At 41.2% G+C, this 143,678-nt stretch overlaps 3 protein-coding genes across 5 annotated transcripts; 2 read left to right on the plus strand and 1 right to left on the minus strand.

Annotated features, from left to right (window-relative positions):
• Positions 1-6,435: 6,435 nt before the first annotated feature.
• Positions 6,436-12,129, plus strand: EPCAM (epithelial cell adhesion molecule). The gene is made up of 9 exons (XM_067292969.1): positions 6,436-6,732; positions 7,197-7,301; positions 7,982-8,222; positions 8,517-8,582; positions 9,305-9,368; positions 9,955-10,056; positions 10,256-10,450; positions 10,870-10,911; positions 11,610-12,129. The coding sequence occupies exons 1-9, from the start codon at positions 6,666-6,668 to the stop codon at positions 11,649-11,651; spliced, it is 924 nt and encodes a 307-aa protein (XP_067149070.1). The 5' UTR covers positions 6,436-6,665; the 3' UTR covers positions 11,652-12,129.
• A 6,939-nt stretch (positions 12,130-19,068) lies between these two features.
• MSH2 (mutS homolog 2) lies at positions 19,069-76,669 on the plus strand. Of its 3 annotated transcripts, none has more exons than XM_067292970.1 (16): positions 19,069-19,319; positions 21,866-22,020; positions 22,368-22,646; positions 22,995-23,141; positions 24,283-24,432; positions 26,888-27,021; positions 47,647-47,846; positions 53,170-53,279; positions 59,292-59,415; positions 60,482-60,632; positions 63,890-63,987; positions 65,396-65,641; positions 67,179-67,383; positions 67,800-68,047; positions 72,079-72,251; positions 75,238-76,669. In XM_067292970.1, exons 1-16 carry the CDS (start codon positions 19,100-19,102, stop codon positions 75,406-75,408), a joined length of 2,811 nt encoding a protein of 936 aa, XP_067149071.1. In that variant the 5' UTR covers positions 19,069-19,099; the 3' UTR covers positions 75,409-76,669. The 3 variants fall into 3 exon arrangements, with proteins under 3 accessions (XP_067149071.1, XP_067149073.1, XP_067149074.1); XM_067292972.1 differs by having other exon boundaries at positions 67,275-67,383; XM_067292973.1 differs by having other exon boundaries at positions 19,069-19,204.
• A 30,927-nt stretch (positions 76,670-107,596) lies between these two features.
• KCNK12 (potassium two pore domain channel subfamily K member 12) lies at positions 107,597-129,719 on the minus strand. The gene is made up of 2 exons (XM_067294685.1): positions 129,368-129,719; positions 107,597-108,566 (listed from the first exon to the last, which is right to left on the minus strand). The coding sequence occupies exons 1-2, from the start codon at positions 129,717-129,719 to the stop codon at positions 107,671-107,673; spliced, it is 1,248 nt and encodes a 415-aa protein (XP_067150786.1). The 3' UTR covers positions 107,597-107,670.
• Positions 129,720-143,678: the final 13,959 nt, after the last annotated feature.

A 143,678-nucleotide genomic window follows, 5' to 3' on the forward strand; every position in this document is an offset into this window, starting at 1 on the left:
CAAGACCTGTAGTGTTTTCAAAATAATGTTCTAAGCTTCTCCTGAAGGTGAGTGCATTATTTCTTACCTTAACAGATGGCTGAGTGGATAAAGCCTTCAAGCTTTAGCTAGATGGCTTATAATTCTGTTGGGCAAAATGGGTAAATTGCATCAAATGTTCTCATCTCATTTTCCAGTTCTGAAGTTTAGATTTACCTCTCAGTTTAATGATTGCATAATTTCAATCCTAAACTCTTTCAAGCACAGGCCATCTATTTTTTTCCCTCTGTTATACTGCTGAGCGCAATAGAATGCTTGTCCATGACCATAACCCCTATAATATGAAATAATAGTAGTAATTATAGACAGTATAATTTCTCTGTTGTTGAGAGCCTTATTTTGATGGCATGGCATTCAGAAGACTTATCCCATGAAAGAATTAATCAACAGTAATATAGCTATAGTTTTTTGAAGTCAGGAAAAAATATTTCTGTATGCAAATATTTTGGCTCCAATCCCCTCATGCTATGAAAAAAAGAACAGCCTGAAGTTCAGAGTTATGCAGGCAGAACTTTTAAGGATAGACCCTTACGGACTAAAAACAGCTGAGTCAAAATGTGAGCTGGAAGGAGTCTGGAATCTTTTTCACTTCCAGGGCCCACACAGTTAAATCAGACTTCCCAGAGCTTGTTAAACATTGAATGCCCCTTCCAAGGAGCAACAGGCTCTGCAGTTACTCCCCAAAAAGTCAGAAAGCTTTCTTGTTTCTCCGAGTTCAATAATCACAAGCTGTAAAAGCTTTCTCACCCAGCAATTGAAGCAATAAAATGACTAGTACAAGGGCTGTAAATTAAAGTGCAAAGAGAAGTAGATGAACTTTGGTAGCAGCCATTACCAACACCTGAAAAGGTAAGGGAAACCTGTGAGCTAGGAAAGTGGTTACAACACGAAATCAATTTATTTCAATGAGAAAAAAGAAGCATTCTCTGGTCTATGGAACATCTAGGCCTTTTAACCTTACTCTCTGCTGTCCCTTTTGTTCTTATCCTAAATTGTGTTTGTGGGATTAGATTGTTTGCTCATCTCATTGCTATATTTATTAACCTTTGCTTTGGGTATGACTATATATACAAGCTGCAGTGACGCAAGCCTGGGTGGGGATTTATAGTATGTTAGCTGCTCCGCAGCAACTGCCTGGGTGCATGCTGTGTCCCTGTTTTCAGGGAAGAATGAATTTCTTCGGCTTACTGCTGGGTACAACTCTGTCCATAGGTTATTTTTGTGGATTAACTGACATACTGTAAATCCACACCAAAGCTTGCCTTATACCTAGCTTTGCCTGTACACAAAGCAAATTTAAAGGCAGATATCTCCCAGCAGTGAGAAAGGCACTGCATGTGCCTTTTCATAACACCACACTGAGAAACAGGACAAACTGTATGCCTGTATATCCATCTGCTTTGGTTCTGCCTACAGCACAGAGATGTTGTAAGGCTATAAAACCTGTTAAAAACTCTTTAGGACTCTCTTGAACAGTTTTTAACAAGTGTTTTGACAAAGGTCCATCTGTATCTTCTTTCACAGAGCGTGGCTAAAAGGGCAGAAAAGTGCTTTAAACTAGATGTCACAACTGAAACATTTTAGTGTAAATGGAGCTCCCCCTACTACAACCAGTGTTCTCCTGTTTTCCTCATAGCCCTTTTCAAAATATACTGAATCAGTCAGTGTTCTGAGGGCTTGGGCACAGTATGAAATTAATGTGCTTGCCTCTCTGCTATGAAGTAGTTTGGATGAAGGCTTATCCTTTTTTTTTCCCCCCACATAATGCTGCATATTTTAAGCAGTTTTAAATGCTGACAGTAGACGTGCTAAAAAAAGCTGTAGGTAAAAGAGCGATGAAGACATTTTCATGTAAGTAAAGACAAAGGTGAGAGCCTGCTCCTGACCCCACCCACTGGAGCTAAGACTAAGCCTGGCGGAGAGGTTAGGATGCCACAAAATATCAGACGGGTTGGTTTCTATAATCCTCAAAGATGCAAATGTAACACACAGTAATTGCATGAGCATTTCTCTCCTGTGGCTACACCCTGTCTAGTTTTACGAACCTTTGAACGAGCAGAGCAGTGGTCTACCTCTTACTTTCAGTCAAAGGACTCCAACCCGCTGGAGAAGGAAACAGCTGTGGGCTTCTGAAGCTGAGGATGAGTTCAGAAGCACTGCTACCGCCTCTGAACTAATTTCCATCTCCAGTGTGTTGCCGGCTGCAGCAAAACAAACAGTTACATCTTTAAACAAACTATGTTATTATTCGAAGAAAAAAAAATATGACCTAGAAACAGACCAACAATAAACAAAAGATGTAAAGTATCTTTTTACAGTGTTCATACATAGTATAGCAAGAAGACATATGATTGCTCATTTATTTTCTTATTAGCTCTATATTTGACCAGCTCTGCAGGGCCAAAACATTTAAGCTCTCTATGCTCCTCATTATTCAAATAAGGATAATAGTACTTACCTGTTTATGTAGTGTTTTTCAAATTGCAGAAAAAAATATGCTGAAGTGGCAGCATTATTACAGTTCTTTGAGTAGCCACATGCCTTGGTTTGCAAAGGTATGAAATGTTCAGAAACACATCAAGGACAAGAATCTATACGTAATTTCTCAGTATTGCCCTCTTGATATGGCTCTTTCAAGGCTTTCTTTGTAGAAGGTATATAGTCAGCAATAAAAGTTGAACACCTAATGAAGTTCCTGAGTTAAGCTATAATACAGACTATATATATATATATATATATATATATATATAAAATATATATCAATGTCTGCTGACATAACCTTTTGACACTTTTGAGCATAAGACTATTTCTGCTTGTTTGTAACTTCTACTGCATTAACCTCTTATAATTCATCATGAATTTTCAAAAATTATTGATTTTGTGGGAAAACAATAGTACTACTGTTTTGAAATTGGGCATAATACATAGCCTTTTTTCGGGATGAGCCTTTGATTATCTTTAACAGAGTGCACCCAGAACTGATCAGGTCTGGAGCCTGTGAAAAATCTCAAATAAAGTTGAATTGCCAATACTCCAGTTGAACTAATCATACTCCCTCTGCTCATCTGTTCAATCTGTGCATGCAACAGCCCCACCTAGCATCATTTCCTGATACTTAAGGGATGACTCACACTCCCCTGCAACTTTACCCGAAAGTCGATTTTGTTCTTTTTCTGTCCCTGTGTAGTATCACAAGCCCATTTACCAAGTTCCACTGAACACTTGGAAAGTACCTCGCAAAGCCCCAGGCCAGATTGCATTAGCACACCAATGCTCAATGACTTCTGAAGGAGCTGGGTAGACCTCCTTAGATCTGATCCGCAGTCCGCTGAAGTCAACAAAAATCTCCCACTGACCTCAGTGGCTCTTGAATTAATACTTTAGTGAACTGAACTTTATTCTCGAAACAGATCTGGAGCGCATGTAAATTAGAGTGCAAAAGTTCAAAAATACAGATGATATGAGCCTTCTGAATTTTCCATATGCTGCCATATGGGCTGGTGATTTAAACTTTTTTTATTATTTTTGCTGTATGATAGAGTAGATAAATAATAATTTAAACATTACGAACACATTATCTGAACTGTAAACCACAACCGGCCTACACTGTACTGCCTAATCAGCATTCATTTATTTGATAAGAGGACATATCTCCAAGAGTTGATACGCTTTTCCCATTATAACCAGTAAGCAAAGCCTTGCTTTTAGAGCTGTACACTGGGGAAAGTTAATTTATACTTAAGTAAGTAAAGTCATGTAATTCCAGAGGAAAGGCATTTGTATCACTGCAGAAGGAACAAAAAAAGCCATTACTCCCCAATCCCCTCGACACTGGGGTATCTGTGTAATGAAGTTACTTCAATACTTGGGCCCTTTTATTCTTTTAACCAGACGTCTGCCCCAGCGCCTTTGATTCTGCATAAAAGCTTCCCTCAAAATAACCTGGAAAGATGGTGAAATTAATGCCATTGAGAATGGCCCCTAATTTCTATTACTGTTCTGGGGAATGACATCATGCAGAGTGTCTCTTTCCATTCCTACAATAGTGAACAATGCTCATATGTATAAACAGATCTTCTTTTGATTTGGAAAGCTGGGGAAATTGTATGTAATGAGCTCTGTATTAGCTCCTGTAAATCGGAGAAAAAATAAATGCTGTATTTCAAAAAGCAACATATTGCACCTATCTTTGCATGGCAGTTATCGTAGGGGCTTTCTACAGCTGGTAACTAGCAGTTCAAGGAACACGTTAGGTGTCATACTAAAAAACCAAAATTATAACAGGCTTCTTCAGTCCGCGCAAATATCCTGTCCATTCAACTCTCAGACCCTAAAGGTTTGGGTTATTTTTTTAAACTAGTAACAAAGACTTGTCTAATATTTGGAGGAAGTGCAAGAAGAAGCACTATTACCTGTAGTAGTCACTATGGTTAGTAAACATTACGCAACTGCAGTGTAAAGTTTGGATTTTTATTATTAGGCACAGAAGTTTACTTATGCAGAACATGGACCAGGAGATCACCAGGAGAATTAGCATGTCATCATCCTGTCCTGTTCTTGTAAATGTACAATATTTAAAGAAACACAAAGGCAAAAGCCTATCACAATTTCTTCGTTTTCAAGGCTTACATAGCTCAGCATAGCAATGCGATAAATGAATGGGTAACTCTTCTCACTTTGCATAAACCAATACATACACCTAGAAGATAAGCTTTACCACAGGTAGCCATTTCTGAGCCTATTGATCCCATTCATCTTTACTAAGAATGCCATCACTTGACAGCAGTAATGTAGGAAGTCCACATCAGAGTCTTCAAGGTCCTTCCAAGTTTACGCTTTGGTAAACTTAGGCTGCTTATTTGACACTCTTTGCAAACTAGACCAGAGGGGAATTAATAAGCTACCCAAAACTGCATGGGGAATCAAGAAGGTAAGTGCTGCACAAGTCTAACCTAGAATGTACCAGGAGAGACCTAAAGAAGTCTGTTAATCCCGACCCATCTGAGACAGCTCTCGCTTGACTTTGGAAGTGCGTTGTAGACAACGGTCAATACAAAAATGAAGATGCAAGGCAGCCGCACAAACAGACAAGCCCACAAAGACGGCTAACCTGCACATGTGAAAGCTTTATATGAAGTTTCATTAACTGACCTCTGCATATACAAGGAGAGACAATGTATTTTTATTGTATAGCTAATGTAAACACTGGTAAGTGGAAGTTAGAGCACTCTTTGGAAACACCATTTACTTCACATAAAAGCAGGAACAGCCTTAGAGGGATGTCATTCTGGTTTTCCCCTTTACTAAAATAACTTGCTTTTCTATGACACTAACATAGCATTAATAATTCAGAAAGACCCTTGTGTTTTCCTTATTTTTCTTCTCCAACTAAACGAATAAACTCAAAAATAGTTTCAGAAAATAATTTCAATGTACCCTGGCCTCTCTTCTGTTTTGTATTTCAGCATCGCTTGTACGCTTTGGGAAGCCATTTTAAAAACAGAAGCAGGCTCTCCCGTGTTTCTTCCTCGGCAGGCCTCTGGCGCTGCCCACGGTTTCATAGGTTTCCCCAAGGCCGCGTTGCCCCGAGGTGAAGCACTGAAGACTGCATTTTCCGGAGGAGGAAGCGCGGATCCTCCAGCGCCAGAAGCGACTCTCTTCAGAGTAGTCCTAACATGGAGGTACCTAGTGTCACATTTTACGGCAGGAGTCTAAAAAAAATAAAGAGGTAGCAGGAATATCTGTAGGGAATAGTATATAGCATAGCTAGGCATTGTGGGTTTTCTTCCCCTCGGTTTACCGAGAGATTATCAGGATTTATTTTAAGGATGAAGTGCTTTCAGGATAGTTCTAACGACGCCGCTGGGCTCGTACAAAACTAATGGTAAAGCACTGGTCGTTATTTATTACAGATTAGCCCTCGGCGGGCTCCAAACGGGCTGCGGGAGCGACCTGCGGAAGTTGTCCGGGCCGGAGAGAGAAACCCCCAACCCGGGCTCTGCCCCACACGGGCCGGGCCGGGCCGGACAGGGAGAGGAGCCGGCCCCACTGCCCGGGCCCGCGTGTCACCGTGCGGGGCCGCTCCCGCCGTGACTAACAGCCTCTCCCCGCCTGCGAGGGCGCCGCCGCCGCCGCCCTCCCCCGGCAGCGCCGCGCCGCGGGTCCCCCCGCGGTTTCGCAGCCCCCTTCACCGGCAGCCCCTCGCCTCCGCCCCTCGAGGGGCCTTTCCCACTCCCCCCTCCTCGGCGCCTCCGGAAAAGCCTATATTTGGCCAGCGGCAGGGAAGGGGCGGGAGACCGTGCCCGCCCCGCCCCGGCCAGGCCAGTTTCGCCCAGGTGCGGCGGGAGGAGGGTTCCCCCCCCCGCCGGCCGTTTAACAGCGCGCGTCGCGGGGCTGCGAGCAGGGAGCCGGGAGGAGGCGGGGCCGCGGCGGCCGTTCCCCCCGCGCGCCGCAGGTGTAACCGGAGCCGCAGGGCGCGGCGCGGCCACCACCTGCGGAACCCGTCGGGCGGCTCACACCGGCGCCGCGCCGCGCACGCACCGCTCGCTCCTTCCCTCCCTCTCGCTCTCTCTGCGGCCCGCACCTCGGCGGATCCCCCTCTCCGCGCCCCGCCGCCGGCCGAAGCCATGCAGCTGCTCCGCGGGGCTGCGCTCCTGCTGCTGCTCTGCGCCACCGCCTGCTGGGCGCAGGAGGGTGAGAGACCGCGCCTTCCCCTCCCCCCTGCGCCCCGCTTTCCGCACCGGGCTGCCCCGCCGGGCCGCCCCCTCCCCCCGTCCTGCCGCCGCCGCGGGCGGGCGGGCGCCCCGCTGCGCGCTGCCCCTGGCGGCGCCACAAAATGGCGCCCCCTGTGTCCGGGGCGCGGGCCCGGCGGGGAGGGGAGGGGCTTCCCCGCGGCGGGAAGATGGCGGGGGGGGGCGCCCGGCCGCCTCGCCCCGTGGCGCCGGCCCCCGGGAGGGGTTGCGGGACGCTGCGAGAGGGCCTCGCCCCCGCTCGGGACCCCCAAACCCCGCGGAGGGGCTGGCGCCGGCCCCCTCTGTGCTCAGGGGGAGCCCGGGGCCTCCTCCCGGTGCGCAGGGTCGTGCGGGGGGGGGGAGGGGGGGCTGTTCCTTCGTGTCCTCCCCGGGGCCCCAGGGTTCACGGTTCTACTTCTCTTCCAGACTGCGTTTGCACAAAAAACAAGCGTGTCACCAACTGTGTGAAGATGGGAGACACTTGCCAGTGTGAGTCCATTGGTTCCGGAGTAACTGTGGAGTGTGACACTTGTAAGTTTGTTTTTTTTTTTTTTTTGGTTTTTGTTTTTTTTTAAAGCTGTATTTTGTTGTTGTGGCCTAGGCAGTGCCTTCCCATATGTTCAGGGTTGCCAAACAGGAGTGTCCGTGAAACTTGAGTGCGTAAAGAAAGCCCAGAGAGCTCCTGACAAAAATGGTAGTATGGGAAGGGAAAGGAAAGCTTCTTCCTGGTGTTCCAGGTCAACTGATAATGGTAGATAAGGGTTTATAGTCCCTACCGAGCAACTTCTGTAAATGTGTGTGTGGTTATACTGAGGCGGCCTCCTCCCATCTTCTTTAATATTTGGTCCCTATCTAATGACAAGGATTTCCCAAAGATGAGTTTTGAGCCTGCTGGTAAGGACCTGCCTCCTACAAATCTAGAGTTAAAAGCCTTGATTCAAGCTCAGCTAAGCTGTAAATGATCCTCTGGGTGGAAGAAATTGAAGGTGGCTGGATGTGGTACTGAACACATGACTTACGTAGAAGCTGGCTTATCCCAACCATGTTGACTTAGTGCACTGCCTACATTTTGGACAGGCACCTGCTCTTCCCTGTGATAGCTTAAAATGTTGCTTTTGACATAACCTTACGCTTTTACGTAAGAAACTAGCAACTGTTTTGAATGTGCACAGTCTGAAGAAGTATAACATGATTTTCTGGTTATTTTTTAGTGACTTCAAAATGCCTGTTGATGAAAGCAGAAATGACAGGTACAAAAGCAGGTCGTCGTGAGAAACCAAAAGAGGCATTTGAAGATACTGATGGCCTTTATGATCCTGACTGTGAAAATAATGGCATGTTCAAGGCAAGGCAATGCAATGGAACCTCCTGCTGGTGTGTGAATACAGCTGGTGTGAGAAGAACTGACAAACATGACACAAACTTGAAGTGCAACGAACTAGTCAGAACAAGGTAAGTCTTTCAACAGGTTAGGGTGTGCTGTGACATAAAAGCATTCCTGTATTAAGTTCTGCATTACAGAGAATGTACCTGTATGAATAACGCACTGGGACTGAAGGAACATGGAGCAATAAATTCTCGTTTACTGGAATTTTTTTTTTCTTCTGGTAACAATGAGACTTTGTTTTTTTTGTTTTCCTCGCTGCTTTGGTTTTGCATATTTTGCACCAGCCGTGGATATTTAGCATGCAATATGTTGTATGCACGCTCTTCAAGAATATTTACTGTACTTGCCTCTTACTTCAGGTTGATCATCATTAAAATGAAACACGGTGAGAGAGAAGCTCCTCTGAGCACTGGGTCTTTAAAGAAGTAAGTGATGATCGTAAGTGAGATGTCATGGAAATGTCTGCACTTACTACTAGATATCTGGTTTACTTCTAAACGACTAAGCATAAAAATGCATGGCTGAAACTCATTTGCTGAACACTTTAGAAATCACCTACAGGTCCTTTGTAGAAGTTTTAATTTTGATTGGAAGTATATTAGTTAATGAGATTAATTTCCATTAAAATTTGATTTATTGCTACTTTGACTTCTGGTGAGTTCCAGTTATTGAAGGAAATGGGAAGGTAATAAGGTGAAACTACCCTACCCAAAAAGTAAACTGATTGGGGTTGGGGGGAGCTGCGCAGGTCTGAATGAAGGAGCAAGAGAAAAAATAACAGTTAAGCTATTTTGGGGGGCTATAAAATAAAATCCTACTTTTTTTGTCAGAGGTCATATAGCAAGAAAAATGTGCTTGTAGCTGTGAGATTCCCCCCTCCCCCCCCCCCGCCCCCGAACAAAAGCTGCTACTGTTTAGCTCCTTCTTGTGAACTCTCAAAACAGTTTAAACTTTTTTTTGCTATCCAAAACTCAGTAATTCTATTCAATAAATGCAACTTCAGTGTTGGGAACTAACAGAGCTCTAGTACCACTTAATAATGAGAGGCTACAGAGAAAATCAGTTATACTGGTCGTTCATAAACCTGAAAATAGGTGTGTAAAATAGTATTCTGCTTTTGACAGTTGTGACTTTAATATTCTTGTAGAGCCTTCGTGGAAACAATTACCAGTCGTTATATGTTGGATGGACGCTATATAGGTGATATTGTGGTAAGAGGCACATAACTTTACTAAAACGGGAGAATTTCATTCTCTGTTGTGAATAACTGCAAATTCCAGTCTGGTCTGCCTAATGCAATACAGCAGGACTAGAGCATGAGTAGAGCGTAATTAGGCATGTGCTCTCAAAAGTGTCGTTTAAAACTTAAGTGCATGGAATACATCCCTTAAAGTGGAGAACATGTAAATAACGTTGGAATGTACGTGAGGAGGTCATCTTATCTTGTGCTTGTCCTCTACTCTTTGGGAGGTGTATTCTCAGAAGAAAACCTTAGAGCTGCCTGCTCACCTTTCTTAGTAACACTTCCAAGTAGTGCTGTATTGAGCAACTAGCAACTAGCTGTATCTGAATCGAAATACTGGGAAAATACATGTCACTTCTAGTCTATAAATGAATTCCCTCTATGCTCCAGTTAAAAAAAAAAAATTGAATCATACTGTAAACACTTTGCTTGAGAACAAGTACCATAAACTTGATTCAAAATGTGAGCTCACAAGTCGGATCATAGTATGTTGTTGTGTATTTGATAGTCAGCTCTAAACTAGCACCTTTCTGATGCTATGCTTCTTTTTGCAGTATGAAAACCCTTACATTACTATTGATCTGAAGCAAAATTCCTCAGACAAATCTCCTGGAGATGTGGATATAGCCAATGTGGCTTACTACTTTGAAAAAGATGTAAGTGCATCATGGGTCAAGTCAGCTAAAGACTAAATATGTATATTGATTACATGCAATGTGTTGTGTGTGTGGTATGGGTTATTTGGGGATTTGGGGGGGTTGTGTGTGTACTGGCTAAAACAAAATGAATTATTGCAGTGTCTGGATAATGTCTGTTACAAGGTGACTATAAAATCTCCTTTGTATTTGTTCTTAGGTAAAAGGTGACTCCCTCTTTCACAATGACAGATTAAACATCAGTATTGATAATGAAATGCTTCGTTTTGAGAAGATAGTGGTTTACTACTTAGATGAAGTAGCACCAGAGTTCTCCATGAAGTCACTGACTCCTGGTGTCATTGCTGTCATTGTAGTAGTAATACTAGCGATAGTTGCTGGAATTGTTGTACTGGTAAGTTCTAACAAAGCTACCAAACGGAATGGGTGATAGTATCATCTGGGAAAAGCTTATGTCCCAGAGTAATTGGTCTTGAACAGGAACAGCCTTCCTCTGTAAACTACTTGCTCTAAAATCTAAAACTAGATTTATGTTGCTTTTTCTGAGACTGGGGTGTGGGAAAGAGGTGATGAGCATACTGTCACTGTTTCAGATTATGGCAGAAGGGTGTTGCATTGCAAACAAGATATTTATTGAGATGGAGAATGTACCTGTCCGGCCTCCTGATCTCAAGAAACAGCCTTCCCTCTACCACCCCTTAGAAGGATGGGGAAGGGACAGCTTCCAGTCTGGAGTTTTAAATGTAACTTATATCTGGTTGCAATTTTAAGTGAAGACTTGACCTTTACAATTACTCTGTTTTTCCCTTACAGGTCTGCACAAGACGAAGAAAAGGGAAGTACGTGAAAGCAGAGGTAAACTCTACTTATGGTGTAGAGGGGTTGGGGAAATTTTTTGGCTAGAAACCTGACATTCCTAACTAGGTTCAGTGTAGGTTAAAAGCTTGCTTTGGATGCTGCAGATGTGTTCAGGTAGTGTCAAAATATTCAAATTCCGTAGCTAGTTTTCATCTCTATATAGTTAACTGTGTTTGCTCTGCAGTAGTTTCAAAGACCACTGACAATATGGGTTTCCCAGTTCTGGGAGGGAGGGCAAAAGCTAAGTGCTACTCTACATATCCATAGCAAGGACTGTACTCGATTTGATACAGACAATGAAGTCCCCGGGAAGTACTATCTGACAGTCTTATTTAATCAGGAAGAGCTTTAATTGAGAGGATATTTCCATTGAGCTTTCAGTTTCTGTTGAAGAGCTGCTTACTAATGAGCTAGTAACAAATGGCAGTAGCGTACTGTACTTTGGCCCTGAGTGCAGAGCCTTTGTAAAGGGATCCAAAGAGTGTTGTAACTAAACAGTGCTGTCTGCTCCCTGCATAGTCCCCAGAGTGCTGTGTAGAAAGCTGAAGTGTTAATGCTGGTCTTGGCATATTTGCTTCTGTTTAGTGCATTTCCTCAAATGGAAATGAAAATCTGGAGTATAAAGCTATATCAACTTTGGGGATCTTATGTTAAGGAGTAGCAGTAATGTTGATCTTCCTCTTACTCCCCCCCAGGTAAAGGAAATGAATGAAATGCATAGAGGATTGAATGCATAACTGCATTAACTGAAGATGGTAAGATTTGAACAAGAAGACAAGAGCAATACTGGAGGCATGGATCTTGATTCTTAAAAGACTCCCCCTATAAGGAAGAGGAATGTGTTCACTTTTTGATTGTTAAAACTCTTAACGAAGCCTAGGCTGGCAACCATGCTACTATTGCTATTTGTTTGAAAGTTGAATTTTAAAAGCCTCATTTTACTCAAGTCAAACTTAACTATCCATGATTTTATGATGATGAAACAAGTTGACAATTGCTGTTACTAGGATTTTGGAGCATACATGGTTAAATTTGTAACCCTGTGGGAGGTTTTTTGAAAACATTCTGATTTTCATAGCCGTGTCATAATAAGACCATTTGCCTGGCTCATGTATAACTGAACATGGCTTTGTTTTTATGGCTGTTTGTACATATTTGAACTTGCTGTAACTTTTTTATGACTTGAATTAATAAAACTTTGAAACAGGCTTTTAATTCTTTTACTGTGTTGATTTGATGATGATCTGATTAAACTATGATACTTACAAGTTCAGCAACCTCACCGCCAGTGAAAAATATCCTAGAAATCCAAGTAATGAGCAGTTTGTATTGGTCATCTTATCTCTCTGTAGCCCAGTTTCTTATGAAGCTGTGAAGTGTGCTTTATCTTGTTTCCCGCTTTTAATGTGTGACAGGAGTGAAATGATAAAATGGATTGTTTATATATTAAAAAACAAACATGCTGTGAATGTGGCAATTTCAGGAATGCTACATATGTATTTATAATTAAACAAGCCTCTAATCTAAAACATCTCTCGTGGGATTGGGGGTTGGAAGACTCAGAATCTGATTATACTGCTGGGGAAGAGCTGTTGCACCATTGCCATGACTTGCATAGCTATCCATTGCAAGGTTGCTGCACGGCTAGAATCTGTTTTGCTTTTACTCCTCTTGACTGTCCTGGAGGCTGACCAAACTTGCACTGTCTATCTGCCTCTCACTAGGAAACAATAGCTCTCTTCTAGAGCTTAGGATAAAATAGCTTGCTTTGGCAACCAGTAATCTACGTAATATTTATTAGCTAGCAAGCAAACATGTCTAGTCCATCCAGCATATCTGATTTACAAGGGAAAGACTGTAACTCCTGTTGCCAACACAATAATAAGATACAAGATAAGGAACTGAATGACAAATCTTATTACTAATGCAGTGTTTTTGTTTTTTTCCCCCTCTCCAAAACAGGAAAAGTAGGATATGCTAACTATGTGGATATGCTACGTACTGCGTTCATGAAACTAAATATGTAGCATACCCTATTAGAGAGCTTGCGTAAGCCTGCTAGACACAGTATGAAAGTTGCTAAAGTTTCGGAACTGTGCTGAATGTACTTCTGCTGTCACAGGTCATGGATATAGCTTCCACCTTGGCCAAGGTGGAAGCTATATTGGGCACTGCTGTGTTAGATGCTGAAATGTGGACTTGATCCTGGCAGGCAGCATTGTTTCTTTAGATCTTTCAGCATCTGGTGCTCTGACGTTAGGCAGATGCACAGAGCTGCTGCAGCCTCCAGGTTTTACCAAATTTCTGGGCATCTGTAATGTGTTTTGGGAAGTGGGAACATTCATATAAGTTTGCTCTGTCAAGTTGCTGTTTCTGCTGATCACAGAAATCCTGAAATGGGGAATTTCCAAGAGTGCATCGCAGCCTTCCAGGAGGCTAGTGACAGTTGTCAGTCAGTGACACCTTCTGCTGGGCAGTTGCCCCCTCTGCCAACAGATGCTGCTCCCTTTCTGCCTGGGTTATGCATGCAGTCTGCTGAGGTATGCTCAACTGCATACAGCTCTCTGTAAGTCTAGTTTTCAGTGAGCTTGTCCTCTGCTGCACCGTTGGTATTTTGTCTCTCTCCTCCAGTTCTTCATTCTTTCCATATACCATATTTTACTTTCTTCCATTTCTTCAGTTTGGTGACCTTACCCTTCCTTTCTTCTTCTATAGATTGTAATACTGGAGTTCCCCTCCCCACCCCCAGTTCCCCATTTCATACCTAAATTTTTGGCCTGCAGGGTGGGAAGAGATGTCATGTGCTAGGGCTGGGCAGGGGCTGCACATGTGCTGACTTGCCTGGCTGGTATGTACCTGCTGAGTGGCCTGGAAGCTGCTGTTGTCCCGTTCTGTTCTGTTTGAAAACTGTTCTCCCTCCTTTTCCCATAATAGGTGAAGACATTTAGATCCTTTAAAAAAAAAAAATCTGCTTTTCATGTTAGACATTTGCAAGAATTTAGTGTTACGTGGTCTTCTTTGTCAAATTTGACTGAAACTAGCCAATGGGGTAGAAAAGTTTATAGAAACTACACTGAAAATAGAGTTTAACAATTGAAGAGATAGTATTATGTCTCTTTCTAAACTCAGTTATTATGCTGCAAACATCATGCTGCTCAGCTCTGCAAATGGCTGTCTTTGTTCACAACTGATTCAATAATAGTTTTTTCCCTAGATTCCCTTTTTAAGTAGTTTTGTTGACCTTAACGTTGTTTTTTTTTGTTGTTCTGTTTACTAAACACAGCTCTTGTGCAACAGTCCAGCTGCATAAATGTGTGTACGGGGATATGTAGAAGAGTGAGGAGAAAGAGAATTGAGAAACTAGCACAGGAATCCTGCAACTTTGCTGTGTTTTGTATTTCTTTGCAGATTAAGGAGGCTAACTAATGCACTGAAATAAAAAAAAACCAACAAACCAATATCAAATAAAGTGTCATCTCTACTTATGCATATGATGTTTTTTCTCATACTTCTTTAGAGGAGCTTTGAACTGCTGGCAAAAATTGATTGCTATGGGAAAATACTGAGAGATGAAACATCAAAACATTGTGTTCCCTATATTAATACTTGGAAATCCTTGAGCAAGGATAAAAACCTGGTTTCCTGTAAAAGAAACAAACCAGAAGAACTTCATAAAACACTCTTAGTCATTGCATCAAATTTATGAGAAGGTAAATATTTTAATGTTTCCATTTGTCTAAGCTCCTTCAGCAAAGGAATATGTTTTTTAAATCTCTTTAATATTCTACACAAAGTTTTGATACCACATTTCCTCTCTCTTAATGTAAAATATTATCAATTGTGATAGAGGGTGAGAAGGGCAGACTGAAAATTTATTAAATAAATTGAGGATGAATGAATGAGACCTTTATGACAGAGGGTATGGCCACAGAAACTGTACAAGAAATCCCAGTGGTAACATCACCGAAATCCCCACAATCTCCCCCCCCCCCTTCTGAGACTTTCCTGCCTGGGGCCTTTGGTAACAGTAATGCTTATCTTAGTGCATGCATACAACATGAGAAAATAGTTTGTATGGGCAAATCTATCGCTTCCTTATAAATTATTACACCAACGTATATACGTAATGTGTTACTATATTAACATTATTATTGCTGAGGAAAACTAAATAATTTTTTATGCAATTGATTTTTCAAAAGTATATTTTAATTAACATACAAGGGAGTTGTGTGGGGAGGGTTTTTTGCTTTTAAAATCCATATGTGTATGTACAGATATTGTTTTGGAAAGAGCAAGTTCTTCTTTCATGTGATAAACATTACATAGCATCTTATGTGTTGAAAGTGCTATGTAAATAGTGCTATTCATTTCCTTATAATACTCCTGTGCAATAAACAGATAAATAGTAGTATTCTCATTCTGCAGGTGAGAAAACTGAAATGGAAAGGTGAAATTAGTTACTGAGAACCACACAAGACAACAAAAGACTTTTTTAGAAGAGAATATCTGCGTAACATATTTGGGAAAGCATGACCAATAAAATCTATAAAACTTTCTCCCAAAGACACAAGTAGTGCCTAAGTGTAGTTTCCACAGCTACGCAATTAAGAGATGGCGTATTGCATATGTAGGGTCTATTGACATTAGCATACTTGTTCTCATAAACAAACATAACAAATTCGTTAAGACAACATTGTTTGTGAACCATGTTTATTTACAACTTTACCTACTGGACTTTGGTCATCATAATACAGTGCCTTTGGATTACAGACTGCTTCAAATAGCCGGAAAAAAAAATATTTCTAGAGACTAAAAATGCTAGTAGCTCCACTGACTTAACTTTACAGCTGACATTTATTGAATTCTAACAACCTCCAGGAGAGACTAAGGTCTAGTATTACAAAGATCATTGTTGGGCATGCAGAAAAGCATGCATGTTGTAAGGGTAGCTCTTACTTTGGGGACAGTGGGATCCATCACCACAGGAATTTTATGAACTTTGCTAAAATCTTCCCTTGTCCTTCTGTCTTCACAGTGACATGCAGTGGCAGCTGCATGCCAGTGAGAGGGTGGCAGGTAAAAAGCGGGTGATGTGTAATGGTAGAGGCAACACATAACATGTTATGGCATGTAACAATTTGTTGCAACATGCTAGAAGTTTCCTTTTTTTTTTTTCTTCCCTACTAATCCCCCAAAGCATTGCAGAGTCCTCATGTGTTCATGTGCTCATGCCCACATAGTAGAGGCATGCCTGTGGCAATTGGTCTGCATGAAAAAAGTGCGTGGAAGAAAGTTATAAGGTCCTTTATAAGCTAACAACTATGATTTCTGTTTTCCAGCATATATCAACTACTCTTATCCTGTTAATACTATCAAGTGATCTTGTTAATATTATTTGGTAATAAATAATCCATACTATTCTTGTTTTGTACAATAGCATTCTCTTAAACCTCTGTTGCTATATGTGTGCACACATACGCACACAAGTCTGCTATGAGATTTTCTGGTGACATCCCCACCAGGAAAAAAGCATTAGAGACACTGATTACACTTGAATACTAATTAACCTCTGGTGAAACAACTTTTTTTTTCTCTTTTTTTTTCTGTAGAGTGGTTAATGGACATCCATTTTCATATCTTAATTGAAAAAAACATTTCAACTTTCCTATGTACACTAGTTAAGCGTAAGGCAGCAGCAAAATTAAGGTCTAGCGTATGCATCCATTTTCCTCCTGCCACGTGCTTAATAATTGTACCCACCTTCTCGTCCTCATCACTCCTGGCGCGCAAGAGAGAAAGCAGGAAGCGTCTGAAGCAACCCAACACAGAAACAGGGAAACGCTCTGGGTTCAAAGCTACACCTGCGCAGACCGGCCTGGGTACTGAGCTGCCGTAGGAGAACCACATGGGGCAAAGGTGATTGATCCGGTGACATTTCATACATCAGGAGTCACAACATACGTGTTTTTCATGGGCCGTAGTCACCACGCTTAAGAGTATTAGTGGCTGATTTAGGCAGGGGCCTTGTATGAATGGGAGACTGCTGCTTAACAGAGCTGCCTTGAGCAAACAGAGCAAAAAAGGGTGTAATCAGCCCAGAGGAGAGAGAATGACACGTTTTAGCACGCAGCAATTATAACTTATGGGCTGTTAGTTATCTCTTCTGAAGGTGGTAATGAGGTCCCTTGAGCCCCCCTAGTCCCCAAGTATTTGCACAAAGACACTTTTTATTTCTTGCCCTATCTTCTCCCTTATCCGTCTGCCTCTTTTGTAGTCATCAGTAAGTACAAAGAGAAGCAATCCCATCTATTCACAAAGTACTTAACTTGGGTTGTCCAGGTACAAGCCCCTCTTGGTAAGGTTACCTGACCTTTATGAGAGCCTGTTTTTTTTTTTTTTGTTTTGTTTTGTTTTTCCCCAGAAGCCTATATATTTGCTAAATGATAATTATTTAGGCTGAATTTTTCACTGTAAGTGAAAGCTGCCGAAGCTCTAGTGACTTCATGCTTCGCTTCTTCCTCGTCTGGGTTTAGGAGAGAGATGCTGCGAGGAGGTGGGTGTCTCCAGCCCGGCTCTTGGAGACGTGGGGCAGGGCTGTGCGGGGCAGGACGTGTCCTGCGTGTCGCCAGGGCGAGGGGCCTGGTGCTCCCGGCCCTTCTGGCCTCCGTGTTTTTGGCCATTGTGGGCGTAGCATGTCTTTATTTCTAGCTAGTTTTGAGTGGGATCTCAGTTATAACATGGATGTTTTTCATGCAGGAATTTATTTGCGATGCGTCTTTATTGTAGAAGTGATTTATTTTGTGATGGCTCAATCTTGAGGTGCCGTATGGAAAGAAGGCACCTCTGTGAACTGATAAAAACTGGGCACTTTTGTAAGGGGCTGTTAACCGCAGTGTTAAAAGCTGAGGCTGCCTGTACAGTGTCATGGGATTGGTGTGGAAAGTTAATGATGTGAGGTGTTTTTTTAAAGTGAGAGACTTGACCCAGCTGGCTGCATCAGCTCCTTTTCTCCTGCCTAACCGGGCTGAGGAGGGCCGTGGCTGACTGAAATGCTCCCTGTTACCATCATGCCCCACTGCAAGCTTGAAACTTAAAATTCAAGAGAAGTCATAATGTTTTTAGAAAAATCTGTCATTGAGCTATAACATTCATTAAACAGAGTGAATTCTGCTCTGTCCAAAATATGTTTTGATTGAAGTGTCACTTTGTGACACTATGTGGGAAACAAGCAAGGTTTATTGCAAGGGCGGACTTTGTAAATTATTGAATAATAGCCCTTCTTATTTTGTTATTTTAATTAAAGTTCAGAAAGAAGCTGGAGCTTGTCTTCGTTAAACAACAAAAAAACCACAGTGAAACACAACTGTCAGCCTTGTAGTGAAAATGGATTAAGAACTGCCTTTTCACAATCTAGAAAACCGTTTTAAGGAATTCTGCATCTATTGTTGTACTTTAAGGCTGTAGAAGATACAGTGCAGAAAATCTCTGCTGTCTCTGCCCAAAGAAGATATCAAATGAGATTTTTTTTTAATTTTTTTTTTGATATTGAACCTGAATTACACTTGCCTGGGAGGAAGAGGGGGAGTCATGCAACCGGGAGCGGGGAAAGAGGCAGACGAGGGCTGTGCTGTGTTTGGGAGAGGGCAGCCGCCCACCCGGGGACGGGGCTGTCCCCCGCCTGCGGGGGCAGGCCCTGCCACCGGGGAGTGGAAGGCCTAAGTACTTTTGACTTTTTTACGTCATTAGGTTGGGTGTAAGAACAAACATATGGCTTCCATACATGCATGGTGGCCAGTGCTAAGATTAATCCTGGCACTGCGGGGGGGGGGGGGCGGCAGGCGGCGCCCCGCCGAGCCCCGCGGCCCGCACTCCCCGCCGCGGCGGGCGCGGCCCTCCGGCGGGGCTGCGCCGCGGCGTTGCCATGGCAGCATACGGCGCGCGAACAGACCCAGTCCGCGCGCTCCCACAAGCGCGCGTGGCCGCCCCAGACGCCTTACGGCGGCGGGGCGGGCGTCACGTGCTGCGCCGGCCACGCGGCGATTGGGTGGCGCCGCTCTCGCGCGGCGGCGGCAGCGGCGGGGCGGGGCGCGCGCAGCGGCGGTTGGCGGCGGTTGGCGGGAGGCGGCGGTTGGCGGGAGGCGGCGGCGGCGGCGGCGGCGGCAGCGGCAGCAGAAGCAGCAGCAGCATGGCGGTGGAGCCACCGCGGGAGGCCGTGTGGCCCGAGGGCGCGGGTGCCGAGGCGGGCTTCGTGCGCGCCGTGCTCTCGCTGCCCGACAAGCCCGACACCACCGTGCGCTTCTTCGAGCGTGGCGACTACTACACGGTGCACGGCGGCGACGCGCGGCTGGCCGCCCGCGAGCTCTTCCGCACCCGCGCCGTCATCCGGCAGCTGGCAGGGGCACCGGGTGGGTGTGCGGGCGCCAGCGGGCCCCGGGGCCCCGTCGGCCGCTTGGGTTCGCTGCCCGGGGCCTTGCGGCGGAGGCGTGGGGCCGGGCGGGAGTGGGGTGGGTGCTGAGGGGGAGGGAGGCGTGAGCCCGTGCGTGTGTGGTGTGTGTGGCCGTGTGCTGGATGCCGCTGACAGGAGCCGTCTTTGGGCAGCAGGTGCAGCGTTGCTGTGCTCTCGGGGGCAAGGCCTCCGGTGTGTTTCTTCGTTTGGCACACTGTTTTGATGTTCGCTTGCTGCATTTCGTATCTTAATTTAAAATAAGGTATCTTCGATGTCCGTTTTTAAAGACACGTACCTTTTTGTGGTGAGAGAGCATCAGATGCTGCTTACCTCTTTATGCTCTAGGCAGTTATATAACTGCTCAGAGGTACTGGACTGCTGAAGCTTGCACTATGAAGTATTGCTCACAGTAACTGGAGTAATCTATGCCCTTGTTGCTCTGATAAGTGTAGGAAAGAAGATGCTAATTAGTACCCATTCTGAGTAGGATATATGTGACAGATGTAGGTGTACAAATGTAGGAAGGTATCTACAGAAGAAAGCATGGTTCTGCATATATACTTCTCTTGACATAAGCTCATTGCAGGACTATCAGGTGTGCATAATTAATTAAACACAATTTGTTGCATAGACTAACAGCAGTTAATAACGTTTTTTCAGACCATTGGTAGATCTCTATGAAAAGGATTGCACGACACTTCTGTGATAACTGAGGACTGGATTTACATAGTTCTGTAGCGTAGGTGACTGATTAACAATGGTAAAATGTAAATGTGTGGAGTTTCCATTATTAGGTGCTTGACTCATGATGGCCTGCAGCAGTGAATAGCATATTTAATTATGTAATGCATAAGGCTTTTTCTTCCCTTCCCCTGTTGCTTTTTATTTATCTCTTAGTATGAGAGAGTAAAGCTGTCAGACATCAGATGTGTGAGCATCAAGATAAAAATTTTTTTCAGAAGACGGAAACCTTAGTATTATCCTTTGTCTCAGGAAACTAACACTGCAAAGTTCTTGGCAAAATAAACTTGATTGAAGCCTGTTTGTAATGAAAGACATCTCTTATGCACTGGTTTTAGAAAGGGAATGGTGTTCTCATGCTTTTCACCTTCTAGTGCAAGTGATGGGCTAGTAACTAAAAAAATATTTTGTGGAAAATTTGCAGAGTTTGATAGTTTTAAGCCTAGGATTTGAAATAATGCCTTCCAGACTAGAAACACATGCATTGTTATGGTTTTTGAGTTCCATTTAAAAGTAATCACTTTGCAGATGTAAGCCTGTGATTATCAGCTCCAGTGTTAAAATACTGCAAACTATAGCCTTATCTAGAATATCCAGTTGAAAGTCAGCATAAATCTACAGTTTTTGCTTTCAGGAAGGATTTCAAATCGCATATCTGCTGCCTTTTTCTCCAGCTGGTGTATAATTTAGTCACATCTAAAAAAAGAAAAATTATGTTGTATTGGACATCTCTGCACTGGCAAAGAGAACCTACTTATGTGGGCTTAATTACCTGCTTCCAAAAGATGCGATACTAGAGTTCTGAGCAAAGAAAATAATTTTAAAAATCCTACTTGAAATGGTGTCTTACAGATTTATTTATTAGGGATGGAAATTCTGTTTAACATCTTGTACATAAAAGGGTACGTAAAACCTCAAATGCGAGGAATGCCTGCTTGGATAGCTAAACTAGCAGGTGCTGCTGAAAAGCAAGATATGAAGATCCCTATCCATTTGCTGATCTGGCAGAAAACTAAACAACCTACATTTTTGGCTGGGTAGGTTAGTAGTGGAATCATCTTATTCTGTTGTTAGGTTGGTCCCAGAGGTGGCACAAGAGGAAGGGAAGTAGAAGTGATACTGCTCCTCTTGGCAGTTGTAAGGAATTAAATTTGCTCAGCTGTTCCATCTGCCTGCATCCTTGTAGGCGCAAAAGCAAGAAGTTTGCCAACTATACACTCACTAAATTAGGTTTTAATGTAAACTTTCTTGTGATTAGTTTGTGTTTACAGAATATATTGTTTTCCATGGCAGCAGGTCTTGGGATGTGTGTCTTAGCTGTCTCCAGAGTGACAGGCTGTTTTGTGCGTCCATTAGCAGAAGTGGCTTATTCAGGAAAGAAGGCAGGTTATCAAGAAGGAAAAACTGTAGTTTGTTTCCACCACTCACTAGATTAAAAGGCGTGAAAGATAAATTAGAAAAACAAATCAAGAATGCTGTAAGAAGACAAGAAGGGTTAGAGGAACTAATCTTTTTACATACACGTATGTATAAAATGAGTGAAAATTGGAACTGAACAGTGAACACTGCTTTTTATTTGGATATGGTGTGCGCTTTCTTCATTCTTAATGTTAATCAGTTGAGTATTGTGTTTTTGTCTTGTTTCATGGGTTTTCAGAATAACATCCTTTCTGTAGACTGTTAACTCTATTTCCTGGGGATTTCGGTTACCAAAAAAAAAATTAATAAATCCAGGTATCTTAGTTTTTTTTTCTTTTTTTGTAGGAAATCAGAAACTGGAGAGTGTTGTGCTTAGTAAAATGAACTTTGAATCTTTTGTGAGAGATCTGCTTCTGGTTCGTCATTACAGAGTCGAAGTTTACAAGAACAAAGCTGGGAGTAAATCTACCAAAGAAAATGACTGGTATTTGGCATACAAGGTACAATTTTCCTCAGTTTGGTCTTAGTGATTTTCAGGGACTGACATTGGCAATGATGAATAATGTGATCTGTTACAGATCCCTGTGTTTCTTACTGTTAAGGCAGGAGAAGCTTGTCTTACATGTTTACTGTAGATTGGGAGATTAAGGAAGCCTGAGATACTAGACTTTGTGTAGATGATATGTATAATCTTAATGGTTAAAAAATGAAAACAGATGTATATTTTTTACTAGCAGAATATTTTTTACTTAGTTTTATTCATTGACATCCTTTGAAAAAAATGTGTACACACACACACACACACACACACACATTCTTTGAGAAAATATATTTCTTTCCTGAATAGGGTTCTCCAGGAAATCTTGCCCAGTTTGAGGAAGTTCTCTTTGCCAACAATGATATGTCAACGGCCATTGGAGTTGTGGGGGTGAAGCTGTCTACTGCTGATGGACAAAGAGTAGTTGGAGTGGGGTATGTCGATGCTACACTGAGAAAATTGAGCGTCTGTGAGTTTCCAGATAACGATCAGTTCTCAAACCTTGAAGCTCTGCTGGTTCAGCTGGGACCTAAGGAGTGTGTGCTACCAGGAGGAGAGACTGCTGGAGAGATGGGAAAACTACGACAAGTAAGAGAATTGCCTGTCACCATGGCCTCATGGCTTATGTTTAGACAAAGCTTTATCTAAAAAGCTGTATCCTAGCTTATTAGCTAGTCTCTGTGATTTATAGAAAAATGAAGGAGTAATTTGTTAATTTGAAGAAATTTTGGTTTATGCATCCAAAATGTATTATTTTTGTTGACTCACTTGCATTTTAATCAGCAAAAGATGTGTTAAGGGTAAAATCCTGTCTGTTATTCTCTGTGCAGACTAGCCATAAATAAATGTGCATCTTTGGGGTTTGCTTGTAAGGGTGAATGCCCATCCTCTGAAAATTAAAAGTAATTGATAACTATATATATTTATGCACAACAGGTCATTCAGAGAGGAGGAATTCTGATTACAGACAGAAAGAAAGCAGAGTTCACAACAAAAGATATTGTTCAGGATCTCAATCGCTTGTTAAAATCAAAAAAAGAAGAACAGATGAATAGTGCAGCATTACCAGAGATGGAAAAGCAGGTGAGTGCAGAGCACTGTTTGATGGGCCCATGTTTTGTTTTTGTTTAAGATGTGAAGTGGTGTGTGTGCCTCTTGTGAGCTGATATCCTCTGTCCTTCCCAGTCCTGTTTTATGGTGTATTTCCATACTTCTGTGAAAGTAGTCTGTATGGCCCATGAGAGATCAAAGTAGGTTCTTGCTGAAGTGTTTAGCAGTTCTGCTGCCCTTGAGTCTTTATATTGAAGTAGGATTCACAGGGCCTCTGGAAAAAAATTAAAAAAACCCTTCACTTATTTCTTCAAAATAGTAAATTCTGGTAAGCAAACTGATTGTACACAGGAGATGCTTCCTATTCATAATTTATCTAGCCTGAAGACTGAAATGCAGTCCTTTAATTATTTTGCATGATGGGGAGAGAATCTCATGTCTGGAAATAAAGTATTGTTTATGCTAATATTTGGGGGGTTTTGTGTCATCTTATGGCTCAAACATATGATTTAGTGCCTGCATGTCAACTGAGCATGTTTATTCTTAGTCAGCTGTAAACAAGAGGTAATTTGCTTGAGATAACATATTTTAATTTGTTTTAAGATGTTTTTCGTTGTACCTTGCATTTGCAATGAGCACCAGCTGAGTTATTCTCCCTTAACATGTGATTTCATAACAGGTTAAAATTGTTTGAACTCTGTTACCACTAAACAAGTCAGTCATGCTGTTCTCACTCTTTTGTGCTGGCACTAGCATTTGTAAGGCCATGCAGTGAGCCCGATCAGATCCTTGCTCTGGCTGAAAACTAACCCTGAAACCATGTCCTCAGATGATTCATGATCTCATTTATCTGCAATAGGTTGTTTGAGTTCCTTAGCCTGAAACATACTGATAACAGCTTTGGAAAGCTGGCAAGGCATGTACTTCACATCTTTTTTTGTTTATCAGATTATGCAAATGTCTAGTTTGTTGTTCTTGCATCTACCTAGAAAGAAAGTGCAGTGCCCTAGAATGTCCCTGTGAAGAAAAAGTCCTGTCAAATGAGATGAGTCTTTTATGTCAATTCCAGCAGGGACATGACTCAGAGACCTTTTCTGATTGTATGTTTTGTAATTTTATAGGTGCATTTATCAAATGCTGCCTGATTCAAGAGACTCTCTTTTTTTAACTTCAGGTTGCCATTTCATCTTTGTCAGCTATTATCAAGTTTTTAGAGTTGCTGTCAGATGAGTCTAACTTTGGACAATTTGAACTGACTACTTTTGATCTTAGTCAATATATGGTTCTTGATAATGCAGCTGTCCAAGCCCTCAACCTTTTCCAGGTAAGAAATACACATTTTAATTGATAAGCATTTTGCAATATACTACTTTAGCTGCTTGATAAGTAACAGCCTGACAATCCAATCAAAGCTCCTCACATCTTGGTTAATGGTGACTTTTATTTTTTAGCCTTCTATTTTTTTCAGCTATCTTGTACAAACACTAGATTCACTAGTGTTCTAGAAACACTGTTGGCCACTGTTACAGCCTTTTTTTTGTAGTGAGCTTTCTTTGAATACAGAAGGGAAGATCATAAAAGAGGTAGGAAGTGACCACAAAGAAGCGTCTGCATGTAGAATGCAGATATGGGAAGAGCCTTAAAAGTACTTCATGGCTGTACCCGCGTCTGGCTAAGCAATGCGAGACGTGCTTTGTCGATCCTTGTTCTTAGTTGGGGACGAAGAAGTTCACAGCTCCAATGGCAGGAGCAAACTTGGGGGGAGAGGAGGAGAGCTCCATAGATGCGTGGTATGACAGGAAACTCCAAAGCACAGTTGCTTTCTACAGTAGTGCTCTTTCTAGGAAAGGAAATAGCAGTCTGAATTAGTAGTAGGGAAAGAGGAACCATTTGTCAGGAGCACTGCTGCTGGTGATGGAAAGGGAAGGCTGGCTGAAAACTGCACCAGGCAGAGCAATGAACAGGACAGTATTTAAGAACGTGCTGAAAGCACCAGAGCATGTTAACCAGGCAGTGTCAGTTTTACTTTTTGTGTGCATTTTTTTTCAAATCCAAGCAGGTTACCAATCTTCCCAACCTTCAACCACACCTGTGTCCCCTGACCTATGTAGTCCTAGGAAAACATGAACTCACAGTGGTGTGCTGATACAGTGGAATATAAGCCTTTTCCTTCTGTTCTTGTATTAGCAAATGCTGCTTAGCGATCCTTGCTTGGACTGGGTCTGCATGAATTTCAGACTTATTGGATAAAATCACAAATACGTTCCCCTGTTTACCATGGAGGGATTTCTGGGGGAAAAATGATATGTATTTGGCATCTGAACTGGTGGTTAAATGTGGAGAAAGATGTTCTGACTTCATTGCTTTATTTCCTGATTCTGTGCCACTGTCTAGGGAATGAAGGAGAAGTTAGACCTCTTCCCAGGTTTTATGGAGGTGTTCTAGGAAATTTGACACCCTCTTAGCTACTTCTCTTTATAAGTCCTCGCAGGTGTTAAGTGTCTGTGATAGGAAATGCACTGTCTTGCCTGTCCTCAGGTGGTGTTGTGTGCTTCAGAACAAGGGGAGGTTGCTATGTAGCAGGAAGCTGTGTTATGGCCTGCATGTCAGACTGTCTGAGGAGGTTTTGGGGCAGGCACTGCAGCCAGAGGCAAAATGTTTTATAATTTGAGTCACTCTGTGAAGAGCATAAGTGAAGTTCTGATGGTGCAGCAAATGCAATTGATTATGTAAGATCATAGGAAACCATAGCCTTCCAACTTGGGCATGCTGGAGTAGGTTATTCCTGTATCAAACACCAGTGTCATTTGTAACATGGCTTTAAGAAGCTTGGGAGACTAATAGGTAACTAGACTCTCTGCTGCTTTCTCAGATTCTGGAGTTTCTCATATTGATACAGTGCTGTGCAGAACACTGAAAGTAAGCGTGTACACTTTAGAGCTTAGATTTTCTAGGGCTTAAATCCCTCAATATACCCTCTCACTCCATCTCCTGTTATCATAATGTTAGTCCTATGTCGCAGCTGTTTACAGGCATTGAGACCTGGTACTGGTTGAATGCCTGCCTGCTGTTTTAATTGCAAGTGTTCTTGTGTAGATCTGATATTTTTAGGTTAAAGTTAAAGCAAGTTCGCTTGCTGTTTTTCAGTGCTAAACCAAATTTTTTCTTTCCTAGCTCTTTGTACAACTTAAAACAGAAAAAAAAAAAAAAAACAAAACACCCCACCCACAAGGCTGTCTTAAGTGCGTACAGTTAATATTATACCAAAACTGTAAATAGTAAGCTATAATCTGAACGGTGTGTGTTTGGAGATGTTTATAGTACCCCAAAGATGACCTAGGGAGACTCAATAAAAATCATATAAGTATGTAAGTTCCATTGCCTCCCTCCATCCGCCCTCAAAAGAACTCCAACCAAAACTCTTTAACCAAAGTCTTGTTTCATGCTGCTTTTTTTTTTTTTCTTCTTATGGACAGGACCTCTTTTTTTTTTTTTTTTTTTTTTTTTTTTTTGGACCTTACAAAGGATGATCTAGAGAATGTCTAGCTACATTTCCACCTTTTCTATTCAGTCAGCTAGTATCAAAATAGACAAACCTATTCCTTGCTTGCCGTGTTCCTGGGACCATAGTGTAACTGCTTCAGAGCTATGCTGTTTAATTTGCCTTTTTCATGGATGCCAAGTGAACTTGGAAAAGACACTCTGATCTGTTCTTAGGTGACAAAGTTGAGTGCCATTCGGTGGGCGTCAATCTTCACTAACTCTTTTTTCCTTTCCAGAGTTCTATGGAAAATGCTAATACTGCACAGTCACTAGCTGGCTTACTAAATAAATGCAGAACCCCTCAAGGACAAAGACTAGTTAATCAGTGGATCAAACAGCCACTTATGGACAAGAATAGAATTGAAGAAAGGTAACAGTGTTATATGTTTGATAGACTTCTACAATTTAGTAACTATGTTAGCTGTTCCTTTTTAAGCAAAACACTGCAACAAAGAAATAACTTTAATACTGATTTCTTACTATATTGTGAACGGTGGCTGGAATTTTGTGTTCTATCCTCTAGTGGACTGTAGTTAAACAGGACAAAGTCTTTTGCTCTGTGAAATGCAAATTGGCAGATTACTGTTAGGTTAAATACTTTGCAATTACAGCCTTTTAAAGAGAGGGGATATGGTATGTTTAGATGGTCAAATAATTCATGCTGCAGGCTAAGGCAGTTTAGCAGCCGCTTTCTAATTATTATCCATACTGCAAATACTCATTCTGTGTAATAATATCATGATGCCACTTTTAGTTTACCAAGAGAAAGAAAAAAAGTGGTAGTAACCTCATTGTATTTCCAGAAACAGGCTGCCTTTGGTTGCAGCTGGGCACTCTTACAATATCTTGCCTTGAGGTTGTAGCCTGAATATGGTCGTCTTTATCTTTCGCCATCTTTCATACTGCTGCCTGTCACAATGTGTCTACCCTACTAATGAATAGCAGTATCAGTTGATAAGAGGCTTTACAGAATCTGGTGGATTTCTGCAGAAAATGTGCAGATAATTCTCAGTTTCACAGAAAGGGAATATCTTAAAAAGCATATTCCCACCGTGTGTGTGTGTTTCTTGGTTATATTCACCATGCAAACAAATGTTACACTTTTTTTTAAGCTCATGCTAAAATATAGCTATCCTCTTATCACCTAAAACCAGACTGCATGCAAACTTGGGTGAATGTTAGGTTAGTACATTGCAAAATGTATGTTAATGTGCATCTTAACAAAACAGAAAAGTCCAGAAAACTGAATTTAATTTTGAAACCTTCTCTAAGGCTCGTATTTCAGATGATGTAGGACTTTAGCACAGATCAGCAGTGCCAAAAATGAAATTTTGACTTGAGCACATTTATACTTTAATGAAGTTATATGCAAAGAGTAGTTTTCTCTCCAGATTTCTGCAGATTGGGTTATTCTGCTTCTCTTCTACAAATTTTTCTCTTTTTCTAAGCATTTGCAGAATGGTGCCTAGTAAGTTGCTGAAAGCACACTTAAAAGTATTATTAATGTGAAGCTGTAATACCTGTCCCCAGATTTATTAAATGTAGTATCTTAATGTTGTGTTACAAGAGCTTTCAACATGAGTTCTTGATGAGGTGCCCAGGATCTATTACTTCAGTCAGTTTTGAACCCTAAAATGCAAACCGACTTTAAATTAATGGTTATGCTTGCTTTAAGATGTTGAAAGTTGTTACTACCATTTGTAGCTTTTTTATGCCAAAGTAAACATTAGGAGTTTTAACATTTTTGTCAAACTCGTTCACTTGTTACTGTGCATCAGAAGTGCTGCAAGTTTGGAAAAGAGATGGTGCTTTCTGGAGCTGGAGTTTAATGACAGTAGGCAGAAAATGTAACTTGACTGTTTTGTAGAATTATGATCATCGTCTCCACATTTTATGTTGTGGTTCTATCTGGCTAGTACTGATTGTATTCAGGGAAAAGCTATATTTAAAGAAGGGGGGCAGTAATTAAGTTGAGTTAAGCTCTTAGTTGAAGTTTTTAAAAGTTGGTACATCTAATTGTTATGACTTTGAAAGAGATCATTGGTAACCTCCTGTGTTTTGCCCAGCTGTAAAAATCCCTGGGATTGTAATTTGTCAAAAGGAGTTTGTTTAAATCCGTACTTACATGCACTGAAATTCTATAATCATATTTTTCAGTTTTCCTGCAGCATTGTTATACCATACCTAAGCCTGTCTGAGTGCATCGGGCTCTCAAGTGCTACTTGGATTAATTTAATGCTTTGGCTTTGGGATAAAAGCAATGTATTTCACTCTTAAACTGCTGATACACCAGCACTATTTTAATGCTATTCAAAGTGTAGAAGACTGTTCTCTTTTAATCTGAAAGAACAGGCATAATAAAACAAATTTTTAGCGGGGCTGAGGAGATATATTGACAGTTTGCAAATCTTTCAAAAGATATTTGAATCGCCAAGTTGTTCTCTGTACACTGTAATGTAGATTGTGGCTGTTTTAAGAATTTAGAAGCACTTTAATTCGGAGTTTATAGATACTTTGAGAAGAAAATATCTGGACTTGTGTTCCTTTCCAAATGATACTGTTCCCAGGAAAGCAGTGCTTCCCTTGTCGTTGAGATGGGTCACTAATTATTTCTCAGCTTGAAGTGTGCCACGTTAAAGCAGTAGCACTCCATCCAGCACTAACCAGTGCAAATCTCTCTTTCAACTAGGCTAAACTATCTAGGTTTGACTGATGTTATGTGACGCTGTTTTGGAATAAGCTTGTCATTGTGCTTGTCCAGGAAATATTTTGACTTAACTTTTATTCCAGTAACATAGAACTTAACAATAAGAATCTTGTAGCCCTGTAAGACCTGCAGATGGTGCAAGTTATCTTTTGGAGCTAAATGGGTAAACTTTGGACAGTTTGACCAGCAATGTGACAAAATGACCAGCAATTTATGGATGAATGAGACAATATCATGTCAGTAGTCCATATTAACTATTGATGCAAGATACAGTAACAGTACACAGTACATACGCTTCAGATAAAATAATATTTGCCTACTGGAGCAGCTCCTAATTAGAACAAAGAAAACAGGGATTCCTGATACCTGTCTGTCTTGAAAGACACGGGGTTCTGCCCATGCCTGGCTGGTTTTCTGTGATTAAAAAAATAATTATCAGTCATAAGTACACAAGATACAGCCCTGCCCTCTGCCATGGAATGAGTTCAGAAGGCAGGTACCTGAGGTTCTTGCTCATTGCCTTGTCAGCATGTTTCTGAAATTAAATTGTAGTTGCAGAGACAGTAAGTGGAAATAAATATATTAATTGGATAACACGATTGAGCAAAATACAGCAAGCAACTTCAGTATGTTATGTTTCTTTTTCAGATACTGGAAAGTCTGAGGAATGTGGCTGAATGTGTAATACAGTGTTTGTTCTGTTCTGCCCCTAGAAGAGAACTTATGCTGAATATATTTCAACTTTTTTCTGTTTTGGGGGAAAACTCTCTCTGACATTGGTGCACAGCACGGATTTAAGATTCCAGCTAACCTTTTTAGTCCTCTGTGCACACTGTGGCTGAACCTCTTATACATCTATGTCTGATAGCAAAAAAGGGTACAGGGGTCTCGGTTTCAGAGAACCTGCAGTCTGTACTCGAATATGATTTGTTCTGATTCAAGCCTGCATTGAGCTGTATTCCTAAACCTTGTTTAGATAGGCTGCACAGGGGCCGTATTAAAAAAAAACCAGTCCAATCTCTAGCAGAGTCAGAAAATGATAGATTTCTGTAATTCCTTTAGTTAGGTTAGGGAGCTTGAGGTGAATAAATGGATGGCAGGGCAAAATTTCCTTGTATGTAGAACATTTTAATGAATCACAGTCTTGACTGAAAAATAAAGTAGCAGCTTGTTTAAAAATGAAAAAAGCAACTTGTTGCTAGCTAGTGTAGGCAGGCTTGAAAGCCTTTACAGTGCTTTATTTAGTCACAGATTAACCTGGCTGCTTTCTGTAGCAGATAAATGGAGGGGCAGAGTGGGGGAGTACACATGGGAGTTCCCAACAGGGCAGGCGCTTACAGTGCCCTTGAGGAAGCAGTGTGACTGAGGGCCTGTCAGGTGTGCATAAACACACAGTACGAATGGGAAGTGGTCAGGTGAGACTAGAAGCCTCTGTGCACTTGCAGGGCTGTGAGCTCCCTGGGATCACATAAATGTGATGAGATAGCTCATGCAACAGAAGTGCTGCAGTGGATGTTTGTGTGCTCTTTAGGAAGGCCAAGTAGGGAAGATGGAGAGGTTGCACTTTTTGCAAAGGAATGGCTTGAATGCACAGAGCTCTTCTTTGGAAAGGGCAGCAGGCCTGTCGAGAGTTTATGGGTCAGGATTAGAGGGCAGGGCAGTGAGGGGGACATCATGGTGAGTGTCTGCAGCAGACCTGCCCCATCAAGATGAGGAAGTGGACAAAGCTTTCTTTAGATGACTAGCAGGAACATGGTGATAGTAGGCCCTGGCCCTCATGGAGGACTTGAACCACACTGAAGCCTGCTGGATTGCAGCATGACGCTTCCATCCTTGTGCATCCTGGCAGACAAGTCAGTTGAATGTGAGTCAGCAGTGCGCCTTTGCAGCAGTGAAGGGTGACTGTGCACTGGGCTACGTTAGCAAGACCGTAGCCAGCAGCTTGGGGAAAATGTTTGTTCCCATCTACTTGGCAGTTGTGAGACTGCATCTAGAATACTGTATCCAGTTTGGAGCTTTGCAGTACAGGAGGGAGACTGGCAAACATCCTTGGAAATATCAAAAGCCATCTGGACACAATCCTGGGGAATGTGCTCTAGGGGACCCTGCTTGAGCAGGGGGGTTGGACTAGATCCCTAGAGGACCCTTCCAGCATCAACCCTTCTGTGATTCTGTGAAACAGGAGCCAGTGCAGCGAAGGGCTGCCAAGAAGAATAGTGGGCTGGAGCACATGGTGTGTGAGGAGAGGCTGAGGAAGCTGGAGAAGAGATGGCTAAGGGGCACCTAATTGCTGTTTTCAGCTACCTCGTGGGTAGGAGTTGTAGACAAGGTGGAGCCAGGCGCTTCTTGGAGGGGCACAGCAAAAGGATGGGACAAAACTGGCACAAGCGCAACAAGGGAAATTCCAGTTGAGTATAAGGAAAGAATTCTTCACCATGAGGATGGTCAGACCCTGGAATGCCCAAGAGAGGTTGTGGGATCTCTGTTCTTAGAGATGTTCAGTGTTCAACTGAAACTAGCCCTACTTTGAGCAAGGGATGGGCCTGGAGTCCCTTTCCAACCTAAATTATTTTGTGATAGGTTTTCACTGCTTATGTGTTCTTTTGTTTTCTAAAACTGTCCCTGCAAAGCATTGCAGATAGGATTTCTTGCTTCTGTCACTGTGTTTGGCAGCTTTGGAAAAACCATTAGGTAGTACCTCTCCAAAGTAATATACTGATTTCAAAGAGTTAAATTAGCAGGTGGTGGCCTGCATCTTAAGTAGAGGAGGGGAGAATTTCTGACTAGCTTAGAGTTTTTTTTCTGAATGACTTAATTAAAATGTATTTCAGCTGAACACTGGGAGTGCCCCTAACACCCGCAGAGAAGGTTCTGAGATACAGTTTGAATCTGAACTAGCTAGAAGATAGAAATGTTATTTGCTGTTGTCATGCAGAGCATGGCACAATAAATATTTTGTGTGAAAGAAGTCATTCCAGTGACATGAAAATTGTGTTGGCCTCCCAGTAAGCCCCTAGAAATGTTAGCAAAATGTCACCTTTGTCATTCCAAAAGTTATATAATCTGTAAGTCCTTTTGTGAAATGTTTGGAACTTGAAGCTCTCAATACTATTTTGTTAACCCTCTTCCCCTCCCTTTAACTATGCTTAATATTTGCAAAACTGCTTTTAGACCACTTGTGTTTCCGTTTGTTTTCCTTGTAAAACTGAGTTTGAGGATGAGTGCTACCTAGAAATATTGAACAAAAGCTCTAATGATCTAGCACATGCCAGACAGGCCACTTCTTTAGGAAAGAATTTCCTTCAAAGTTGGAGGCTCTTGAAAGCCATTTGAAAGTTTAGATCCTTGTGTTGCAAGTTTCCTTGTTTGAGGAAGGTGCCAGGGGCATGTGAAAAAGAGCTGAAAAACTTAACCCCTGAAAAAAGACCTCTTTTATGACACCTACAGGTGTTGGTATTTGGAAAGGAGAAATGCCTAAAAGCTGTTTGTTTTTGCATGCTTATCTGCAGGGATCAGCAATCAGCAATTCAAATCTGTAAATTATAATTGACATAAAACAGGCTGGTGCAGCACTGGAGCAGGTAGTCATAGCATCTCTTAGTTGGGGCTTTCAGCTCACCCAGTTCACCCTGACCAGTCCTTGCTTGGTACAAAACAAATACAAGGAAGAAGTGTTTAATCAGGTTCTTTCACATCTGAATTTGAGGCTCAAGCAAAATTAAATTGAAATTTGGCTGAAACTGTCAAACCAGGTTTCCGTTTCTTTTAAATAACAGAATTGCTTTTTATTTAGGGAAATATGAATGTTTAGCTGCCATACTGTTCTTTTGCTCTCAGCCTACCAAAAGGAGGTGGATGGTAATTACTGCAGTAGTTAAATTTTAAAGTTAAATTAAAAATTTAAAGTTTAAGTTTAAAGTTAAAGTGCAACTACTACAGTAGTTAAATCTATATTTGATTATTCAGGGATTATTATTATTATTTTTTTTTTTTCAAATCACATCCGTAAAGTAAATGGAGTTTCCAGTTTAACGAGTAAATGATATACTCCATGACCACATGGAAACTTTTACTACATGCACGTGCAAAGTAGTGGTCACAACTTTGAATATCATATACAAAAATATGGTGTTCTCTGTTTAAAACAAACAAACAACCCCCCCCAACCCCAAAACAATGAATGCACTGTTGTCTCTTACCTGTTTAATTTATATATTCACAAACATTGGAAAGGTGGCATGCTAGGAAACTGCAATTGCAAGTTCTTTGCAAGATAATTTTGTCTTGACATTTAGTTTAATTTTTCATGTATAAGAATTGTAAAAGCCTTTTAATACTTTGTTTACATATAATTTTGAGTTTAATTTTTCTCTGTATAGAATGAATATAAATGAAGAAGTGCTGGTCTTTTCCAGCAAAGAATCAGAACTTGTTCAGTATGTTCTTAGTTTGTACAAGTTTAAGGAAATACATGGGTTAACAATTTAAAAGAGCGTTGGTGTAGATGTAGTGTAGTAAATTTAATCTTAATTTTAATAATGTAAGGAACTTGAAAGGAATAAAAGCACTAAAAAAAATAATGAAAATATCTTCCCTGAGCTGTCCTAGCCTTTGAAGACCATGCAATAATGTTATTTTATCACTGGCTCCCAAAGTGCTGTATTTAATTAAGAAGGAAAACTGGCACAAAACCTCCACAGTGTAAGGAATTATACTGAGAAGCCGCTTCGTCTGGTTTCCAGCTTTGGCTTCTCTGGTAGGTTTTGGGTGGGGCAGTTTCACTACACAGTTTGATCGTGACTCTACAGTACTTAAGCACTTGCTCTGTTGTCTTCATTGTCCCTTTTTATCGTATGAAAAATGGAAGTTTATTAGCAGTTTCTAAAAAGATGGGCAGTTGTTTTCCAGGAAGTCTAAATCTTACGTTAATGTTCAAAGAAGTATCATGAAACTGTTTGTTCTTGTCTCTTTTTATATTAGTAGGGTTTCTTTGCCTTCATGTCCATGGTACTTGTTCACAACTGCTCTATATGTAAGGATTTCTTGGTCTTCAGTGTGATTCACAGGATTCAGTGTGCAGCTAAAGCTGCTTTTTTGCTTGACTCGTGCACATCATGTGGCAGCCTGCTATACTGAGAGAGTCGTTTTGTAATTGGCTGACACTTGCCACAACTGCTTTAAATCAAAAGGTGTAGTCATGCTTCCCCAGCTGTGGGTTGTCACCAGTTCTGTTGTATTGGCTCTGGCACTAGTGTTTGTGTGGCTGCTCAGTTCATCTCTTGACGGAGTATTTAGCCTGCTAAAATAAATAAGGGTACAATCTCACTTAGCATCTAATGCAGTAAATTACTAATTTATATTGTGAGTTGGATCTCACAATATGACTGCTGCAGGAGGGTAAACTGGATATTTGCCTATCTAAAATTGGAAGTGTGTTCTCTGAATCTGTTGAATGGAACTATTCACTACCATTTTGTATAATATATATGTATATGGAAATAAATTAATAAATCAAGTGTCTCCTAACATTGAGAAGAAAGAAAACATCTCATGTTTCTGCTGAAGTGTTTAGGAGACACTTAGAGAATCTTATGTGAATCGTTTTTGTTTGTACAGTTCCTTGAGGGTAAGAGACCATTTAGTCCAGCAAGTGTCTGCTGCATTTTTGAGGTGGGGGAGGATTTGCTATGTAAAACATTTTATGTTCAAAACTCAGCTTTGCTGAATGATTTCTTATGTGTTTTTTTTCGTTCAGTAAACATGCATGTTTAAAAGTTGGGAACTGTGATTATCATCATATGAAGTAGCTGTAAAGCAAGAAAGTTTCACTTTTATTTCAGCTCCTCTTTTGTGGTGCTGTTTAGTTCTTTAAGGACAATTTTGTTATTTCTGAACTGAGAATTAGTAATAGTGCAGCAAGCATAAATCAGTCTTTGCTCTGAATGACAATTCTCACTGATAGTTAAAAAATAAGTTTAACTCTCATTTGGGAAACATAACTTTTGGGCAGTGTAAAGGGAATAAACCTTCATTTACCTTTAACTTGGATAGCTGACTGTTACTGTAAGTAATCTACCTGGGCTGTGGAACAGAGACATTTGGTTTTGTTTATTAACTGCAATTAGGATGAGCATACAGGTTTACATTGGATGTCCACGTTTATGAAAGTTTCTTTAGAATATAGACAGGAACACCACTTTTTATTTTACATGTTTGACTATTTTCAGAGCTCAAGTCTCATAGAGCAGGGCTGGTCTGTCATGGGGACTGTGGAGTAGTCCCGACTTGGAACTGAATCAGCAGGAAGCTGATCAGAGGGTGACATTGGTGGGTCCCTTGGGGTCCCTGCTGCAGAGTATGGGTGGCCTCTGTCCCATCTGGAGTGAAACAGTGGGACCCTTGACAAGCTCTGGTCATTGCATAAAGAAATGCTCCTGGGGATCCTTCTCCTTATTGCTCTGAAACACATGGCTTGCAGCCTGGAGCTTTTGGCTATGTGAAGAGACAGGTGTGTGATTGTACCATCAGGAGCATTGCCAGCCCTGCCTTATAAATGAAGAAAAATGTTTTGTAAACTTTCTGCTTCTTTCACTTCTCACAGGGGGAAATTTGTGTGTGTGTGCCTCTGTCATGTGGTTCTTTGTTTTGACCTGTGTCCTGGCTAGAAGAGGAAGAGCTGAGCTCTCATTGTAGAGCTGCTGCTTTATTTGCATATGCCTCAGAATGATGCCAGGCGCTGCCTTCCCTCTGAGTCTAAAAATACTGCCTTTGCAGCAGTCTGCTTCAGGAGCAAAATCCTAATTGCATCAAATGGTATCACAAGGATAAGACCTGAGATTTTATTTTTCTGCTGAAGAATCAGTTTTTCTTCTTTACCTTCTTAATCTGCTGGGGTCAGGAAATTTTAAACACCTGTGCAAAAATAATGACTTCTTGGTAACCTATTTCAGAATACATAAGACTGTTGTAAAGTATCTGGGGGAAAAAATATTATATTGGAGGTAACGGTGCATATTCTGATAATCCTGCTTGTTTTTTTGTTTTTCTGAGCTCATTGGCTTGTAGTAAGCCTCACAGTCAATACATACAGCCTCCAAAGCTTTGCTTAATTATTATAGAAAATAGTTATTTTGTGCCTGGAATCCTTGATGTAATCTCAGGGCTTTAATTTGCAATCTCTAGACTTTGACAAAATATGCAAATAACGTATACAGCAATTCATGTAGGGTGGAGAAGAGTCTGTTGCCTCTCTACTACATTTTTATTTTGTGTTATATAAATGTAATTGATGTAGGGGAGTGAACTCTGATCTTTGGAAGAATGTATGTATTGAGTTCCTTTAAAAACTTACTTAAAAGCAAACCCTTCTGAAGCTGCAAATACCAGTTATTCTTTTGATAGTAAGATGGTTTGGGAACTAAATTAGGAAAGTTAGAAAAGGCAGAAGATGGCTTGGATGTCTCTTTCTATATAATGTGGCTTAATTTTTCAGGTTAAGCAGCAGGTAGCCTGCTGTGGAGCACTTTCCTCTAGCTGCTTAGTAGCACACTGTGCACCAAGTGCTCTGGAAGTGTGTGCTGTAGGTTTTCTGTGGCCCCCCGAGGGTCAAACCCTGCCTATAAAAGCTTGGACTCTGCGTGACAATGGACTACTTCAATAGGGTTGCAAGAAATAGTCAGTTGTCTTCAGCTGCACATTTGATAGTTTAAGAAAAAAAGAAAAAAAAAAAGCTGGCAGTTCAGTGAAAAGACCTATCCTGTAATAGTGGAATGAAGGTCAAATTCCTCATGCCTAGCGCTAAATGCATCCTGAGAGCATCAGATACTTGCATGCAGATCCTTTGACTAGAGTTCACTTCTGAGTTGAGGAAGGAAGCATGGGAGGGTGAAGAGCAGCAGGATAGATCTCTCTTTTTGGTGGCAGTGCTGGATTTTGCCAACTTAAAGTGTTTGTAGGACTATGGCCTGAAGATGTGGTTTCCTAGTCAGCTTAAGCCAACGTTGGGATATGAGGGGGCTTGTCTGTGCCTAGCAGTGTGACCCCTTCTGTGTGACCCCACAGTGATATGGTCCAGGGATCCACACTGGTGGAAAGCTGATACAGCCACAAAATGGAAGGTGTGTGTTTAAGGAGGAGGCTGCTACCAGAAGCATTGCCTTTAGTGTCAGCCTGTGGAGTGTTTGTTCTTCCTCCATGTGGCACAGCTTGCTTGTGTGGCAGGTTGTAAAGAGCAGGCCAGCCCCTCTGGTGGTCCTCAGCTTTCAAGCCACACCTGTGAGCTGGGTTACAGTTGATTCCTGTGATTTTCTTTTCTGCAGAGGAAAAAGTTCTGAAAATGTGGCTGGTTCTAGAATTGGGCATCATCACAAAGTCTTTTAAGAAGCCAGGACGTTCATCGTAGTGCAAAGATCACTGTAATTTTACTGGGATGACAGCATTGTCTTTGTAAGAAAACAAATGTGACAGGTAAATTGTAAAATATTTTACCACAGAGCACTTTGTTCCTGGTTTGCTGTTTTTGTCAATCTACTTTCTCTACTATACAGTATCTTTTCACCGTTGGAAGCCAGTAATTTCACATCCCCACATAAAGCAGTGATGCGCTTTAAACTGAATCGATGATGTATATATACATTGTTGTACTCTGTTGCTATGTTCTTCAAAATGATGTTCTATCAGCCAGTTATGTTTTCTCATATTTTAGTTCTTTTTTAGGTTGTAACAGTGGTTTTCAGGGGGGCAGGGTGGAGGGAAGCCATAGAGAGGTCATGTGATAGTACAAAGGCATTTAAAATATGCTGTTAAATTGAGAAAACGGGCAATTTTCTGGTAACGTACTAGAAAGAAATGACAGCAGATCTCATGGTTTGACCAGAAGAAGGTGGTAAATGAAAGAAGAGCTTGAGCTGTTTAGTGTGGAAGTGGATGCATTTTAAGATGCAGGCAGCTGTATGGCAGAGTTAATGAGAGAAAAACCTTGCTGTTTACCTGGGTGCAAGCCTCTTGCACAGGCCTTTGGAATTTGCTGGCCTGTCTGTCTGTGAACTACAGGCCTTTGTGCACGCACACATATTTGTGGGGGAGGCGTGGGCAGGGAGGGCTGAAAGAGAACTCATTCAGTCTACGGATGAACAGCTTCTGACACTAACTCAGGCTTTCAATTTTGAACACTAGAAATATTGGGGTGCTAAAATGTATCCATTTATTTAAAAGAAAAATTCCGATCCCCTGCTTTGGAGACTCTCATATGTAAGATGTGCTAGAGAGTTATGTATACAACTCATTTAGAGAACAGTTTTCTCGGTTGTTGATGAAACAAAAACCTTTATTCAAATTCTGCATCTTCAAAGTACTAGAAGAACTACGCTTAGGGCAAGTCCCATGAAAGGCTGTTCCTGCTTGTTAGGTAAATATTGCCACCTACTGGAGGCTCACTTTAGTGGCAGAAGTTGGAGCAATTTCTGTCTGTAAAGAATCTCGGGAAACCACTTGTCAAAGTGTAAGCTGAGGTGGGGAAGGAGAAGCTCAATGATGTTAAGTCTATGGTGTTTGAGTAAAATGAACTGATTTTTGCCTGTATTACTGTCTCAAGCTGATATGTGTATTACTCAGATTTTGTGTTCTCTTTCCAATTTACTTTTACAAGGATTATTCTAGTTTTGTAACAAAATCTTTTGTATAAATGATTTGGGATGCTAAAGGCTTTCAAAAGCATGTGTAGATTGTCTAGAAATAAATGTCTTGCATTATTATTTCTTTGTGCTTGTCTGAGAGCTTTTGACTTATTTTTATAAATGGATGTAACAGCTCTCATTATATCAGGCAAAATGGCCTGGGACAGCTACTTGAGCAGTATAATTTTATGCTGCTAGGATATGTGGACTAGAATAAGCGGAATCTCAGTGCCTGGACTTCAAGAATCTAACTTGTTAAGTGTGTCCAGAGAGAGCTTAACTGAGTTACTTTGGATTAAGAAGAGATTTGAATTTTAAAGAAATGTGATGGAAACCAAAATAAGGGTCCACAAGGTGTTTTTCTCATTCCCTTGTATAAATGAAATCTAAAATTAAGCTGGTGTAACTATGCATGTAGTGAAACTTTTATAGTAGCATTAAGGCCTTAACATATCTTAAAGCAGTCCTTAATATGCTTCTTATGTAAGTGGAGCTTCCTGCCAAAATTCATTGTAATCAGGTTGAGTAGTAAAAAAAAATTTTTCTTAGTCTTTAGTCATAGAAAGTCTTTAGTTGATACAGGATACAGTTATATGCTCTTTAGAAAATTCCACTGTTGTCTGGTCATGGAAGAGAAGTTACAATCTTTAAGATCTTTTTAGAAGTAATTGATCTTCTCCAATAAGAGAGTGCATTCTTCATTTGATTTCAGTGCTAACGTTTCTTTTCCTAACATCATGTGGAGTTTTTAGTGCTCTTGCTGAAAAGATCTCTTATTTTTCCCATGAAAATGGCTGGCATAAGTTGGCATTTTAAGTAATTACTCTAGTAATAATTAAATATATCTTATTTATTTATGGATCTTGGTTTCATAATATGATAAAAATTTCATGTTTCTTTTTCTGAGCAGAACTGTTTGGAGGAAGTGCTCTTGTTCCTGTGTGCGCAAAGAACAGAGGAATAGAATTGCCCGAGGTCTTGCAGGTCTGGGGAGGAAGGGTTCAAACCTCAGTGCTTTATAACTCAGCTTGTTGTACACTTCACTAGATTATTAGTTTTATGTCCTGGGCATCCTTGCCTCGGCACTTAAAAATGTCCTATTTAATCTAACAAAAAAACCCTCTACTACTTATTTGGTTGTTTATTTTAATCTATTAGCTCATTTGCCCGCTCGTTCTTGTTCTCGCTTGCCCGCTCGTGCTTCCTCGCTCGTGTGCTCTCTGGTGTGTTCTCTTGCTCTCGTTCTCTCGCTCGTTCTCTCGCTCGTGCTCGCTCTCTGGCTCGCTTGTTCTCTCGCTCGTTTGCTTGCTTGCTCTTGTTCTCGCTCGCTTGTTCTCACTCGTTCCCATTCTTCCTCACTCGTTCCTGTTCTTCCTCGCTCGCTTGCTCTCCTTCTTGCTCACTCTCACTCGTTCTCGCCCGCTTGTTTTCACTCGCTTGCTCGTTCTCGCTCGTTTTCGCGCTCTCTCTCTCTTGTTCCTCACTCGCTCGTTCCCGTTCTTCCTTGCGCTCTCGCTTGCTCTTGTTCTCGTTCATTCGCTCGCTCACTCGCTTGTTCTCTTGCTTGTGCTTGCTCGCTTGTTGTCTCTCTCCCGCTGTCTTTCCTGCTGTCTCTCCCGCTCTCTCGCGCACCTGTTCTCTCTCTCGCTGGTTCTCGGTTGCTCGCTGGTTCTTGCCCACTCGTTCTCGTTCTTGCTCGCTCACCTGCTTGTTTGCTCTTGTTCCCTCGTTTGCTCTCGTTCTCTCTCTCTTGCTCTCGTTCTCGCTTGTTCTCATTCTCGCTCACCTGCTCGTGCTTGTTCTCGCTCGCTCGCCCGCTCATTAGTTCTCACTCATTTTCGCTCGCTCTCTGTCACACTCGCGCTCTCGTTCTTGTTCTTGTTTTCTCTTGTTCGCTCGTGTTTTCACGCTCGCTTGTTTTCTTGCTCTGTTTCTTGGTCGGTTGCTCATTTCTCACTCTTTTCTCTTGCTCGCTCTTTACTTTTTCCTCGCTCGTTTTTTCGCTTGCTCATTTTTTCTCTCGCTCGCTTGCCCTTTTCATTGCTTGCTCGCTCACTTTTCTTCCCTTGCCTTTTCTCTCACTCACCTTTTCATCACTCACTCACTCACTTTTCATCCCGCGCCTTTTCTCTCTTGCTCGCGCGCCTTTTCTCTCGTCTGCTTTTTTCACCCCTCGTTTTTCACCCCATGTTCACCCGCTTTTTTCTCGCGTTCGCTCATTTTTAATCCCTCGTTCGTTTTTTCTCGTTCGCCTGCGTTTTCCCCATTCGCCTGCGTTTTCCCACCCGCATTTTCCCTTGCGTTCACCTTTTTCCTCTCGTTCGCTTGTTTTTAATACCTCGTTCGCTTTTTTCCTCTCGTTCACCTGCTTTTTATCCCTCGTTTTTCACCCCTCGCCCGCTTGTGTTTTTCACCCCTCGCCCGCTTGTGTTTTTCACCCCTCGCCCGCTTGTGTTTTTCACCCCTCGCCCGCTTGTGTTTTTCACCCCTCGCCCGTTTTTCCTCACGTTCACCTTTTTTCTCTCGCTCGCTCGTTTTTAATCCCTTGCTGTTTTCTCTCGTTCGCCTGCTTTTCTCTCGCTCGTTTTTGATCCCTCCCTTGTTTTTCTCTCGTTCGCTCGGTTTTAATCCCTCGCTCCTTTTTCTCTCGTTCGCCTGCCTTTTTCTCTCATTTGCTTGGTTTTTTGCTCGTTTTTTTCTGCTTGCTCGCTTTTCATCCCTTGCTCGTTTTTTTTCTCTTGATTGCTCATTTTTAATCCCTTGCTCGTCTTTAACCCCTCGCTTGTTTTTTCTCTCGCTCACTTTTAATCCCTTGCTCGTTTTTAATCTCTCACTCATCTTTAATCCCTCGCTCATTTTTTCTCTTGCTCACTCGCTGTTTTATCGCTCACTTGTTTGTTTTTCTCTCGCTTGTTTTTCTCTCAATGGTTTTTTCTCTTGCTCACTTGTTTTTTTTGCTCATTTTTTCCTCGCTCACTTGTTTGTTCGCTAGCTTTTTCTCTCGTTCGCTAGCTTTTTCTCTCGTTCGCTAGCTTTTTCTCTCGTTCGCTAGCTTTTTCTCTCGTTCGCTAGCTTTTTCTCTCGTTCGCTAGCTTTTTCTCTCGTTCGCTAGCTTTTTCTCTCGTTCGCTAGCTTTTTCTCTCGTTCGCTAGCTTTTTCTCTCGTTCGCTAGCTTTTTCTTGCTCACTTGTGTTTTTTTTTCTCGCTTGCTCATGTTTTTCGCTTATTTTTTTTTCTCTTTATTGCTTGTTTTCTCTCTCTTGCTTGGTCATTCTCTCGCTTGTTCTTGCTCATTCTCTCGCCAGCTGGTTCTTGCTCGGTTGCTCGCTCGTTCTCGCCCACTCGTTCTCGTTCTTGTTTGCTCGCTCTCTCATTTTTGCTCGCTTGCTCTTGCTCTCCCTCTCCCTCCTGCTCATGCTCTGTTGCTCTCACTCGTTCTCTCTCGCTCGTTCCTGCTCGTTCTCTTGCGCGCTCGTTTGTTCTCTCTCATGCTTGCGCTCGCTCATTCTTGCTCCTTCTTGCGCGTTCTCTCTCTCTCGCACGTGTTTTCTCTCGCGTATGTCCATGTTCTCTCGCTTGCTCGCTTTCGCACTCTCGCTCGCTCATGTGCTCTCTCGTGCTCTCTCGTTCTCATTCGTTCGTGCGCGCTCTCTTCTCGCGCGCGCGCTCTCATGCTCACTGCTTTGTGCTTCTTTGTGCTCCTTCGCTTGCTCGCGCTCTTGCTTGCTCTCTTGTTTCTCTCTCTCTCATTCATGCTCTCTCACTCTTTTGCTCGCTCTCGCTTGTTCTTGCTTTCTCTTTCTCTCTCTCCTGAACTGTTAGTCTTTTCTGTGTTAGTAGTAGATTGAGTCACACCTCACAGCAACAATACAACATGGGAAAGCATGAAACGCTAGCAGTTGGATTCAGAAAATCCAACAAAAACTTGGATATACTGTTCTTCTAGAAGAGCACATTAAGCCTAATGTTGCTGTTACTGCACAGAATTCAAAGAGGAGAAATAGTCATGATTTTGAATAGCAGGAAGAAAAATTGTGGGATATCGCGTCCCAGTTCAGGAAAAGTAGTTGTGTTGGTTTTGAGTTACATTAGTTGAGATTTTGTTTGGTATTTTTTGTGGTTTAATTTGCAAATTTAAGCAACAGTCTTGGAACTAAGATTTCATTTATTTCCTAATGAAGTTTCTCTGGTTATAATTGTTATCTTGACTGTGATTCCTTAGGTCTGTGGTACAAAGTTTGATTTATTTTCCTTTCTCTTTCTGCTTTGCAGGAGAGACAAGTTATCCAACATTGTCAGCAGCTGTTTGGTTATACTACTTGGATGTTGGGTTTTTTTGTTTTGTTTCCTCAGTCATGATCCTTACATTGAAATCAAGTGGCAGTTTTTGTTTATTATTAGTTGTGAGCAGTAGGCATGGTTTATAGTTGCATTATCTTAATATAGACCTTTCTGTTCAGTATCCTTGTAGGCATTCTAGCAATACAGGAAATTGTTATGCAAAATGTGGAGTGAACATAAACCTGTCAGCCTTACATTTTTGGTTGGCAAATGTGAAGAGGAGAAAGAACAATACTAGGAGGGTCATGAGATGTTAGTCTAATTAGCATGATTTTGGAAGAGGAAAATTGTATCTTGCTGATCTGAGAACTCTTTGAACTTGTCATTGTAGTGGGCAAAAAAAAAAATTGAATAAATTAGGCCTTTCAGAATGCCTTTGACAAGCTCTTACCCAGGAGGCTGTTTAACAATCTGCGGGAGTCATGGGATGAAAGTGAAGGGGTTGTTTGTATAGAATTGTCTAAAAGGTATGAGAAAAAAAAATAGAAGGTCAGTTTTAGTCTTGGCAAAGGTAAACTCAAGGGTCTAAGAACTGCATTTGAGATGCTCTCTAATGGTCAGAATAGGGAGTTTGCTAATAAGGTATCGACATTTATAGGTGACACAAGTAAGAGCCAAACTTTTAATAGAAACCAAAACAGGTTGAGTGATTGGACAGAACAGGCACAGATTGTTTTCTTAATGAAAATAAATATAAAACAGTATGTATAGGAAAAAAGAATGTAATCTGTCTCTGTCTTAGAGAGCTTTGCATGGACTCAGAAAAGGCATTAGGTATCTATATATATCTGGACAAGCCTCTGTGTAGCTGAGTTTTAAAAATAAGATAATGTGTTATTTTAGAAACTGTTGCTGCAAGTTTTTTCCAAGTACAAAACGTAATAAGATTCAACAAGTGACTGAATATGTATATATGACTGCCAGGAATATTGATTGAGTAAGGACCTCTTGGAAGGGTTGTTAAATGAAATACTCGTGACTTAAACATAAGTGATCGGAAGCCAAGATATAATCTAACGTAGAGGATGGATTTGAATGTTGCACATTCTTGCATGACTGAGATTTGTCATCAAAAATCAGATAAAATAATTTTTATACTGGAAATTTTAATGTGGAAGTCATGGAGTTGCCTGTAACTTCAACAGTTTGGATAAAATGACCAAACTCTGGTTTCCTGCCCCAGTCAAAAGTAGCAATTTTTCTAGGTTAAAACTAATTTTTTTACAGTTGGGTAAACTCTCCAAATGTCTTTTTACTTTCTTCCTAGTGCTTCTTTAAGTGAAGAAAGATGGTTTTTGTTTTTTGTTTTTGTTTTTTCCCTAAACTAAAACTTGGTGCAGCTTTGCAGGTAAGAAAACACAAGGTATTTGTGACTACTGACATCTCTATCTGGAGTGATGTGTGGTAACATTTTGAATAACTTTAGAATAATAAAATAGTTTTGCATTTGCAGTAACCATGTTAAAGAATAAACAGGGTAGTGATAAGAACATGTGGGTATGCATTACGGACAAGCTTTCAGTGAATCCTGTCTTGTTTTTTGCCAAAGCAAGTGTTTCCAGATTACCAGATTAAAAATGGTTAAGTGACTTGGTTCCTCTGAAGAGGAACAAGTTGCTGGAGGTTGTCCCTAGTTTCAGTAAGCTCTGACAGGGGCTGAAGATACTTTGAGGAAAAGCTTTGCAGATGAGATTTATTCCTTCTGGAATCCCCTGAGGTAGGCATTTAGTTGGCTTACGTTTAGGATGCTAAGCAGTTGCATCAAGTATCTTTTGTGTTTTTTTGTTTTTTGTTTTTTTTATAAAGCAACATCTGGTCTTTACAAAGTCTTTTAGGTCACTGATTGCTACCATTGCTGCTTCTGAGAGAAGAGGGTTCATGGGCTGAGTCTTAAGTCAGGTCTACAAGGTAAATTACAGGGATTTTTAATAAACATGGCAATGTATTTGCTTTGATGGAAAGAATCATGTAATTCTTTTTCCAAGCCAATTGATAGAAGCCTGAAAGCTAGAAAATGTGCTCAGAAACACCAAGAGGGTTCAGAACTGAAGTTTACTTCTCTATTATGATAACACCATAATAAAAACATTACTATTAAAAATCTTGCTCTGTATTTTTGCAGTAGGAATCTTAAGTATATTCCTGTTTAATTCTCACAAGTTCTGTCTGCATGCTGACGTTTTAATGTATCTTTTAGGGAAGATTTTTTGGAAAGTTTTTGGAAACAAAACACCATTATGGGTCAACAGTGTCGATCTTTTTATTTAATAAGGTAATAGTTGAATGGATAAATGTAGAGGTAGGATTCTCATCTTTTTGACTGATTTTGTTCAGTGTAATACTGCAAGTTCATTGTAACAGCATGAGCAGAACACTTTCTGCAACTGAAAGACATCCCTGTTGAAATTTGTATACACAGAAACATACTTCTACCTGTCCAGGAGTGCCTCTCTTGTGTACTTTAGACATAGCTTTAGTTTCTTGAGTGACTGTCTCTACTAGTTAGCTAAGGCAGTGGGCCGTGTTAACTCCTGTATTCTATTTCTATCAGCTAGCTCTCTCTGCAGCACGCTGCATCGTGCAACGTAGAAATTATCACTTTCAGAATTTCCAATGCAGTTTGCAAATGCGTACTTCAGGAGCATGTTATTGAAATGGATATAATTTTCTGCCAGTCAGCATTCTCATTGACAAACTGATGAAGTATGGATTAGATTACTAGATAGTGTGGCGGACTGAGAGCTGCCTGAACTGCTGGGCTCAAAGGGTTGTGAGACAGCAGCACAAAGTCTAGCTTGAGATTAAGTCACTACTGGTGTCCCCCAGGGGTCAACACTGGGTCCAGTACTGTTTAACTTCTTCATTAATGACCTGGATGATGGGACAGAGTGCACCTTCAGCAAGTTTGTGGGTGATACAGAACTGGGAAGAGTGGCTGGTGCACCAGATAGCTGTGCTGCCATTCAGAGGGACCTTGACAGGCTGGAGAAATGGGCCAACAGAAACCTCATGAAGTTCAACAAAGGGAAATGCAGAGTCCACACCAGGAGAGAAGTAACCCCATGCACCAGTACAGGCTGGGGATGACCACCTGGAAGACAGTTGTGCAGAGATGGACCTAGGGGTCCTGGTGGACACCAAATTGACAATAAGCCAGCAGTGTGCCCATGTGGCAAAGAAGGTCAACTGCATACTGGTTGCATGAGGAATAGCGCTGCCAGCAGGTCAAGGGAGGTGATCCTTCCCCTCTACTCCACGCTGGTGAGACAATGTCTGGAGTGCTGTGTCCAGGTCTGGGCTCGCTAGTACAAGAGAGATATGGACATACTGGAGTGGATCCAGCAAAGTACTACTAAGATGATTAAGGGACTAGTGCAATCTGTCATATGAGGAAAGGCTGAGAGAGCTGGGACTGTTCAGCCTGGAGAAGAAAAGGCTCGGGGGGATCTTATCAATGTGTGCAAATGCCTGGTGGGAAGGAGTAAACAAGACTGTGCCAGACTCTTCTCAGTGGTGTGCGGTCAAAGTACAAGAGGCAGCAGGTACAAACTAAAACATGGGAAATTCTGTTTAAACATAAGAAGAGTATTTTTTATTGTGAGAGTGGTCAAACAGAGGAGCAGATTGCCCAGAGAGGTTGTGGAGTCTCCATCCTTGGAGATGCTCTAAACACAACAGGACACAGCCCTGAGCAACCTGCTCTAGCTGACCCTGCTTTGAGCAAGGCTTTGGACTAGGCGATATTCGGAGGTCCCTTCTAACCTCAAGGTTTCCCATTCTGTGATCGAGGGTTGCACAGCTGCGCTGTATCACAGCTGGCATTGAGCACAGGTGGCTGAACTTTGCCAAGGACTTTTGGCAGTGTTGCTGCCCCTTCCCCCCCTCCCCTCCTTAGTGTCTGTTCTTTCGTAGATTACTGGATGACTTTCTATGGTTGCAAGGAAGGAATTAATCTCAAAGAAGATTCTGGGCTTCGACATACCTACTGAACAGATGTTGGTATTTGAGTTTGAAACACTCACTCCAAAGCTGTTAATTAGATATCCCAATTGTATATGTTACAAAAGCATAATGTAGTTTAAAAATCCTTGCTTTCTCAGCTCATGCATTGTTTTAGTTTCATTTGTTGTTTTATCAGGAGAGTTGGGCAATGGATACATCCATAGAGAAAGGATAGGTAGAAACTTCCAGATAGATGTTTGCATTTTAATTACTGAAACAAAAGCCTTGCAGACCATGTCATGCTAATTCATGTTCTGAACTTTTCATTTAGATTGAATTTGGTTGAAGCCTTTGTGGTAGATCCAGAACTACGTCAGTGCCTTCAAGAAGATCTTTTACGTCGCTTCCCAGATCTCAACCGGCTAGCAAAGAAATTTCAGAGACAAGCAGCAACCTTACAGGACTGTTACCGAATGTATCAGGCTATTAATCAACTGCCTAATGTTGTACAAGCACTAGAAAAACATGAAGGTAATGCCATCCCTTGTCTATTTTTCAGTGTTTTATAATACATTGAGAATGCCAAGAAATAGTGTGTAGATTTCCAAAGATTACTTTTGTTCTGTGTATTTTTGTAGCAGAAATAAGGCATAAAGATATTTGAATTTGAAATGTGATGAAATTGTGAAATACCAGTCAGATACTTAAACATAAACATAACAAAATCTTTACCCCAAGAAGTGTTCCAATTAGTGTGTAGCTAAAACACTTGAGCTGTCAGGTGATGAATCTGTAGTCTTTGAGGTTGGCTTGTTTCTAAGAAATCTTGACCAATTGTGTGTGTGTATATTATGAAAACCCTCCATACAACATTGTCGCATTCCTTTTGAAGATAGTTGTTTTCATACACACTTTGAGTTGTAATTAAACTGATTTTTTTCCTTCTAAATTTTAGTGGTATAATTTGAACCACTTTTATTTATTTATTTCCTTTGGAAATGAGTTTTTTTTCTGATCTTTACTGGTAGAAAGCTCAATGTTATGACAAGCAAGTGTAGAAAATGGAAAGATTGCTATTTCTTTTTCCTTTCTATGTGTTACCAAGAACAAGTAAAATAAGGTATAGTGCCAGTGTGATAGGGAGGTGATTCAATGTAGTAATAGTAGTCCTTTTCATGCCTGTCCTAGGCTGACAGAAAGCATGTTTTTGTAGAAGTACATTAATTTGCTTTAAAATCTCTTTTAATAAAGCAAGCACCAAAACCTTAAAGAGGAGGAATTTTTGAAATGGCGCAGATACAAAAATCTCTTTAGTGTGTTTGAGCAGACGGTGTTATTACCCAAGATAACCTATACTTTTCAGTACTATAGTTTTATGGCTTGAAGTAATGAAATTTATCTTCTAAAATATTCATCTAAAAAGAAATGAATTCTTGGATACTGGCTGTGTTATTTTCAAGAGCAGCCAGAATCTAAAACTGGTAGGGAACTGGCAGAAATACATTTTTTTTACAAGCCCTGTGCCATGGTTTAGCAGCCTCAGCCCTGTCACTTTGACACTTCCAAGCAGACCTTGCTTGTTTTTCCCCTGGCCTGGAGCTCTGGGATGTCTGTCTTCCACAGATTTTAGTGCAGCATACTCTCTTGATGTCTCCTTTTTCTGTTACTTGTCATTTGAATCAACAGAGTTTGTCTGTCATTATACTTGGCTATGAAAGCAATCCATTTTTAGATGTTTTGAGGACCAAGCTGTGAGGCAAACTGCTAAGTTTGCTTTATGTGTAAATTAATGGATTGCAAAAGGTTCTTGCTGTTTTACACATAAATCAGTTAGCCTTAGTAGGGCATTTATCAGCAGTGCGTCTAAAATAATAATTTAAAATAGGCGAAGTGTGATATTTTTATTTTTCTTTGTACTTGTATAAAGTACAAGTTTAAAATACAAGAATGGCCTGGTAGTTTCAAATGTGACTGATTCAGACTGCATCTGATGATTTTCCTGTTTGAGACTATACAAAATCTTTTAACTTATCAGGAGATGAAAAGTCAGAAATTTTCTGGCAACTCTAAGCATCTGTGAGTTTCAGAACTTTATTTTCTGATTAATGTTTTTTTGGAGGTGAATCAACTGCAGCATAAAGCAAGTAGCAGTGATTGCTGTTTCCTCAATATAAAGCATTGCTTTCTTGAGAGAATTGTTTTTATGGATGGTGAAAGATGAGGAGGGGGTAATAAGTGAAGTGAAATGGGAAAGGACGCTGAATCATCAAATTGTTTTGCTGTTGCTGGCAGAAGGGAGCGTTTGTTCATTGCTCAAATTGCTGGGGCATAAAATCTAGCTACTTACAAGAAGTTTGTCTTTAAGAAGCCACTGAAGAGTCTTCCTTCTCAGCTAAGTCTGACACTCTTTGTTTCAAGCCTGCGTATATGTAGGATACAAAAATCGTATGCCATGTTCCAGTAGGATTTCTACCATACTGTCTCCAGTGACTTGAATACCTCCTTACTGCTTTTGGAAAATATTTTTGCTGGCATATTGTAGTACTGTATCTTCTATGACTGCGTTGCATTGGTGTGTCAGTCCTGGGGTGATCATCTTTGGCTGTTGTCCGTCCTTTGTCATTTTCAGCAGATTATTCTCCTACTTGTAGTGCAGTTCTTTTGTTTATGAATGCATCACCTTACTTGCTATTAAATTTTATTTCATTTCTATTAGTCCAGTTTTCAAGGTAATTTAGTTCTGTTTTGGTTTATTTTGCTGGTGTTTCCTCTACTGATACCTTCCACAATTTAAATATTAGTGAATTTCATAAGCAGCCTTCTTTCATTTGTGTTTCAACATCATTAATTCACACATCTTAAAAAGATTAATGCTTGTATGAGCCCTGGAGGAACTGTCCTGCTAATATCCTTTCAACCCATAAATCTTTTGCAAGTCAGCCATGTCCTCTTTATCTGCCTTCTGATCATTATATTGACCGTGAGTCTTCCATCTTAACCGTGAGTTTTCCATCTTAACATCCCACGTGACACCATGTTGAATGCTTTAGAAAAGTCCAGCTTAGATCTACAGGATTTGCTTTGTCTTATCTCAGAGACAGACTTTGCACTATTTGGGCATGATCTACCTCTGGTAAACTTGTACTATACTTAACCCAACTTCCATTTTGCTCCATGTTCTTTCCTCACCATTTTTTCTAAGACCTTGTGTACCATCAGTGTCAAGTTTAAGTGCATCTCTGTAATATAATAGCGTTGATTTTTCATACCTCTATTCACTAGCTTGCCGACTGGATAAATGTTTGAGTTTAAAGTGTTAGTGCTTGATTTTTGGTTTCTGTAAAACATTTTAAATTAAATTTATGTAAAAGTCTTCAATGCATATAATAGACACTTAGCTGTGCTTCAGTAAGGAAATTATGGTTTAAATTAAAAACTGTGCCCAGAAGCAGATAGGTTTTGTAATCACTAAATGCACCTCTGTGCTTTTGGAGGTATATAGGTCTCTATGTGCAGCTCACATACTCCTGCTGTCAAATAGGTGCAAAATTGGAGATATTTTTGCCTTTTTTTTCTTTTTTTAATAACGTGTCTTTTATATGACTTCATGAATGCAGGAGCAAGACAAGTGGGAGTTTAATTTAGAATTTTTCAATAATGTTTCTTGCTCAGATTCTTTTAATGTAAAGTATTTTGCTTTGGGGGAAAGCATACCAGTAGAACTTTCATAAATCCTCAGTATTACTGAATCAAATCTTTTAATTCCTCCAAGTCTTGGATACTCAGTTTGGATTGAAAGTTCAAATTAATTTGGCAATGTTTCAGTTTGAATTCTGTCATAAATATATGTAAATAAACCAGTATTTTCTAATTTTTGAATTCAACATCATCCTGCAGTGTCTGAAGATGTGCTCTTCTAACTCCAATAACAAAGCGGTATCGTGAAACTTCCCTGCTTATTCCTTTCAAGAAGGAAACTGTTATTGCTACTTTAAGTTCAAGAACAATCACTTGTAATTCAAGTATACTTGGGATCGTTATATTGTGGGTGCCATACAGTCTGTCAGCCCTAGTAACTGTTAGATCCACTCTGAAGAATGAATATGAAACTTTCCTGCTCTTGCAGTCTCTGCTTCCTTCTTTACTGCCTCCTTTGGTTTCTAGGTTGGTTCAGATCTGTCTTCTTTGGAGCAGTGTGGAGGGGTAGTGGTATTAGAGCGAGCAAGTGAGATCTGGAATAATAATCAAAAAAAAGCCTACTTTATTTCAGATCTCTCTTAGTTGTGAGTGTTTACTGTTGTTTAAACTCTAGCATCACAGTTCCTTTTACTATTTCCTTGTAATAAAAACATTAATCACCACATAGAGGCGATAGAAGCAGCTGTGGATGGACTCAAATGAATAACTGAAGTCTACGTAGCAAATGGCCCGTTACTGATGCTATCTTGTTCTTGTATTACTCTGTTCTTCAGTTAGATTAAATATTTTTAAAGACTCAGTTTTTAAGTTTTTGCAAGTTCAGTAGTCTCTCAATAACATGAAGCTTTTTTTTTCCTGTATTAATAGATGCTAATCAGTTAAGAGCTTTAACCTCAAAAGCTGAGAAAAAAGTAAAAGGACACAGGAGGAGAAGGAAACACAAATTCCATTTGAGTTGCAGAGCTGCAAGACAGAGAGAGAAGGGATGCCCTTAGAGAATCATGTCCTGATCATACGTCTTTTATAAATTACTGACGAGCATTTTCTTAGGAAAGATTAGGATCTTTTTCTACCTAGTCTGGTAAGAAATTGGGAAGCTCTGGAGTAGTCGGAGCTTAATTCTGCCTTTATCCATTAATTTGCAAAGGCTTATCTGTGAATATCAGAGGCAAATCTCACAATTCTGTACGTAATCCAGTGACTACAGGCTTACAGCCTTAGATTTTCTTTGAGGTGTTTCATAAATATTTAGTCGATAATGCTAATCTTGCTGTGATTAAATTATAATTTGAAGTGGCTGCAAAGATTTAAACATTTATTTATTGATGGACTTTTCACAGCTGGCTGTTGAATAGGTGCTTATTTGTAGGCTTGATGAAAATATTTCTTTCACAAAATTGGCAATATATGAGTGCATTAAGTGAACTGTGATCTGCATTTTACAGTCAGTGCTCGTAGACTGTTGTGTGGCCTTCTGACCGATGTGTGTGTGCTATGCAGTTATGCTTAATACACAGAATCTGTACTGACAAAATATATTTTTAAAAAGACTAATTTTTGTGACTTCCTGTTTAGTGTAAAGAACAGCGACTATAAAGATCTGGTTGGAGTAGGTGATCTTTTTTAAGCAGGAGAGGGAAAGACTGAAAAAATCAATTCCTGTTTTTGTCCAAACGTGAACTTAACAAGTGTTCCCAATTTCTGGAAATTTAGATTTAAGACAAATTAAAAACTCTCAGGTGTCTATGATGGTAATTCTAATCTTTTTTTCCCCTTCATACCTTTAAAATGAGTTGCTGTAGAATACAGTTTTAACAAAGCCATTTCAGCTTTCTGTGGGGCAAGAAGAGGTAATGGTCAGACAGCAAGTTTGCTTTTTACGTGTTGTTTGCCTGTAGTTTTATTCATATTAGGGAGTTAATACCACTAGATAAGATTGAAGATGACAGAATAGAATCTAAAACGGATAATGCCATTTAAAAAAAAAAAAAGTATGCATAAGTGTGCCATGAAATAATTGTGAACAGTCTTAATGGAAATTAATCATCTGTATGGTTGTGCTGTTTATCTTGGATAGGTGAATTCTGGTTAACTATTGGGAAAGTTGTGGTTTTTTTGTGAATGATAATTCTTCTTGTTTGTTTTTTCTTAACAGGAGATCACCAGATGTTGTTGTTGGCAGTGTTTATAACACCGCTTAATGATATCCACTCTGACTTCTCAAAGTTTCTGGAGATGATAGAAACAACATTAGACATGGATAAGGTACAAGATGGCATGTGGGAGGGGGTTTATTTAGCAATTGAAATTTCTTATTGAACTTTACAATCTGCTCCACATTCACAAAGTTAATTGATCATCTACATTAAGCAGTTTTAGTTTAGCGATAGAGTAAATGAGGACAGAGATTATTATAGCAATTGAATGTCAAGAGGATGTTCACCCACTGACTTAATTATCTAGTCCAGTGACAAAATGTTTGGGATACAGGGATGCTATGGTCATGAATTTTTTTTTGTTTTGTTTTTAAAAAACAAATCAGTATTGAAAGAGGGAAATTGTTTTACCACTTTTTCCTCTTGTTTCTTTGTATGTTCAGTGATGTTACTGCGATGAGTCTCAAATCTAGGATATTTAACAAATATGCTCTGGCTATATTTCTCTGCTTCTATAAAGTTCACTAGATTTTGTTCTATTTCATAGGATTTAGTCTTCATAATTAACAGTTTGCCTCTCTGGAAAATGATTGACCTGGATATAAAGGCTGACTTTACTTTCCATCATGAAGAAATTTCCCACTAGAGAGAAAGCTATTTAACTTGACTTAGCTTTGCATCCAGACTTGCTTATAAAATAATACTGATGATAAGTCTAAGCTTACAGGGGAAATTTGGCTTTTTTTTTTTTTTTTTTTTTTTTTAAGAGAAAGATTGGCCAAAGAAAGCTGGAAGGAACATCTCTGTTCCTTAAATATGTACCAGAGAGGCGATGGAATGAGTATAGATGACTTATTAATCATTGTTTAGCATCAAACACTTAATTCATGTTTTTGGCTGTGTCCTGTTGCTTAACTGGGTGAAGCAATGCCAAGGTTTCTGGAGCATTTTATACATCATTTTTTCCACTGTATTTTTTTAGAGAATCTGTTCAATATATTTTGAAATTTACGTGATTTTATAAAATTACTATTTCTTCCAGTTGTTTATAATAACTTATATTTAATGTTCCTTAATGATATGTTTCATTCTTTTCAAAAAGCTGGGGAGCTTTTTAGGGTTGTCATAAACGTCGCTCGCAGCTGGCTGTAGAACTATGAGATGTACCTACCCATTTGCCAAGCGTGATGGTGAGGGCAAGTTGGGGAACAAAGACAGTAACTTATCAAAACTGCACAGGCTTTAGAATTTTTAATGTGCGTATTTTGCTCCAAAGGCAAAAGCACAGCTTTTGATCTCTTTGTACTCTGTGTGCTTTCATCAGTTGCATTTTACTGTTTGTTTAAGGAAAGACTGCTTGACTGACATGTTGCTGTAATTTATGATATATGCTAATGAAGAAATTTATAGCTTTATACTAGTTACAGACCATCTGTTGATGCAGTTTGTATGCCCTAGGGCTGTTTTCTTTAAAACTAACAGCTGTTCTAAGCCTTTACCCTTCATAGTCCATCTCTTCAAATTTCTTTTCAACTTCTACTTTAAAATGTTTTGATCCTTCTAAACAGAGTATTGAGTCAATTATTTTTAATTAAGTCCCACAGAATCTGGTATGCTGGATTTGGTGTTTTTTTTTTTTTTTTTTTTAAGATACTGGAATTGATTAAAATGGCTATAGATAAACCAACACGGATTTTATTGGAAAAATAAATGTTCTTCTGCTTGAGCATTAAAACCTGAACCTTTGACTTGCAATTCCTCTTAGCTTCTTAGGGAATTCAAATAAAATATCCAGCTCTGTTCCAAGTGTGATTGCAGGATAGGTTGTCATAGCAACTTAATTATGCCAATAATCCTTTCAGGATAACCGTTATAGCATAAAAAGAAACAACTGAGTTCAAAAAGTGTGGGATGTGGTTATTCATTTACCTAGCTGTAATAAATGTTGATAAACTGTCACTTCTGTTCCTGTATTTCATAGAATCATGAGATTTAGTTTGGAAGGGACCTTTGAAAGTCATCTACTTCAGCCTCCTGCTCAAAGCAGGGCTACCTTCAAAATGTGTTAGGAATTCTTGTAAATAGGATCTGGAGTTCAGGTACTAAGAACATAGACCTTTACAGAAGGGCCTGCTTTTCATATCATTTAGCTAGTTTAGCATAGTCCCAGAGTTTTCAAATGGTTTATGTTGTTTCATGTGAGTAACCCCTTGGAAGTGAGATTCACTTGGGTCTTACTTCATGCAAGTAAACATACACGGTTATCAAAGTGTTGCCAATGCTGGGATGATAGTCTGGTACTTCCCACATTAAGTATTTTATACTTCTGAGCATTCATTTGAGAGCAACTCAGAAGAAAAACTTGATAATCTTAAAAAAAAAAAAAAATGCAGTGGATTTTTATTAGAACAAAAGAGGATGTCTAGCTTCCTCTTATCCATATTGAATTAATGAGATTTGCTTTCAGTATAACCCCTTGTATATGAATAATTGTTGCCAGTGTTGTGTTATATAGAGAGTGAAGATGGTAATAGAGTATTCGGAACAATCTCAGGTACCTGTGTCTATTGCTTTCCTTACTCTCTGAAGCAGATTTAACGTTTGGATTTAGAAGAGTACTGAGCTGTAATTTAGACTTCAGTGCATTTCATCTGTCAGTATATTGGTGAAATGTTACATTGGTGATTGATATTTTTATTCCTTTTTTGGGGGAGATCAGAGGGAAGTTAGTCTAGTTCTTTTTCATTTTCTTCCATTTTTCTGGAGAGGTATAGTCTTAATGGAAGATAACTTATGGTAGATCTATTAGGTGTAAAGCACCAAGAAATCAAGTACTTGCCATTCCACGTCCTTGTTAACACTTGTTGTGTCAGATTGTTGGCCACATCCACCTGGACACTTCCACAACTGAGGGTTGTGGAAGAGAAAAGCAAAGCTTTGCTTTAAGCAAAATTCCTAATTATAGCTGGGGTACTGCTATAGGTGGAGGACAGCTTGAAAAGAATTTAAGTATAATATAAATGTGGGTGCCTGATGTTGTTATTACTTAGTAGCACTATTTTTAATATATTTATTAAGCTATAATCATATTACTTTTCTAGCAGTTCAGCTGAACTTTTAAATTAATTTTAAAATATTTTCTGTTAATCACATTTGGATTTCTCTTGGAGGATGTGATCAGATGAAGTAGTTCTATTTGAACACCTGCTAATGATTATCTAACAAGACCTTAATGATAAAGGATCTGCCCTATAATAGTTGGGGTAGGTAATACAATATGTTAGAAGCTAACTTAAATTCTGGTTCTTACACGCTTCTAGATTCAGATTTTCAGGCTAAGGTAACGGGATGTAGCCTGCTAGACATCCTAAGGTCTTGATAGCTACACCTGGAAATGCCACCAGGCATTTAGCTTGGGACTGGAGTGTCTGGTGTGCTGTGGATGGGCTCCTGAACTGCCACAGTTCTTAGTCCAGACTATGAAGGTAAACAGAAACTGGAATAATACTATTTTAATACTCCAGACCAGAAGCTTTAGAGCAGTTTAGGAATTTTCTCACACACTAGCAGCCTCAGCCATCTGAGTTCAGTTGTTGTCACAGATCTGTTGGAACTGTAACTGTAATGGAGATATTTTTCACATGCTTGTTGTAAGCTCCATCCCAATGACTGCTGGCCTGAGCAGTAGGTGAGGCAGTGTCATAGGTTTTTTGAGCATTATAAGCTCTAGCCACCCATGGATCTTTGCTTACAGTGAAATAAAATTTCTCTGCGCAGGGGAGGTCTGAAGGGTGGAGGTGCAGGGTGCAGCTTCTGTTCTGGTCAGCCTGTCTGACACAGTGTTTGAGGTCGGGGTAGCTTGAGTGAAGAGTGGAATTTGCAGCCAGATCAAGTGCTGTGCTGAGACCTGGCATTCTGTGGATGTTTAGGAATGTAACCTCCTTGTTCGAAGATCATGGGATTTTTGCAGCTTGTTCTAGGTTTCGGAAAACTCTTTGAAGCCATGTAACAAAACTACTTTTCACTCTGCTGTCAACCTTAGCTGTCTCATGAAGCCAATCATTATAGTGGTTGGAGTGCACGGCCACTGCAGTCAAACCTTTCTAGTTTCTGTTTCAGAACCAGGATCTGCCTTACAAAACCAGAAATGGTCACTTCTGCCATATGTTGTGTCATAAGTGTTCATTCTTCTTGCTGTTCTTTTTGCAAGAGTACCCTTTATTAAGGGATGGGAGGAGGAGACCTATCAACAAGGACACTTCTGCAGGGAATAAATTTGTAAAACCCCTTTCTTAATGCCTCCAAATTTTAAGATGGCCCTCTTTAAAAAAAAAAAAAAAAAAAAAAAAAAACCCAACAAAAAAAACCCCTCATGATTCATTATTCTTTGAAGCTTGTATCTCTGGTTAGGCACCTGGAGAACCACGCCACTGCAGCGTGTTTGCACACAACAAAAATGTAACCAAAATATCAGGCTAAGTGTAACACTTTGCAGTGCTGGTATTCGCACAAAGGAAATAGGCACCAAAGGTTCAGGTCTCCATTACGCATGCAACTTCTGTGGAAGATCTAATTCACGCGCATGCAACTTCTGTGGAAGATCTAATTACTCGTCTGGGGAAAGTCATTCCCAGAAGAGACTAGCAATCCTTTGAATATACAGTATATTATGCAGTTTCTTCATATGGTAGTTTACTTAGCCCCCATTCCAAATTCAAAGTGCTTAAGTAGTCCTGAGGCTTTCATTTCCAGATTGTGTCCTCAGATCTTTGTTCCAAGTTGCTGCAAAACCTGGTAGTTTTCACTCTAATGCTTTTAAAGTTGCCTTGGTGCATTCCAGACTTGAAGCTTTTATTGTAAATAAGAAAGAGATGCCTGCAATTGTGGTTCCTGCAGTTATAGCACCTCTTGCTCAGTGCTTTCTAGTGTGATACTTGTTTTGTAAGGGGAAAGAATAAAAGAACCGTGAAACCCTCTCCCCTTCCCCCCCCCCTTTTCTTCTCTTGCTAACATATACTTGTGGGTAAAAGTAAAACTGTATGTAAACCAGTATCTTGCTCAGGTGTGCTTAGCAAAGTAGTTGCAGCAGCTGCTGTAAGTACAGTTTTGCAGATCATTTTCAGCCAGAGGAAGCTTCATGAAAGTATTGTTTTGGTTTGTTTTTTAACTTAAGTGGGGGAAATGTTAGCAATATGAAAGCCAGTGTTTAGTTTCCATGTCACAGACAACAATACTAATATTTTATTGACTGTAAAAGTATGTATATTAAAAATCAAGTTTCTTTTCTGTTTAGTGATTACAAATGTCTGCTTGCAAATTAAACTTAAGACCTTTACAGGGGCTTGTAATGTCATTGGGAATGCATAGCTAGAGTGGAAGCATGGGGAAGAGAGAGGGGAAAAGATGAGGTACAACTTAGTTCATCTGCACCTCTGAAAATGTTTAGTTTGTAGGGAAATATGTGTGCTTTTCAGCTCAGAAGAACTGGGTTGAAATTGGATAGGATTTTTGGTGATAAAATACAGGCTCCTTCCATAACCTGTTGAATGTGTTTTGGGCAGGAAACGTTGTTCTCAGATGCTTCCGTTTTAAAGACTTCTTGTTTTGAAATGCTCTTTCCTCTTACAATCTGTCCTGATTATCTGCCTAAATCTAGGCTGGCATACAGATTTTGTGGAAATATGTAACAATGTCATTTCCACCCACTTTGGTTTTTTTCCTGCCCGTTTACTACTGCTGTTACTTTTATGCAAATGAAAAAAAATGTGCAGACAACTGCAGCCATTTCAAAGTAAATGAGTCGGTTAAATTGGTACATTTTGCTTGTATAAAGTATGTTCTCTGAGGAAAAAGGGTTTGAGCCTTCTTTGTTTTGTAAGTGAATCAGACTCCAGTCAGCCAAGGATACAATTATCACAAATATCAATGCATTGCAAAATTATTTTTATATATATATATACACACAGACATATATACATACATGCATACATACATATATATATATATATATATATATATAAACAGATTGAACTAAAGGGTTAAAATAAATTCATTTCACTGTGTATGATCAGGGAGGGAATTCTTTATTTATTATGTTTGGGTTTTTCTTCCCTCCCCGCAGGTGGAGAATCATGAATTTCTTGTCAAGGCTTCTTTTGATCCTAACTTGACAGAATTAAGAGAGAAGATGAATGAACTGGAAGAAAACATGCAGTCCTTTTTAAAGAGCGCAGCCAAAGAACTAGGTAGGGTATGAACTACCACTGATTCTTACCTTCTTTGTAAAATGCTTTGAGATCAACTAACGAAAACTGCTACAGAGGAGTTAAGGGCTGTTTGTTTTATTTTATAACTAGTTTTTGGGTGACTTTAATTGTCCCAGTTAGTACAGCCTATTGAAAACTGAGTGACCTTTGGGTTCCAACTTGGCCTTTTTTTAAGGATGGCATTACAGACTATTTCATAGGTTATCGTGCACATTTGCAAAGATACTGTGGAATTTCTTTTCTAGAATTGTAACTCATCTAACTCTTGGTTGAATCCAATTTTATTTTACATCTTTTAAGGATGTACACCGAAACATTTTTGTCATGTCCATTCAGGCCATGCCAGTTTTCTGTGTGAAGTTCTTTGCAAAATGTAATGTGTAATTCTTGGAAGCAAAATGAGACCTTTAAAGGATTTTACATAGTATAATCAGTGTGCAGTTGTATAATGAATTGGGCATTCAAAGAGCAACTTTAATTAAAATTAAACTTTTTACATTTTTTATGCAAATACAGCAAGGAAGACTGGCAACACCATAGTTATTTTAGGTTACACCTTTAAGGGCTTGCATATTTTTCAGTCTTGTTTTTTTTAGTTTAAACAAGATACCTGGATGAAAAAGAAGGAAAGACAAGATTGCATAGGGATGGAATGAGAAATCTCACGTGCAGAAGTATGTGCTGGTAAAAGGATTACAAGGCTACATGTGCTGTGCTTATTGCATCAATATAGAATATTCTTGTAATGTGCTCTGAACATGATTCTTGTTTCTGGGGGACATGTAGTAATATGTCGAGGGTGTACTTGATTTGAATACACAATTTGAGGGTATTTCAAATTAAGAGTAAAGAATGAACCACTAAACTTCTGTTAGGTCTGGGTATTTCTCATATGTGTGCAGACCCAAAGCAAGGATATTGAATAGCATATCTAAGATATACTGCATACAAACGGGGGATTATTGAGCAGACATAGCACAGACTACAGGCTCTTGGATGATGGTTTTCTTCTTTCTTTTTCCTTCTCTGTTTTTTCAATTAAAAGGTTTGGAAGCTGGCAAAAGTATCAAACTAGAGTCAAACTCACAATTTGGACATCATTTTCGAATTACTTGCAAGGAAGAAAAAGTTCTCCGGAACAATTCAAAATACAGAATAATTGATACACAGAAGAACGGTGTGAAGTTTACTAACAGGTATGAAAGGATATTGATATCAGCTTTTCAAGCCTGTTGTGAGAGAAACAATTGTTCCTTTCTTTGTAAATATCCCAATAGGCTATTTTTCCTATGTCTTCAGTGGCTGAATTTTCACCGCCTTTTTAATTAACTCATGTTTTGAAATGTTGAGCAAGACTGGCATGAGGGAGGAGCAGTCATGCAGTTGTGTCTGTTAAAAGCACACGTATTCATTCCCCATTTATTTTGCCAACTGTTCAGCTATTCTTGTTCTTTTGACTTTGGCTAATTTCTCTGTTTTAGCTGCCTAATTGCATTCACTGTGACTGTTTATACAGACAGTCTCACAAGCTGCAATAGGAAGAAAGCTATTTATGCTTATCACCAAATATGATGTGCAGCTGTTTTGTTGGCAGTTACCTTTTCTGTTCCAAACTATGCTCTAACTAATGTTGGTCCTATGCATTGGACTTCTGTTCTGTCTGTATAGTTTAGGCTATTAAAAAATTTCAGTCTGAAGGCTAATTGCCGTGATGTTGTTTCAGTGCCTCCTTGTCCAGAGAACAATTCTGTCACAGGTCATCCATGCAAAAAAACTACACTTTTTGCTGCCTTTTGAGTTCTTGTAGGGTTTTTTTGTTTTGGGTTTTTTTTTTGTTTTTTTTGGAAGGAGCATGGACTGCCTCAATCATCAGATGTCTTGCTTTCTATACTTCATTTTTTTACAAAAAGCAAACAAGAAAGTAAGAAGTTGCCTTTGCAGAAACACCATAGAATCATGGCATAACTTAGGTTGAAAGGAACCTCTCAAGGTCAACTGATCCAACCCCTCACTCAAATCAGAACCATCCTAGAAATTAGATCCATCTTCAAAGTTAGATGAAGTAGTTCAAGGCTTTGTCCAGCTGCCCACGCTCTAAGGATGAAGATTTCACAACGAATGAAAACTTTCTTCTGGCAGATCTAATCAGAATTTCCTTTGTGATAGCTTGTGTCTTCTGCATCTCCTTCTTTTGCTGTGCACCTCCAGGAGGAATCTGACTAAGTCTTCTCCATAACTCCCTTTAATTAAGTAGTCTAAGGCAGCGTTTGGATCCTCATTTAGCCTTTCTTCTCCAGGGTGAATAAACCCAGCTCTCTCAGCTTGTCCTTGTATTCTTTGTGGTCCAGCCCCAAATCATTGTGGTGGCTGTCTGCTGGACTTGCTGCAGCTTCAATGCCTCTTAAACTGGGGAGCCTGAAACTGGACACAGTACTGCAGATGTGGTCTCACAAGTGCTAAGCAGTGGGGAAGGATCACTTCCCTCGTCCTGCTGGCTACACTTTTGCTAATACAGCCAGTATGCAATTGGCTGCAAGGGACTCGCTGATGGCTTGTGTTTAGCTTCTTGTCCACCAGGACCCCCAACTCCTTTTCTGAGAAACTGCCATTTGGACAACAGCCTGTGCTGTTGCCTGCCAGCTCTGCATTTGACTTCGTTGAAATTTCTGTCAGCCTGTTTTTCCAGACTATTGAGATCCTGCTGAATGACAGCCCTGCCCTCCAGCGTATTGACTGCTTCCCTGAATGTGATTTTGTTCACAAGCTCACTGTGCATTTCAGAGTGTATTCTGTCCCATCACCCAAGTTGTTAATGAAAGTGTGAATAGTATTGGCCCCAGTATATACCCCAAGAAATGCTACTAGTAACCAGCAACCAACTGGATTTCGTGTGGTGAACCGCTACTCTTTCTAGCCCTGCAGTCCAGCTGAACAAGCTGAAATCCGCTGTTGTGAAATCAAGTGAAAATCCTCTGCTGTCGTGAAATCCTCTGCTGCTTGTGTTCCTCACTTCCCTCAGGTTTTTAAACTCTTTCCATCTCATGGTCACTATAGCTAAGGTTGCCACCAACCTTCAAACCCCTGACAAGTTCCTCCTTGTTTGTGAGTAGCAGGTCCAGAAGAAAACTAGTCTTTAAGTGTGCTGCATGTAATGTACACATGTGTGCTGAAGTGTGCTGCATGTAATGTACAAGAGAGAATAGCAGGATTTAATACATCATAAACTCTGTTTCAGGCAAAGAAACAGTGCTACTGTCACTTCAGATATAACAGCTCCTGCTGGAGTTAGCATTGGAGAAATGAGTTTATTGAGAGAGGTCTTGATTGATGTACTTGTATGAGGAGCACTACATACAGGGCAAAGCTGATTTCAAGCTAGTGCTATTATTATTAGTGACTGTAATCCTGTTAACCACTCACTTTTGAAAGTAATAAATTCTTTGCATTGGAAAGGAGAGCAAACATTTGTATATTTTAAGAAAACCAGTATGTTGGAGTATTTCACACAAATTTACTTAAATGAACAAAAAAAACCCCTTAATTGCCTTTTATTTTAACATTTATTTAGAGGATTTTTTTTTCAAAACATCCCTGAAATTTAAAACAACTCTGTTTTCTTCTAAATATGTTACGAATCTAACTAATGATGAAGGTAGGCTTTTCCACAACTGAGAGGGTGCTTAGAACCTCTAATGTAAGTATCATCTGTTACTTTCCTAAGGAAAAAGCCCATGGATCACTAACAAGACAGAGTTCTCTTAGTTTTTAGTTGATATAGTTGATTCTGTAGACAGTAATAAAAGCGCAAGGCTGACTTCTGTAGTGTGGGTGCGCTATTTGTGTATGTTTCATAGTCAGTCCTACTGCTTCTGCCCTCAAAGGGGAGGTGAGTAGCTTGAGAAGATTAAATACTCGTTTAAATATCCTCTTGATTTCAGCTTACCTTTTTTTGAAGATTAGAACCTATTCTTAGTGATAGTAGTTCACTGAGGCTTTTTACTGAATGAAAGAGCCTTCAGCTCTGATGAGAATCTGTTATGGGATTCTGGACTAATTACTCAGTTGCTCAGTGGCAAGTTTTCCTCTGCCAGCTCTATCATGTGCCGCATTTTGTTGCAAGATTGTGAGAAGTGCTTTAGTTGAGAGCATCATATAGCATGTCCATAACAAATAAATATACCGTAATATTTTACGACTGGTTCTATTCAGAGATGCTAGGATTGCTGGTTTGGCACTTGTGGGTGATATTCACCTTGGGGTTAATCTTGCCTGATATCCTGGCTTGGATGACTCTTAGATTAGCTGCCTCGTGGTTATTGGGTTGAACCCTCCTATTAAAACTGTTGCAGATGACTGGATCTGACTCATGGGTGAGGAGGCCAAAAGTTATACATTGTAGCAGTGAAGACTGAGAGAACATCACAGCTTCTAAATATTGCGGTTTTGTTCACAGCAAACTGAGCTCCGTCAATGAAGAATATATAAAGAACAGAGAAGAGTATGAAGAGGCTCAGGATGCAATTGTTAAGGAAATCATTAACATTGCTTCAGGTGAGTATGGCAGTATTGCTCTATATTGCAGTCTGGAATGCTAGGAGGACTTGCAGTTTTTTTCTAGTTCCTTCTATAGAGAAGGACCATAACCTTCCCCAGAGAATTAGTGTAAAAGTGATTGATGGCATTTAAACAGTTGTTGAAAGCTTGAAATGTGTTGCTGTCTTCTATGGTCAGACCTTGTCCTCGTGTTGCTACAAGTACGCAGTGATGCTATTAAGCTAAAGACAAACGTATTAAAGATACAAAAACACTTTTTAATCTGAAGAATTAATATATTTGAATGTATTAAATTACAGTGGAAATCTTAATGAGCTTTATGAACTGCTGACATGGTAAGGAATTTGCTTGATGCTAAGTATGCTGCAAAATCAGTAGCTGACTGGATCTTTCATTTTCCTATCTTGGTAATTTTCAGGTGGTATTTTTTGTGTGTGACATACTAAGGTTTGTATATTTATGTGGAAAGCTAACTGGTTATTACATAGCAAGATTAGCTACAGTATGTCATCTATAAGTACCTGCTATGGTTAAAAATAAGGCTGCTGCTGCTGCTAAAAGCTTCTGTGGTGTGCATTCATAGACTTAAAAGTGTATACATGTATTTAAAAAACATTTTTCTCCCTCACCCCCGGAGGCAATGTAATGGAAAAGAGACTGAATCATGTGTGTAATTCTTAAATGAAAGTGGCTTAATCATTTTGCTGAGCTATACCTAACCAATTCAAGAGGTGATGTCAGAACAGCAGGCATACTTTCTACAGTGAGGACTTTCTGCAGATCACTAGTCACTTCTTGACACATGCATCCCACTTGCAGCAGTTAGATGCTTTGCCTCTATAGACTCCTGTTCCTTGTCCCTTTCATGTTAAAAAAAAAAAAAAAAAAAAAAAGTACTGAACATCCTGGGCCATCTGGTCTTGTTGCATGATTTCACAGGCACTGTATCTTACCAATCTCTCCATAACATCATTCACACAAACTTAAATAGTTGCGCAGTGCTGTCTCAGTTGCCTTTGGTTTCATGCACATCAAAATGCATTGTATTATGGGGAAGGAAATTTATAGGATTTCCAGCCATCTTGCAGTTCTAAGTATTTGCTTTCTCATACTAAAATAAGCACTTTATCTATGTCTAGTGTTAATGTGAAACAATCAACATGGCCTCGCCTTTTCCTTTTTCCTAGTCTGAGGTGGAACCTCTTTTGTAGTCAAAGCATGGAAAGTTTGGAGTTACATCTTACAGATGCTCACAGATGACGACTGCTGACTTGAACAAAACTGAGTTTTAAGGCAGATGAATTAGTTAATTTTGTGGGTTGAGTGTAAGCTTTAATTTATCTCTTCAGCAAGAACAAAAACTCTTTAACTGTGTTGAATATGTATTTCTCTTAAACAAAAACAGGTTATGCAGAGCCGATACAGACAATGAATGATGTGATAGCTCAATTAGATGCAATTGTCAGTTTTGCTCATGTGTCAAACGGAGCACCAGTGCCGTATGTCCGTCCTGTCATTCTGGAAAAGGGACGAGGAAGAATTGTGCTGAAAGGTTCCAGGCATCCTTGCATCGAAGTGCAAGATGATGTAGCCTTCATCCCCAATGACATTATGTTTGAGAAGGGCAAGCAGATGTTCCACATTATTACTGGTAAATGGTTGTGTTACCTTTTTCACTTGTTGTTTAGGTTCTAAATGTCTTAAGTATTTCCAATAATGATGTCCTTTTCTTTTAAAAATAAAATAAAATAAAAACTCGGTCAAAACAATTTCTCTAATCAACAAAGAGCAAGCAGCTAGCAAGTTATTCATGTGTCTGTCTGTGGGATAAGATTTAGTCCTGGGAAAAAAAAGGGAAGACATTTGTAAACTATTGTTATTTATTGCATTTAAAAAAAAAAAGCTACAACGTTCCTGTCAAATGTTTCCTTTGATATTGGATGTTGTATATGCTTATGCACAAATGCCCCTATTTCCCACCTATCAAATTACTAGTCCTGGAATTAGTTGTTATGACTGTAGTTATAGTACACTGTTTGGAGAAGGTGATCACTAATTTAAAAATAGTAATTTGGGAAGAAGAGAAAAGCTACTTGTTAGGATACTAGGAACAAGAAATTAGTCCTTCCTTAATATATGTATTTTTTGCCTTACTGAATGTCACTCAGTGAGCCAGGCAGCCTCAGGAGTTACAGAATCTGAACCTACTTAGGTGCTTTGGAAAATTCCACTAGGCATCAATTGTGTCGTAGCCATGTAGGCACCTTTTGTAGGTAAGATTTTAAACTGTCAGTTCATTAGAGTTAATCTTTTTTTTTTGTTGTTTAGCTTTAAAGCGAATTTTAAATGCAAAACACGTTTTAATGAATGTACCCTTTTTTCCCCTATTCTCTGGTGCAATTAAGGTAATTTTACTACACAGGAAAATATTTTCAGTGTTTATATGTTTAATTGAATTTTAATTTCCATCCAGATGTCCTTGACACACATTCTGAGTAGGAAAGATCTTAAATTAGAGAATGATTAATGAACCACTTCTAAAATAATCAAAAACAAAAACTAAGAATCTGAATAAATGCATGGTAAGACACATAATACAACAAATTGTTTTTCTTTTTTTGGTTAGCAAAAGCCTAAAATTAGTTTTAATGAACAGCTTTTAGGAAAATACTTTTTATTTTGTTTGTACTTCAGTTGAAATTACTTACTTAATATCTTTGTGTTTTTGCTGATTCAGAATCCCTTTAGATTGTAATTTAAATCACCAGCTAGTTTACCCTGTCTGTAACTAAGATATTTAATTTTTACAAACAAATTGTAGTTGTTGAGATGAAAGCAAGTTATTATCATTCTTAAACAGTGATACCGATGACTTTTAAATGAAAGCTTATTAGTTTTAGGTATGAACATGTCTTTTAGATGCCTGCTTACGCTTTTGAGAAGTCACAAAACTTAATGAAGCTCCTCATACCCCCTTTCTTTTGAAAAAGCATTCAGTAATATGTACAAGCAAGCCGTTGTAGTAGCAGAGCTACTTGCTGCACCTGTTAAACGAGTTTGCTACCCTTTCCTGGCAAAAGAATGAGAAGTTTAAATGGTGTTTTAATTTAGAACCTGTTCCCCTTTAAAAGGGGCTTCTAATATTAAAAGATGGTGTTTTGAATTCCTTTGAAAATTTTCTTCTTTAGGCCCGAACATGGGGGGGAAGTCAACATACATCCGACAGACCGGGGTGATAGTTCTTATGGCCCAAATTGGGTGTTTTGTACCATGCGACTCTGCAGAAATAACCATTGTGGATTGTATCCTGGCTCGGGTAGGAGCTGGCGACAGTCAGCTGAAAGGCGTGTCTACTTTCATGGCTGAAATGTTAGAAACTGCTTCAATCCTTAGGTAAGCCCTGTGTTTATTTGATTTCATTGATGTGGGTTGATGGGAAAGGACATGTTCTAAATATGATGCAACATAAGATTTTTCGCTTACGTAGAGCTGAGTAGAGGTTATGACTCAAAATGGAGGATCTCAAGTCCTTTTTAGCAGGTTCATAAGTTCTTGAAGTAGCTTTCTGTTTATTTCAGTGATCATATAGAGCTGTTACCAGGAGGTCAAAGCCTAAATGGGCCAAAGAAGCTCTAACTTGGAATAATCTTTGATGCTTTGTATGCGCTTTATTCATAGGTTGTTACGTAAACAGCAAGTGTGTGCCTGGTATCTCTCTTATGCCATGTGTCTACAACATAACTTGCATTACTTGAATATCCAGAGTTCATGCTGTTCTCAAACTTTATAAAATGCTTTTCTGTTTTTAGGACTGCATCTGAAAACTCCCTGATAATCATTGATGAGCTGGGAAGAGGAACATCTACCTATGATGGCTTTGGCTTAGCATGGGCTATTTCAGAATACATTGCTACCAAAATTTGTGCTTTCTGTATGTTTGCTACACATTTCCATGAACTGACAGCACTTGCTGACCAAGTGCCCACAGTTAATAATCTACATGTTACTGCTCTGACCAGTGATGACACACTGACGATGCTTTACCGTGTCAAGGAAGGTAAGACTTGGTAAATTGCGAACAGGGAAAATTTTATTGCACCCTGAGACAGGTAGGAGGAAATCTTAAGGGAAAAGAAGATGAAATATATTTCATATGCAGTTTTGCAGCTTAATTTTTATCTGAATGCAATGGACATGCTCTTCTCTATGGATAGAGAATTTGTATGGCAGGATACTTTCTTTCTTTTTTTAGAGCGGGAATATTCCAAATGTCATTATTTCCTGTTTTCTTCTATCAGCTGTCTTTACCTGCTGCTGTGTTTTTGCTTTAGTTCTTGTTCTGGAAGAAGCCTATTTTTGGTAAATCATAGAGAAAAGATTTATCCCCTTATTTAAACTGTTCTTTTAAAAGAAATGAGTGCAAATTATATGTACTGACAGTTTTTAATAATTAATGGATATTTCACTGTAAGGAGGCTTGATCACTGAAGATGTTACCTACTTACTTGATTGTTTGAGCTAGAAAAAAATCATAAGTTTAGTTTTTAGGAAATGGCATCATAATAAAACAACAAGTAGCCTGCTATTTTGTGAGTGTCAGAAAATGAAGATGTATTTTATTGGAATCCTTTTGTGGATCCAGTGATTCCTTTTGGTATAGAATTACACAATTTTTAAACCAGCATAAATTTCAAACTCTAGTAGGTGGTTCTTCCTGCTTCCCTCTATCCCCAATCATTTGTTCTTGCTCCTTTCAGCAGAAGCCTATATTTATGCCAGATGAAGTGGGGCTGCATAACTGTGGCTTGAAAGGTTTGGTAATGTACAGGATTCTAATTTAGCTGTAAACTCTACAGTGATTATGATGTTGCTGTAAGAGCATTTCAATCAGGTCTCCTGCCTGTAGTCTGATTTTGATTTAAAATGTGTGCAGAGTACTATTACACTGTATTTCCACTTAAAACTCCTCTTATTTTTTCCTCAGTTCCACAATGAAGGAGTGGATTAGATGACATTCAGATAGGAACATAGTTGTTGTAGAACATTGTGGCTATACTGGATGAGAGCAACAATTTATCTTGTGGAATAATTTTGTCTCGAATAAGTAATAACTATTTGAGGAGTCAGGCTATAAATCTTTTCTAAGATAATTATTTAGTATCATCCATTCTTATTAAGGCTAAGGAGCTGGTCCTTGTCTTGTATCTTAAATCCTGAAAACTGATGCTTATATCCTGTTAATTTAAGATTTACTCTTATAGGTGCAACTGCCAAAATGTATTCCTTGATAAAAAGCTGTTCTGTCATTTTGACACAATACCAAATATTTGCCTGCCTTTGCCTAGTTCATCATAACAACTCTGCGTTTCATGATTGCTGCATATTCAGTATGTGTTGTCTTGGAACTCTCTCCAATATTTCTTGATTTCTTTAGCTGGTTTAGGACTTTTCTTTCTTCTGACATGTATGACTCAGAAATTTGTCTAATGCGCTGTCCAATTATTACATATTTCTGTTGTGCTTTTAAGGATAATTTTTTATAATCTTCACAGGCTATCACCTTACTATTAACCTTTTCTAGATAATTGTTAAATGTGTTTTATTGTGTGCTGTTCTAAGCCTCATTCAAATGGCACCATGCTATTTTCTTCCTGTGACATTGCTAATTGACTGTTTCTTACTCCTTCATTTCTTCTGGATTTGAATCCATGAAGTGACTTCGTTTCTTGCCCTTTGACTACTGTTAGAACTGCTTCTAATTTTATATTCACCCATGACTATAGTCTTGCGGTTATCTTTCTGGTATCCTTTTCTGTGAAGCTAGGAGACTGCTCTGAACACAGGGAATCAAAGCGTGACCAGATGTACTGCTCTCTGCTGGCTTTACTTCGAATCGCCTTGGAATTGATCGGGGAACCTTCAGCCACCTCAGTCTTAGTTCTCTCAGTGTAGTGTCCTTGTCTGTCTTTGAGAGTAAGACAAGTTATTTTTTTCCTTAAAAATGACTTCTGTTCTCCTTTCTGTTCCAGCGCTTTTGCTGGGCAGCATCCAGGCTCTGTTTCTGAGCTCCAGGTCAGCGGCCCTGGTAACCAGCCTGCTCCAGTAGAGAGGCAGTGCCTGTGGCTCTTGCAGTTTGCAGCTCCCAGCTTCTCCATTGCATGTTGAGCCCCTTCCACCAAGGGGGAAAAGGGCTCAAAGCCCTCTGAGTGTCTGGCTCAAGTCGGGGCTTAAAACAGGCACTTGGTGTGCATGGAACTGAAGAGTATAGCCACAAACTGCCACAAGCATATATTTAAACTGTGAGTATTTTCAATGCAGTAAGAACCTGGAGGTGGTCAGTATCTCCAAACAAGCCTTTATTATTATCCTTATTTAGGTGCCTTATTTTGAGTACTTAGATTAAAAAAAAAAATAGTGTACAGTAAATCTAAACTTTCTCCCTTCTAATGCCTGGATCTTTTATAATACCAACTTTTAAGATTAATAATAATGCTTCCCAACTTCCCGAATAGTTGTGTGAATTCTCTTTTCAGTTCCTTCCTTTTTTTTTAACTGTATCAATCTGCCCATTCTGGTCCTTGCTGAAAACTCTAGAAAGCCAGGCTTCATATTATTCTTTATTTTTAGTCATATGCATCTTTTCTTTGTACATACAATGTCTTTTCATCTGACCCATTTTCTTGGAAGTCCTATTGAGTATAGAGACACCATAGTTTGTTTCTATTGACTTAAATCTCTGTCAGGTGAAATACAATATTATGAAAGCTTCTCCTTAAAATACCTGATCTCAAATTGGTTGTCTTTTATATAAGTTTTTGGATTTAGTGTTGTGCATCTTTCCTTTTTGAAGATATATATATTATTAAAGCAAGGATATAAATAGAGGTGGTTCAAATACAGCTGTTTTGAAACAAAAAAAAAGATTTCATACCATTTGAAATGTATAACTAAATCTTAACTGCATGAGTGTGAAGAACTTTCTATTTAGCTACCAATGTATTCAGAATAAACCTCTAAATTCTGTGTTTTTGAGAACTTGCCTGTTGCAGAAGTCACATAGTATGACAACTTTCATACAGTATTCTCATTCCTTTCTTCATGCTTTGAGTGTGACAAAATCAGTGGAAGAGGGTGGGGGCAGAATATTTCTTTTCCAGGCCTCTTTTCAAGATTCTCTCAACAGAGACCTGAGTTAACTTTGTTTTAACATAAAATCAAGAAAACTAATTTCTGTTTAAAAAATAATTTCCTTTAAGAAACCAGAGAGATTACAATGTTAATAAAATAGAAAAATATCTAATGCTAAATTGTTTCCTTTGCCTATATTATGGTTATTCAGTATTTAAAAGATGATTAGTTAAGTATCATTCTAAATGTATAATTCAACCAATTTCCATTCTTGCTGGAGACCAGAATTAAGAGGGTGTAGTAATATTTGAGGGTGGCCTTTCAGAGAGATAGCAGTATAAAGGAATGGAGTTGACATACTGTATCAGAGGGCTTCTGATATGGAAGTGAAAATGATTTTATGTAGCTGTATAATTGACATATTTTGAGCAATTGTGAGAACTTTCTTTCTTAACGAAATGTTATAAACAGTATATTAATTGAAGTAAATACAAAGTTAAAGTTGAAAGGTTTTGACATAATTAAAACTGGAGACTAGGGAGCTGTGTGGTACTGATGTAAATTCAGAGGACTGTGTGTATATATATGTGTGTGTGTGTGTATATATATAGATATAAATTTGCGAGTGACTATATTCTACAGACGGTACTGAAGTACTTTAATAAATTCAATTTCATTCATTCTCATTTGCCTGAAGAGTTTTCCATTTCTTCGTGAAGTGCTTTTGGAGCTCTACAATTACTGTTCCAAGAGAGCTTAATTAAAAAGAGCACATTCTTTAGTCTGTGTTATCACATGTAGTCTGAAAGGTAAAATCATAAAATATCAGGAGAACCCAACCATATTACGCACTCAGTTCTTCAGAATGGAGAATTATTGCAGGTTTGTTCATATAATCTTTGTGTATTCTTACTGTGTCTTGAATTCTTTACAGATTGTTTTTCTTTCTCCGCCCCCCAGGTGTTTGTGACCAGAGTTTTGGAATACATGTAGCAGAGTTGGCAGCTTTTCCAAAACACGTAATAGAGAGTGCAAGAGAGAAGGCATTGGAGCTGGAGGAGTTTCAAAACATTGGCAAATCCAAGGAATCTGAAGGAGAACCACCAGCCAAGAAACCTTACAGAGAAAGAGAGGTTTGCTAACCAAAAAGTTTTTTTTGTTTGTTTAACTGGAATAGCCCAAGCAAAATGTTTTTAGGATTCAGATTCCCCTAAAGCTTGAGGATAAAAACTGTAACCTCATTTTCCCCTAATGAAACGGTTTAGTTATGAAGCTCATGAGGAGCTGAAGGCACATTCAAGGCTATAGTGGGTTTTGGTTTGGACTCGTTTCAAGTTGACATAAGGAAGAATTTCATCTAAAAACTTAAACGTTCATGAGAGTTAAATCTATTTTTTTTTCTTAAGGAATAGTATTCAGCAGTTAGTTTGGTAAGAACTGAAGGCATATAAGGGACCATGTCTCCAGCTGTCCCTTAGGTTTTTCTATATGCCATGAACCAAAGCCAGAATTTTGTGTTCTTCTCTTTTGTTGGCTATTTAGTGTGTGTACTATATTTCATGGGACTTTTTAAGTTTGTAGTTTTTGTGTTAATTGTTGTTTAGGTTATTCTGGGCTCTGCAGGTAGGCTGTATCTGTTCTTGGTCCCTGTTTTGAGGGCTCATTAACACTAATTTCTTGAAGCTCAATATGCATCTGTTCAGATCTGTTAACATCAGAAAAAAGCTGAGTGCACAGCTTTCTCCTTTGCACGCTTCCCTGTCCCTCCAGTACTAAGATGTCTCACCAGCTGATTGTATTGAAGGGCCTGGCAATTTGGACTCAGGAATGTCTGATTTGCAGATGTCAGTTATCCCTGTTTAACACACAGCATGTGAGAATTTGAGCTTGGTTCTCTCTATTCAACTGTGGAGGAAAAAGCTCTTGGCTTTGCACAGGCTCCAGCCAGAAATTGAGGAAATCCACACATCAGCATAGATCTGAATGCGTCTGTATTGCAGACTGCACACTCACATAAAACCACATGAGATTTTTTTTTTGAAATTTTGAGTGAACTTTCTTTCCTCCTCTCTTCATTTTCTCTTAAAAGAAGCTTCATTAGTAGGTAGTGTGAGGGAAAGCAATAGCCAGTGGGAAGCTTTCTCAGAACAGCCTGTGTCGTCGTCATCTTCCTCGATCAAGAATCCTCACAGTGACATCCACTGCAGCCTCCTAGGAAATCCACCTGCTCTCTTTAGGCTTGCATTGATTTTTGCCAATAGTAAGGTCCTCCTTACCTTTATGCATGCCCATAAATCTGTTTACAGATCTTAGTTCTGTGTCCTAGCAGTCAGCCTGAAACTTCTCAGCTTTGTAACTCATTAATCTTTTCCTGTAGATCAGTTGCAACTTTGGTAATGCTCCAGTATGTGGCAGCCTCGAAATGTGTTAGTCCATATCCAAAGCAGTTTCTATGTTTAAGAAAGCTTTGCTCTAGGCAGAGGTTGTTATTTCATTTTCAGTTGTAGAGGTCCACTGTGTTCATTCTTGGCTCAGTAGGTAGATCTGATGCATGTTGTGGATGAACAGATCTCTGATTTTCCCTTCCCTTTGGTACCAGGAGGAGGGAAAGCAAGCATTTGGGGGAGTTTTGCTCTGAAAGCTGTGAATAAGTAGTATGCAAAACTGCAGAAGACATCAGTTATTGGTAGTAGTGGTCTAAATTCACACCACTTCTTAAATGTGTTTTGATGAAAATACTGTTGCTGTAGCTTTGTCCCAGAGTTGAGGAAGGGAGGGACACAGGGACCTATAAGCAGCCCTGAAGTCTGCAGGCACCAGTCAGAGGGACATACGCACAGCTCCCCACCGTGACCTAGTGAAACGCTCCCCCAGTGCGTTCATGTACACCACCAGCAAGGGTGTCTGTTTTCTGCTTTAATCATGTTCAATCTGCATTTGTTGTGGCCTATCAAAAATGGTAGTGTCTCAGTAATGGTGATGATCTAAAGTTATGAGAGAGGAAGGTAGTATTGTTTTAACTTAAGAGTTTATTTGCCCTCTGTTGTATGTCTTTTTTTCTCCAGCTACTGCAGTTGCTTTACATTCCTTTGCCAGCTTTGCTAGGTGTCATGGCATTTTCCCCATCAGTTGGATCCAGGCATATGAGAGACATCATCTCTTAGTTTGGTATAAATTAAATTGAAGTGGCAAACACTTCTGACAAATGCAGCATGATGTTTCTTTCTTCAGTATTTCAGAAATAAATAATATTTCATAAACTCTGCAGGCAATACAATGGCATAGCTTTAGATGTCTTGCCCAGGCAATTTGTTTATATTCATTAACATCACCTTTAGGGAGACAAACGTGCTATTATATTTCCAAGTCCCTTGGAGACTTCTGCACTGAAAGCACACTGCGTTAGCCCTAAATGCTAAAAACGGTAAAACTAAGCAGGCTTTGTATTGGAGTCCTAGAATGCAAAATGGACTGGACAGAATTCTGTATTCTTGGCAAATTGTTTCTAATACGGAGATTCTGGACACTCATCATTGAAATGTTTGTTCTTACTGTTGAATTCAGATTGTTTAGAAGCTCCCCCTTGCCTGTTTGTGTAAAAGCATATGTGTAAAGCTTAATTATCATCTGTTCTCCTTGGTGACGGGCAGTCTCCAGTTGCTTGGTAACAGTTTGTTCTTTCCTTTTGCCTATTGAAACACTGGTTTTGATTTACAGTTCATTCAAAAAGTAACTAGTTTGGGTAACAGAGCCACTCTGGTGCTATTATTGCCAGCAACGTTCACCTAATGTGGCTATACACAGGAATTAAATGTGGAATATGCGTAGGAACTCTCAGTGTTAAATATTCCACTAACAACTATTTCTGCTGATCAACAAATGTTTTTTGCTTATGGATCCAAAGGGGAAAGAACTTACGATGCCAGTAAACTGGATTGTTCTGGTGGCGAGAACGTGATAGCAAGGGCAGAAGTAGTGGTCTTTTGCCTGCAAAAAGTTTCAGGTGCAGAATAATTCTTTCTTTTGCAGACTTTGGGAAAATCCTTCTTACAAGCTAAACATCCTTTCTGTGTGTGTGTTTTTTTTTTTTTCTCCTCTGTTCCCTTCCCTCTATTTCAGGAAGGTGAAAAAATAATTCAGGATTTTCTTTGTCAAGTGAAAGCATTGCCCCTGACAGATATGTCAGAAGAAGACATCAAAGCCAAGCTGAAGCAGCTGAGGACCGAAGTGTTGGCAAAGAACAACGGTTTTGTGAATGAAATAATTTCCCGAACAAAAGTTACATCGTGAAAGATGTGAGAACAGGATGCAGCTCTTGAAGTGTTTTATGTTACAAGAACTATCATTTTCTTGTCATGTAGTTTTTATACTTTATGATATTTTGTACTGATTTAGGTAGGCGTTTTTTTTCTTGGATTGTAATTATTTTGTGTAAAAAAAACAAAAACAAAACAAAAAACAAACAAACAAACTTCTATGGTTCTATGGCACATTCTATGCCAGATTCCTACTTTAGTTGTGATCATTTGTGCCCTTTTAGAAGTGTTCAATAAAATTCTTTTTCGTTTTTGAGAGAATTGTTAACTGTATAAACAAAACACGTTTTACCAGAAAGTGTGCTAGAAAGTGTAACAGTTCAGATGGCATACAGCTATCACAGGCTTGAAAAGCAGCAGCCTTATACCATGATTCTTTTTTATGTGATGCAATTACACCCATTAAATCAATGAAGTTTTAATAGGGCTATATAGTGCTCCATGAGGAAAAAGCATGTGAGCTCAGGGATTAGTCATAACATTTTTGTGTGTGTACATGTGTGGAGCTTGGGCAGGGGGACAGAATTATTGTTTTTTGTTTTAATGTTTGGACAGGTAATGTTTGACCCAAATATACTAGAGGCCTGCTCTTCAGGTCTGAGTGGTGGTAACTCTGTTATATTGACACCCTGTTATTTCCTCCCCCCCCCCCCTTTTTTCCCTAATACACTTCTCTTGTTGTGCTTTTGGAAGCATACAGAACATATAGGTTTATATTCTTCAGAGCATATATGTTTATATTCTGAAATTTAGCACTTTAAACTGTAGCTCTAGAATGCTCTACCTGTATTTAAAACTGGCAGTGTTAAAAGATTAGTGGGAAAAGTATTTATCACGCTGAGAATATAGGAACAAAATTATGCTGAAGATGTCATGTGCAAGATGTCAGCTGTTGCTGTGTCCTGAAGCAGAGATTGCATCAGCGGGTGTGAGCTGGGGACAAGTTCTTGCTGTTAAAGCTGTGCTATAGCTCTGCAGCAGGGATTAGTCTGTTGCAATAGTTTGTATGTAAACATTCCAGCAATAGTTGTAAAAGAGTTGTCTTGCTCAACTTGTTATTGGATAATCTTTACTTGTAATTAGACTAGAACTTGGAAAAGAAACATTCTTCTCAATGGAAGAAAATAAAGGTTGGTTTGATGTGAGATTAGTTTGGATTCTGCCATAACACTTTTTTGGTCTTTAGAATGCAATCTACTTTTAAAAGCAAAAATAAAGACTTGCATTTACAAACAGTGAAGTAGTCATATGTATTTGGTAGCTGTGTCTGGAAAGTGTTTGAATGGAAAAATCCATTATAATTGTATAAGATGTAGCTGTTTTGGCAAATTCAACTGCTTAAAGCACAAGCTATTTCAAAATACAGAATGATAGATAAATAGAGAATGAGAATCAATTTAAAATTACTGCAGACATTCATATCAACACACATTTTGTATTAGCTCAAGCTGCTTTAACTGATGCTAGAAACAAGCAGTTCTTGTAAGTACCTGCCGTTCCAATCACCTACAACCTCTGTGTATGTAAACTGAACTATCCTTGGTCAGATCAAAGGAGCTTCTAGCCTGGCATCCTGTCTAATCATGGCCATCAGGGAATAACCTAGGAATAGGCATAACCATTTAGAAATCCTCGGTGGTTTTCTTTTCCGGGAACCTGTCTGTTCTTCCCTTGACCCTCTGTGAACTTCTAGCATCTACAGCACTCTTGGCCAAAGGAGTTCTGCACTGATGTACCTCCTGCAAGAAGGACCAGTTCCTTTTGTTTGCTTTGAGCTTGATTTCTGTTTACATTTGGTGCCTCTTGTTTTACATTTTGTAAGTGTCCACTCTCTCCACACTGGCTGTGATGTGCAAGTACAGCATGCCTGCAGTATCTTGAGGAAATGCTGCCTTTATTTTTGTATTGCAGTTGGAAGCTGATAGAGCTGCTTATGTGAAACCAGATTCCCCCCTCCCCAGGGTTGAAAGCAGTACTCTGTGCGTTACACAGGAGTCACAAGGACCCCGATTGTACCTGCTCCAGGTAGCACCTTCTCTGTGCCACAGAAGAGAGTTCTGCCCAAAAGAATGAGCTTCTCTCCCACCCCGTGCCCTTCAACCTTCACAAGGAAGAAAGGGGAGAAAGGGCCAAGTTAATGGAATTTTAAGACTCCTTCTGCATAGTGTCCCCCTTCCCCCCCCCCCCCCCCACTTCAGAGCATAGCGCTGCTGCCAGTTACAGGCATGAGAGAATCTGGCATAGTTTAGGCTCCATATGTCAATGCTACTTGCAAAGTGGGTTACAGGTAGTGTGATCCCATGTGAGCGGAAGAGTGGCTATTTTTGTCAATTCCAATTTAGCTTTTCTTTCAGAAATGTACCTGTGACAGGAGCAATGCCAGGAGCTGGTCTGGTTATTACAGAGCTGTGCCAAGAATGCAAAGATTATCAAAGCTTCAGAACAAAATAATGTAGCTGTCAAGAAGCATTGAGGCCACTTACTGTCAGCCTTGAATAAAGTTGCAATTTTCTCTTTGCTCATTCACTCCAATGCTTGAGAAAGCTTGGCACTGAATACTTGCTGCATGTGCAGTGGTTTTAGTCTGTGCAGTTACTGTTCATCTAGAATGCTCTTTATGAAGAGAACTGCTTTAGGTGGTGTGAAAGAAGAGTGGACATGATTGAACACTGATGGAATTATTTTCATGTGAAAATGTCATTCCGTCTTGGTTGCTTTACCACTTATGTTCTAGTGATCAGGAGTTCAAGTGACACGTGTGTATGTGTAAATACACCTGGTACAAGTATGATGAGAAAATGCTGAGTTTACCTTTTGTCTTGCGGTCAAAAGCAGGTGAGGTGCTTGCTGATCAGGCAGGCTCCAGTTATGGTTGGGGAATTTAGGAATCAAGCTAATAAATCCAGTAAAAGCATTCTGCCGGTTCTGGGGTTAGGATTGAGGGAACAAAACAGAGATGAGTCCTTGGCTACTGACAAGTGCACTGAAGCTGGCTTGTGAAGAGTTTGACTTTTCCAGCCTCTTAACGGCCATATCTATTAAAGAGAGCTTTGCATACCTGCGTTGAAGTATTCAGTCTTTGCCTTGAGAAGCAGGTCAGTTACTGCCATGGGCTTTGTGAACATCATTACTTTGCACTAGCTCTGGCATGTATTCTCTTCTGGGTTGAAAAACACTCCCTAAGTGACTGGGAGTGTTGGTGGTGTACTTCTCTCAATCATGATATGCATCTGTTGCTTTTGGTCTCAGGCAGATTTTGCTATCGGTTGGCATCGACCACTATTGATAGGCATCGATACCTCTCGGTCTTGAGAGGCATCTATAGCTTTTGCTCTGGGCCAATTTTGTTCTTGGTAGGTACTGATGACTATCAACATTAACCATTCTCAATACTCAGATGCTGCCAGGAGTATGTGTTTCCGTATGTATTGCTTTGGAACACCATCTATGGATATCGATCTTTATCGGCTGCTTCAACACCTCCAGCAGCACCAACGGAGAGTCCGAACTAGTAACCTAGCTGCACCGACCTGACTCTATCCAGAGTTGCTTGGGTGCCTGTTGTTCCCAGGGTGACAACTATGCAGAAGCACCCAGGGAGCTACAACGGGTGCAGCAAACTTGGCCTCGTGCTGTAGCTCAGTCCCTGGGCGGTGGGGGTGTGTGTCTGAGCTTTCAACAACCAGTATCCTCCAAAGGATCAGAAATGTAGTTGGGGTCACAGAACTTGGTTCCAAGAAATAACAAAGTTTGTTACCATAATACAAGTCTTACAGATTTTAAATAATCTTTACAAATATCCCTTGGAAGCAATATTCCCTTGATATTTTCAGTCACTTTTCCAAATGTCTTTCTGCATAGGTCTTCACTGACTTAAATTTCCCCTCCTTGGTTTTAAGGTGTCCCAACCTAGTGGCAAGTAGTTTCCTTATGCTCTGATGTAATTAAAAAAAAAAAGTTAAAAACCAAAACAATAGTGCTCTGGCTGTTTCGGCTCATTTTTCCACCATGAGCTAGGGAGGCAGAGCAAGAGAGTGCCACTTGTCTGCTGATTTGCTCTTCTCATCTTGGGTAGCAATAGATTTTTCAAGCTTGTGCTCTCTTTCTGCTTGCAGTAGATCATCTCTTGTATTTTCATTTTGCTATGGCATTTATCATTCTCTTCAGGGACACTGGTGCAGTCTAAAAATTCACTCAAAAATTAATAAAAATACATGACATTAAAAAAAAAAAGCCTGCCTACTTTGTTCCTGTATGCTGCAAAAAAACCCAATGTGTTTTAAAGTGAAAATGGCTGGAGATCTACATGTAGAAACACAAGGAGTGCACACAAGCTGTGTGAGATGTACCCTCTTTCTATGGATGTAGGTCCACACTGAAACTGAAACAAGGACTTCCCAACCTGTCAGCTGTGTGTAAACATGCTGACAGTACAGCAATTTTCACAGAAGTCCCAACCTTAGAGTGGCCAGCGGGGTAGGGAGTGCAGGAGCAGCTAGTGGTGCTGTGGTGTTACCATGAGGAGTACTGGTCTCCCATCGGCATAGGTGTTGAACAGGTAGGTCAGGGTGTGAGATGGTTTGGGAGGGGGATTGTGCTAGGTCTCCTGTTTCTCGATCTCCAGGTGGGAACCACAGCACCTAGGTCCACCTTCCTCCCAGCCTTCATGCAGTGGGCATGAGAGATGCCAGAGCAATTTCTTCATTTTATGTTAGTTCCTGTAACGATATCCTGGGTGCTGCAAAACCAAACTAATTGTCGCAAGTAAAAACGCCCTCAGACTGGGGGCGAAGGGCAGCTTGTGCTGCCCCGAGCTGGGGCAGGGCCCTGGCCTTGCAGGGGACGGCCCTCCAGGCTCTCTGGGTGCTGCAGCCAAGGTGCATCTCTTCACAAGCGGGAGCTCCAGGGAGGCTTGTGCCTCCTGTCATTACCATTTCCCTAACAGGCAGCTCTCCACCTCTCCCCAGGCTCCCTCAAAGGAGCCCAGGTCCATAGCACGGGTTCTCCTTTCTCCTCACGGGCTTGGGGGCCACATGTGCTAACAGCATCCGGCACCAGGTAACTGCGCAGATGATCTTTCTGTGGTCCTGTGGCCACTAACATTTCATTTGACTGATTTCCTTTAATTTAAACAGTCGCTTGAGACTGAATATACCTCATCCCCTGGGGGGGGAGCTGTGGTTTCTGTAAGTATCCTCCAAAGGATTAAAAGTGTAGCTGTGATCACAGAACTTGGGTGCTGGCCCCAAGTCCACAGAAAACAAGTAACATTCGCCACATAGGCTATGGACCCTGAAGATTATAAAGCACTTGCATGGTTGGTTAGCTTTTTCAAGATATCAAGTTTTTTGAGGGGGAAGTGTCTAACCTGCAGTTGATGCTGAAGGCAGTGAGCGGATGGTTCTCTGCAGCTCCTGCAGTGGCCCCTGGATTCCCACTGCTGGGAGAAGCCACCAGACGTCTCATCTGCATGTTTTGTCATGGTGAAGCCCTCTTTCAGTTCAGTAAAGCAGCAGATAGAGCAGAACTAAATTGCTTGTAGCAGATTTGAGTGTTATTTCTGGTTTTCTGTTGTACTTTTTCACTTAGAGTAGCATTTTAATGGCTTTTTTTCTCATTTTGACTAGTTTTGATTTTTTTTTCTTTTCAGGAAGGAAATTAATTTGCAGTATGGAAATTTTCAGAAACTTCACTTTTTCTTGCAAAGACTGCATTTTAAGTACACTATGCTATGGTGCAACATTGGTTATGAGAAAACCGCAGTGCTATTTATCTTTTTGCTGTAAAAGGACACAGGATTAGCTCTCAGTAATCTGTTGTAAGGTATATACTCATCTGGTGTGAACTGGAGTAGCTGCATGAAGTAAATGATTTTTTTTCCTGAGATTATACTGGCTGTTGACTTGACCCATGGGTCCATGCTAATGCTGTTGTGCTCTTAGTAGTTCTCAGTGGTTTGATATTTCCCTCCTCAGTATAGAGTGTATCTGTGGATAAAAGTGTAATTTTCTTACAGGAAAGGAAAACCTCAGAAGCTTATGAACATCTTCACTGTTAGAATTGCAAAGTTTAGTTTTACCGATTTTTAAGGAATCCCAGTAACACAGTGAGAACTGACTTAGGTAGACGATCAGACACTGGTTTATTCTGTGCATTGAGAAAGAATAAAACCATTCAAGAATTTGTTCCAGCACATACAGAAGAATATACTTTTTATGACGTTTCTTTTTCCATTTTCCCTATCAAGAGAAATCAGATAAGATGCCAAGCTGCTTAAAGTTGTTTTACGTGAACAAGAGTTTTCGCCTTGTTCAAAATATCTCTTCCTTGTTGTTCTTATTCTAACGAGGTCTGTAAGAAAGGCTAGTGCACTGCTGGGTGGTTGCTCTTTGCTTCTCTGCTGGTGTCCTGGGCTTGCTTGCAAAGGTGGATGCGTGGCATCTGCTGGCCTCCTTGTCCCGAGGGAAATTGAGGGCTGGTGAAAATGTCGATGAGCAGCTGCAGGCAGTTGCAGCCTGAGAGGCTGGAGGCCAGAGCTGGCGACCTAAGGGTCTGGGCTGTCCTGAGGGTAGCAAAGATGTTGCAGCAGAGCTGGCCCATCCTCTCCCAGGAGGGCACTGCTCGGTGGGGCTAAACTCTGACTGGGAGAGAGCCAACATCACGTGGCCTGGACACGCATGTGCCAGTGCCAGAGGCTGTGCCCGGTTTGCTCTGCTAGCATAGGTGCAGGTGATGGATGTTTCCGAGGAGTTTTGGAGCACGATAACCTGTCTGAGGGCAGTTTGGGCCTGCGACCTGCCCTGCATTGAGCACAACCTTTGCTGGTGCTGGGGTCCCCTCTCCTGGCTTTTTGGACAAGTCTTTGGGGGGATGCCATGTGAACTGCCGCAGTTGTGCAGCTGGGCTGGCCGGTGCTCCAGCAGCCTTTCCTGCCGAAACCAGCAGGTGGGCGAAGATAGTAGCATAAAGCCAAGCTCCCCTCCAGGCGCTTTCATGCAGGGTTCGGGCTTTGATGGCAATTGGCATCATCCCCATCCCCTGGTACTGGTGATGAGTGCCATGAAGCTCATTTCCTTTCCTTGTCTACAAGCCATCTGCCGGTGTTAATGGCTTGTAGCCCTGCTGCGAGTGAGACACAGGAACATTAAATAGTAAAATTTGAAAGGGCTCATGTAGTTTCTTTGATGGGGAGGGAAGGGGTGTTGATCCTTTGAAGTCCTCATAGCTGGTTATCCCCTTTGGCGCCCTTCCCTTTCTCTGGTTGCTGACATGCTTGTTCAGCAAGTACTGTTTTTCACTAACTCTGCAAATACTGCTCTGATGAACAAATTCAAATCCATTTCCTTTTTCTAGCATTATCCTCATTATCTGCAAACCTGACATTTGCAGATAATGTCTAAAAATTTGCTCATTGGCACTTCCCAGAGGAGAAGGTGAAGGCGTGTGAGGTGTGCCTGGTACAAACCCTGGTGGGCGGCTCCTCCCTGCCTGAGGCCCAAGGATGCTTTTGTCGGATAACAGCAGTAGTGAGCCCCATTCATCATCCAAATGCCCTAAGGATCACTCCTAGTGGTGGTTCGTAAGGATAGCGGGCTTGTCCCAGTCCTGCCCCAGTTGCAGCCCAGCAGTTTCATGAGTCTTTCTACTCCCATTGGTTGTGCCGTGTCAGTGGGCACCAGGCTGGCACCAGGCCACGTGGTGTGAGGCTCTGCATGGATGTGGAGCGGGGGCTGCTGTGCTCCCCGAAGCCGTTGACTGTGGCCAAGGCGTGTACCGTTGGCTATGTCTAGCAACCTGGTTTTGGCCATCAGGTAATTGCTGCTGTGTAGGTGAGCTACTTTAGTGGATGTGTTTCACTGTGCATCACGTGGATGGAGCAAATTTGCCCGCCTGTTAAACGGCAGGAGACCAGGAGCAACTGGTGCAGTCAGTGGCATCACTGTGTGTAGAGCAGGTGCTGAGTTAGGGAAAAGTAGGGTTTCTTGCTTTCACTCCTTAAATGCAGGTTTCTCTATCTGGCAGCACTCTGGCCACCATGATTTTACAGAGAATGAAGGCAAAACATGCTCCTGTCCTTGGAGTCAGTTTGTCATCGACTCTGCACAGAGAGGATCTTCACTGCAGCAGAAGATTTGGGCACATCTCTTGGCTCGGGTGTGATCAGGGGACTGTAGAGATGGGAGAACACAAAATTTCCTTATCAGTGCAGCACTAAAGCTGAACTCTTTACCACACGTGCAAGCAAAACCTGGTGCTCTGGGGGGTTGTGTGTAACAGAAACCAGGAGAACAAAAGAAAGCCTGAGAAGTAACTTATTTTCAACTTTCTTAGTCATCATCATGTTGAGATGTCAAAGCTCTTGTGAATGTGCAGAAATTACTCCTAGCAGCTCCTGGCGGAGGCAACGCCAGCAAAGAGAACCTGAAACCATCTATCTTAATTAAATTACATATTGATCTCCTATTCAAATATAATGAATTTCACTGCTTCAGAGTTGTAAGCCAGAAGTGTACAACACAGCAGTCAATCGACAAATGTAAGGATGATCTATTGCCTGTCCTTTGTTGCTCTTCCCAGCGTCAGAGAGAAGGTGGCATTTTGTAGCAGTCACATAATTGAATGCCTTATTGTGTGAAAATGAATAACCACCCGTGTCCGAGGGCTGGCGTGTTTCATCCAAATGTGTTGTGCAAGTGGGACAGACCAGCTGTGCTAGCTGCACCATGCAAAGAAAGCTACTGCTATTGCATTTGTTTCCCAAGGCCTGCAGGAGCTGATCTCCTACATTTACAGCCTGGGATGAGCTGTTTTGCTGGTGGGGCACTGTGGAGGCAGTTTTCTTCCACCCAGACTCTGCTCCCTCCTCTGCACCCGGGAGGGCCCATTGCAGCTGAGCTTGCCAGCCAAAGGGTTCCCCGGTGCTGGCCATGTTTTCTGCTGACCATTTTCACTGCTTTCTGGGTTGGCTTCCTCTTCTGGCACAAGGCTGCTGTATTGGGGCTAAGCTGCTTTGAAGCAAGTGAAGTTTTAGCTGCCAGTCCAGCTATGGTCCCTAGGATCAGCACCGAGCTACTGGGGTTGAACAGAAATGAGCCAAACCTCTTGTCTTGGCCTGAAGCTTGAACTGCTTTCTTTGTTGGAAGGAATAGCCCTAAAAAGCTATTAATGCTGGTTATCAACAGTAACTGAGCTAGGCTGCAAGTACTGTTTGTCTGTGAACATGCATTTTAACATAAGCTTGATTAAAAGCAATGCATCTTTTCCCTTGGGCTGCAAGAAGCCGTTGCGCGCTGCACGGGCATCTCGGAGCAATGTCGCTGAGCAGGGAGGGCCTGGCCGCGCCGGGGGCCGAGCACTGCTGCCTCGCTCACTCTGTGGAGCAGAGGCACCCAGGTCCCCGTGGCTGAGACCAGAAAGGCACCTGCTCACACTGATTGAAATTGCTCCCTAGCAACCCTGGAACAATTAGATGCTCTCAAAAAGACATGTTTTCTTACCTCTGATCATCCATTTCCCTCCCAGCAAAGCAAGGATAACAGTAATCCCTACTTCCAATTGCTTAGCTGGTGATCAGTTCCTAGATTGATGAGCACTGCAAAAATAGGCTGAAATAATGCTAAAAATAGACACTGCCCTCTGCAAAGGGGAGCTCAGCTCTCGCATAGCTGTTAACCTACCTGATTTCAGCACAGCTAGCAGCAAACAGCTGGGTCACACTCTGCCGAGGCTTTATAAATAGAAATCAGTTGTTTGTGACTTTGAATGTAAGCAAAACACGTTTGTTAGAACAGCAGATTGCTGCTAATGTTTTAAAAGATTTGTAAAAGTTATTTATTGATCTTTAGGGCCTCAATCTTCAGTTTGTCAATTCTGTCAATTTGTCAAGATTTATCTGTGTTTCTTTATTCTCCCCCTCTACGAAAAGACAGCCGCCTTCCTTTAGGAGGTCTGTTTAAGCACGATCTTTATCCAAACGGGGAAGTTTAGCCTCAAAAATGGATTTCAACACATCTGGTCCATAGGAAACAGAGGTGACCCTTTGCACAGCCTGACCAGCCCTGAAACCTCATTCTTCCTGCAGCTTTCAGTCAACGAAAAATATAAGAAAAAATACCTGGAACTAACCAGCCTCAGAAACGCTCAGGGAAGGGAAAGACCCTGTCATCCCAGAATAGGAGCCTCGACAGGCAGCACCCTGAGCAGAGGTGTTACTGCTTTCTGTAATTGCACCAGTGTGTGTGTGTGTGGGGGGGAGTGGGTGTGTGTGTGCAAATGCCAGGGAGGCAGAAGAGCTATTTAAGCTAGAGAACAATGTAGGCTCAGGAACAAAAGGCTGTTGAATGCCCATTAATGCATTTGGCTGGGAGCGAAAAGAAACTTCTGTAACTGTCAGTCAGGGAGGTTTTGGGAAACCTCCCTGCAGCTTTAGGGGGTCAAGTGCCTTGTCTGGTTTTAAGATGATAGCTTTGGTTGCTGAAGCAAGGGATGCCCCTTCCAGTTCTATGTTTCTCCTAAAATTAAGTATATCCCCAAACACAGTGTGCTTCTTTGCATTGTATTGGATATGTCTGCAAAGGGTCACTGGGCTCCTGTGAATAATTCCTCTTTGTTCAGCACTGCAGAAATGGTGAGAGAAACAGGAAGAACAGGAAGAGCTGATCCAAGCAGAGCATGTTTTTAAACTCCTGTGTTTCAAATAAGGAACAACAGTGTTTTGGGGTGATATATCACAGTCTGCTTGATTTTACTGTTATTGGAGTTAGTGACAAAACTTGCATTGATTTGAATAGAGCAGGACTAGGTCACCAAGCACCTGTGACACATTAATTTTCACTTCCTTCTATCTTGAAAATGCAAACACTGAAGTCTTCGAGGCTCAGCAGGGTCCTAAAATTGAAGGCTGAGGAATGGTGCTGCAGCACTGTTTTCCAGTGAGGGAGAAGGGCAGGTAGCTGGTGCAAAGAGGGAGGAAGAACGGTGCGGGCCCAGGAGTGCTCTGTGCTGGCAGGGGGCTGCAGCCTCATCTCCTGGGGAGTTAAGATTACGAGAGGTATGTGTGTGTTGCAGCCTCCCCTTCCCCAAATTTTTAGTCCATTGGCCAATTTCTGTAGACTTTGAGCAAGGGGGGTTCAACATTTAGAAGTTTTGTGGAGACAGGTGACTAGAGACATGAGAGAGCATCTTAATTAGACATCAAGCTTTAATTAGACATCAGGAAAGCTGCAGGAGAGAGCTGTCGTGTACCAAGCTGCTTTACCTCCCTTGCTCTCCGATCTCCCTGTTTCTCCCTGACTTCACACCTAGGGTCTGTCTCCTCCTTCTCGTCATTGCCTTTCTCCCAGTCTTCTTCCAGCTCTTCTTGCTTGCCCCTCTCCCCACTGAGCATTGTTGCGCTGGTTGGTGGCTGCCGGCTCTGCTCCCCGGTGGAGGGAGGGAGTGGGCACATCTAGGGGGGATCAGCTTTGCAGAGAGACCTGCGGGGCTCAGCCACAACCTTGGGCCCTGCTTGCCAGCCGGGGAGCTGAGCTCATGGGCCCAAAGGTGGGCAGCATGGGGACCGTGGGGGTGTTCATCCAGAAAGGGTGCGGGTGGCTCAGCCAGGAGCTAATCATCCATGAGGAGGTAGGGGAGGGACAGGCTGAGATTTTCGATGCACCTCATGCACTGCTCTTGTTTTAAAGACCAAGCCAAACAAAAAGGCTGTTTGCACTCGGAAATAGTCCATTTTCTGCTTTTAAGAAATGTGTACTCCAGTAAAGTCTTTCAGTTCCAGCTAATGGGGAAAGTCACTGAAAAGATCAGTGGTGCTAAATGCATGCAGGCAGGACAGCTTAAGGACCTGGATGACAGAACTCTTCACATAATCCAGCTGCGTTGCACCAAAACCTTACCTTCATAGAAATGAAGTCAGGGAAAATTTAGGCCTGAGATAATGCTTGGAATAAGTGAATTGAAGTGTATATTCATATGCAGAGGTTAGCCTGTCACCCAGACAGCCTAAAGCTCCCTCAGCAGGTAAGAAAGGAAAGCTGCCAGGAGACCTTTAATATCTTTGGAGAATTGGGTGGCCTGTTTGAATGGCTTAAAACCACCTACCAGGTTAACTGTAATAGTAAATAACCATGGCAGTACGTTAAGTGCTTATGCAAGTTTAGTATAAATGGTTTGTTTAGCAAATAAGACATAGGATCTCTCATGTGTCCAGCTGAATAAACAAAATGATCAAACACGATGAGTTCATCATCTTCCGCTTGTGTTGACACTCTTGACAGAAAGTTGGGAAATGCTCAGAGAAGGAATATAAAGATAAAATAATGTATTAAATATGTGTTCGTAGGCTAGCTTTCCGAAGAGAAGCTTTCTTGCACCATTCTGCCCTTTCCTCTCAGGTTATGATGGAAAACGTCCGAGGGAGCAGACTGAAGCTGTGCTGAAAAACTATTTACGAAGAAGCTTTATCCAGTGCCTTGTAGAAGAGGGTCTAAACCTGAGCAGGTGTCTCCGCTGTCTCTGGGCACCGTGGAGCAGTCCTTCTGAAAGGGGGCTCCTCGCTTTCCCTCCTGAAGCAGCCCCTGAAGCTCCCTTGCCGGCCCGTCGCACGCTGCTGCCACTGGGCGGAGAGGCCAACTGTGGCTGAGGAAGGGCGGCGGGAACGGGGTGACCCCAGCTTTGCTCCCACCTTGGCCCTTCTGCGGGGCAGGTCGCCTCGCGATGGCCCGACGCCATGTCCCAGGGGCTGGGTTTGCTGCGAACAGTCATCGGGGGGGAAATGGAGCTTGGAAGGGCTGATGCTTTCAGTTCTCCTTTAAATAAAATCGTTTAGGTGTCACACACGCACCTTTATTCAGTCCTGCTCTGTGGAGTGCGTCAGTTATTTTATCCTGTATTTTTAGTAGCTTGCAGCTCTATTCACTTTCCCGATTGAAGTGCTCATCAATAATATATTAGGATTTGAATGACTAAATTTGTTGAACAGCAGGGGAAGAAAATCCATATTGGGACTTGTCACTTATCTCTCCCTAGGGCAGCTTTGCAGACTGTGCAGTTTAACTGCAGTGGAGCAAAGCTGTGTGGTTTGAATTAAACATAGCACCATTTAAAAGGCGCGTGTTGTATGCTCAGGGTCTGTCCTCACCGTCTCAGCATCCGCTTTGCAGCCACTTTAATAATATTCACAACAAACTTTCTATCCACATGAGAAGGCAGGCACTGGACCGGGGAAAAACTCCCTGAAAGGTAGTGCTCCCTTAGGCTGGGAGCCAGACTGCCCATGCTGGAGACGTGACCTAGCGATGGGGTGCTAGGAAGATGCTGGGGTGGCCCTGGAGGGTGCAGGCCCCTTTCCCCCTCTGCACTTCTCCTTCAGCGTGTCTGCAGTCTCCTCCTCCCTGCACTCGGAAGGGAAACGTTATACCCAGAGGAGCCAGCCAATGTGGGGGAAAACGAAGTGCGGCTGAAACCTGATTCAGATCACCCCAAGCGGGTGGCACTCAGTGCCGGGCTGAGGAACGGACTGGCACCCGGTCACTCTGCACAGCAGCCTTGTGCTTAATGTCAGTGGTCTGGCAGAGCACCACCTCTCCTTGCTTTTTGTTAGGCAGAGATAATTTCTTTAATCAAATTATGTTTTAAAACATCTTTCCCGAGTCTCCTCTGTTGAAGTCATTATACATTTTTTTACTTTGGCTTGAAGGGCACCCAGAAACACTTCTTAGGGCACCTGAGCCATACTATTGCTTGCTGGCAAATGGGCCTGAACGTTGGCTGCACTTTGAACGTTACCTGGCCGGCAACTTAAATCGCTGGCAAAGGGGTGGCAGGAGCTACGGCAGCTTGGGTGTCTCATCCCAGATGGAAGTCCTCAAGAGCTGCAGGTGATTCAGACATCTGGGAGTCGGGCTCATGTGGGTGGCTTGGGCATCACAACAGCCAATGTTGCTGTGCCCGGCTTCGGGGTCCTGAGTTGGCCCGTAGATGTTACCAAAATGAGGGGCAGGGAAGGGGAGAGACGGCTAAAGCATGCCAGCCAGATGAGCAGAGACCCCGGCTGACCCCGTCCCTCTCTGCTAAGTCGGTCTGACAAGGACCCCCAGAAGAAGGGGCTGCTGCTCCCAGCGGCACCGTGCTGCAGCAGGCACATGGCCCCGCACACGCCTCGCCAGGGCAGAGGGAGCACAGCTCTCCAGAGCCCTTGGCTGTCAACTCAGGCCTCTGGACCTAAATCCCACCAGAGGCACCCAGATCCCTCAGCAGATTTGGCTTAAAGGCATCTAAATATTAGGAGTTGCACTGCCATGCCCACGATGCCCATGGGTCCTTGGTGGATGTGACCACTGCATATTGTAATGCCCAGTGAGTCCGTATTATAGGCTCCTACAGCTGCTCTTTTTTGGAGAGCTTGAGGTGTTGGCTATTAACTCTGGCTGTATTAGGCCATGTTTTCTCCTCTGGAGGTCCATGTGGAGCTCCTATGAAGTGTGTATTTTCGCAGGAGGTGTCACCAAGCTGACCCAGACCACGAGACTCTGCATTCTCTCATGATCCCTGTTGGATATTATTCACTGACTATGCCAGTGTCTCTAATGTCTGTATGGAAGAGCAAGCAAAAACACTCACTACATGAAACAAAATTTTTCATTGGTGAATTTTCCAGATGCTTTGGAAAATAAACTGGTGTGCTCTAGCAGTAAAGCAATTATGATATTTCTAGGGACTTCCAGCATTATCTGTATGTGGCCCTGAATATTTCTGTCATCATTGCTGTTTTGTAGATGAAAACAGCCAAAAAAGAATGAACAATCCCAAACAATAATTTCTGCATGCACTTTTGAAGTAGTATTTTTAAAGCAAAGCAGTGTAGATCAAAATGAATTCAGGTTGGGAGACAATATCATAAAAGAACTGCTGAAAAGGTAGCTCATCAGCATTTTCAATGTTTAGATACAAAGCAAAAAAAAGTTATGGCTGTTCATGAGCTACTTGGATTTCATGGGCAGTAGAAGTACCAAGGACAGAGGGAAAGAGGACAGAATATCTAAATCATCCATAAGCTCCTAGTTACTGACAGTGTTTGGAGGAGTTAGAGAAAGGTGACTGCATTTCAGATGGAGGCAGGCACTAAGAAGTGATTCCTGACGGTTTATTCTTTCTCTGAAGGGCTGTGGATATAGCCTGTAACTGCCTACAACCCAATTTTAATATAAGGTGATTTCTGTTTAAATGATCTTTCAGATCTCAAGGATTTTACCATCATTTATTAGATCTCCACGGGAATATTTCGTTTCTTCTGTGAAAGTGCAGTTGATGCTCATGGGAGGTTGTTTAATTTTATCTACATTTTGGAAGATGAAAGAAAAAAATAAATATAGATAAAACCAAGATTTTACTTCCAGTCATGAGAGCCAAGGGCAAAGACTTCAGCCTCATTATATGGGTATGAACGATCTTTTCCAATATTGGTTTCTTCCTTTATAATTGCTGACAGGTTTTACCTGATTTGCACAGATTTCAGGAATGGGTGCTTATCTCCCCTTATAATACAGATGAATTGTTTTGATTTTGCATAGGGGAGGAATGTTACAAATCCAATAGATGTAATGAAACACAGACCATTACAGCTCTTCTCACAAATGCAGCTCTGGGCAGGAGTGTGGGAGAAGACTTCAGACACTGCATAGTTAGTGTGCGAGTGAGCTGAGGAGAGCTCAAAGCTCCTGACTTCTGTAATGTATCACTTTCACATTACTGCAGAGGAGTCCTGCCTGGTTTTGCTCCTTCACTGATTTCATCACCTTCTTTTTCATGTCAAAATTAGGCTACTGTAGCCTATTAGGCTAACATTTTTCCTTTCCTGAACACCACAGGTTAGCTGAAACCCCTCATTTGAAAGACACTTCTTATCAAGTTGCCATATATTTCCAACTTAAAGTGCCTTTCTGAGTGACTCTGAGTCACTTGTCCCAAACAGCTTCCTTAGAAAGGGGCATGGGTGGCAGTCCGTGGTTCAGCAAGAATGAAGGTGGCCCCATGTTTCTCTGCAGATCCTCAGCAGCCCAAGGTGCTGAGCTGCTGCAAGAGCTGCTTGGGCAGCCCTGGGGCCATGCAGAGCCCCAGGACATCCATACACCCCTCACAATTAGTGTGGTTCTGCACAGGGCCGCTTGCTGGATGGAGAAAGGGGACTGGAAAGAGAGAAGTAAAAGGGGATGGGGGAGAAGTCTGCACTGAATCAGGGTAGAAAGCAATGGGAAATAGATGACAAGAACGAAACAAATGCAGAGGAAGGAAAGCAAAGTGAAATAGGAGAATGAGTGAAATATTGCCAGGCTACAATACCAGATATTTAGAGTCTGCAGCTTTTCCACGTGCATATGATACAATAAACTAGAATGATTCAAATACAAAGGAGGAAAAAGCTGTATTCTTGGTGAATTCATTGATACTGCCTGACTTTTTGATTGCATTCCTCTTGGGATCTAACTGTCTTGTGGCTACAGAACAATGGAAAGCCTAAAAGTACATCTCTGACAGTACTTCAGTCTCAGTAGTCAGGCATAACTGGTGACTGAGTAAGGCAAACACCTGCAGCAGTGCTCCCCAGACGTGGCCCCTGGCTGGGTGTGCATTGCCAGAGCGCTGGAGCACAAAGCAGCATGGGTTACGGATTATATTGCTAGCAGAACAGCTGGCATTAGGGGAGAGAGACTGCCGAGATTTGTCTCTGTTTCTGGCAATAGGTAAAAGATCTGAGGCACAGCATAGAATTTGTGTGCCCAAGGGACCGGCAGACAGCATGGTGCACACTTCCACTGATCTATCAGAGTCAAGGTGCATTTAATGCAAATGCCTCCCCTTGGCGTAATACATGATAAGAGATCAAAACATACTGAAAGAATTGGTCGAGGAAAGAAGAGAGACATCTAGCAATTAGATGGCTACTGTTATCAAAGCAATCCCAAGCACATAATTTACAAATGCATTAGATCCATTCCACTTTCTTCATTAGTCCTGTTTACACTGTTAAAATAGCCTTTGTACATGATTAACTGCTGTTCTAAATATAAATTAAACTTTTACAGGGCTAACTCTGATTTTAGATGTATATGTACAACTTCAGTTGACTTCCAAGAGAAGTCCGTGGGAACATCTGACAGCAAAATTAAGTTATTTGTTTCTTGTGGGAGTTCGTGTCTATGAAAAGTGTTTTGCTTTCCTGGCACTTGAATTTTTAAACCTGCAATCCTAACAGGATACAAATTTAAGTTTTCTGTATGGCAGACAAGAGTAACTTCACTTTATATTGAAGCATTGACACCTCTGCAGAGGAACATTTTAACTATTGAACAGCACGTGGGAGTCCTGCCAGACAGTCTGAAATAGGCAGTGAAAAACAATATGATTTCTCCTTGCAACTATGGGAAATTTTAGGCAGACAAAATGTAATTACAAAGCTGGAGCTTGAACCACGTCCAATAGCTGTAATAACTTTGGGCCTCCAAGCATCTGAGAAAAAATCCTAGTAAACCCAGAATTCAATAATATCTTTCAGGTTTGATACTAAAACAAGCTACAGAGTTTGAAAACTGGAGTACCCTTTTTTTCAGATTCACGGAAACTTTTCAAAAGCGACCTGTGATGAGAGCTCGGGGGCAGGCAGCACAGTTTCCACAGGACTTTTTAGAAAGCTATAGATCTCCTTTTGCAGCTGCTTTGTCAGCCGGAAGCCTAACATCTGTCTGTGCATATGGAAGCTTTTCTTCCATATCCACTGACTTTTGCCTGTGGTGAGATTTTATGCTCCCCACAGAGCTCCCAGACAGTCAGAGGACACAAAGACCAAGGACCTGCCATCACAGTCTGATTTGCAGCCATCGATTTTAATTATCATCTCACTAGCGATGTTGTTTCATGCCTTGAAGGAATTGTTTGGGGACCTGGAGGGGGAAGATGGGGGCACAGGGTGACTTATTGGAAACTGCCTTAAAGGCATTTTTTCCTTTCAGAATTGGTGTGGTGATGAGCTTAACATGGAAACGTTGTCACTGGTTTCAGCAGGCCACAACTTCACACAGCACTTCTGAATTTGTTTGCAAGATTGAAGCACGAGGACGGAAACGGGAGCCTATGTAACAGACCTGGAACTAGGCAGCAGAATAAATGGGTTAAGTGACCCGTTAAACTACAGAGAAGCAAAGAGACAAATACAAAGCATGTTGAGGGACTTAGCGGTTTCTAAGGAACATTTAAAGGGTCTTTCAGGTGAAATCTTGGTGAATTCACTGATACTGCCTGACTTTTTGATTGCATTCCTCTTGGGATCTAACTGTCTTAGTTAGTTTCTTAGTGGTTTCTTAGGAACAGTTAGTTTCTTAGTGGTTTCTAAGGAATATTTAAAGGGTCTTTCAGGTGAAATCTTTTTTGATTCACTCATTGAAATAGTCTAATTTCTACCAACATAACTAATTACACAAATAAGGTGAGCAGGATTTTAATCTTTATGCAATCTTCCTACATGAATGAAATAGTTACATTTCCATAGAGGGGGAGGGGGACACACAGACATTTACCACGCATTGACAAAGTACCAGAAGAGGGCACAAAATGCACTTTCCACGTGGAATCTAGCATTGCCAAGGAGGTGGCTGCCTATCTCCCAGCATGTGATCGCATCTCCACCAGAGGGAGAAGGAGAAGGCAATTCAGATAAAGGGAATGGCAGTAATTCCAACGCAATGAAGTCTGGTGACTGGAACAATTAAAAATGTAATACTCCATTTAGGCCCAAATGCTATTACACGAGGGCTCATGAATCATCTGTAATTGCCTCATCATTTGAGCAGCAGCCCTGGCGCAGTATGTTAGCCATCATCCTCATTTACCCATACAGACTGCAGGCCGAGAGAGGAGAGGGACCCGCCGCAGGCCCACAGCCAAGGCCGCTTTCCCTCGGGGGGGCGGCGGGAACTGGGGGGCGCCGCAGCCCCCTCGGGAGCCATTTGGGGGGGCGCCGCAGCCCTGTCTGCCCTGCAGCGCCCTCGGGCGCCTCCCGGCGGCAGCGACTGCGCAGCCGCTGCCGGAGGGGGTGTGCGCGCCCGCCGGCGGCGCAGGCGCAGGCGCAGGCGCGAGCCCGCCCGCCAACGATCGGTGCGCGCGAGGTAACGGCCGCCTCAACCGCCGGCCGAGGCGTTGCCCGCACGCCCGTGTCCGCCGCTGCTCAGCTGCGCCAGGCGCCGGCGGGCTGGCTCCCCCTCAGCAGGCAAAGCCCACTCAGTGACTCGAGTAACTCGGTGAGGGTGGTAACTTTAAAATGTAATGCTGTAGAAAGCACAATAGTACTGGAAAAAAAAAGGCATTTTTCTGTAATACGAGGGCACAACATATTTATTGAGTATATATCTGAGTGGCAGTCCCCAGCTTCTGTGATGGAAGACTTCACGGTTGGAAGTGTGGAGAAACGGAAATTTGCTGGGAACCTTAACTAACTTGAAGAATGAGAGGCCCCATATAAATCCTAGGGTGCTGTGTTGGCAGGTGGTGGAGTCAGTGCTCGGCAGCCAGCGGCGCCCCTGCCCCCTGGGCTGCCTTGCCCTGCACCGCTTCTGGTGGCATCTCTTCAGCCCTCGTCCTCTTTGCCCAGAAAATAACCCGTCTCCCTTTTGGCAAGCTGGAGCTGTCAGATCAGTGCTTGTAACTCCCACACCAGGCTGCAATGTTGGAAACCAGGTGCCATAAAGAGCGTGCTTGCAATATCCTCTCTCTCTGGGGCTTGTTTAAATTAGGTGAAGGGATGGGCACAGTAATCCAAGTTTTGCCTGGGGTTTTGTGAACAGAAATGGTTTGTACTTTGGTTCCCTATTATCTAGCAAGCGTAGCAAGCTTCCACATTCAACTCAGTGACATTTCTGTTTGTGGCGGGATCAATTTTTTAAGCATCTACCTAATCGATACCAAGATTTTCAGGATTTATCTAATGTCTTAGACAGAAGGATCCTATTGATTTGAATGAATGCTGGGGGCAGGGGTATACAGGAAGTTTCTCATAGCTGGTTAACAGAGCAAACAGTTTCCATCTGTTCTCCATTTTACTGTAATGCGAAGGATTAGTTAGCTGTAATCATTAACATATAACAATTATTATATATTATATGCATGTCATAATACTTACTGTCCTGCCAACTCTGCCCAACCATACATTGGAGAATGAACATACTTTACACATGCGGCAACTTTTCTCCCAGAAAGAAAATAAAATGCAATTAAAATCAGAGCTGTTGGCGTGGGAACTAAGGCGCAGCCAGCCTGTGGGATGGGAGGCCCAAGCAGGTGGAGCCTTCTGAGGTGCCTGAGAAATGCAATGGGCAATGCCCAATGCCTCTTTCTGGAAGGGTGTGCAATCTCCCCTTATGGTCCCTGTCAGCAATGCTATCCTGAAATAGCATATTTAAAAAGGCCACCTTTGCTGGGAGATGCTTCCATCTCACCTCCTGGTTTTCACGTTCAGAAGAGAAGAGTACTTGCACGCATATTCCAGGCAACACTTTTTCTGTTTATTTCAAAAGTCTTTGTAATAGCTTAATTGCAACAATCCAAATGTCATGTGGAATTTGATATCCTTTCAAGTGTACAGAATTCATAAGCAGTCATAACATCACATCAATAAAAATACACAGGAATGTTCACTGAATATAGTCAGCAGGTTCTTCTATGTACTCATGAACTATCAGCAATGCATTTTCTGTCAGTGTCTTTGCATCACTTTGCAATATATCTGTTGATGGTCTGTTTCTGCCTCCTAGCTCCATTAAACATACTTCTGTGAATGAAGGAGTGGGAAACTGAAAATATACGTGGATTTTTTGTTTGCAAACTGTATATATCATACCAGTAGAAATGTGATCCATATTTAATTAGCTTAATATATATGGCTTTTAGTCCTCTTCATTCAAAGATTTTATAGTGGAAAAATCCTGAATTGACATCAAAAATACTGATTAGTCAAAAAGCAATCACAATTATTGTATGCGTTGGAGGCAAAGTTCCTGTCAACCCAGAATTAAATTATTTTTTAAAATGTAACTTGTTTAAGTAGATTTCAGTCTCGAAATTTATTTCAGTGTAATGTTTTGCTAGGAAGCATCCTCTGAAAGAGAAAAAAATGTATACTTTCTAATCAACGATTTACAGGAATTGGTATTTCTTCATTTCACCTCTTGACTCAGTAAACTCAACTGAAGTTGTGCTAGGAAATTCACACAGCTCTTTTTGACTTCTAGCAGACATTTAAAAGTAATTATGTCTATTTAATAAGTGTATTTATTATCTGGAATTTATCAAAGTTATTCCAGATTCAGACAAGTTCATCTGAGAGCAACATTTTTTTCCTAGAACCTACCAGCTCTTTCTACTTAATCATGTAACTTCTATATCATACATCTCTTTAGAATTATGTTCAACTGCTGAGTAAGGTGAAGGAGAAAGTGTGTTTGCTTTTCCCCCAGGAAAAACGAGTGGTACCTGCAGAAAGGCCAGGTTGGAAGGGCAGCCCTGAAACCTCTAGGTACCATCCATGCAGGCAGGCATTTTCATATCCCACTTTGCGTTTTTCCAGATTTCAACAGGCTACTGGGCGTTATCAAACCACAACCTAAAGGGCATTACTACTATTTTAAGAGAGCTTTCAGCTGCTTCTCCACATTAGCCAGTTATGTCACTTTTGCAGTTAGAAAATTGTTCAAATTTGAGCTCTGAGGGGTGGAAGACTTTCAGTGCATGAGGCTTTTATAAGACTCCAGTCTTCACAAGGTCCACATGAGCGAGGTTTTTCTGAAAGGTGAATTTCTCTAAGAGCGAGTGAATGGCTGGTTGAGGGGGAAGTTAATAAATGGGCAGGTTTCCAGAGTTTCACTTGTCTGGAAACAGAGGTTGATAATTGGACACCTGGAACTGCCAGGACAGTTTCTGGCCAGAGAACTGTTGTTTTTTCTGATCAAGGATCAGCTGAAATTCTTCTCAGATGTTACAGTATTCCCTGGCTAACATCCATATTTACCTGTTACAGGTTTCTCTTAATAAGCATATGCCTGTGTAAGATTTGCTGTCTTACTCCGATTTCAATCTATTGGTGAGGAAAAATTTCCGAACAATGTAGAAACCACTGTAGAAACTCTTCTTTCTTGGAAAATGCCATTTTTGCTGCTGCAGCTGTTCACAGAGCAATGTCCAGCACCCTAAACATCAAGCTTATGGTCTCATGAACTAGAACTTTCCTTAATACCAGGAGAGCAGCTGGCTGATATGGACAGGGAAAGCTTTGCTCAGAGCTTTTGCGTGTGTGATTATTACTGTTTCATTCATTTAGGATTACATTGCTTGTCTGATATATTGATTTGGGGGTGGTGTTTTTTGTATTTTTGGTTTTTGGTTTTTTTTTTTTTGCAAAACTGTGGAGATAACAAGGCATGTTTGGGTAATCATCCAGGCAGGTCATTGACAGAATTAGCAAGGCAATTGAAGGTCAGGTGTCAAATGGGCTGAATGATCAGCACAGGAAAACTGAAAATCATGACATCTTATGTGTAGGCTGTGAATAATAGGCAACGCCCTTTTTAATCATTAAAATAGAAAATGATCTCTATATTTTATGATGTTTTTAGCCCATTAAAAAGCCAGGAATATGACCACACTGCTGATGATTTGCACCAGTTTACTGGCAGTACATTCATTGGCCACAAATCAGTGGATGGTGGTGAGATGAATCCCACGCTGCCTCCTGGCCCTGGCTCTGCTGGAGAGCCTTGGCCAGAAGAGGCTGCTGCAGGTTGCCATGACATTCAGCTCATCTCCACAAAATGCAGAAGCCCTCCAGCAGATCTGTTGTGTGCTGGGGACTGGACCAGTATTCAAGGTCCTGAACCACAGGAGTGCTTAAAACTACTTTTACCTCAGTCCAACACATCCTATTCAGGTAGGTCTTGTTTGGACTAAATATGTCCCCAAATATATTTTGTTTTCATACAGAAGAAGAAAATGTAAGTCTTCACCATCCCAGTGCTGCCAGAAGCAGAAGCTTCCCCTCAAGAAGTAGGTCTGGTTTGGCACAGAGTGCACTTAAGCATTAAAAAGTAATGGTACTGTAATTTTGTGTCATATTACTGAGGTTTTGGGCCCAATTGTATATTTTAGCACCTTACTTTCTGTTCAGAGCACCACTTCTTTTGTTGCTTCTTTGTAAATGTATGATGATAAGACTTCCATTTTTACTGTTAAAGATAACCATAGATCTCTTAGCAAATAAAACCAGGCTTGGTAATGGACTCATCTTGTAATATTTATATGTGCTGTCATCATAGAGAAAGCCAAAACAAGTCTTTCTCTCCATTTTACTAGCAAAGTAGGATCCCAGCATTATGGCTTTTCTGCTGCAGAGGTTGAATGTAAAATGAACTGATAACTGCTCTGTGTCTCAAAACATTCCAGTTTTAGGAACAAGCAGGGTTCAAGGATGGCCAGAAACAGTCTAGAATAGGCTACAACATGTATAGTATTTTGCTGTGTTTCTCAATAATGGCTGAATAAATTTTCAGTCTCTTTTTTCCTTTTGCCTTTCTCTAGTTCTGTGTATCTTGGCAATTTGAATAAAAATTCCCTTTAATTGTATCAGCTTTCTTCCCCCAAAGAGTGGAAAATGCCAATATCAAATGTCTCGTTCTTCTCAACTACTTTTCATATGATGACCTTGAAGCAAGTTACCTTTCTCCCGTTTCAGAGACAGGGTGAAGGAGGGTGTAGGTGTACATTGCCTTTGCTCTGCTGTGACTGTGTGCAGCCACTGCGAAGGGCAGCCTTGCTCCTGCTGCTCTTTCTGGCCATGAACTCCTTCCCCTTGCACTGGGTCCAAGTCTGTTGCTATACAACAAGCTGGTTCAATGAGCTGACTAAACAAGTTTTTTTGTGTTTTTTTTTTTTCCACCAGCTACCCTTTTAAACTAATTCATCCTGCGGCTGCACAAGTGCTAGCCCTGAAGCAAGGGCAGGGGCAGGAGTTGGAGGTGAGGCAGTGGAGAATGATGACGGTCTTTAGATGTTGCAGTGGCCTGAGGTGACAGCAAACCATGCCCTGAGGCACGGGAACAGGAATTGCCCGTTAGCGCACAGCCACCTAGTCAAGCTACTTTAATAACCTAAGTCCCAGTCTAAACTTCCAGAAGGTGAACCAGTCTACAAATAATACATTTGTACATCATGAGTCAATAAATTATGCCTGATTTGACAGCTTTTTACCACTGATCTTTTTGTAGAAGTGGTTAATGGAAAGTGGTATTTTATTATTTATGTTTATTTGCCCAAATTAGAGTTTTGTTATCATATCCTTATTTGGCAGTTGCCAAACAGGTAAAAATACTCAAATTTTGAATGTTCGTAAATATAATTGTGTTTATAGCTATTTGGTATGCTCTATTTTATTCCCTTTAGAAGTTCTGTTCATAGGAATGAATGTATGGTGTAAGGCATTTTCCAAATGGACTTTACATCCTTCTAATTTTCTTATAAAAATTTACACAAGTTAGATAAAATAGCAAATAAAATAGGAATGACTATATAATAAGCTATGTCTCTAGCATCATTCACTGAATTAATGTTAAGTAAAAATCTTCAGTCTAATTCCAACAATCATATCATAAAAAAAAGTTATATAGAATTTAAATTAACAAAAAAATATTCAGAAAAGTGTCTGGTTTTGATGTTTCTCCTAAGTGTATCTGGGAACATCTGCTGATCAGGCCAATATTTCAGCAGCTTGCAATGTATGCAAAGGAGAAAGTGATACCAACTAGAAACCAGCACAAAACTGGTCATTCCTTTTTAAATTCACACTTATTGAAATGCAAAGTAAATAAATACCAAAAATAGTAAACTTAATTGCAGAAGCAAAATTCTTCTGATGTTCATAATGGGAGATAATAATGCTAGCTCAGTTAAAGATTTCTACCAAGCTGTGCCCTTTAAAAAGAAATTGAAATTAAACAGAAATACTTCTGAGCAGATATATTTTTATATCATTCAAGTCTTTCTAAATTGGCTTAAAATTTTTGCAGGAAGTCTACAACAAGGTAGTATTCTAGTGAGTTCAAAGTGAGTGTGTCTGTATATGTAAAGCAATAGCATTATTTATTTTTGTATATAAACAGTCTCCATTAAAAAATAACATTTTTCAGATGTGCTTTCAAATACTGAGGTTTACAGTAAAATTAGAACTGAAGTCTCGCATTGCCTGTACAGCCTACAGATGTTATGATAAGCAAAAATTTTCTGGACACATTTTACTTGCAGGGAATAAAATTGATTCAATAATGTAAAAGCTAGGAAATGAGAGCCATCAAGCAAATAGGTGTTTGAATTGCATGTGTCAGGAGTACCAGTGATTCTTTTCAATTTATTTACTGTATTATGAAAGCATTGGCTCACTGGCTTTAAAAAGTAATCTTGCAGTCTGTGAAGTACAAAGAGATTATGGGAACATCATATTTATATTTCTTAGAAGGCTTGATAAAGCATCAGCTGCTGTAGGGCCTAATCCTGAAAACACATGGACTAAGACTTGCACAATTTGAAATCCACCTAAATTGCCATGCCCAGGCTTTCCTAGTGCTTGGTCTAGGCTGGTGAGCTGGCTAGCCAAGGCATGACAGGGGCACGGGGCCGTGGTGGAACCTGGGTATGGAAATCTCGGCTTTCAGTGCACCTACATAATGCCCCTCTCTGTAATATATCAGTGTGGCTGCTTTTTTAGTAGGATGCCTGGTGATAGATGGTTTGCAAATCAGGCCTTGACAGTGTTCACCCCTGAATGAAGCACAGACAGTAGGTGTGTGTTCTCTGTTTCTTCCCTTCCTACCCCACTAAATACTTTCCTTAATATTCCATAGGAGGTAGATGAGCCTGTGATGCAACTCGAGCTACTATGGGCTGTGGTGTTTTCTCATTGTTTTACGACACGGGCATAATGCACATGCATCTACTAAAGCAAAACAAGTCTTTGGTTTTTGCTGGATTTGCTGGAAAATACTTTTGAGTCTTTCCCTTTCCTCACACTTTGCATTCTTTTGGGGACAACTGTGTTATGGCATCATCATAATACAGACTGCAGAAAAACCAGAAGTGTGAATATCTGAAGGTTTGGGAAATGAAAGGGGATCAACAGATGGTAGAAGGCCTCTTTCTTGATATACCTTCATAAAAATCTGTATCTTCTTTCTCAAACTAAATTGCTAAACTGCTGGGTACTCTGCTATAAACTGCATCCATAATTACAGTATCTTTCCTTTCCCAAGGAAGGAATTAATGTAATAGAGATGAATGCTACAAGTTTGCTATATACTGCTTGCCCACTGCTCTTTCAAAGCAAAACCATACCATTTCAGTTCCTGAGAGCTGAGAACATGAGTTTTGATTTGACCCTGGATCTCTTTTTGGCTATGGAACTGGCACCTTTTTCTGGCTTAAAGGTATATTCTAATTAAAGGGCAGAAGTTAACCATTTAGTTAATAAGAGTAAGAAAAGAGTCATGCATCTTTATTGGTAGCTGCCTTCTGACTGTGGCTATGTAGATTGGAAGTAGTATGTTCTCTGTGCCATTGCTACATAGTATATTTATGATGCATAATGAACCATTTACTGTGTATACATTATTATGCATATCCAATGAGTCAAAGCTCAGTAGAATTGGCCATATTTTCATGCATTTTCCATAGATAATTTAATGCTTCTGTTTTCCTAGCATGAATATTCACAAAAGCGGAATGTAAGCTCAGATGTGGAAGTATTCACAAAAAACAAATTGCATATTAGTTGTAAAATGTGCAGTTTACACTTCATTAGTTATTTTTGTAAGTCAAGTATTAATAGGCCCTAACTAAACTCATTATGTAACATAACATTAATTGTATTATTTAAATATAGCATTGAAAATGTGTGTTGGATTGGAAAGGCACATTAGTAATCCAATTAGAGCAGAAGCCATTAGAGCCGTATCCATAGATTTTCTGTATGCTGGCAATCAGCATCACCCAAAGCATGACTTTGTTTAACCTGTGTCTGAACATTCATCGGAATAATTAGTCACTGAATATTTTTCAAGTTAAAAAGTTACGAAAACACAAAAAAAGTGAGAATGGTCTCAGTGTGACAGATAATTTCTATATAATTGTAAATTTGTTCCATACAAGCAGTCAGGCTTATATCCAGCCTGTACCATATGCCTGGCTATATGGCCTCCGCTGTTCCTCAGGTTCTCCTCTCAGTAACAAGCGAAAAGATGACTGAAATAGATGTAAATGGTCCTAAGATAGCCAAATTTTCACCCACAGAAACCTAGGGAGAAGGAGAAGAGATTAAGGCCAAATCTGAGGCCTGAAGCTGTGCTGGGACAATAATACTAAACCGACAGGCGGCATTATAACGCATCTCTGCATAACCAGAGCATAGCCATGGGGTGTTCACCAAACACTTTAAAATGATTCTTATACCTCTCTTGTTTTTCCCCCCAAAACTTGTCTGCTAAACGTTGGCAATTAAGTTATCAGTTAGCATGCACATGTCAAAGAGGCACAAATATCCTTTATTACAGACCTTCTTGTTTCCACTTTATCTTCTGCTACACTGCCCCAATTATCTCCTGAAGTACCTTTGTAATTCTTGTTACCATTAATGGGAGTTACTTATGAAATGCTTCTTCTAGAGGAAGACAGGCAAACTAGAGCCTTGTCTTTCAAAAACTTCCATTCGTTACTGAAGTCAATAAGATTACTTATTTGAACATTTATGTTGTCTGAAGGACATGCTTTACATTTTAAGGAAGTAAAAGGCAATCTGAATTTTTTGCACAAATCTTGAAGTGTATTTTCAGATGGGGGAAAAAAAAACAACAATCTAATGATATGTCAGCGTGACTCTAAACTTTGTTTGAGACACACATGCGAAAGACAAATACCAAGAAGTAAATTTAGTGACTTTTTAAAGCCACCTGAAGCAAGGAAACACTACAGGTTTCACAAGAAACTGGTAAATGCTCTATTCTGAACATTTCTCCAGGAGAAAGAAAAGACTTCAACTGAATTTGGTCTTTGTCCCCTGCTATTTTGCACTTACATTTTAATTCTTATCTGCAAGATATTAGTGCATATTAGGGCCAGGTGAATACAGTCTTTCCTACCTTCTTTCTGGAGGTCTGAGCAGCTCCTGCCTGTGCAGTCATTTCTCTCAGGTGCTGGCTCAAAGGAAGTCCTAAGTACTGTAGCTTTCTGCTGCTCATGAATGTACTTCTCAGGCTCAAATAGCAAAAGACTAATTTGGAGCACAGGATCTGAGTTACCCCCCTGTGCTGCCTGTATGACTGCCCATCAGACAACTCTGGTGGCTGGGTCTGGGTCAGCTAGGAGTCACTGCTGCTACTTTGCACCGTGATGCAGAGGGGGATGTAGCAGGGAGGATGAACTTTTTGATCCTAAGTTATTTGCATTTTTTAATGGAAATTAGTTTTACAAGGCTGTCCAAAAATCTTGTAAAAAAACATACTGAGAATGTAATATAACTCCCAAGTTACCTGAAAAGAAAGTGCAATCTAGTGCAGTGTGCTTGCATTTTCCCACTCTGTTTCTTCAGTTTCCTTCTGCATTTCTTGTGCTTCAGTCTGTGTCCAGGTATTTGCTTTGTCTGTGAAAATGAAATACCAGCAGGAATTGCATTTGATGCAACTGGTACATGTTTAGGGTTTAATTCACAAATGGAGCCAACTGCCCTGGGGAATCCTTAGTTGGACCACACACAATAAAAAGGACGAATTAGGTGACCAAGTCTTGCAAATTCACTGAGAAGTTGCCATAAGAAAGCTAAAGAAAGGGCAGGAGGGACTGAGAAAGACTGATCCCAGAATCTCCTATTTCCTCTCGGCTAGTGTACTCATGCACACAGATGACAGGTGCCCAGGCTGTGCCATTAGGCAGATAAATAGGGATTTGGAGTAGGTTTTCATGTATTCCTGAAAAATACTTTGGCTATTGAATATGAATACGAGGGAACTGTAAGGCCACTCCTTGTCAGAAGCTCTCCAGTGAGACCCCTTTCCATAGCATGCTCCGAAACCCCCAGTAAACTGGGCTTGCTGAGCTAGATGGCTCCATGAATTTTTATGGGCTTAGGTACAAGACAGGGGTCCACGTGACTGAGGGGTGTCAGCATTTGGGCACATTTGCACTGCAAGAAACAATGGCATTGAGCAGACTTCACTGGTAGAAATCTGGGCATGTACTTTCTTTGCACGTCTCTGAGGTTAAGAAGCAGCAGAATGGAGTTTTTCAAGGATCTTGGGAGTGATGAAATGTCAGGCATAAGTGCATACAGTAGCAACCAGATGCCCAAATCCCTCGGGGAACCCAGCTCTGGGAGCCAATCCAACTCCTACTGAAGTCAACAGGAACTGCAAAGGGTCTTGCGATGGTACTGCCTTGGGTCCAGCATAGAATCCAGATCAGATGAAGATAAGAAGAATCAGAAACATTTAAATCATGTTCCAGCAGACTCTGTCTGCCTCAGTGTTGACTCAGAAAAAGCACAGAAATAGCAGCGGAGGTATGTACAATTTCATATTACTTCATCACATTTCACACACAGGAATAGTATAGGTAGTCTGAAAACAATTTACAAATATTTAAACAAGTCCCGAAGGATAGTTATAGTAATTATCCTTTAAAAAAATCTTACTGAAAAAATAAAACCCCTTATTTTGCAAATGTTATCACAAAAATATAGTTCTTGAGAACACAGAATGTTAACATATTTTAACTTTTTTTTATGAGTGAAATGAATAAACCTTAGTACCTAGCTACCGAACCTAAGTAATTTTGCTGTGTTTTGGATGGAGTCCTATCTATTTAAACTCTAAGTTCTTTGGGATGGAGTCTGTCTAATAATAATAATAATAATAATAATAATTTATCATAAATAATAATAAACAGATTTACCCCTTGGGGTAATCCCGGGGGGGAGAAGGAAAATCTTCAGTTCTTTCAGTTCCTCTGCTGTTTCCAAAGATGGTCCCTGCAGCTCTGGAAGCAGCCTTCCTGAACTGAGTCTTTGCATTCAGTCTTTCAAGTCTTTAGCAGACCGGGACCTAGACCTATAGATCCAGTTTAAAATAAACCTTCAGTGGACTTTAATTTAGGATCACCACCACTTTGACCTTTACCTACTTCTCCACCACCTCTGGAAGAAGGCTACTAAAATGTAGACAGTGAGTGCACACACGGGTGCTATTACACTATTAGTGAGTGCTAATAGACGGGTGCTATTTAGGGGGTCTTTCTGTCATAAAGGAAGCTCTTGTCAGATGAATGCTGCTTGAATGCTGTCTCTGAGTATTCTTAACTATGATTCTGTATCATAGATACAGAACACATACATTACTGAGCATTTTTTGCCACACGTATCTTGATAAAAGTGGTGACTGCTTTTACAGTATGATATAGATCCTGGCATGATGTTTTATCTACTGCTCCAATTCCTTTTCCTTTAGACAAAAGATATAATCGCTGTTACACTTCCACTGGCAGGCTGAGGTGTGCAAAACCTCAGGCTGTCAAATTAAAAGTTAATTTTCCAAGGTTAAATTCCAAAACATTTTGCACTCCTACAAATTTAGAGAAAAGCAAAATGGTGGAGACCCCAAACCCCTGCAAGACAAACTAACAAAATATCTGTATGAAACTTCATGGAAATATTTTCAAACATTTCCAATATTCCAGCTTTTTCAATTTATTCAGCAATCAACCTAATAGTCATGACCTTGCCTATTATTAGCCAAGCAGTTTTCAAGAGTAGGCCGCCATGGTTTCTCAGACTTCAAGCTTGGATTGTGTTTCTTGCTGAAATCAGCCGAAGCCTTTTTACTATCTTCACAGCATTAAAGGAATAGCATAGTACAGAGAGTTTAGAGAAATGACCTAGAGCTTTGTAAATTATTCTGAAAGAGATTTGCAGAAATTCCTCTGCGGTCATTTGTCAAGCTATGTCTTCTGGTTCTTAAGCAGTCTGGACTAACACAGGGTAAATACGAGTTAACACAATAGCATGGACCAATTTATGATTTAGTATCAACATTTTGGAAGAAGTTGGCTTCTGGGGGAGTTCTGAAGCAATGCTCTTTCCTGTAAGCTTCACTATCAGATTTGTTGAAAACAAGCACTGTGTTGGGGGCCATCAAGAACTGCAAAGAAAATATTTGCCTGAACCTCTGCAATAACATTGAAGATGCAAATTTATGACAATAGAGAGAGCTTACATTCACTTTAGCAGCTTATTTTCATGTAAAACTAACAAAATAAACTGTTTAACTTACGTTTCAGTGGCACTACAAACATTTGACATCAGAGGTGAATATTGGCTTCTCTTGCATTGAATGAGGTCAGTACTGAAGCTGACAATTGCCTGTTTTTAGTTACTCAGCAGGTAGGAATAGTTTTGCATGTTCTAACGTGGTTGTTCTAACTGATAACTCCCTGACTTTAAAGAGTCAGGTAACAGGTAGTGTTTCAGACAAGACTGGCTGAAAAACATCATTCATAGTCAGGGGAGTTAAGTCAATTTGATCTTCTACCATTGAAATCAGTAGTATTAATCAAGTGAGTAATCAGAATCACCCTGAAGATCGTGTAATTGCAGTCACCTACATGTATGTTATATACAGGCCTGGCATGAGGAACTGGTGAAGAGCATCAAGTACAAAGTTCAGGGCCAGATCCAGCCTTCACCAAACTGTGAGATACTGGCTAAGCCGGCCCTAAGCCCTCAAGCTTGAATCTGGAACTGAACTTGCCCAGAATGCACTTTAACACAGAGTTTGGTTCAGGCTATTTTCTGAAAAAGAATATGTTGTTTTAGATACCATCTTAACCATGCACACCATTCTTCTAAAATTGCATCAAATTCTACACAATGTCTTTCCCAACACCTGCTATGGGGAAAATCATAACATTATGGTTAAGATGTTACTGCATATTAGAGAAGACTCATTAAAAAAAACAGAAACTAAACTGCTAAACATCCAATGAATACCAAGTCTGTCTCTGAATTTAAGACTTTCCAGGAGTTTATGCTGATAATTCCACCCTAATCACCATTTTATTTTTATTAAAGAAACAATAAGAAAGCATCATTTTCTTATAGAAGAAAATTTCAAAAACTCTACCTAGAATCACTTGTTTCGGCCAATCTATTGTTCATGATGGCTAGAGCACCCACCCCTGCAGAGAAACCATTTTGTCTTGTATTGATGCAAACGTTCCTTGGGTAGCCATTGGCTGTCTCGGACAACTGCTTTTGCAAAATGGCCAGAGAGACTTTATTTGATGCCGTGAGCTCCCTCATAGAGATCATCTCTCCAGAAAGCCTCCTCCCTTCAGTGTCGCTGTCGTACTGTCCATCAGTTTCCACAGAGATGTTATGTCGGCGTAGGCGAGCTCCTGGGGTAATGGCATTGCGACGTCCAAGGCGGGCACTTGATTTATGGCACTTTGGGCAACATCTGCATTCGAATTTTTTCAACACCCAGTTCAAAACTTGCTTGATTACAATTGAGATTACATTAAAAAGAGAGTAAATGCAACATACCCCCATTAATATAAATATGAAGTTTCCGAATCTGTATAAACCCTGATTTTGGTATACAGCATTTTGGCTGCTTACCAAATCTCCAAAGCCGATGGTGCTAAAGGTGACAAAGCAGTAGTACAAGGAGTCAATGTAGTTCCATCCTTCCACTGCTGTGTACATTGCTGAGGCACAGCAAGAAAGTGTGATAGCAAAAATTCCTAGGATCAGCATCACATGATAAACGGATGGCTTCCACCCGACAAGGCTGCCAACCCCAGAGATAGCTGACCCCCTTCGGAAGTTGGGAGGTAGGAGACCACTTCTTTGCATCTGTCTCTCATGGCAAGCCTTCATGATAAAAGCCAGGAGAGAGATAATACGCTCCAAGAAGAGGTTGAAGAAAAGAATAGTCCCAGCGCACCCAAAAAGGCCGTAAACAATGAGGAATACTTTCCCAGCCACGGTTGCTGGTGTGGTCATTCCAAAACCTGCAGAAGCGTGGAGATAAATGGGTAACATTAATGGCATAGTTGTTCCTGTATAAACTCTTATCATAGGTCCCATCTCACCAGATAAAAGAAAGAGTGCTATTTCTAAATCAGCTTAGGTCAGCCTGAAACCAAGTTTTGTAAAGAATGACAAAGGACACAAAGGGCAACAAGATGACTAGAATTCAAGAGAGAGCAAAAAAGTCTTGCAGAGATGAAAAGCAGTGTATTAACAGAGTAACACTATGGTATTTGGGAGAATGCTGCAAATTCAGGTGAAAATCATTCCTAAGCCCAAACCTCTTTGTGGCAAGAGCAGGTGAACAGGCCATTTCCTTGCTTCTACTCATGTGAACCAACATGGCATACTGGAAAGTTTAAGTACTCTATTCACAAGCTGTAAATCAGCGTAGCCTCATTGTTACCACAGTATACCACCTCCTCTGAGAAGATAGGAGATTTCAGTTTCTATAACAACAACCCCCCCAAAAACGGAGTATTATTTTAAAAGTAACAGCACTTTAAAGTCTTAACCAAATACCAACTCCAATTAGCCCACCTGATATAAGAATGGAACAAAGGAAAAGCCATGGCCCCGTTCAAGTCAGTGGCAAGATACCCATGCTGCAGAGCCATGCGTCAGACTGGGAACACTAGGACCTTGCAGCCTGATAGTTAGAGCAATGTAGAACACTGCTACAAGGTTAAATGGAAAAATCAGAGTGTACAAACTCTGGAAAGATCCAGAAGCAATATTAATTCACCTCTTCTTTACATGAAGTATGTTTTGATATTACTCATATACATTATTTTAAATATAAACAGTAATGGCTTGTAGCTATAGATGCTTAAATAACAGCAAAAGTGATCTTAATTTTTTATGCAAATAAGTATGGTAAGTTTTCCCCATGTTATGTGTTGATATTTATCAGTTTTTCATAAAAATGAATAACACTTACTTCACATTTCATCTCAGGAATATTCTTCAGAAACTTAATTCTGTAGGTATTGTCCTTGCTACTGCTATTCTCTTTAAAAATACTTGGTGATTCAGTCAAAAAGTGAACTGATGGGACTGAGGTGATTGATCATGTCCCATGAATAAATAACCACATATAATCAAAATGAATGGTTTGCCAAAATCCATATGCTGGAATTTCTTTACGTCACTGTTTTATGAAAATGGTGAGCAAGGAATATATTCAGAGAAGTAAATATCAACATCAGACCACATTAACAGAAGTTTGCTAGGAAAAAAAAGAGCTACATTTAATGGATAATGTTCTCATAATGAAATCATTACAGCTGCTTTATTATGATGATGCACCTTTAAACAGAAACAGGAAAATATTTCCTATATATAATGAGTTGAGATTGCTGCTTGAACTTTATTTATTTATTTTTTAATGGCTGCATTTTCTGTGAAATATATTTGTGTGTATATATATATTTGTGTGTGTATATATATATATATTCACATTTCATTCATACAAAACTTTGCATTTGTTGATAAAAGAAATTAAATGGTTGGCAAGTAAACTTTGAAGTATGCCTCTCAACTAAATGAAGGTGTGTGAGGAAAGAGATGTTCCTGCTTTCACAATAGATTTTGTACGCTCAGACATCTGTGTTCCAGTAATTCAGACTCTATTGCATCATTAGTACCTTCACAGTAGAAAAAGAATCTTGTCCATAAAAGAGAGTGACACATTTGCGGAATATTACCAGAGAATAAAAAATTAGGTAATTAGATTTTGGTTTTTGGACCCGTGGGCTCTCCATTTTGTCATGTTAATAGGCTACCTTCTGAGTAGACTTCACCAAATCTACCTTGTGGGTCTCAGACTTAATATGGCTGGATAGGATGCTCATTTCAGTTTCTTGTCTGTGGGATGAAGCTGTTATTTGAGTCAGTTTTGCTGCTTGGAGGAGCTTTTTCATTTGATGATCAATATCCATTAGTGCCTGGTCCTCAGAAGTAAGGAAGTCTGCTGCAGTTGCCAGCTAGGATTATAGGGCCAACTAATTACGGAGCTAGCATCTGTTAGCCCATGCCTCGTCAGCAAAGCATTTAAACTTGTGTTTCAGTGTAAGCATGTGAACATCACAATCAAAATAAATGGGTTTATTGTAGCACATATGGCTAAACACATTTATTAATTCAAAAAAGATAGTGACAGTTTAGATCAAGCTGTAAACCCACTCATGCTTTTTAGAATTTCCTGGTGATCACTCATGGGAGGTGGTGAAGTTTTGTATTTCGACAGTTTGTTTAGTTGAGATTTCTGAAGCACATTTTACCAAAATTCAGTATGTCAGCTATGCAAGGTGAAAGGGTGCTACACACCACTGCAACAAGAGAGCTAAGACTTACACATAACGTGCAAAGTAAGACCAAGTAAATCTAGTATCTTTAGGTCCTCCTTCAACAGCTAGCAAACAGAAATACACTCCTGTACTCTTCACACAGGGTATTCCTTCATTATCTGTGTTTGTCTCTTTGGCACCATTTGGATTATGAGGAGTTAGTCCTGGTACATTTGAGTTCAGTCTGTTCTCAAGGCTAAATATGTCATGATCCCTGGATGAAATAAATTCATTCAGAACTGGCTGTGCTTCTGATTTGGTACACAGAAAGAAGCAGAAAGGTGCTGTGCAGTTTGCATGACACTAGCATTTATTTTATAGGTACCTTGGGATTGATTTTGTGTGGTTCAGACACTAGGATTCAGTGTTTCAGCCAACCTCATGCAAATTCTGCCCCACTCCGACCTACCACTTCAGATACAAGCTCTATGACAGCATTAATTTCAAGTGCTCAATACTTCCTCTCCTCAAACAAATAGAGTTAGTAGACATGAGCTGATAAAAACTCTCAAATAACTCTTATCCTTCAGTAGCCTCTCATGGGTAAGTGCCAGCATTAATTAATAATTCCCTCATCCTGAATTGCATGATAGGTCTTGTAGTTACTATTCAGCTTATTGGGGTTTTGATTTGTTTATTTAAATTGGTAATGGATACAAGAGACAGTGCAATTGGACAAACTTGGAAAAATCTATGTGCCTGTGGTTCACTTCTCATTGCACTTGCTTTTTTTTTCTGTGGGTGGCTATCTGTTATTCTAGCCATCTGTACCACGTTCATCAGCTTGGTATCTGATGTGGTCCTCCTTACTTGGCTTTTACCCGAGTATCAATAAAACCCTCATGAAACAATCTGAGTGCTTTTTCCTTTCCCCAGAAGTGTCAAGCCCAAGACAAAGTTTACATTCTCTTTTCTTTCTGGCCAAAACAGCTGGAACTTATGCGATGTGGAGCTACACAGATGCCAGCATCATGGCAAGAGTAAATATCAGTACAGAGTTCCTAGTTGTCAGAGAGTAGTGTCTTTCTGTGGTGGCTCTAGTGCTTTCTTATCTCATGGGGATCTCACAAGGAAATTTTGTAGTAAATGTGTGTGTGTGTGCGTGCATCTATAAGGCAGCAGAGGTATAAGAGAACTGTATTAAACAAAACAATAACAGTATAGGTTATTCACTACCAAGATAATATTAACAAGACAAGAATAATTAGTTGTTATATTTGGAAAACAGAAAAAAATGGCTGTTATCTTCTGAAGAACCTTGTAATTTGATTGCCCCCCACTTCACACTCACACCGAAAGGGTTGCCACATGCCTGTGTCTGTAGGCTGGGGACAGCCCGTGAGATTCCCTTTGAGGCCGACTGCACAAGCGCATGCTTCTGTGAAAGCTTTCTATACGTCTAAGTAGTAGTAAAAAAATAAAGTATCTATTGTTGTAACAAGTAGTTGCATGTTGAAAGGAGTTTCCAAGTCCTGGGTACACTCAGGAACTCATTCAGGAGTAATATTTCTGCTTCCGGCAAGAGGAGAATAGGATGGACTTGGATGGTAAGGCAGGAGCTGGATGCAGAGCTATGTGGTAGGAGGAAGTGGGAGATCCAGGATATAGGGTTGAGGTACTAGAGTGGGGAAATACATTCAGTAAAAGCTCATGGTTCATAGAGATGGACTCCTATTCTGGAAATGGGTGGGTACATCATAAGAGGGATAGAAGGGAGGAAGGCATGGGGTTAGAGTCTTGATTAGGGGAAATGTCCTTGAGTAGATAATAGATTTTCTGCTTCTCTAGAGCTAGCAGGAAGATCACTAGTTTGGTAATGCTCACCCCTTGCTCTTTTTTTAATTTTTAAATTTTATTTTACTGCTACAATTGAATTCTTGGATTATTAAACTGAAAGATGAAGAATGTTCTTCTGAATATTCAGTCAGTGACTCTGTAGTTTTCTTTAAAATCTTGACAACACATCTTGTTCCTAGATGTGTGAAAAAATGGACAAAAGTCTTGATGGTCAGGAATAGTTCTGAGGGGGATCTGCTGTGCTGTGGCTCCATACAAATATGCACTGTTGGCCCCTTCTACAGTTACCACATAGCTGTGCACAGATCCCATAGGCCATGTCTATTTTCATACACTGGTGCTTCTATCAATGAGGCTTGCACTTTTTTATGGGTAAAAGAGATCATTGGTGCCAGAAAACAAAAAGGAATAGTGGCTTTAGTATCTCATGAGTTCTTCTCTCAGGCCAATTGGTTTGGTGATTACTATTTTTTTTTATATTTTGAAATTAGAAGGATGAAAGTTTTCCAGTAAAGATATATTTACCCAGAGATGGAGGAAAGTTTTGATCACCCTGAAAACTGGACACAAGAATTCAGAATGCAGAAAAATTTTCAGCTGTAACTATAGCACTATCTGTCTGTGTCCCTTTGAGCTAAGCTCTCCGCTTTTCTTATACAGGTGTCTTATCATGGTACTTGGCTTACACAGCAAGTCAGCAAAACTGAACTATCACCTTAAATTCCAGAGTCTAATAGCACTTAAAGCAGGGGAGTAGGATCATCTATGAATGACACAATTATATTTAAAGGAGTCAAAATAAGCTGGAATTGTTGAATATATTTTTTAAACAAATGATTTTTTAAAATAATAAAAAACCCTATAACCAGAATGCTGCTTCTGGAGGGAATGAAGTTCTTGATATAGAGCTGGTGCACTAGAGGTGTGGGTTACAGAAAACTGACAAACAAACTAAAAGCCCCCAATGCTGTTTCATGATTTTTCTACCCTTGTTTTACTTCATGGCTTTCCCATATAGTCTTGGTAGGTCTTGACTGACTAATAGATGTACTGTATGAGGGAAGAAAACACCATATTTTGAATTTCGAGACTACAATTCCATATTCAGGTTCTAGTGCTCCCTTCACCCCTTTTCATGTGTTAGCATTTCATTGTTATTCTCCTTGATAGAATTATACATGTACATTTCACAACTACCTCTCACTTATTCTATAGATCCTTAACACCTAATATCCAGAAACCATTGCCTTGGATACAGGGTCACAGGTTAGAACTGATAAACTGCTGCAGATGGAAAACTCTTCTGCTGCATAAGGCACTTTTACCCAAGGTTTGAGAATACTATGAGGTAATTTCTGCATTTGGGTTTGCATTTTCAGACTATGAATGAAAATGTTACTTTCCCTTAATATTTTTGTCAGATGGCTTTATTGAAATAGTGCCCTCTGGGCTTGAATATTAAATTTTTTTGATCTTTTTCATTGCAAAAGCCTTTACACTTAATGTACAATTGCATTTAGTCTCATTTACATTAAAATCTGAAAACAGAGCTTCTGAATGGGGCCTTCTGTATCAGGCTGTTCAGCATTGTGTGCATTAAGAAACTTAAAATTGGACCCATGCTAAGTTTGAGGACGCGAGGCACCACTGCAGTTTTAGGGCTGGTCTAACCTGTATTTTACATGAGCTTGCAGCCCTCAGTGATCACCTGCCATGTACATGGTCTTACTCTGCAGTAACTGCAAAGAAAATCAATGAAAGAATTTAGTCTGCATTTGCCAAAGGATACCTCAGGACAAGAGTGTGGGAAATTGCTTTTTATCTTGTGACAACCCTGTCTGTTGAGTGAGACTTAATCCCTATATACGGTCAAACCTCCACAACAAAGGAGATAAAATTGCTACAGGTAACAGCCACTTCTGGGTCCTCAAATGTGCTGCAGACCTGAAGATCCAAGGTACTGAAGTAGATATCCCATGGAAAAAATAATACGTGGCCATGTAATTAAGGACTTTCGTAATATATAGACTTGGTAATATATATACCAATTAAAGTTGAATATGCAGGCTGCTTCTGGCATTTCCTAAATTTTTTGTAACTTTAATACTGTTCTTTTGTCACGGAATTACTCTCCCCAAAACCTATGTTAAACAGGTGGTCAGAGATCCTGTAGATTTGCTTTGTGAACTAGTCCTGCACTTGTGGTGGGCCAGAACAGTTGTTATTTTCTTTTTTTCCCCTAACTCCTATGACTGCTCAGTATATACAAATATGCACACATGCACCAACCTCACCAGAGACTGGAAAAAAAGATTCCCAGTCTACTCTGTGACCTGAAAGAGCACTATGATAAACCCAATAAATCCAATGGAAAACCAGCCAGGTCACTCCTATTGCTCTTTATTTTATCTCCACCGTTGAAATATTAGTCAGATGCTTGAGACAATGGTTGTTCACAAGAATCCGTGCTGGGAGAAGAGAGCCAGGCAATGATTAACTGAACATTAAGGAGCTTCAAGGAGCTGCAGGCAATTATTAAAGGGTTGTCTACAGTACTAATTTTATTCTGTTTATACACAACTGTGATCAAGTTAGTGTTTATCCAAAATGTTGCTATGCGTAACATCAGTGAATACCAGAATCAATCATGTTCAGTGTTGTGCTGGCTGGCTGTGATTTAAACCACAGCCTGAAAGGTCATGGCCACATTTCATTCCTCTTAAAAGTACTCTGGCGTTCAAGAGAGTTAATAGAGTTGTCAGCCTAAAATACCTAAGCTTCTTTGCGAAACAAGTGATTAAATTGGCAACCATAATAATGAATAACTAAACAAAAGGCAAAGCTACTAAATAATTGTCAGTTTTCCTGTGTGTGTGTGAAGAGTATAAAAAGAGACTGAGAGGTACAAAACCTTTTCTGCAGAGGCGAATGATAGTCTAACCTAAAATCATGCCAGACAGTGAATCAAAGAGCTTAAAAGCACGTAGTTTTGGGTGAGGACCAAATACAGGGCTAGGCAGAAGTACCCTGTGCGAAGGGCTGAGAGGTGATGGGGCAGCTTCATCAGGCCAAGGATGCCAGAGCCCCGTTTCCTCTGCCAGGCTGGGCTGCTTTGCGCGCCTGCCAGTCCTGTGGGCTTGGGCTCGGGGGGAAGGCAGGCTTCAGGCTGCCAAGGCAAGGAGCTTCGGGTGAGGGCTGCGGCTCCCACGGGGCGTCCCTGCGGGAGGGCACAGCGAGCCCTGAAGCTTCGGGGTGGCAGTGAGGGGTGCAATCAAGTCAGCTGGGAACTAAAGACAGCTGCTTGTGCCCAAAAGTGGTGGTGTGCCCACCCACCCTGTGCGCGGGATCCTGCACTCAGGGGAGGCAGTGAGGGGCTCTGTGAGGGTCCCGGCGAGCTGTGGCAAGACCTGTGCAGCGTCCAGCTTGCAGAGAGGGGCTTGCACCCTGGCACAGGGGTGCAGGAGCGAAGCCATTGCAACAGACTTATTTCAGGCTACATGCAGAGGGTTTAGTCTCTGGCTGTGAGGAAGACCCTGTGAAGCAGGTGCCCAGATATATGTGTGCGGACTCACTCCCACTGGCTGAGCAGGACCAGGAGAGAAAATCCCCTGATCATTTCTGTCTGCTGGGTAGCAGGAGCTCTTGGTAAGCAGCCAGGCTTGGCTTGGGGGAGTGGGTGGGAAGACTGCTGCAAGGAATCAGGGAGGAGACCAAGAAGGCAACTCTGCACCCAGGTTTGCACCTGCAGGGAAGTGGTGCTGTGGATATCCAGCACCTGTGAAGCCTTGGCAGCGCTGGCCTGGGGGCTGCATGGGGGACTGGAGCCCTTGGGAAACACAGTGGTAGGATGCAGGTGGAGCCTGCAGCAACAGGATGCTGCGAAGGGGCTACCCTGTGGGAAGGGGGCGGGTTGCTGAGGATGAGGCACCTGCAGTGGGGAGGATGCCAGTGTGCCAGAAAGGGCTGTGGAGGCTAATGAGAGGCATGATTGATCCTGCAATTTAAGAGGGGACTCACGTGCCCTGGAGAAGGGCTTTTGGAGGGGAAAAGGTGAGCCTCACATTTTGGAGGCTAAGTAGAAGCAGCAGCTGGGTGGGAAAGCTCTGAGGGTGCCAGGCTGGCAGCAGGGGAGTCCTTCAGGCAGCCCTGCTAGGAAGGGGAGAGGGTGGCCAGTCAGGGTCCCTGTTGGCTGTTGTGTAAAGGAGCTGTAAAGAAACCTGTTTCAGGAAACCCCTTAGAGATGGGACTGTGGAGCCTGATCCAGCATGCAGGATCCTTGTGCATGGAGCTGCTGCTGTGTACAGCTGATACCTGGCTGTGTTGGCACAGAAGGTGAGGAGAGGACCTCATGCCTATGGAGGAAGGTGCTCTGTGTGATGGAGCTGCAGTGAGGTACTTATGGAGAAGGATATGCTGGACCTGAGTGGAATAAGTGTGAGGTGGCAGCAGTATGGGAGGAGGACTCCTCCTTGAGGGGAGGAATGCCTAAGGCAGGTGTCTGAGGTGTCAGGAGGGTTTTTGGAGGGTCTTGAATGAGGGGTTGAGTGGGAAAACACTGGAAGTAATATATCTAAAACAGAAATATGGACTAGAGGAGGGAGGGAAGATATAAAGGCATATGTGACTGTGTAATGGATGTGTGGGGTCCGATGCTGACCAGTTTGAAGAAAAGTAACCTCAAAACTAAGTGCATGCCAAGCTTAGGGATTTTTTTTAATCTGTAACTACTGTGCTGCTGTTCATGTACACTTCAGAGCCAGCTGTCCTTGACCTCTGACAAGGAGGATGCATATTTGGAGTGTTATCATCTTGATGGTGGATGATGGTGGCCCTCACAATCTGAGCACTGGGGATTTCTCTCTGCTGCTGCCCCCCCCGGGAAAGGGGAGAGGAAAAACCTGATTAAAACCTGTCTGTTTGTGTACATTTACCTTCTCTTCTTCATAGCGACTTTGCCTAATGTGTTTTTTCTATGCTGATCCCTTCTAGTTGAGCTTTCAAAAAATGATCTTCAGTTTCTAGTGAGTACTCAGCAGGGACACTTATCAGCTTGAGTGGTTTAAATTTTTAAGTTTGAGTGATAAATAGCCCTTACAAGGAAAAATGTTGGGACTTCAGCTTCACCTATAGGATCAACAGCACTCTCGCTGTATTCATCTACCAGAAGTAGTTGAGCTTTTCTTTTTTTCTGGGTTGTACTGCATGTTGTCATTTCTATGTGTACAGCATGAGACCAGAAAGTGCACACCAAAGGCTAACACAAAAACTTGTTCACTATTAAATGCCATTATTGTAAATGCACAGCCCAATAAATACAGAAGGAGGCTGATCATCTGGTCTGGCCAAGCTGCACTTGGCACAGAACCAAGGTGAGGAAGAAGCAGAAATATCTTCTGTATCCAATTTACAGTTCTCTGACTGGGGCTGGCTACTCCTCTATGTACATTGTACAAGCAAATGAGTATTGACTTGTGCCAAGTCACCAGTGTCTCCAAGTGAGAAACTGTTCCAGCAGCAAGGCTTTTCTAAGCAGTTCCCCATTCTTCCTGCCAGGTCCTCTAAAGAGGGAGTAGATGAGGATGGTCACAGGCTTAAGGCTGAAAATCTTTGGCAAGCTTATGTTTGGATTTCTGGTTAATCCCATTGTATCAGAACAAAAGTTCCTAATGAAGGAGAGAGGCCCTAGTCTAAAAGGAGGCAATAAAGAATAAGATTCAAAGATAGTTCCTGATAATCATAAGAGTATGAATTCAAACTACACAGAGAACAAGAAAGCCATGATCTTCAAGCTGGTATTAGTCTCACTGACTCTGAGTCTCTGGACTGAAAACCATGGAGATGTTCTGCAGTGTGACAGCCTCCCTTAATGTCTTCATTAACATACATACATATATATATATATATATATATAAAGTTCATAAATAAACCTTTTCCCAATGCTTCAAGCTTTATTGCTGTTATAAATAATCCTGTTTCTGTTAAACTCTTGGGGACAGACTCTGGTTTAGTTTACAGTAATAAAAGTAAGTAGTGAAACTACTCTTTGTTTTGTTATACCTTTCTTGGGCAAATCTTTATAAATATATTACATTCCCTCTTGTTTTGTCAGTTTGCCACTTGGCACAGCTAGGGTGCTCTAGCGGCTGGTTAAACAAGAAAGAATCTGGGTTAGTGTTGGCTAAATTGGTGCTAAACCACCTTGCAATGGAAGTCCCCAGAAAGAGTGGATGAAAGAAGAATGCTCTTTCTTTTAGTTGCAGCTAGTGTCCTTATGAACTGACCTAAGCTAGTTCAGAGCTGCTTCTCATGGCTGTCTCAGCATCTAATGATCAGAGAGTTGTATCTCTGTTTTGTTGTCTGTCTTTACCCTAACAGCTGGGTGAAAACCATTTTGCTATAATGATCTTTTCTGAAATCATGGTGGTGTTAATAATGGAAAAATATAGCCCACACACTCCTCAGTTGTTTGAGTAATCTGTACTACTGAGGAAAAAAAAATGCTTCCCCACATTAGAGGCTAATGGTCTTTAAAATGCTGCCTTAAAAGCTGTTGTGCTGTCATCAAACCCTTATTCACATTCCATGTTGGGTGCAGAAGCATCTATCTTCGCTTACTGCACTAAAGGATTTCAGAGCACTTCTTACAGCTGAAACTTGGAGATTTCTTAGAGATTAAATTTAACACTATCAGAGGAAACACCTTTGAATTTAGAGTAACTGTTTTGAAAACCTGCAGAAAACAAAAGAATGGTGTAAACAAGAAATACATGAGGTCAATCTCAGTAACCATGGATATATATGAAGATATAGCTCACTGATTCCCCATTTCCTACACACACACACACTCACTCTCTCTCTCTCTCTCTCTCTCTCTCTCTCTCTCTCTCTCTCTCTCTCGGTGTGTCAAATATCTGAAACCCTCTCTGACCTTCCTACAGTTTTGATGCAGTTGATGATATAATTCCAGGTAAATGTTGTTTCAGATTTTCATTTCTAAAGATCTTAATCTTTCATCTTTTAAAGCTGCTTCTACTCTTACCTTCCTCCTGGTTTTGAGATTTTTTTTTTTTTTTGTGGATAATTGTGTATCTAAGCAACACCCTTAAAGAAAAAGCTTATGCATTGCCGTCTCAAATTGAGTGTTTCAAACATTAGCATTCACGTCTGCTTTTGCTGTTTACTGAAACTTGCAGTTGCATTCCCAATGCCTGGGAAGACCCAAGGCTGTACAAAATTCTTTTGAACTTTAAGAGAGAGAGAAAAAATAAAAGAAGAATGGCATCTAATTTTTTTTATATTCCTGAGATATTATGGACCCATTGGGCAGCAGGCCACTTAGATTAAATGCTATAAAAAATGCAAAGTTTAAGAGAAAGGAACACATTAAATGTCTGTTTTTGTTGTTGTCATAATTTTGCTTTGAAAGATGGTTCTGCTTGAATACGTGCAGCATGTACTGTACTCCAGTGCCAGTACATCTCACGATGCTGCTTCTTCAAGGCAAAGAAACACCATTATCTGAATTTCACAAGTGGTCTGAGGCACGTATTTTATTTCTTCACGTAAGAAGTCTGACAAAACAAGATGTGGCTCCTGGGCTTTCTTAGCCTTACAGATGGGAATGGTTGTCAAGTAGTTAAATCACTGGCTTTTCTTTTCACTGGATTAAATAAAGACTTTGACAGACTTTTTTTTTCCCTGCCATTGATATTTGTGCAGATATTTAAAGAAGATGTATTTTTTGATAGCTGTCTTGGCTCTTCTGCTTTACAAAGAGTGAACCTAATGACTTATGAGTAACTTATAAAGGTGTAGTTGTAGCACACAGAACTTAAACACTGGGCAATATCTTTTATACACTTTGGCCTTTTTTTTTTTGAATTTCTGTGTAAACTTCTTACAGTTATGAATTAGTGAAAAAAATCTGATAAATCTACATCACCTTTCTGTAGTTTAGATGTGGCTTCAAAAGCACCTTATTTTAAAAAGTTATAGCTGAAGGCAAAGAAACAAATTTCTAGATATCTTATATTGGGCAGCTCTTCTACTTCACTCATGAAGGCACAAAGACCTAATTTTAAGTAACTGTCTTAGAAATACAGGGCTACAGTACTGCTGACTAACTAATCATTTCTCATTTTGTATTTCTGCATTTAACTTTTCTTTCCTTAGTATTTGCACTTTTCTCAACTACTTTAAATTTGATGTTATTGAACAACTTATCCAATTTATTAAAGTCATTTTCAGCTTTAAATCTTATGAAAATCTTTTCCCAATCCTTTCAGCTCTGTCAGTAACAGTTTTTGTGAATGGACAAACCATTTTTGTCACACAGGTTGTTTTTTCCTCCCTCCCCCCTCTAAAACCCATTTGGGATTTAAGATCTCTACATTGCAGTCAGTTCCAGCCCAAAAGGTTTCAGGTAGATCTGGTTCCACACACATGTTGCTGAGCCCAAGTGACACCTTTTTTTTGTTTATCCTCGGGAGAGATGAATGTATTGCTTGCATAGTATCCAGTCTGAGCAAAGAAATGATGGACTAGTTAACAATTCAAATGAATAACTGGAAGGATTCTATCCAGTTTTCTCTTTAATTGAAATTTACTGAATTATAGTTTCTCATCCGGTTCTCACTTAAGCAAATTCCCCTTAATTGCTGGTTTTGCTGTAATTAAGTTTGGGCAAGACTTGAGAATGAGTGAACATTTGGCTCGTCATTTGTAAAGGAGAAGAAGCCGCAGTAGTACAGTTCTCTCTTAGCTCAGGAAGTTTGAAGTTCGTTGAGAAATCGCTGTGAGGCTACATTTGTTGTCAAGGTGTTATTGCTTTTCTGATTCGAGTAAGGAGCACTTACTGTGGATTTTTAAACATGAGTAATAGTAGTGCCTCACCTATGTAAGTAATCAGGTTAACATCAAACCTTTCAAAGTCTTATCTATTATTCCACGCTAAAGCTCTAATTCCTTGAAAATGATGCTAATGCTTTGTTTCCTTTAATGCAAGTAGGTTTAATTTTCTTTCTATTTTTTTGTCTGGTAAAAGATACTGCATTTAAACCTTGCAATGTCTATAGCTAGGTGTACTGCCCATTCCCATGAACAGACCGACTGAACTCAGGGAGATGTATTACATGCAGTAATAACTAACAGGCTCTAGGAAGTGCTGGCAACATCAGACTTGCATTTCTGTTATAAACCTAGTGTGCCAGTAAAATGGGTAAGGTGGGATTTCCTAACACTCTGTGCACAGGCCTAATACCATTGACTTCAGCAGAAGCAGGCTACTGAGGAGACATAAAATTAAACATTTGATTTGCGTGGATTGCTATGTAATTGCCCCTTAGGTTATAATTCTTTTTGTTACTTAAAACCTTTTGTGAATAGCAGCATTTAATATAATTTAAGATTTACTGGTCTCTGGGGGACTTTAACATCTCTAAGTTTACCAACGTGAACCCCAATCTTTGTCCTTACCTACTTTGTCCCAAAATGCTCTCAGCTATGTGCTTGTTGCTAATCTCTTTATCAAAAAGAGATGATGTTCATAGTGTAAGCGAGGTTCATGTGACTGAGTTAGGCTATATTTCAAATTTAAAAAGCTGTCTTTGTACTAAATATTACAGATGAGATTTTTTCCAAGTGTCTTCTGTGAACTAATCCTGATGCTATTATGACAAGAAGTAAAATTCTCATAGACTTCAATAGCATCAAAGATAAGGTAATACTGCATTCTTAAAAACAAACAAACAAAAATTGTATTTCCTGGTACAACAGCATGAGTGAATATTGTTACATGAAAGTGCCACCAGATCTATCTATAATCCTATTCCTCCTCTCTCTATGATGAAGAGCAATTAAAGTTTGCATAAGAGCAAGATGGCACGTTTGCAGAGATGACCCATCAGTAAAAGGGAGGAAAAAATGACGAAGTGCATATGTTCTGTGACTAACAGAGAAGACAATCAAAGAAGGGAGAAATATTTAGATTGAGAAAAGAAATGGGGTCAATAGCAGGATTAACACTACTGAAGAGAGACAGGTGCAATTAGGAACAGAAAGAGACTGTAAAGCTTTACTTTTCACTTCTTTCAAGTTAATAACTACCGGAGTAGTAAGACTATAAAGGCCTGAAACACATTCAAAATTTAATCAAGCAAACAAATCATCAGTAGAGAGGAGGGCATGCTAATTGGGAGGGAGGCAGCAGAAGCCAGAGGAATTAAGCGTGCCTGGGAAAGGCACGTGCCTGGGGAGTATCAGATAAGCTGTACCGCAAGGAAAGGGGGAATATACTCAAGAGAACAACACAAAAGCAAACGTGGAAGGCAGAGGCTAGGGACTGGCTGGGCTCCATGGGGACACTGCATACAGAATTTCAGCCGGGATTTGGATTTATGAGCCGGCAGTACCCAGGCCAGGTGATAAGCCTAGTAATTATGATCCCTCACTGCTATTACGGGCATGGTAACCAGCATACAGCAAGGTTGCCGAGGAATACGGAGGAACCGGCCGGAGTCACTCGTTGGCGTTCAACAGACTGAAAGCTGTCAAGGTGCATAGCGAGCACGTGCAGCTTTCTGAGACTGCTGACCAAAGGAAACAGAGAGTAAGAGCCTGGTGCAGTGAGAAACCTCGATTTATACAGGAGCACCGGTAGCTGGGGGTCATTGGTCTAAACCCTCTTCCTCCACTCACAGTAAAATGCTGCTGGTTTTGTCGGAGGGAGTCTGTACTGTCTGCTGACTGCAAGGATAAATTGACTTCTCAGCTCAGTATGATCTGGCGCTGTAGGCAGTGATAAGGATGGTTTCATACTATGTTTCATGTTATGGTAAAAATAAGATTTAAAAATCATATTAAAAAAGAAACCTTCTAAGTAAACCCTTAGATTAAATCATTCAAGCTGATACGCTCTGTAAAAAACACACAGTTTAGATAACAGAATCAATAATGTTTCCATTTCTGGTTCTAGCATAATCTTACAGGGGCAGGTAAGCCCTAAGCAGTACTGAGACTGATCAAAATGTTTGGAAAACGTTTCTATTCTAAAAAAGCATGGCTTCATTGCAAGTGCTGGGGTTCCCCCCTCTCCTCCCTCCGCAAAAAACAAATTGAGGATCAAAATTATTTTACTGTGACCCTTCAGTGGGGGCATCTCAAGTCACCTGTACAACTACACAGATGTACTCCAAGTCAAGCTTCCTGTAGTCACTCGCAACTAAGAAAAGGCAAGCTGCGATTTAGATTACTTCCCCGCTTTGAGCAGAGCAATTGACCTATGTCCGTACTTTTAGGCAGTTTCTATCAGCGGTATTCAAAGAAGCCAATGCTCCCATACAGCTATGGGAAGTAGAAAACATTGCTGTGAAAGCCAGGTCTCCATCCAAGGTAAATCACTGCAGCATCACTTATATCCAGAGAAGCATGTGGAGTGACAACCTTTCAGCCTCTTTCCCTTCATTCATTCCTTGAGACTACCAGAAGGAGAAAACAGCTCTCAGAAATCTACCAGCACGTTGATCAAAACATTACACATGCCAAAGGAATCAATCTGCCCACAGCAGACCATTCTGCAAAAAACGGTCGTGCCAGCTCCAAACTGCATACAGGAAGGCAAAGACAAATAACCCGATGCTGCAGCTCAGTAAGGAAAGCTTTATACTGCTTACTCTTCCAACTGCTTTTTTGCCTGTTGGGCTTTTGTTTTGCTTTCCTGTTTGTTTTGTTTTGCCTTTTTAACTTCAGGACGTCACATCTGAAAGCACCGGCCCTGTAACTTGAACCCTTTGCAAAAGCTGCCTGTGCAAACCTCACAGAATTGCACAGCTCTGAGAAAATGTAACATGCTAATCAGAACTACACTTTGGTTTGACTGTTGCCTTTTTGGTTTGTGTTGTCATGTAAACAGCGATTAACTGTGTTCCCTGAGAGCAGATAGCTGGATCCTTCCACAGCTATCACTCAAATCCACATCCTGACATACAACACTAAAGAAGCCTTCAAACCATCTAGGTAGACTTATTTGTGGAATTTCTTGCTAAATTGCCATTTAAAGTGCTTGCTCTTGGGCAGGCTAACTCATTGGCTGCTGATGCTGCAGTCAAACATTTGAAAGTGCACTTGCTGAGCCATCAGGCTGCCTTTTGCATGTTACTTGCATTCAATTATCACCTTCAGCAGCTCTGGATCCCAAGATTTCTTCAAAAGACTAAGAGAGCCAGAGGAGGTTTTAGAAGTTAGTGGTTATGGTGCCTAGACTTCAGAGCCTCGCCCCTGGAACACAATCAGAAATGATGTGGTAGATATGGTGGGTCCCTGCAGAGGACCCAGAGAAAACAGGATCTAACCCAGCCAATGTCCTAAGCCAGGAAATTGTAGCTACAGGAAGCTAGTTAGCTGATAGAAAGTACTGAACAGCGCGTCTCCTATAGCAGTGTCTTGTCTACTTTGAGGTTCACAAACCCCAAGCCAAAGACACGTCTCCTTCAAAGAACTGAGCAAGGATCATGCTTCTCTTTTAAAATGTAGCTCTGGTACTTGTGTCCCTTGTAAGGGCATCGCCTAATCCTTTGACCACGTATCCTGGCCATGAACACCTGGCCCCCTCTGTGTGTGGTCTCTCATCTTCCAGGAGGGTGCCCCAGCCACCACTTTGAGATAGCAGGGAAGAAGAGCGTGCTCCGTCCTTTTGGGTGGAGCTGTTAGTCCATACTAATACTGAGTCATTTAACATGCTATCTGAGGGACAAGGAATGGGTGGAAAAGGAACATCTCAGCAGGCTTTCTTTCCCCCCCCCCCCAATGGCCTCTTCTCAAAAGCCTACACCCCAGGCACGTTCTAGCCCAAAACAATCCATCTGCACTGTGGGATATTTTAGAAGTCTTTCGTTGAAAAATCATGTTTACATACTGGAGTACTTTTTTTGACCTCATTTTTTTTAATGCTTTGTATGAATTTCTCTAGAGCAATTATATCTCCTGATTTTCGATGGGTTTTGGAAAAATGCATATTTACATATAAGAAGCTTTAAACCCAAATTTAATAATGAGCCTGATGCCTCAAAATGTTTTTGTAGGTAGGTACCTAATTTTTTTTCTAACATTTAAGACAGGAAAAAACATCTGAAAACAAAGACTCAGAGATAGAGTCAGAAATCTAGTAGTTGCCCTGTGTGCTAAGCAGAATGTATGTGTGCTACCAGAATATAGGAAAATCTATGGTTGATTATGCTATACTGTGCAACATTTTACCCAGAAGAAAATTAGTCTGGGCTATGCTTTGCTTTCACTCTGTAAAAAAAACTGCAGGGAACTATTTGTGATTTGCATTTGAGGAAGAAAAAAAGTCAACTGAAAAACAAAGTTTATTGCCCGTTATGCAAACGAATCAAGAATAAATTTCACCCGGCTGTTCCTTAAAGAAATCAGAACAAAAATAACAATAATAATTGCATACAAGAAAATAACTTTTAAAGTGTCAAGTAAATGACTGAATAAATGGTGTAAACTGACAGCAGGTAATTGGACTGAAGAATTTTCTTATATAGCTCTGAAAATCCAAATGTGTACAATGAAAAATAGACTCAACATTTGGTTATTCAACCACAAACAATGCAGTAATGAAAAATGAATGCCCAGAGTGCTATCAAGGTGTTCTATGGATTATAAGTCAGTCACTTTGTGGGCTATTCATGAAAATGAAGCAACATTAGACCTCACATTTCATTTTCTCTCCTTCTCCCTCTCCCTGCCCCCCCAACCTTAAAGATCCCAGCAATGCATTTCTTACTCAGAGAGTTTGACTGTGTCTTGTATTCTGTGTAATTAGGTGAGACGCAGAACTGCAGCCAAGGGAATAAAAGAAAGGAGGCACCTAGCCAGAAAGAACCACTCAACTCTGCCTGAGGGAATGGGGCAAAAGCCCTGCTGAAGAAGGGTGAAGGATGGGTTAGGGTCAGCCCTCGTCCTCTGCCAGGTGGAGACTAGGTAATTCTTGTCGACCCTAGGCAGCACGTAACAAGGGTGGGTGGTGACCCCCGTACCTTCGCTGTGCAGGAGTGTAGAGGGAAGGGAGCACCTGTCCAGGAGCACAAGACTGCATCATTGCAATGCTTGCAGGAGGTACAGGAATTTGCAGAGATGAGCGATCATGCCCTCCAACACACGTTTTTTTCCAGACCTGACTGTGTCTAACCCTTGTTTTCACAGAAGACAGAAAAGTTTGAGGTTCCATGTTTCTGTTCAGTTTACACAAAACTCAGAAAAAATTAGCAGTCCTGTCCCTGGAAGACTATATCATTATTGTTGGCTATGTATTTAGGATTTAGTAGCTTTATTAACACTAGTGGGAGAAGAATGAGGATTCAGGAAGACCCAGGGAGTTTTCTGTAAGCTGGATCCTTGACTGGTACGAGACAGAGTAACCCGTAGATGATTTAACTTTGACAGAGGCAGTATCTACTTGTTCATTAAGCAGTGAGTAAGAAAGCTTTCTGATGGATTGGAGTGTGTTTAGCTGAAGTAATAAAGTTGCTTTGACACATGTAACTGATAACATAGTTTAGGAAGGCAAGCTGTTTTGACTCTAACTGTCTGATACTTCTTGGTAAGGTTACGTAACGACAGCATTCTCATCGTTAATGAATCGTGGTATAAATGCGAGTGAAATTGTTCTGACCCAGTATAATATGGTATTCGAGGTGACAGTGGAATCAAAGATACCTCAGATATTTAGGTATATAAAGGAGCTGGCTTGGAGAGAAAAAAGGGCCTGTGAAAGAATGGCTCTTTGGAAGCATTCCTCAAGGTGACGTTTTGATGTCTGTCGTTTAGCTTCGCCCATGCTGTGGCTGCGAGACAGCTTCCTTGCATGTTTCATTATTAGCACAGCTTTCAGTTTTTAGCAGGCAAGCTAGTTCGTTTGCTAGCTTTTTGCTTTTGTTGTGCAAACACAACTGCCAGCAGTAACTGTATACAGCTGTGCGGTGGAACAAACCTAGTACACGGGAAAGAAGCTGACCTCGCTTTTGGCTTTGCCTTTCTAAACAGCTACAGCAACACGAAGAGGTGAGAGAGAAGAGACAGAGATGGGGGTATCAGTTCCTCTTCTTTTGCAGGAACTGTACGCGTAGGTGATAAGAGCTATGCTGGGATGGGATGCAGCAGCTTCTGGATGCAGGCATTTAAGCAGATGTTATTTCTGCCACAGCCGGACAACGTGGCACCCCCCCACACCGTGGCTCTGCAAGGGCTCTCACGGCGCGCTGTGCCCCAAAGGCACAACTCAGCCGTTGCTTTGAGTCACTTCCTGCTGCGTCTCCTCACCTTGGGCAGCACTTTGCTCAGCAGCAGGGCCACTGAAACCACAAAAAATAATGTGAGTAACCCAGAAACAGGTATCGGGGGTAGTATGCCCACTGAAGAGGGTACTCAGTGGAAAACGCTTGGCAGAATGAGGCCTTTGTTACTGCTCAGGAAAAAAACAAGCTTCAGTCTGTATCCTGCATGAAAGAGATGTAGACATTACTGGCTATAAAGAGAGTGTTGGGCCCTGGGTTACACACAGGAATATGAGAAATATAATACTTCATTCACCCATTTACACCTGACAAGATCGATGAAAAATCTTGCTGAGTTTTTCACTTCCTCCACAATTACAATTGACTGCAGACAGTGCAGTGGAGTGGAGATGCAAACAAATGCCTGCAAGTGAAGAGGAAACAATTTAATAACCACAAAGAGGAGAAGCCAGGATTTGAGAAGAAGTGGATGGATCTACATTTACATTTCTAAAGATTTCTCTGTTCGCTATAGTGGGTGTAAGGAAAGAGTGCCTTTGTTAATATATTGATTTTTTGCATCCATAATGATCTTTTTAAAAAAATACCTTCTTGTGATGAAGATGGCCTAACAATGATTGGTGTCTTAATGACAGGATTACTGAATGTACTTGAATTTGAAAAGTTAACTGAATTACTCAGTGCACAAGGTAGCAATACTTGACAACACTGCTGTAGTCATCATCACGACTCTATTACAGAGATTAGTCACTATTGATAAAACATCTTCAGATGTTTCCGAACCTAATGAACGTAACTGCGATAATACGCTGTGCACTTCTTCCTTTTTTAATAAATGGAAAGCGTGCTATTTAGGCTCAGGAGCCCCGAGACGATTATGCTCGTTACAAAACTTAAAAACTGGCGGAGAAAGAAAATCGGTCAGATCTTCCGCCTGTAGTAGCAGGATTTCTAAAGGAATATTCAGACAGCCGCAGATGGGCCCTACCTCAAGAAACGCCGTGTAGGAGATTTACTTTATGGTGCTGTTTTAGCGAAAAAGGAGACCCCCCCCCCCAGAGCCGCTGCTCCCCGCGAGCGGCGGGGTCCCGGCCGGGGGGGGGGGACCCGGGGCCCGGCCCCGCCGCCCGTTGCCGGTTGCCACGGCGACGCGGCGCGGCATGGCGGCCGGCACGGCGCGTTTCCGCGCCGCGTCCCAAACTTTGGTCGCCATGGCAACCGCCCCCCCCCCGGGGCAGGGTCCGGCCCGGCCCGTCGGGGGCCGCGGCGGCCCCGTCCCGCTGCGCGGTGCCCCGCGGTGCCCCGCGGTGCCCGGCGCTGCGCGGCGGCGGCGCTCACCGATGGTGGAGACGACGGTGCCCACGAAGTAGAAGGCGCCGGGGAAGTCCCAGCGCGGGCGCAGCGCGTCCACGCGGATGCCCGCGGCCATGGCCGCCTCGTAGCTCCGCAGGAAGGCGCGCAGCTCCGGCAGGCTGATGTTGAAGATGCGGCTGAAGTTGTGCAGCGTCCGGTTCCAGCGGAGCTGCGCCGCCGCCTCCGACGGGCTCTCGAGGGCCGAGAAGACGGTGGCGCCGGCGCTCAGGTACGCCGCGATGAGGGCGGCCAGGAGCAGGAACCGCCCGTTGTCCTCGTTGAGGGGCGAGAGGCGCCGCCGCCGGCGGCAGGGGCCCGCCGCCCCCCGCGGGGGCATCGTGCGCGGCGGGCGCGGCGGCGGCGGCGGCTTCGCTGCAGGGGCCGCGGCTCTGAGTCATCCCCCGGCGGCGGCGCTGCCCGCGCTGCTGGCAGCGGCGGCGGCGGCGCCCCGGGGCCGCCGCTCCGCTCCGCTCCGGCCCGGCCCGGCCCGGCCGCCCTCAGCCCGACGCCGCGGCCTGGCGGCGCCCCCGGCGGCGGGGCCCCGCGCCCCCGGGGCCGCGCGCGGGCTGCTGCGCCGCGGCCTCGCCGCCGCCGCCGCCGCCGCCGCCGCCGGGGGCCCCGCCGCGGGGAGGCGGAGGCGCCGCTGCCCTCCCTCGCTCCCCTCGCTCCCCTCCGGGCCGGCGGAGGGCGGGCGGCGGCCGCATCCCCGCCGGGCGGCGCCCCCGGCCGTGCGCCCCGTCCGGGCGCGGCGGGGCGGCGCGGGGCGGGACGGGGCGGGACGGGGCGGTGCCGCCCGGCCGCCGCCCCCGCGGGCTGCGGAGCCGCCGCCGCCGCTTCGCGGGCGGGTGCTGGGCGGCCGCGGACAGCGGCTTTTCCGCCCGGGTGCGGGGGGTGTCGAGCTTCGGGCTGTTGCTCTTCGGGGGACGCTAACTCGTTAATTCCAGCCATTTTTAGGTGCGCCGATGGTTGCCTCTGATCAGCCGCCCGTTTCGGGACTGCGGAAAGTTAGACCCACGAAAATGATAAATCTTCTTGTCAGTGTCAAATTTCCATTCAGTTTTAGCTGCATCTGAAAGGTCTTCCCCCCCCCCCCCCCCCTTAAGCTACTGGATTCTTGCTTTGCTGTTTTGCTCAAAACAAACACTATATCCTTTCTTATCCGTTAGGCTGCAGTAAGAACTGCAGTCCATTCCTCCGGGACTTGTAGTAAATAATAACATTAATATTAAAAAAAAAAGATTGGAAACTCGCACCAGTAAAGTATTGCCAAGAGGATGGGAGTGATGCCAGTCCTGCAAACGTACGTACTGTACAGGGGATGATAACGTGTGTGGGAAAGCCCTGGGCTTGAATGGGCAAATAGGCATCATATGGCAGCCTCACCTGAATGGGCTTTTGTTACCTGTTTCTTCACTCTAGGCTTCACATTTTTCATGCAGGGAAATCTTACTACCCCTAGGTAGTCCCTTGATGCCCTTTAGCAAATTAATATTTACAGTACACAGGACTTCTCCATAGCTGTTCTTAACACATTTATTTTTTTATCCGGGATCTCAGAGATTTTGCTCTGCCCTGTGATTCCTCATTGCTGGCAGAGTTATCCTCTGGCAACACCCATAAGGGGAGAATTTCCTCCCTTCCCAATGGACTGTTCATACTTGTCAGCTCAACAAAATGGCTTGGGCTTGCACGTATGCTTCTAAAAGGGCTTCCCAGGAAAAAAAGACAGAAAAAATGCAAAAATATCGTTTACAAATATCTCTAACTATGACTAAACATCATCCCAAATGATGCTTAGTCAAAGATAATGCTCCCACTGTTGTCAGCGGCAAATACATAGTGGCCTCAGGACCGAGTCTGGTGTGAGCAAAAGTCGTTGGAGAACTCAGTCACAGAGCAAAGTCTTTGCTGTGTTCAGCTGTAAGCATTTAAGGAAGGTTTGTGCACGGGCTAGAGCGTCCCGCACTGCATTTTATATTACACTGGCATCCCCTGATTCTGACTAGCAATTGTATCTGCAGTATGCTTGCACGCATCGCCAGCCCCGGACTGGTGAGACTGGCCAGACCTTCCCCCCACAGCTTTCAGGTCTAGCACTTGTGTTGTAGGAGCAATGGTTACGGCTCCACAAACAGTGTAGTTGTTAGTGCAGGCAGTAGTTTCTCAGGCGAAGCAGAGATTCAGCGACTGCGTGAAGAATCGACACAAATCTGTGCAAATGGAATGAATCTGCAAAAATTCACAAGTCATCAGTTAATGAATGTATAATTTTAAATTAATTATAACAGCTTCTTTCAGACCTTTTGTACCCATGGCATGTCATTTTTATGCTAAAAAGTATTCATAGGAATATAATAAACACTATTCAAAGTTTCCATTGAATGAGAATCCTGGGATATCATGTTTTAATAGCCACTAACCCATTTAAACTTAGCTTTTTGCCCTCGTTGCTTTTGTGCTAAAGCATTTTGTTTAGTAGAGGTGGAAAGAAAGTGTCTAGAACTATCAAAGAAGATTTCCAGTCTCCTGTTTTGCTCAGAGGGACTAATACCACATGCTAGGTTAGGAAAAATAATGGCTCTCTCTTTCAAAGGTTAGTTGCTTCCCATTGTGAATGCTAAACCCAAATAAAAATAAAATAATTAAACCAACAAATCCCAAAACTCAATAGCTGTGGGAAATAACAGCAGATCTCAAGGACAAAAGAGGAGAAAAAGCAGAGAAAGTATATCAGACCTAATGGAAAGCCCATTGAAGCTAGTAGAAAAACTCCCATTGCTGTTCAAGAGCTTAATGTAATAGGTCAGATTTGGACCATTTAGTGCCAATTGCTATAGCTAAAAATAATTTCCACTCCGGTAATCCAGGAGTGATTACATGCAATCTACTGTGTCAGATGTTGTAATCTAAGATAACTTACCTGAACACCCTGGAAATACGCTGTTGCAGCTGGATGTTAGAGTTTAGATTCTTGATATTTTTGTGTTTACAAATGAAATAATTCTGATCCATTTTTTTCAGTTGGAAACATTAAAAAATGAGGGTCCAGGCATGCATTGTCCCACTTGAGTGATGGTTGGGCCATATATAGAGATCGAAAAATTAGCTACTTCCTTGGGTAACAGAACTGGATCTTCTGCAAGTGCTAGAAGCTCACTGGACTCTGTGGGGACCTTTCTAACGATGTCCTGCCTATGAAGGGATCAGGCCAGAAGGATGCCGACCAGCTTGAAGAATCAGGTAAAAGATATGAAACGTCCTGGTAACTTTCCATGAAGAAAAGAAGCTAAGCTTAAGCAGCAAAGAACATGGTTTAGCTACTTCAGCACTGACAAAACAATATTCCAAGCATCACTGAATCATGGTTTCTAAGAATTAGAGCTGTTTGACAGCTTTTCAAAATATTTTGACACCTCTTTTCGCTAAAGTTTATAACTTAAAGTCTTGAAATTTGTCACCATTTTGCAAAAATAGTCCATTTTATCATTGGTTATTGAGCTGGGGGGGGAAGATTACATAATGGAAATGTCCTTTTTTTTTTTATTCTTTAAAATCTTGCTTAAAATATACGATCCTTTTCAAAGTAACCAACTCCTGGAAGAAATCCATTTGCTTGATACAAATCCTGCACAACTACAGGACTTGAACCACAGTTTGCATTACTCTAATACAGGTACCAGAGTTTGGGGAAAGGTCCTGGAGCTGCTGCTGCATTCTTACTTCAAGAAAACTCCTACAGGCAGTCATCTGGTTAAAGTAATGATGTTTTTATAAATTTACTTGATAGATTGAATAAAATTGCCAGGCATTTGGCCAAAGTATTACCTTATTTGTGACCATTTGCCTAAGAAATTTGTAAAAGCTGACGGTCAGCTCTAAGCCCAGTGCTTTGTTTAATAAATGTTGATGTTTACTGCAGCAGAAGCGGGTGCTCTCTCTGTGTATCATGTTTCAGTGTGTTGCAATGGTGGGATATATTCAACATACACATTTTGATAGTTTTACCTTTCCACAGCTAAAAATCAGTATCTTTCACAAGAATTCAGCCGATGGTGGATTCACAGAGTTTCTGCACTGCGTCACTCACCTAAATAACCTACGTGTCAGGGGAGTTAACGCTGCCCTCTTTGAATAATCACCTGGTCGTTTCAACCCTGATTTTAGGCTAAAACTGGAACGTCACACGATGGTCACGATGAGGCCTGGTTCCCTCTGGTCATATGTGTGATGTTAGCCATTTTGTTTATCAGGAGGCCAGTGTTCAAGAAAGCAATAATTTTAATAATCAAACAGTGATGTTTACATTATTAGCTTGGTTGTTTAGAGCAAAGCTCATGCAAAGAAATGAGATGCATTCATTAAGTGTTTAATTAAACTGCTGCCTGAAAATAGGTCATAATACTGAACATCATGTCCCATTATTAAAGAATAAAGTTTAGTATGGTATTTTAAAACTTAAACAGCCCCAGAGATCATCCTCTTCTTCACTTTCAGCTCATGCTGGATTTAAGGGGGCATTCTCTGCATTTGTATTGCTTTGTAATTCTAAAACAGAGATGACGTAACTGGTAGTCTATGCAGTCAGAGCAACCAGAGCGCTGGTAGCATTATAGGCAAGGGCTTCAGTCATAATATATAAAATAAGTGAATATGGCAATTTGCTAAGTTAGAACTTTGGATGTTTTGGGATGGAGGCTGAGTTCTTCCTGTTACCCTATTTAGAGCAATAGCAGATTGAGACAATGAAAAAATACTCTAATTACAAAGTCTTAGGGGAAAAGTTTGTGTTGCCATTGAGTCTTAGATATTGCTAATGCAGCTCTCAGAGTATTTCTTTATGTTTTGAAGCAGAACACCAGACCAGTAACCCAAATTGCTGTTGATACTCTCTTGTCTCTGTTTGTGTCAGGATGACCCTTTGGGGTTTGGAGAAAGAAAATTTAGCGGGCCTGCAGCTGGTCTTAAAGACACATATTGCCTACTGCAGGTGGCTGGGTTAAAACCAAGTCATTTTATGGGTTACCTAGCAGGTATTCCATCTTGAGCCTTGGGCTGAAACTGTTTTGTCAGGTAGCTGAGCTGTATGAGGCTGAGTTATTCTGTCAGTAGTGCTCTGACTTTTGTGAGAGCAGAGCATACAAAGTTGCTGAGATAACCTTGGGAATCCTTTCTTGTATTCCCAACTCAAGATCAAGTCAGGGCAAGAGGTAGGACCCCCCGAGGCCTGATGATAATCTTACTATGCTTTCTTACTTTCTCTATTCTTTCTGAGAGGGAGAATAATCTAATTAGCTATTCAGCCTTTACAATTACATTCAATTTAAATGTGATAAATAGCCATTTTCCAAAGGCCTGATCCTGGATAGTGCTAAGAGCCTCCTGAGAACAATAATGTGTTCTCACTTGCAGTAACATCAATGGAAGCTGAAGGCACCCAGCACTTTATCAGGTTGGTCTATATTCGAATGACTTATTTTCATCTACATCTTTGGCAGCATGAAACTTTACACTTTGCCTCCACACCTTCCACTCTCGTGGGTTATGTTCTTCCTTTATTGGTTTTGCTAATTTGTTTTCTGTTATTGCATTGCACAGGGAAACACCTGTCGGTGTCTAGGCATGCAAAGGATTTTTAATTCATTTTAATAATGGAAAGATAGTATTTTAAAATTCAGTGAGAAACAGCTAGCTCTGTAATATCTTGAGAACTTGCCAAGGATAATTTCTGAATACACAACTCACATAAACTTAATGTAGAATGGTAGGTAACCGTAACCTTTTTGGCTATTTTGGAATCTCGTCTTGTTCAGCACAACCAGGGCCAGCTTTTTCAAAAGAGATTGGCAGCCTGCAACTTTCTAAGCTAATGGCTGAATTTTCAAAAGAACTGAATGCCCAATTGGGCAGGGAAAGTGTTCAGCAGCCTGCCGTTTCTCTTGACAATAACTTGGAGAAAAGGGGAAATGCTTTTTTTGTAAAATCTCCCTCTCTGTTAAGGTGAGAGAATTGAGCTATTGCGTGCTGGGTTCTTTTGAACATGTGGCCTCCATATTCAAAGGGGCTTGAGGTTCACAGAGCTGCAGAGGGGATGGAGGGTCGTGGCTTCATTACCCACCCTTGGCAGGAACCTGCAGACTGGGATTGATGCAGCTCTTGAGGAACCTGCATCCTCCAAATCCGTGCTTGCCTGCGTACTGAAGAGCCGCAGGGAGCTTGCCAGGAAGGGAAGTAATTTTAGAGTGTGATTTGGAAAATGATTCAGTTAGAAAATAGCTATTTTTGAAGGGCTACTTTCAGCTGGGATCCAGTCCACAGCATGTTCCCAGAAGCAGTTGTATTGCTGCAACGGAGCATGGTAAAGGAGGCTGGGGGGCAAGAGCAACTGTTTGGAAGCTGGGAACCCTGAGCCTGGCACTGTCACCAAGGAAAAAAGTTAATGGAAATGTATCTTTAAATCTTTTCCCATTCCCACGTCTCTTCCTGCATTTGGCAGTGCAATGTAAGGTGAGTGCTTTAACGTAGCTCGTTTAATAGGCACCTCAAAGATAAGTCTGCCCGCCGTCCGTAGGGGTTCACTGTCCTCAAGGGACATAGCAGACAGCTGTATCTGGAAATCGGGCTTCTAGATGGACAAAGTTTTGAGACACAAAAGCCTACTTTATCCTGTTGACATAAAAGCTTGAAGAATTTATCAAGCAAAGTTACCAAATGGCAAACAAATACTTATTTTCTTGCCATCTGAAGACTTTGTATTTTACAAATCCTGCAGCTGCCTCCCTCACAAATCTCCCCAGCCAGCAGCTCTGCTATAAGCTAACACTTGATCAGGCTGAAACTTTACAGAAGTGCTTCAGAAGAGGACTAATGCAGCACTTCATCATAGCACCTAAGAAAGCATTTGTAACCCCTTGGGCTACTGCCTTCTAGGGTGAGAAGCTGCAGGTAGATATCCTGTGCTGGTCACACACAGCTGTGAATATCAACAAACAAGTTGAAATAGCCATTCCAGTGTGGATTTCCTTGTTTTCTCCCTCTTTTGCCTGTCTTGCTCAGGTAGATGCTGGATGACAGTCTTCTGAGGTCATTTATCCTGCTAAGCTTTTAATAAACAAGTTAAGTTCCTCTTGTGACTAAGCAATATCATATAATTTAATTTGTTCTCAAGAACGCATGAGTCTAAGCACATACAAAACTTACTACGGTTTGGGTGTCAGGGTTGCTCACTGCTGCCAGTTTTAGGAAACATTAGTATTTATCACAAAGGTGTTTGCCAAAGACTCTGGTGAGTGACTGGCTGGCGTGTTTTCCAGACAGCAGACTGAACCCAACCGTGTGTGTGTGCATGGGTATACAAAACAAGGGAAATGAAAATGTAAAGCAAAGCTGAGCCTGCAGGTGGTCAATCATCAATGCACCCTGCGTTGTGGCAGCGCTCTTGGAAATACGGGTAAGTTCTGACATTGAAAGGTCATGGGCGACCACTGTGATATCAGTCTCGCTGCAGGTATAACAATGTGGAGTTGCAAATTTGTCTCATTCCATTAAGGAACCAGCTTTAATCAAGATATCATTTCCATGCCCTCTTCCTTGTTTTTGTCTAACACTGCTAAAAACTGGAAGTGTGGATCACTTGCCGAGTTGTTTCCCTGTTCCTGTGTACCTTCTCATATTCAGCAGATGAGCAGTCCAGTGTCAGGCTGTTTGACAAGGCTTTGAAATCTAGCAGGCAGGTCGCTGCGGTGGCAAGCCGAGTACGGCCGCTCACCTGCTCGCCTTGCACCCAGCAGAGAGATTGCTGCCTCTTCCGCTGTTTTAGCCCAGCCTCACACAGACCCCGCCAGCTGAGACCGCAATTCGCTGGGAAAGAGTGGAACGTAAAGAAGAAACGATGGGAAACGGGGGCACTTTGTTTTGCCGCTTGGTTATTGTTACTTCTTCTGGAACATTTGTGTTGTGAAGAGACATTATGGCAGGATTCTATATCTGGGTGGATGAGGAGCATACGAGGAAAGCGGCATATCATATTTTAAACAAACACTAAACTTCTGCTAGGAAGCAGAAGGTAAAGAAAGAAAATAACTGCGAGGAGGGCGCCCTTTTACATCTGTCCATTCCTGCTTCAGAACATGCCGAGCAAAAAGAGGAATGTGTCAAACTTTCAAAAAAAAATAAAAATCTAGTTTGTCATGCAGAGGGTTTCAGTTTTAAAGGACTTTTCTTTCCAGGTTAAGTTTTTTCCATTATTTATAGCTGTGTAGAAGATGTTTGATGCATAATAACCATACATTCTTTCAGCATGTAACAAAAGGAGAACTGCTAAGCCACTGAGCATACAAAAATGTGTTAGGGGAAAAAAGGCAAAACTGCATTCAAGACCAGATTCAGTCACATCTGTGATCTTCCTTAGTCTGGAAGCGATCGTCGGCTTTCCTAGTTTTCCTAGCTTAAGTGTTGGCCACTGCCCACAGTCTACCTGGGCATGAGGGGAAAATCTAATGAAGCTGTTCAGCAGCAATTTGCAGTCATTTTGCAAATGAGCAGTCAAAGCAGCGGAAAGGGGAAATGGTTAAACTTAGAGTGGACTTAATCCAGTGTAGGTCTACTGTGACCAACACGGTCACTTTAGTTTAGAGTACTAGAGTATAATTTAGCCTATAACAAGCACTCTTTACCTCGTGAAAATGCATCCGCGGAAACATCTGAAATAAAAATGCGCAATGAAGAACATACGATATTGAAAACTAGCTAAATGGTTTATTTCAGGCAGTAAAGACTTTAGGTGAGGAATGAGGTAAAGATAAAACAATAGTGGGATGAAAGATGCCTAAAACTGAACGCTTCAGACCTGGAGTAAATATATTTAATGATTACTCTGATGGCCCCCTGCGGCTCTGAAAGCTCTACTGCCCTTTCAGTCCTCTCAAGAGACTTTCTCCTAGCTGCACGGTGTCTTTGCTAGCCTTGTTGGTTAACTTCCAGTTAAATTAGATAGTCAGCATGGGCTGATGCAGACGTTGGAAAGTTTTCAAGGATTGCTCACCAAACTGTATTTTCCTTTTCTAAATTAGAGGTTCAGTGTGCTAACAGACAAGAGATGTGTCCCTCGTAAAAGAAAGCTGCTGCTGCTGAGCAGCTGAATATCATGCCTGCCCGGCAGGCAGGGGCTGTTGGCTTCTGTTGAACTCTCAGCTGCATCTTGAGGCGCAACAGTTCCCATTTTGCAGTGCTTCTGTCAGTCAGGCTGAGCCTATGTGCCATCTGCAGGCACGGCGCTATCAGCTGCTGACACCTAGTCTATTAGCCAGGTCGTCTGACTCAGGCTTAGAAAACAGGGGTTCTTCTCCCCAGCTGGCTTGCTGATATACTATGGCACCTCGATCCAATTATGTCTTTCCAAGCGCCTTACTCCCCCTCCCAACCTTTGTCCTGTTTCCTTCCTTAGGTTGAGAAATACTACAGTTAGAGGGTGTTTTTTTTTTTTTTTCTTTTCCTTTCAAACTTTAATGCATTATCATAACTGCCTTGGAGATGTAATCACAGTCTTGGCTGGGATTACAGCAAGCTTCCCAACATCCGAGCAGGAGATACAGACTACCCTATTGGCTTGAGAACCCTGTACTAGGGAGACATAGTTCTGCTGTTAATGATAAAAGGGTATAAAATGCTGCTGTGAAAAAGATGTGTGCTCTAGTAGGCGGGCCTCATTTCTGTCCAAATGCCAGCATGACACATTATTTTCTAATGAAGGGAAATACATTCCCGCTCTCTGAAGTAGGCTGTGTTGATTTAATCTGGGTTTTATGATCAAGATTCTAAATTTCATATCTTTTATGTTTTATAAGTAGTGAGCAGGGATTTAGCTGCATGAGATCCATTAATATCAGTACTGCTAACTCCCCATGCACTTCTTTAAAGACTGTTTGATATAAAACAACATGGAATTTCATCTCTCTGTTTCTCACAATCTCTGTAGGAAAAACAGTGATAGCTAATGTGAAGGCAAGCACACCTTTTATTATTGCTCTCAAAGCAATAAGCATTTTTAATACTCTGAATTTTTCCTGCTGATGAACAACTACCAGTGTGTAACATCAAAGTCAAATAGCTGCTTTTTCATGGGTTGGGTTGGGGGAAGTAACAAAACCATTTCAGGCAAGAAATCACAAAGTATTGCTTATTTTACTTAATTCCAGTGTGCTGCTGCTTGAGTTTTATGCTTTAGAGACTTGCTATGCAATAAATTGGAGACACACTTCTCCAATTTGAAATATTATTAGAAAAGGAATGTTCAGTTTTCTAGCTGAAATTTTCCGGGTGTGATTCCTTCCTCACATATGAATAAAAGTGACCCAACCACTGTTGAGAATAAGAATAGAAAAAAATATATTTTCCAAGCAAAAAATGTGAACTTTATTGCTTCACCTTGTTCTTAGAAACCATGTTTTCTGAGTTTTATCTCAACCATTGAATTTGGCTCTCCATGCCTCCCACTACTCAAGGACAAAATTTGTATCTTGGATACTCTTTGTTCATTGTGTTACCATCCAGGAGTACCGAACAATTCAGGGACGCTCCTGGATGATTTTGAGTACGTGCCAGTAAAATGAAAGAGCTATCGATATCACCTGGGGACTGCGAGTGGGCCTCGGGCATTAAGAAGATGTGCTATTCCAGCTCAGTTTGGCAAGAGCTCTTGCCAGGACACGGGCTTCTCTGCAGGATGTCCCAGCTTTAGAGAGCTGTAAGTCAGCCACCTAGATCCAGCATATCCCCTTCTCAGCCTGGTCTGTCATCTGCTGCCCATCAGGGAAGTACAGTCCTAGTGTCTGCATCGATAGACACTAAGTGACTGAAAATCACTGTTCCCAAGTGACAGTTGGTGTGAGCTCCACTTCCACTCACTTGGAAAGCAAACAGTACCTTGCCTTTACAGTCACTGAGGAGTGTGTTTACATGCTATACCTCTCCCATCCTTTCTTGTTTCTGTAAAATCCCCTTGTGTCATCGTTTGCCTTTTCCATCAGAAGACAAGAGCAGTTGCATCTATTGCCATCCTGCGCCTGCTGCTCTGGGGTCCCAGAAGGCAAGCAAGGCACGGGTCGGGGCAGCGCCATCAGAGACATCAGGCTCACGCCCATGGGGTCTGTGCGTATCAGAACGGAAAGCCCACTTTCAGGAACCACAAGTACCATAGGGTGAACAGCCTACCGAGAGGTGTGATATTTTGAATAAATGAAACAGTCCAGATTTGCCTTTCGCACTGGTTTTAGAACTGCTGGTAAGTTGATTTTTGTGGAGTTGCTCCTGATTTACAGTAATGGTCAGAATCATCTGGCCCAAGGTATTCTGCTGAATTTGGAAATGGATCCTAGGAGGATCACTAGCAATTTTAGTAGTGCTGAAATACTTGAGAGAAAAGAACAATATAGTGTCATGTTGTCATTTAAATCAACCAGCAATTCATAACTTGCCCTGTAAAGATCCAGTTTTGCAAAAGAGAATTTTGTTAAAGCTTCGAGCAACAAGGCAAGAAAAAATATTAACGAAAAACCAGATGTCTTGATATTCAATGACGTTTTTTTCCTTTTTAGCCCATACCGATAGCCTGAGGGAGAGCAGTTAACAAAGCAAAGGTATCAGTCTGGTGCTTTTTGTTCTTTTTCTGTATTCCCAGAAACAGTGACCCCTTCAACATAACATCCCAGCTTCATCAGAGAGTAGAAGTCATTTTAGTAGTTTCTGTGTGTTCTTCTGGAGCATTCCAGAAAGGCAGTGGTGCTCTCCCCACTGCTATAAGCAGACGGACACAGCTCCTTAGGTTGTTCTTTAGAGTGTTTAGATGAAAACAATTTTTATGAAAGTCTTGCCATAAGAACTAAGAAACCACATGTAACTTGACTGATGGAAAAAGAAAGCCTTAAAAACAGAAAAAGGAATCCTTTATGAATATTTGAATAATAAAAATTTGAGTAATTTGCAAGTTTTACCTTAAGCGATGCAAAGAGTTTCCAAGAATGTGTTTTGCAGTCTTTTGCATTCACTCTGTCTTGGTATTAATGCCAAAAAGAAGCCAAAATGAGTTTGATTCTCTTTTTGAGGATAGCATTTGAAGCAACAGGCACTTTTCACTGAAGCAAGCTATGCACTTTGTAATCTCTGTGATACCACACCTCTGTTGTGCTTACCTTCAAGTAAGAAAATGTTACATTTGTCAGTGTAAGCTTAGTCTTCCTAAAACTTGGCTTTCTTAGTTCAGCTCATGAATCAGATAATTACAATGCAGCATGTTCTGATGGTACGGTGCAAGGTTTGGACTCAAAGTTGTCAAGTCACAATTCCCCCCCCCCCCTTTTTTTTTTTGATTACAAAACATTCTTTTGGCTCTGAATTGAAATGAGGGAGGACCTGCCCCTTTGGCTAGTATGGAGTGTCTCAGGACCTACGCATTTCTGATCGTGTAGAAGATGGTGCGCTACATCAGCCATTGACACTGCGTGTACTAATCCCATGAACAAAATTCTCTCATCTGTGATGAAATGCTAAAGTTTAAGGGGGACAATGTAATAAAACTGAGCAGAAATAGTAACTGCAATATTTGCAACTTGTATAATTTTATCAGTGGAGAGGTAATCAGCTAGAAATGACCGAGGAGACAAAGGGTCTGGGTTTTATTACTCGAGTATTGGACAGTTATGAAATGCCAGTATGGATGCCCCAGTCTTGCACACACTGGATATGTGTAGTTGATATAGCTGAAGGTCAGGAATTTGTTATTTCACAGCTATGCGAATTATGAATCCCAGGAACTGCCTGATCTTAGGATGTTACTCCTAGGCTGCATCATATTTAAGTAGGTGATACTGGATTCTTCAGCCTGACAAAATGGGTGCTAAAAGGGGTAGGACTGGTGTCTATAAATGCATCGGAGGAACAAAGATCAGGGAAAGAAAAGGAACATTTAAACTGAAAACCAGTTTTGGCCCAGGAGCAAATGAGTGCAAATTGTCTGTGAATATACTGAGGATGGATGTTTGAGAAAGTTCCTAACTATTAAAGTAATTGACTTTTTGAACAGTATTCCCATAGACAGAATGAAAGCAAAAAGCTGACCTGCCTCTAAGATGGAGTCTGTAGTGTATTATATGAAGTGGTGTCTGCAGTAGCAGAAAACTAAATTTAATGACTAAGATGCTCCCAGAAATCAAATGTTTCAAGGTGGATAAAGACCCCTGCCGTATATGGATTTTTTTTCCTGATCACAACTAAAATGGGTGTTGCATTATCACTACTACAAAGAAAAGTGTGCAGATCGCAGGTATTGTTTCTTACCCAAGATGAATTTAACATATGTTCACTAGCTTTTATAGTCTGTAATTCTATGCTTAGCAGAATATTACAATGTTTTTTCAGCTTGACTGTATAGCTGTACTCTATGGAAATATACTATATACTGAATAAAATTATCATCTGTATCCAAGGCAGGCTATATAATTTGCTCTTATATCATATATAAATGGCAGATCATCATGTCCTCCAAATTGTTGCTGAAAGAATTTCAAGAAGCAAGGTTCTAGAAACAGGAAATTTGAAAATATAAGTGAGGGGGGCCTGATTGTTACTAGGAACAATGGTAGGAATGTCCTAGATGATGAAAACAGGGAGAAGATACTCAGTTTACTGAAATTTGCTGGAATGCTTGCAGCAAAGTGTTCTCTTTAATTATTAGAACAGCTTGCTTCCTGTCAATGAGTAGGAGGACTAGATTATGGATATAGGTATTTAAACCATAACCTCAAGCAGTGAATTGTTTTCCAAAAATTCTTCGACACTGTGGATTACATTTTCTATGGCTAACGTCTATGCCTTGGTTTTTGGTTTTCTAAAACCTTTACTTTTACCAGTATCTAACGCCGCTGCATTTTATCTCTTGCAGTTCCTTCCATAGTTTAATCCTAATGGGAATGTAACTATTTAGGGACGAGGTCTGCTCCATAGGCCAGATGCTCTTCTGGTGCATAGTGTTAATTGGCTAAAATTATTGAAGTCTGCTGAAAGTCTGGTCAGTCCTCTGAATTTTTGTGCTCTATTCAGTGCAATAAATGTTGACTTTTGAAAGTCACAAATAGCTGTTGTAGGTTGGCTGGGGAATGGATTTAGCAAGCAAGGTTTAGTATGATTTTGCTAGGAGATCCTTATCAGGGGATACAAAAAGAAAGAAGAAATATGTGTTATATTTTAGCAACACGAAGGCTCCTCAAGGTCTCCACTATTCAGAACCCAGCAGGAATTTTCCAGC

This window comes from Apteryx mantelli, chromosome 3 (assembly GCF_036417845.1).
Source record: "Apteryx mantelli isolate bAptMan1 chromosome 3, bAptMan1.hap1, whole genome shotgun sequence".
In the NCBI taxonomy this organism is placed as follows: Eukaryota; Metazoa; Chordata; class Aves; order Apterygiformes; family Apterygidae; genus Apteryx; species Apteryx mantelli.

What these genes read in the sequence shown, in the direction of transcription:
- EPCAM (XM_067292969.1), top strand. Translation starts at nt 6,666, where the DNA reads ATGCAGCTGCTCCGCGGGGCTGCGCTCCTGCTGCTGCTCTGCGCCACC. An exon ending in AACTGTGGAGTGTGACACTT is followed by an intron (nt 7,302 to 7,981) that starts GTAAGTTTGTTT and finishes GTTATTTTTTAG; the next exon opens with TGACTTCAAAATGCCTGTTG. An exon ending in GCTATATAGGTGATATTGTG is followed by an intron (nt 9,369 to 9,954) that starts GTAAGAGGCACA and finishes TTCTTTTTGCAG; the next exon opens with TATGAAAACCCTTACATTAC.
- MSH2 (XM_067292970.1), top strand. Translation starts at nt 19,100, where the DNA reads ATGGCGGTGGAGCCACCGCGGGAGGCCGTGTGGCCCGAGGGCGCGGGT. An exon ending in AAGAATAGAATTGAAGAAAG is followed by an intron (nt 27,022 to 47,646) that starts GTAACAGTGTTA and finishes CTTTTCATTTAG; the next exon opens with ATTGAATTTGGTTGAAGCCT. An exon ending in GATGTTCCACATTATTACTG is followed by an intron (nt 65,642 to 67,178) that starts GTAAATGGTTGT and finishes TTTCTTCTTTAG; the next exon opens with GCCCGAACATGGGGGGGAAG.
- KCNK12 (XM_067294685.1), bottom strand. Translation starts at nt 129,719, where the DNA reads ATGCCCCCGCGGGGGGCGGCGGGCCCCTGCCGCCGGCGGCGGCGCCTC. An exon ending in CACCGTCGTCTCCACCATCG is followed by an intron (nt 108,567 to 129,367) that starts GTGAGCGCCGCC and finishes ACGCTTCTGCAG; the next exon opens with GTTTTGGAATGACCACACCA.